This window comes from Triticum urartu, chromosome 7A (genome assembly GCF_056163025.1).
Source record: "Triticum urartu cultivar PI428250 chromosome 7A, HENAU_Tu73, whole genome shotgun sequence".
Lineage (NCBI taxonomy): Eukaryota > Viridiplantae > Streptophyta > Magnoliopsida > Poales > Poaceae > Triticum > Triticum urartu.
Window position 1 is genome coordinate 108,424,162 of NC_141879.1, and position 121,841 is coordinate 108,546,002.

At 46.2% G+C, this 121,841-nt stretch overlaps 5 protein-coding genes, 1 long non-coding RNA gene and 1 pseudogene across 22 annotated transcripts; 3 read left to right on the top strand and 4 right to left on the bottom strand.

The window, feature by feature from the left end:
• Positions 1-29,228: 29,228 nt before the first annotated feature.
• LOC125523484 (uncharacterized) lies at positions 29,229-30,141 on the bottom strand. The gene has a single exon (XM_048688518.2). It carries the CDS (start codon positions 30,113-30,115, stop codon positions 29,513-29,515), a length of 603 nt encoding a protein of 200 aa, XP_048544475.1. The 5' UTR covers positions 30,116-30,141; the 3' UTR covers positions 29,229-29,512.
• A 4,345-nt stretch (positions 30,142-34,486) lies between these two features.
• On the top strand, positions 34,487-35,405 carry LOC125524075 (uncharacterized). Its single transcript, XM_048689146.2, has one exon. It carries the CDS (start codon positions 34,510-34,512, stop codon positions 35,086-35,088), a length of 579 nt encoding a protein of 192 aa, XP_048545103.2. The 5' UTR covers positions 34,487-34,509; the 3' UTR covers positions 35,089-35,405.
• Positions 35,406-38,039: 2,634 nt separating this feature from the next.
• On the top strand, positions 38,040-45,865 carry LOC125518437 (uncharacterized). Its single transcript, XM_087533959.1, has 4 exons — positions 38,040-38,356; positions 39,586-39,877; positions 40,131-40,250; positions 40,324-45,865. Exons 1-4 carry the CDS (start codon positions 38,127-38,129, stop codon positions 45,193-45,195), a joined length of 5,514 nt encoding a protein of 1,837 aa, XP_087390085.1. The 5' UTR covers positions 38,040-38,126; the 3' UTR covers positions 45,196-45,865.
• A 217-nt stretch (positions 45,866-46,082) lies between these two features.
• Positions 46,083-49,541, bottom strand: LOC147958345 (uncharacterized). The gene is made up of 3 exons (XM_087532100.1): positions 49,110-49,541; positions 46,932-47,282; positions 46,083-46,833 (listed from the first exon to the last, which is right to left on the bottom strand). Exons 1-3 carry the CDS (start codon positions 49,539-49,541, stop codon positions 46,261-46,263), a joined length of 1,356 nt encoding a protein of 451 aa, XP_087388226.1. The 3' UTR covers positions 46,083-46,260.
• A 1,718-nt stretch (positions 49,542-51,259) lies between these two features.
• LOC147958346 (uncharacterized) lies at positions 51,260-58,093 on the top strand. 17 transcript variants are annotated; one of them, XR_015611238.1, is made up of 7 exons: positions 51,260-55,136; positions 55,299-55,742; positions 55,966-56,269; positions 56,385-56,784; positions 57,179-57,234; positions 57,309-57,420; positions 57,801-58,093. It is a non-coding gene; the product is annotated as an uncharacterized LOC147958346 (long non-coding RNA). The 17 variants fall into 17 exon arrangements; XR_015611230.1 differs by having other exon boundaries at positions 56,385-57,234; XR_015611231.1 differs by having other exon boundaries at positions 57,179-57,420.
• A 9,436-nt stretch (positions 58,094-67,529) lies between these two features.
• LOC147958347 (uncharacterized) lies at positions 67,530-68,718 on the bottom strand (annotated as a pseudogene).
• A 913-nt stretch (positions 68,719-69,631) lies between these two features.
• Positions 69,632-72,434, bottom strand: LOC125521024 (vesicle-associated membrane protein 711). The gene is made up of 4 exons (XM_048686076.2): positions 72,122-72,434; positions 71,059-71,249; positions 70,607-70,770; positions 69,632-69,923 (listed from the first exon to the last, which is right to left on the bottom strand). Exons 1-4 carry the CDS (start codon positions 72,339-72,341, stop codon positions 69,833-69,835), a joined length of 666 nt encoding a protein of 221 aa, XP_048542033.2. The 5' UTR covers positions 72,342-72,434; the 3' UTR covers positions 69,632-69,832.
• Positions 72,435-121,841: the final 49,407 nt, after the last annotated feature.

Genomic DNA, 121,841 nt, shown 5'->3' on the forward strand with positions numbered 1-121,841 from the left:
TGGCCTTCGCCCGCATCAAGATGTATTGGGCAAAGACGAAGGCCACCGATGTTGCAGTTAAAGGCCTGCCCGGCGGCAAGGACCATCGCACGCCGGAGCATTATTTGGACGATGTCCTAGAGGGCGCCCGCTTGATAGAGGGCCAGTGCTCGAAGGACATTATGTTCGAATAGATGCACTGTAATTGTGAGAACAATATTATGATATATTAAGGCTATGTTATATTCATACCTTCTTCTAAGAGTTTTTTCCTCCTGTGTGGCTGTTTTTTATAATCTGAAAGTTTTCCAGTCGTCGACTTCAGCCCCCTCACATATAATATGGGCGTGTTCGGTTTAGCACCTGATCACTCTTGACCCAACGCCTCGGTCCGTAACGGAGGTGTTAGTGCGGCGAACTAGGCAATCGGACTATAGGGCTTTAACACTTTCACTTAGCCGTAGGAGTTTTACGGTGGGTCTACGATGTAGCCCCTGGTATGTACGCGGTGATCCAGATACAGTTGCGTTACATAGGTGACTGGGAAACGGTCCTTTGTGTAATACGTAAAAATCGCTAACGATTGTAGTGAATCGCCGAGTGGCTGACCATCTCTCACCGCATCATGATAGTCAGTTTTCGGCTTTCTCTACTGAGGTGCTTAACCGGACGAACCAGAAACACAATTGCAGTAGTTCTCCCTTTACTACCCTAGCCGATCAGACGAAACGTAAGGTAGCAAGCAAAGGAGCCGGGCAACCCAACTATTGACCAAAGACATGATTCGGAGCCGATGCATATAATGCCGAACTCGGGACGCCGAATTGTGCTGAAAAGTTGTTCGGACTTTTGTTTGGCAACACATATGTTGCCTTATAGAGCCCCTGGCAGTTTTATTCCGAGGTGTGTATGTGGAACCACATAACAGACGGAATAAAAACGATACCGAATAAGAATTTTGGTTCACCGAACTCCGATTGATATGTCGAAACGTAATCTTACAGAAGGTACCATAATCACCAAGGCCAGTTTACATGTTGGGGGTCTAGGGCTAAGGGAAAAGCTCTATACAGGTCTTTAAGCGAAGTTGTAGTCTTCATGCCGCATGTCTATGCCGCTTTTTGCCCAAATAAGAAAAAATTCTGTAAAGGAATGGTCTTCGGCCATGTATATGGAAGCGGGCTCGGAAAGAGTCTTCGTGAGTCCGAAGAATGAGTAGGTGTTGATTCACCAGTCGTAAAAAGGAAGGATGATTAAAGAAAGGGCAAGGCCGTACAAGGTCTTTTGAGTGCATAATTGTGCACGTGCGGTACGAATTCCGCGGATATACGTGGTGGTCGGCGGAGGCTAGGCTGCTAATCCAGCCCTGAAGTTGCCGGACTACCGATATGTAGGACTGATCGGTCCTGCGTGGGGAAGTCCGATGGCCTGACAGCCGAGGGGTTGTGCGGCTTGATAGGGCCGCTTTGTACTTCGACCGCAGTGGCCGCTGTATGCTCCTTGGTGCGGAGGGAGTGCTCCCTGTTTCCATTGATTGTAATGACGCCACGTGGACCGGGCATCTTGAGCTTCAAATAGGCGTAATGCGGGACCGTGTTGAAGCGGGCAAAAGCAGTTCGTCCGAGCAGTGCGTGATAGCTGCTGCAGAAGGGGATGATGTTGAAGATCAAGTCCTCGCTTCGGAAGTTGTCCGGCGAGGCGAAGACTACTCCCAGCGTGATTGAGCCCATACAGCGGGCCTCTTTTCCAGGTATTACTACTTTGAAGGTAGTTCTAGTGGGTTTGATTCTTGACGGATCAATACCCATTTTGCCGACAGTGTCCTGATAAAGTAGATTGAGATTGTTGCCGCCATCCATGAGGACTCACATAAGATGGAATCTGTTGATGATTGGATCAAGGACCAAGGTTGCCGAACCTCCGTGACGGATGCTGGTTGGGTGTTCCTTTCGATCGAAGGTGATCGGACAAGCCGACCATGGGTTAAATTTGGGGGCGACCGGCTCCCTGGCATAGACATCCCGTAGTGCGCGTTTGTGCTTCCTCATGGGGATATGTGTGACATATATCATATTCACTGTTTTTACTTCGGGGGGAAATGGCTTCTGTCCCCCTGTGTTCAGCTGACGAGGCTCTTGGTCATCGTCATCGCTTCGTGACCCCTTTTCCCTTGTGTTCGGCGTTAAGCTTGCCGGCTTGTTTAAAGACTCAACAATTTCTATTGGTGTGGTTGGCGAGTTTATTAGGGGTGCCATGAATCTGGCAAAGCCGATCAAGTATTCTATCTAGACTGGATGGGCCATCTCTTTTTGCCTTGAATGGCTTTTTCCCTTGACCGGGTTTGGAGCCGCTGAATCCAGCGTTAACTGTCGTGTCTTGCGTTCCTTCATTGTTGTTTCGACGCTTGTGCTTGTCACATCGTGGCTTGCCATTGTCGTCCCTAGTTTCGGAGGTACCAGGGTCGCTGGTGCTATTGCTTCTGCGAGCAAGCCAGCTGTCTTCTCCCGCGCAGAAATGGGTCATAAGTGCGGTGAGGGCTGCCATGGACTTCGGCTTTTCTTGGCCGAGGTGTCGGGCAAGCCACTCGTCTCGAAAGCTATGTTTGAAGGCCACGAGGGTTTTTTGCATCCAGAAAATCCACAATCTGGTTCTTTTTTATTAGGAACCTTGTCCAAAGCTGTCGGGCCGATTCCCTGGGCTGCTGGATTATGTGGCTAAGTTCATCGGCGTCTCGGGGCCGAACATAGGTACCCTGGAAGTTGTCTCTGAATGCATCCTCTAGGTCCTCCCAATTAGCAATAGAATTTTCTGGTAGGCTATTCAGCCAGTGCCGTGCTGGTCCTTTGAGCTTTAACGAGAGGTATTTAATGGCATGAAGATCATCACCACGAGCCATATGTATATGGAGAATAAAGTCCTCAATCCATACTGCCGGATTTGTTGTTCCATCATATGATTTGATATTCACGGGTTTAAACCCTTCTGGGTATTTGTGCTCCATTACTTCATCAGTGAAGCAGACGGGGTGTGCGGCGCCTCTATATCGGGCCAACTCGTGACGCGGCTCGGATGTAGTCCGTCTACGGTTTTCAGCTCGGGGTGGTTATGCTTGTCGCGCCTGGCTAGATAGCCGTCCTCGCGCGTCGAGGCGCGCCCCCGCGATCCGTAGATTGATCTGGTCTGGCCTGCTCTATTTTCCAAGTCCTTCCGTAGATCATACGTATGTCCCCGAGCTGTTGTGTCTCTACTTTTTTTATGAGGTAGTGTGGGCTGGTGTTCGGCTTGAGTTGCCATTTTGTCATGGCCACGTGGCGGCCGGGCGTCTGCATTACATGCTGATGGTATGGGCTCCAGCGCCTCGTCGTCGAATTGGGGTAGCAGCTTGCGCTACGGATAACTTTTGGTTGGGCGCTCGAGGCCGTATTCCTCGGCTGCCAAGACGTTAGTCCACCTATCGTTGAGTAGATCTTGGTCAGCTTGGAGCTGCTGATGCTTCTTTTTCAGACTCCTTGCAGTGGCTATTAGCCGGCGCCTAAGGCGTTCCTGCTCGAGAGGCTCCTCAGGCACGATAAAGTCTTCGTCGCCGAGGCTCACCTCCTCCTCGGAGAGTGGAATATAATTACTAACCTCTGAGTCTTCATTTATAGCCTGGTCATCAGGGCTAATTTGTCCATCTTCCCGATCGTCCTGTTTGGAGGTTGGCCCGACGGGGTCTTCTTGGTCTTCGGTGTCGTCCGGAGTGATGTTCTCTCCGGTGCCGGTATTGCTGTCTTTTCCACGGCGTGATTTAGAGCGGCGTCGCTGACGTCGGTGCTTTGATTGAGTCTCAGGAGGTATATCCTTAGCTGGATTTTTCTCGTTATCGCCGTTACCCTCCTTGGGTGTATCCACCATGTACACGTCATACGAAGATGTGGCCGTCCAGCGTCCGGTAAACGGCGGGTTTTGGGCCTACTCTTCTCCGGTATCGTCGTCCATACCATCGATGTCTTCGGAGCCGTAATCGAGCATGTCGATTAAGTCCTCGATAGTGGCTATGAAGTGGGTGGTGGGTGGGATGTAAAATTCCCCGCTTTCAACCCCTGGTCCGGGCTGGGCGTAGTTCAGAAGTTGCTCCTCTGTAATGATGAGGGATCGCATTGAGTCCAGAGCCTCGCTTAAAGGTGAGGTTCGGTCAGGGAGAAGAGAGTTCGTGGAGTGCAGCGAGAAAAGAACCCTTTGGCCGAGCTCACACGATGATGACTCCGAGGGTTCGAGGCCAGAGTTCGGAGAGGAGTTCGGCTTCATGATGATTGCCGGTGATACTGCTCCCTCCGGTTCCTCCGTACTAGGCTTAATAGCCGCAGAGAGTCCGGCGGGCTCGGGAATCCCGTTTTCGGACCTAGAGACGCGCTCTGGATTTAAGGCCAGAGCGGAGGTTGGGGTCGTGAATCCTTGGAAGATCAACTCTCCTCGGATATCAGCGACATAATCCAGATTTCCAAAACTAATCTGGTGACCTGGGGCGTAGCTGTCGATTTGCTCTAGATGGCCAAGCGAGTTAGCCCGCAGTGCGAAGCCGCCGAACACAAAGATCTGGCTGGGGAGAAAGACCTCCCTTAGGGCAGCTTTGTTGTAGATGACTGATGGAGCCATCGAACCTTCTGGCGACGGCACAGCAGAACTCTCAATGAAAGCACCAATGTCGGTGTCAAAACCGGCAGATATCGGGTAGGGGGTCCTGAATTGTGCGTCTAAGAATTGATGGTAACAGGAGACAAGGGACACGATGTTTTATCCAGGTTCGGGCCCTCTTGATGGAGGTAATACCCTACGTCCTGCTTGATTGACTTTAATGAGTATAGGGGTTACAAGAGTTGATCTACCACGAGATCGTAATGGCTAAATCCTAATTGTCTAGCCTATATGATTATGATTGCCTCTACGGACTAAACCCTCCGGTTTATATAGACACCAGAGGGGGCTAGGGTTGTACTGAGTCGGTTTATAGAGAAAGGAATATTCATATCCGCATGCTAAGCTTGCCTTCCACGCCAAGGAGAGTCTCATTCGGACACGGGAGGAAGTCTTCTGTCGTGTATCTCCATGGCCCATTAGTCCGGCCCACGTCACATAGCCCGGACGCCCGAGGACCCCTTAATCCAGGACTCCCTCAGCAGTAGTGGTCGTTCGGTGGTCAGAATTTTGATGTAATTTTCATTATGTTTGAGATGCTTTATACTTCCACCGAAATTTTACAAAAGATCTGATCCTTTTCACACCAAAAAAATTGTTCTAAAAGATATAATTGAAAATAATAGTTTTATTTACTAAATTTATAAAAATGTTCAACATATATATTCATCATGTCTGCTAGTAAATCTTTGTACAAAAAGTTAGTTCTATATTCCAGAAATATTCATCGTTTGTTTACAAAATTTTTAACATGTATTTAAAAAAAGCATCATAGTCTACAAACAATTTGTGAAGAAATGTTCAATCTGTATTTAAAAATAATCATTGTGCATCCACACAATTTTCATACAATTAAAATAAGCATGTACTTTGGAAAAATATTCATGGATTTTTAAAAAGTTTTCATGTCTCCTTTTAATGTTTAAAATAGTCATGAATTAAAGAATATTCATGCAATTAGAATACTTCTAGCATCTTCAAAAAAATCCTCATTTAGTTTTAGAAAACTGTCATGTATTTTATAGAAAAAAGTTTGTGAAAATAAAAAATGAAATGCAGAAAATAAAGAGGAAAAAGTAGGGAAATGAATGGAAACAGTGGGAAAAAGTAGAAATGAATATATCATACAATGTTTTTAAAATAAATACTAAAAGGGACCACAAAATAGTATAAAATATAACACATAAAATAAAAACCGGAATTCACAAAATACCGAATAAAAACCATACCTAAAAATCTACCGGAAACCAATGCATTAAATTGTTCACGAAAAGAAAAATAACAAAAAAATCGACTGCCTTTTTCTTTTTGAGACAAGCGTCCATATCTAGCTTCGTGCGAGTCCGACTGCAGACCCTTTAGTGGGGTAGCCCAATGGCCTGTTACCTTCCTTTGTTTCCTTGTTTTGTAATTTCGTTTCTTTTTTCTTATTCAGATTTATTTTTACCATTGTTTATATTTCAAATATTATAAATAATCATATACATATATATATATATATCAAAATTATTTAATTTTAGAAACTTTTACCGTGTATTAACAAATGTTCATCAGATTGAGTAAATGTTTACACAATTTTTTTAAAAATCATAGAATCTAGAAATTGTTTATTACATTTAAAGATATTCACATGTTTCACCCGCAAAAAAAAGATATTCACATGTTTAAAAATTGGTTTAAGCAATTTTGACAAAAATATTTTTGAAAATATGAAAAATCACGTAATTTCTAGAAAAATTGTACCATTCAAAAAATGTCTATTACATTTTTTATTTGTTTAAAACATGTTTCATGACATTTTAGAAAAAATTTAGTGAAATGTAAAAGTTTGTTTAGGCAATTTTAGAAAAAAAATGTTCATAGCATATAAAATATCTTCCAGTTTTAATGGTCTAACATATAACAAAAGGATTGCATCTTTCTTAAAAACTGTTCATTATTTACAAATGTTCGCTGTGTATTAACAAAAAATCAATGTGCATCTAACAAATGTTTCACATGTATTAGCGTAAATATTCAACATGTATTTGGAAAATGTTCATCGTCTATCTAAAAAGAGTTCAAACTGCATACATAAAATGTTCAACGCATATTTTTGAAAATTGGACATGTATTTCGGAAAACAAACAACTAGAAATAATGCACTCAGTCGCTCCCTTCAACCTGCCATGCGTCACAACTGCCGACACCATTGTGGCGGGCTACCGCATGACCATGTCATCCTCAGTTTGATGGGCCTGGGCCGGAACCCCACCACTTGGGACGAACGTCTCCACTTCAAGCCAAAGCGCCATATAAGAGACAACATCAATGTGGTGTTTATCAAGAGCGAGTTGCGGTTCATCTCCTTCAGCACCGGACAACCGAGATGCATCGCAACATCTATAGAAACAACCATGAGTGTCCTGCTCTTTTGGCAAGCTCCTGCATGGCTTCACCTGGACCAAACCAGCTGGGGTGTCGGCCATCAATCTCAGCGAGTCCAAGCATGACCTCTTCATGGAGAAACCGCTATTGTTACATGTTGAGCCATGTCTTCCAGTGCACCTCTACCCTCTCATGCATCGTTGAGCAAATAGCGAGCAATGAAACACTGATATTGCGAGTATATATCAATAATTATTGTGTGCCTTACCTGTTCTTGATGATGCTGATGGACTAGATTCCTCATAGATTGGTAGAGGAAGTGCGTTCCTAGTTTTAACATCTGCAATAAGTTGAGCCGTTGCCCTATCTTGCTTGCCAAGTTCCTCACACATAGCATGTGTAACCTTAGTAAAGGGTGTATGCCTACATTTCCAATCTTAAGAAGATGTGCTCTTAATCTTGAATGGCTGACCGGATAATCATGCATAACGAAGTTGCAACGGAAACATCTGTTTCCTCCATGACCTGATGGATCTGCTTGTGTTGGCTGACTCAATAGTGCGAGGTTGCTTGCTCGGTCATCGTTCGATTGGTGGAAGATGAAGAGGTTGACCGATGGACGAGTTGGCTTGTCAACCATTGATAGTTGACTTTTTGAAAAATCCAAAAAACATGAAATTCAAAAGATTTTTCACGAATTTATAAAAGTTAATGAATATAATAAAGTTCATGAATTTGGAAAAACTTCATGAACTCAAGAAATGTTCATGAATTCAGAGAGAATTCATGATTTTAAAGAAAATATGTATTTGAAAAAAGCTTCTAAACTTGAGAAATGTTTAGGAATTCAAAAAAAATCATGAATTTGGAAAAGCTTCACCAATCCGAAAACTTTGTTAAATTTACAAAAAAAAGTTCAGGAATCTAAAAAAGTTCATGAATTTGCAAAAAAGTTCGTGCATTTTGATAAAAAGTTCACGAATTTGGAAAAGGTTCATCGATTTTGAGAAAAAGTTCAAGAATTTGAAAAATATCGTGGATTTTGAAAAAATAGTCATAAATTTGAATTTTGTTGTTGATTTTTATATTCATACATTTGAAAAACATTACGAATTTGAAAAAAATGTTGATTTGAATATATTCATGCAATTGAAAAAAGTTCGCTGTTTTGAAAAAGGTAAACAAATCTGAAAAAAAAGTTCACTGGTTTTCTAAAAAAGTTCGTGAACTTGAGAAAGTCTTCATGAGTTTGAAAAAGTGACAGATTTGAGAAAAGTTCACCAGTTTGAAAAAATATTTTGAACTTGAAGAAAAGTTCTCATACTTTAAATAAAGGCAAATGGAAAATAAATAAGATAAAAGGTTTAGAAAACCCAAACAAAAACTTGTCCAGAAAAACCGAAAACAAACAGCATAAAGCTTCCCAAAACCTGCCCAGGAAGCTTCTTGGAGCTTCCAAAAACCAGGAAAGGGAGCTTCCTCGCTCATGCTTTGAACAGGCTGGCCCACAAAAGCGAGGGTGGGTGTGTGCGCATTATGCCGATTACAATGTAACCGGCGCAGTGGGCATCAAACAGGATTTGGCAAGAGCAATTAATTGAGGAGTACTTCTTCAGGAGCCCCCCCCCCCCCCCCCCCCCTCCGCGGCAAGGGTCACTTCGGGTGGGCACACTCTTAGCCACCACGGGCATTCTCTTCAGGATTTTTTTCCAAAAACTTTCTATAAGCGTTTTTGGCTTTTAGATGTTTTTTGGCTTTTCTGCTTTCTCACGGTTTTTCTTAGGAATTGGACAAAAAAATTGCATAAAACAATACGTTTTCTTTTTGTTTTCTTTCATGAGAGGCACATATTTACTTCTCGAGGAGGCACGGATTTGCTTCCACGAGAGGCACGGGCGTTACTCTCGAAAAGGGGAAAACATGTTTTTACTTCTCGTGAAGGCACGAATTTGCTTCCACGAGAGGCACGGGCGCGCCTCTTGACAAAGGAAAAACGCGTTTTTTTTCGTTCCGCGAGAAGCACGGATTTACTTGTCGTGGAGGCACGAATTTGCTCTGTGCCTCTTGGAAAGGGGAAAATATATATTTTTTTGGTTCTATGAGAGGCACGGATTTACTACTCGTGGAGACATGAATTTACTTTCGCGCGAGGAACGGCCGTACCTCTCGAAAAGGGAAAAAATATGCTCCCGGTTCGGGTTTTTTCGTCCATTTTTTTCGTGAAAAAAAGTTCACTGAAACCTATCAACATGGGATCTAGTTTTAAAGATCTCGACGCGATGGACCCAACAATGAAAATGGTTCGAGATTTGGACGCACAATTTAAAAGGTACATTTTTTTAAATAAACAAAGATATGAAGAAAGGAAAACTTTCAGATCAGAACAAGTGACACGCACAATCTTTGAAAGAAGTACTACTTAATTAATGATTTCGGGATTTGGCGTGCAAAGCTGAGGTGTGTGCTCGGCCAACTACCACCAAACAAACAACTCGGGCCACTACTAGTTCTTTTCTTTTGCAAAATTACTAGTAGCTCCTTTTCTTGGAGAAAGCCCACTGCTATGGCCTCTTTGATTCACAGAATTGTTAAAATGAAAAAATAGAAAAAATGCAGGAATAAGGTGACATGTCCCATAGTATCCTACAGGATTTGAGAATGTTTGATAGCACGGAAAAAACAAAGGAATTCTACAAAGAGGTTTGAGTGGATAGAAATTTTCCTCCAAAATGGATCCTATGGAAAAATTTCTAAGGATGTCAATCCTACGAATCAAACGAGTATCACAGGAAAAATTTCTAAGGGTTTAAATCCTCCAAAAATCTTATGCAATTCCTTTGAATCAGAGGAGCCCTTAGTATGGACTACCTCCAGCATGGACTGCCCGTTGGAGAGGATCTACAGCGTGCCTACCATGCCCAGCTTCAGCACCAGCATCACCTCCAGAAACTCTCCGTGCATCACCGGGTTCACACACTTCGCTGCCGCGTCGTTGTCCCAGCCGCACCTGGTCGAGTAGTACAAGCACGTTGTCTTCGCCGAGTCGCCGTACTCCACCACTCGTCGCCCCGTGGATCACTGGCGACTGCCGACCAGAACGATTGGCGCAGGCACGTCAGCCAATAGTTGTGTGATTGTGTCAATCACCACCGTGAACCATTCCGCCCATGTTAGTGCCAGGAATACGGCGTCGCCACTGTGGTGGCACGCCGCACGCCCCGAGTACCTAGGATTTGCATAACAGGAGGTGCCAAATAATTTTATTTTTTTAAAAGCTTTTAATATATTTATCTTTAACCATGACAGTACAAAGAACAACAGAGGTAATAAAAAAATTATAATCATGTTCGTGAATCACCTAACGACGACTACAATCACTGGAGCGAGGCGAAGGCACACCGTCGTCATCGTCCCTCCATCACCGGAGCTGGGCAGACATTATTGTAGTAGACAGTTAGAAAGTCGTCGTGCTAAGGACCGATAGAACCAGCGCAACAGAGAAGCAACCATCACCGATGAAGAAAGTCGTAGATCAGAAGGGTCAAAACTGTAAACACCCAGACGAAGACGAACGAAGACCGGATCCAAGCAGATCCGCCGAAAAACCAGCACCAACCGAATCACGCGAGATCCGACGGAGATAAACCTCCACACGCCCTCCGATGATGCTAGACGCACCATCAGGACGGGATAGAACGTTGAAGACATTATTCCTGCTAAGGGACATTGCCGCCGCCACACAGCCCCAACCAAGACGCTAAATCTAACAAGAACGAGAACTGGGGCCCTCCCGCCGGCGGGGGCCGAGATCCTCCGCACCTCCATGGCCTAGAGGCCATCAGAGATGGGGCGGACCGGTGGCGCCGCCGACAGGAGGAGAAGAACTTTTTTTGTAGTGTCCCACCCTGCCCACCTGAGCAAGGGACAAGTACCCTGGTGGCGCAAAACCACCAAAAGATAGGAGGGGTTGAATCCGTGGGCCACCTTATGATGGATCCACATCCCTTGGTGGCAATTACCACCTGGGAGAAGTTCAGCCCTCCGGCCATGGCCTGATCAGACTCGACTAGGGTTTGGAGAGGCACCGACCTCAGACTGCCGTCATGGATGGAAGGCAAAGGAGAGCACCACGGTTCCGCCGAGGTGCCACCTCCGGCCGAACTGGACTATCAAGCTTGCCCATCGCCGGCTGACATCCACCAGCGTCATCTAGGGACCCAGCCGCCACAAGCCAGCATAGATCTAGCAACAGCGCCGTTCCTACCATCTACCTCCGACGCAGCCCCGGGAAGTCGGTACCCGTCGTTGCTCCCCGCTGTAGAATGCCGAGCTCAGCAGCTGGTCATCAGGATCTCGAGCCCCGGCGCTCGCCGATGCGCCACCGGAACCTGCTACCCTACAAGCGGAGGCGACCTCAAGAAGAGGCTCCGCCGCTACCGTCAGTCGCATTGGCTTCTCTAGGCATCGTCCTTGGGCGGCGGCGCGGTGAAAGGAGGGGGAGCGGAACGATGGTGGCAGGGGCGGCCCATAGGCCGGGCAAACGGGGCGCTTGCCCTGGGCCCCCGGGGCGCAGGGGCCCCGGCCCAGGTATTCCCTCTCTATAGTAAGTAGAATGGGGCAAGGAAAGTACAAGGGAAAAATAAAGGCCCAAGGAACCTTGCTATGGAAAACCCACCAGGCAAAAGGCACGTGTGTTCGCCGCACTGGACCATCATCGTTCTCGTCTCTTCATCTCCGCGACTCCTTCGCTTCCCCAAATCCCTACTCCCGAACAGCGCCGCCCCTCGCATGCCTGATGCCTCTCCGATTACAAGGACACGGCTATGATACCTAGGGCGCGAATTCACTCCCCAATGGTCCTCTCCTTCCTTTCTCAACGATCTGGTCACTTCCCATCAACTAGAGTTGGAGAGATCAAGATGGTATGTGTTCTTGCTTCCCGTAACCTCGTTCCTCAATTCAAAGATTCACTTGTAATTAGCCCTGCCCTCCGGCACTCACAATTCCACGTTGCACATTGTTCTGCCCTTCATTGGATCCAGATGTGAGAGAGCACGCAGGCAGGAGATTAGAGGAGAAAGGGTAAATTTTATTCACTTCATGGCGGCGGCGTCTTGTTCGTGCTAATTCTGGCTGCTGCGGCCTGTGGATCAAGCCACCTACATCCGCATCAATCCGTTTCCAGGTTCTTCTGTTCCTGTATTAACGATTTTTATGCAGCTTGTTTGGCGACATGTCTCCAAGAAAGTATTTGTCTTGGTAGTGATTAAAGGAAGGAAGAAAAATGAATAGATGAACTAGTAGAATCCCAGAAAGGATCAATCACTTCGTTTTCCTTTTTATTGGCGGGTAATGGCTAAGTTTTCCAAAAATAGTAATTCTTTGCACTTGACTGTAGTAAATGTCGAAGAGCAAAAACTGACAATATTTATGTTGCTGCTGATGATACCAACGAGGGTGATAATAGTTGTAGTAAACAAAAAACCTAGCTCACTCACCAGACTTAGAAATACCGTGTGTCGATAAACAACAATTATTCATTGTTTGTTTTGTTTTGTAGAAAAAAAGATATCTCCAATATAACAATTAGAAAATCGAGCTGTTCTGGAGCTATATTGTTCCATCAATCTACACTATGTACTGGATTGCTTCTAATTTTTAAAATAAATAAAATTTGAACTTTTTTGTGTCAAGAAGGGCCCCATGTTCTTGTCTTGCCCATGGGCCCCGTTTATCCATGGACCGGCCCTGGATGGTGGTGCAAGGGTTGTGAGCCATGCCCGAGTCACCCAGGGCTAGGCAACGCGAGGCGATTTTTCATGGACGCTTCTTGTTTGCTATGCGTGTACCATGTGGTGCTCTAACCGTCATACCACATCGCCGCCATGTTCTTACTCACCTCTTCCCACAACAGTCCCTAAAGTCTGGGCTCCTGGAACCGACTCTCTAGCCCTGACCGCACCGACATCAGCGCCTCCACCTCGTGCCAGGCCACTACAATGACAAGTGTGTCAACGGAAATGTTGTGTCACTGTAGTCAAAGGGACCGAGCTCTCTGCGGACGCCGGTGGCGTCCTGTCTCACCGCGTCGCCCGTTGACATGTGCAAGGATGTGTTGGCCAGCGGCAGGGTGATGGTCTTCCCTGAGAGCTTGGTAGGCGATGATGGCGGACCCCCGAGTGGCGGTATTTATTGGCACGGTCATGAGCGCGCACCAACAACCTCACGCGTGAACTTGTCAGCCTCCTACCGATACCATGCCTCATCACGCATCGAGCGCTCAACTTCCCATCAATCCATGGCATCGAGGAATTAGAGGTGGAGACCGTCATGGTACTACGTGAGTCACTGCACCAGCTGCTTGAAGAAGGACGTCGTTGCGCTCAAGTGTTACTGCTCATGCCACCATGCCTCTTATTCCTTTGATCTAGTTTGGATCGTGAAGTATCATCCTAATTCCAGACTTAGGTTTATAGGTGATGGCAAGGTGACGTCCAAACACCTAGTGCTTCAAAGGAGCATGTTCACCTTGCCATGGCCTTCGTTATTTCGCCATGTTTGAGGTATACCGCAATGGTTAGCAACACAAAACTTCAAAAACCAGGAAAGGTTGTACGCTAAACATTGGAATAGGCCAAGGAGAAGGTTCACCTACAACCTTGTGTAGTTGTGCGCATGGATCTCAAGATAAATATTAAGCAATTGTATGATAAAAAAAATAAAGTACTTTGCCATAGATAACTTGGCTAGCACGCTCCAAAGAAAACCTCGTCGTTGTACTGAAATTCATTGCCCAACCATGCCCCCTTCGATTTCCAGGGTTGCCACGATTACTAAGACCAAACTGAACCAATGGCCTAGAATTGATGTACTCCCCAAGGATTTGCAGCGGTCACCCCACCTCATCGGCGTGCTTTGAGGGTAATCTTCTGCGCCTCTTGCCAGCTGGAGCAGTGGCTCCGTCATTGTGATGTACTACCCGTCCTGATTTATTAGTTCCTTTTGTATTTTATATGTCAAATTTTAACTAACAAAATGTTAATGCATGTCATAAAAATAATATAATTGGAAACTGCGTTCAAATATGAATCCGATAATGACATGCATTAATATTTTGTTAAAATTTGACACAAAATATAAAGGGGACTTATAAACCAGGACAAAGGTACACTATTAGGGAAAATCTTATACACAGAATCTTAGCAGCAGCGCGGTCTAAAAACAGACACTACTGCTAATTAGCAGCAACGAGCTTTAGAAAAGAGCGCTGCTGATGATTCAGTAGCAGTAGCGCTCTAGGTGAAAAGAGCGCTACTACTATAATTGCCACGGTGTTGCCTCCATGAAAGATATAGTAGTAGCGCCCTTCCCGTGGACGCGCTACTGCTAAAGAACTTAGTAGCAGCGGTTTTGCTCAAAACTCACTGCTGCTAAGTATGACCGTAACTAATTAAGTTTAGTCCCATACTGCTAAGCGAACAAGGCGTTTACCACCTTAAATATGTTGCTTCTCAACCTATCTCGAGCACTTGGTCTTCATTGAACTATATGTGTATGATTTGTGGTTGCAATATGAATCCTCGCCTGTACCTATACAGATACAGTGAGGATTCATGTTGACTATTTAGATTATACACAAAAAGATCAATGATGACCAATGTATATTTTTGATGTTTTTACTAAACAAAAGAAATAACTGCTTCCATTAGCAGTAGTGGTTTTCCCCAAAACGCGTTGTAGATAAGTTAGCTATAGTGCGTCTTCTGTACGTGCGCTACTGCTAGTTCGAGTTAACCACCCCCCGCATCAAAATTTCGCTAAGTCCTCCTTCCGCCCCCCCACCGGCCTGTTCCCCTACTCCCTGTCGCCGCCGCCCGAGCCCGAGCGCGCCTGCGCCCTCACCACCGCCGCCGCCGCCCGCCCTCAACCTCACCGCCGCCGCTCTCGACCACACTGTCGCCGCCCTCGACCGAGCCCGCCGAGCCCGCCGCCCTCGACCGAGCCCGCCGAGCCCGCCGCCCTCGACCGAGCCCGCCGAGCCCGCCGCCCTCCCGATCCCGAGCCCGCCCTCACCGCCCCTCCGTCGCCGAGCACCTCCCCGCCACCGTCTCTCCCTCTGTAAGGCCCCCACCCCTCCCCAACCCCCTCTCTCTTTGCTTAGTTAGTAGATGATTTTAGTAGTAGTAGATGTTAATTTAGGGTTCATAGATAATGATTTTTAGAAGTGGTGGATATTAATTACTAGTAGTGATGGTAAACTAGTTGTATAATTAGCAGTAGTACATGTTAATTAGTAGTAGATGTAGTAGTTAGATGTTAATTAGTAGTAGTAGATGTGCTAGTTTCTTTCTATTTATAGTAAGTTTATATTTAGTAAGAACTGGTTGAATTAATAGAACTAGTTTAGTTTTAGTTGAACTAGTTAAGTTTTAGTTGAACTAGTATAGTAAGTAAATTAATAACTAGTTGAACTACTTCATTTTTAGAAAGAACTAGTTTTTTTCTTTTTGTACTAAGTTTATATTTAGTAAGAACTAGTTGAATTAATAGAACTAGTTGAACATGCCATATTTGGTGTTATTTTTTAGTTTAAGCAATTATTTCATGTTTTGGTTACACCTCCGAGTGGCCTATGTTTTGCCGGAGTGTTGATTCCGTTCTGGCAAATTTCAGGCGCTCAATATGTCCTTATTTAGCAAAGGTCATGCCGGATTTTTCCGTGAATTCTGGCATGACTTGTGCTAGAATATGTACAAGTTTAATCTTTGAATTATGAACGTAGGAAATGTCATACTCGGACGATGACAGTCTCCCGGGGGAGTGCAGTTGGTGCCACGATGATCGAGGTATGTGCGATAGGTTCGTTCAGCTGGATGAAGATCGGCGCTTCAGCATTAAGCTCGAGGAGACCTTCGATGTTGAAACGGTACGCAACAACGACAAGTGTTTTTTTCGTAATTAAGCATGACTTCAACTATTTCAACGTCTAATTTTCATCTTTTACAATTCGACTAGCTTATCCCATGCCATGCAAGACGCTATGTCTTGGAGAGGATGGGTTTTGAAGACCATGAAAATTTTCAAACAAAGAAAATACACCTAAGGACCCATCATGATATCGATTTTGAAGTAAATATGTACAATTCTCAGAGCGTAACCCATTTTGGTTGCCAAAATTGGGAAGCACTTTGCAAAATGTATGGTTTTTATGAGGGTATGATTGTCAGCATGGATCTTGGTGATCCTGACATCGAGCAAGACAATATGGACATTTGGGTCCTTATTGATACGCTTCTGATTCTACCGCAATGTGAGTTTCTCAAACATAGTTATTAACTAATTTATATTGTTTATTTCAAAATAGTTGACAGCTTATTTCCATTGACAGCTTATTTTGAATCTTCAAAGAATGTGCAGAAGATGGTAGACAAAACCCACTACACTGATGGCTCCGAATTAACTTATAAGGAGAAAAATCATCTGATTGCTTATTGTACTTTTTTTGAGAATTACAATACCTATTATCGAACTCCTCCAAATTATGGTGAATACGTGCCACTAGTGCACGTGTTGAACCACGATAACTTTTATGGAGATACCCTGGTAAGATATTTTACTATTACGACATCCATGCATCTTTTGCATACTTCTAAAACTAGTACATCATTGCTAACTACGAAGTTATTACTATGTTTTTCAACAGAAAATTCCGATGGATTGTGTGCCTCATCTGATGTATTACAATGGTCGCCTTGAAGTTCTGAACCTACAGCCAGGTCATCCTACGGATCTCACCTGTGCATATCAAATTTCTGAAACCGGTGAACACATGCTAATCAAAGAGTGGAAAAAATGTTTGGACATTCGTAAGGAGGTTCTTGGAAGCAACATTAAGCGAAAGGCAAGAATTGAAGACAGGATAATCTGCATTCTCCATAATGGAGAGCGAGGGGCTATCTTGTTTTTTGCTATTTTACCTTAGAGAATATAGTAGGTCCTAAGAGAATGTAGTAGATCCTATGAGGTACAATATGTTTATTATGTGATACAATGTGTTAGAGTTAAAGATGTGAGGAGTACTTGTGATTACGACTAGTGACCAATGATATGATGATGATGATGATAAGTTGTTAATGATATGATGATGATGATGATGATATTTATTATATCATTGGGTGAAAGAACCGCGGATTAGTTTCAAGTGGATGTCCGTCCACTTGAAACTAGTCCACACGGTTCTTTCACCCCGTGATGTAATAACTCATTATGATGTAAAAACAATTTGTAAATTCCTGTTGTATGAAAATTTGTGTAAAGGTGTAAGAATACAATATGAAACAAAAAAGAAATAAAATACGAAATAATAGTAGCAGCGCGGGCAGAGAGAAGCGCTACTACTAATTACCAGCAGCGCTCCTCCTAGAACTCGCTGCTACTAAGTCGATTTAGCGGTAGCGTGGGTGGAGGCACGCTATTGCTATTCGTTAGCTGTAGCGCCTTATCAATAGCGCACCACCCCGCGCTACTTATAGGTCTAAAACCCGCGCTGCTGCTAGTCTTTTTCCTAGTAGTGGTAGTAGGGTGTAGCTTGTGGCACCTTTGGTGGCACTATCGTGAGCGCAGTTGGTGCGCAGCCTCGAAGTTGGTGTGTGCTTGTGTTGCAATGTGTGGGTTTTTGATTGATTTTTACTATCAACTAGTCAAAGAAAAATTCTTAATGAAAAGGAAAAGCTTCCGCTGGTTGTTGGAAAATATTAGACATCACTCCACAGGTACACCGCGCTGTGCGGCATGCCGTGGCGCGCATTCACAACAAGTAACAACATCAGGCTAGCCACAATGGAGAGTAACATACACTAGTAACATACACATATCCCTAGACTATATTACTACCTTCATAGTGGGTAGTAACATAAGTGTAGTGTCATGCAAAGCTTCATTTATTAGGTTATAGACTCATATTGCATTGGAACATGTGATGTTACAGTAACTAGCTAAGTTACTGAAACTATCTCTCTCCTCATTAACTTATTGCCACATAAGCAAGTTTGTTGAGTTGGAGTCGATGTCATTGCTGAAGTTACTCCCACTGTGGCTAGTCTCAATGGAGGTAAACCACCATACTATTTGGGACGCGGATTTGTGACATATATGTGGGGTGCCACGCAAATTTTTGGCCATTCAATTGCTTCATGATTCAGAAACTTGTTTGATCTTTGCATGTGCTTTAACCTTTAATTACCTTAGATGGGCCCATGCGTGCATCTTTTCGCAGCTCCACCCACCCCGCATCACATGCTTTTTCGCTTTACTTTCAAATTTGAACCTATTACATCTTTTGAACCAAAAGTTTAATTTACATTTTGTTTTCATATTTGTGTTTCTTGTGATGAGTGCTTTGAAATAAGATCCATTTTAAATACGTTTTGATGAGTTTATGAAACTTTTTTAAGTTCCAACTCTTCAACCTTGGTATGAACGAATGACAAAATCGTAAGTTTCAGAGACTGAAACTTAAAACTTGGTTTGCCCACATGCGGTATCCAATGTCTTTGTGGACCGCGAGTCTATCAGGCGTCCAGACAAGTTTCAACTACTAAAACTTGATAGAAACGACGATAAATTCAGAATAAACCGTAAGTCCTAAGCCCTGAACCCTAGGTCCTAAGCTCTAACCCCAAAAACCCTAAAAGCAGACGAAACTTGGTACAACTTAACCTTACGACTATCAAATACAATATTTGGAACTTGGAAAACAAAACTAAGTTATCAAAATGTATTCAAGATTGGTCTTTTTCAAAAATTCTCGTTGCAGTGAACACAAATATGCAAACAAAACTTAATTTGGATTTTTGGTTCAAAAGATATAGTAGATTGAAATAAAGATGAAATGAAAAAGGCATTAGAGGTGGGATGGATGGCGATGCTGCTCTAGCAAAAGCTGCCAAAAACATGTATGGATAGAACCCAACCTACAGTAATCAAATGGCTTAAATCAAACATGTTCACAAATCTTGACTACATGTACCCTAAAGCAATTGAACAGTTGCATGCATGCGTGCTCCTGTCCCTGTCCCTGCATGCCTCCCGAGAATTCCATACTATTCTTTACTCTTTACCTAATATTATACTCCCTCTGTACCGAAATAGTTGTCGCTGGAGTAACTGAAGTTCAGCTACTCCAACAACTATTTCAATACAGAGGGAGTATAATATATAATATTCCCTCTGTAAACTAATATAAGAGCGTTTAGATTACTAAACTAGTGATCTAAACGCTCTTATATTAGTTTACGGAGGGAGTATAGTATATATATGTAATATGTATATGTAATATAATAATAATATTATTAAAGGGAGGAGGTTTTCATGATTCTGCATATGTCACCCTGTTATATCGGTTAATTTTATGTTAATCACAGAGATCGATGGATGAGATTTAAAAATAGATCTACCCTAGCGATCGATCTGATCTGGTCGGTCTAGCAATCGAATTGTTTTTTAGGAACACCCTGGCGATGGAACTTTCGATGGCCCACGCTAACTCGGTGCGGTGGACCGGCCCAAGCACAGGTAGCATCCTAAATGAAATAAAATAGATCAACCGACCCTCCCACTTTTTTTTTTTTTTTTTTTTTTGCGATGAACCGACCCTCCCACTTTGCGCTCGATGGATTCAAAAAAAAGACGTTGCACTCGATGGGATAACGGAACTGCTGTGCAGACGACGGACAAGTGCACGACCAGTGCACGATGCACTCTAAGGGTTTGCTGCCGGCTGTTGGCATGGAATGGATGGAGCAGATGCGTTCTCATGCACATGTCGTCTGCTCAGTATCGTGTGCATAGCAGTGCTCATGGGATAAAAAGACAGAAACTAAACGTTGCACATACGTGCAAATAAGCTGGGACGAAACCAACTCCGTCCCCCCCAAAAAACTCCATACAATTTCAAAAGTGCAAGCCCGACTCCTACAGGCTACAGACTCCAGATCCTATTTAGATAGATACAATTGCTGCTGCTATAAATATACATGTACAATCCCCTTAATCCAATATATATCAAATCTTCGGTTGATCCTTCTTAACAAGTCAGCTTTGCATGTCGCCGCGTCGGTATCACCGCTGACAGCAAAAACAACGAGCCAAGAATGTACAAATAAAATTTATAATCAGCAATGACCTCCTCGTGCTTCTAAGGGCAAAAATAGGCGTATATGGCCCTGTGCCCCCTGTCCTACTATTGTAATTTTATTAGAATAAAACAACTAATCCTACAGTCTTAAAGAGTGATCACATGCTGATCAGCAAAGGAATACAAGCGATATAACTCAAAACTACTGAGAGCATCTTCAGCCGTTCGGCCCCCCAAGGGCACGAAAAAGCGCCGCTTGGCGGCAAGCCGGCGTTTTTTTCCGGCATGGGGGCGAGCACGTTCCCAGCCGCCGCCCCCAGGTCGCCCCCAGACGCCTCCACAGTTCGTCTAAATTTTAACAAATACGGTCAAATTTGAACAAACACGGCCAAATTTCGGCGAAATTTAGCCGTTTTTTACACAAATAAAAGGGACGAAAAAAAAACCTAAACTACGGCCGATACTTCTCCTCCTTAACACGGCCGTGCTTGACCCCTCGCCCCGGCGCGCTGCTTCACTCGAGCGGCGGGTCGTTGCCGCCCTCGACGTGCGCGAGGACGCCGCTGAGTGTGCGGCCAGGGACGCCCCACCACAGGCGGCGGCCCTCGCTATTGTTGCGGCCGCGCGGCATCGGCGCGTTGTTTGTGGAGACGAGCCGCTCCTCCTGCCGGCATTCGAAATACGCCGCCCACGCCGCGTGGTTGTCAGCGGCGTACTCCGGGAGCGCCCGCTCTGCGGCCGTCAGGGACGCCCGCGCACGCTCGATCTCGGCGTGGAAATAGGGCGTCTCGGGGACGGGCAGAGGGGGGACAGGGACCGCGCCGGCCCTGAGCCTCCACCGCGATGGAAGGCTACGTCGGGCGGCGCGGGGTATTTGGACTCGTGGAGGAGGTTTGCCTCCCACTCATTCAGCGAGAGGCGGCCGAAACCCTTGGCCGCCGCCGCGTCGCCGGGGTACCTCGCACTCATGGTTGCCGGGGGGGAGGGGGGGAGAGGGACTCGAATGGCGGAGAGAGGGGAGGAACTGCGGCGGCGAGGAGGGGGAGGACTGCCGATGGATGGGTGCCTCACCAGCGCGGCCAGGGGCGCCTTATATAGCGGCTCGGGGGCGGTCGCGTGCGACACGCGTGGCGGAAGGCGGGGCGGCGTCGCCGCACTTCGCCGCCCGTGAATCAATGGCATGCTGGCATTGATTCCCCGCGGGAAAACCGAGACGATGAGGACGACCAGCCTTCGTCTCGCTGACGCGCCGGTCCCGCCACTCTTTCGCGCCAAAACGTTTGAGCCGGCGCCCCGGGCGCCCCCCAGCGCGCCGGGTTCGGGTTGGGTGCGCCGCGTCAATTTCGGCCCAATCCGGCGAAAAATAGGCTCGTGGGGGCGCGACTGGGCCGATTTTTCGACGCCGGCGCTAAAAAAGGGCCTTGGAGGGGCCTGTTGGGGGCGCGGCTGGAGATGCTCTGAGAACATACATTAGCAAAATAAGACAATTCAGGACATGGATTTTATATATTCCTAAAAATATCTACATCATCATATAGATACGAGAAACCAACAAAAAAAAGACAATTCTTGTAAATACATCGGTCAGGACATGGATTTTATATATTCCTAAAGATATCTACATCAGCATATAGATACAGGAAAGTGAAGAGCCGGTTTCATAGTATATAGGTGATTCACAAGTGCTGATAGGATTTAGCATTTAAAGGAGCTGCTATAGAGGACATCAAATAATTCTCAAATGTTCGCAGCATTATGTTGGAAACAACAAAATAATCGGGTCCAGATGATCATAAATCCCGATACCTACTTACCGGGTATTTATCAACTAAAAGTCTAAAACTGGGCTGACAGATCCCATGAAACAAATTTTATTATGGATGTCCCTAAAGCACACAAAAGATAATAAACTAATACAATTTTCCCCATCCGGTGTGAACATTGATGTGGTTCAGACAAGAAGAGGTGATAGTTTTACAGTTGAGACTACAGAGTATTGCATTAATTCACAAATGCAAGGTTGCCAAGAGTTCAAGAAAAAAAATCATTCATAGCATAAAGCATGAACAGATTCCCAATCCATCAAATGCATGAGGTCATGAGGGCATGAACTGGAAAGATTATCGAGCTTCAATCATGACAGAACAAGCGCGTGACAGGATATGTAATAGTAGCGTATGTTACATGGGGTGTCAGACAAAAGAAGTCCATAATATGAATGACTTTTGAGTCAAGACAATAAATTAGTAACAGAAGAGTGACTACATGCCCCACTCACTATTAGCTTACCAGAAGTATGACCAATGTGAGTTTCATATCTACGACAAGATCATGGTTGCATTTTAGATGAAGTAAAAATAGTCCATTTTTAATATTTGTAAGACATATATATCACCTTGATAAGTTCTTCCTGCATCTCAAGGAATTCCAGTTTTTCCCTCCTCTCAGAAATTGAATCTTCATATGGCAATACTGTACAAACTCTATCCACAACTTCATCTGGTAGAGAAGACAATATTGCTACAACAGCCTCCTCAGGTTTCATTCTCCCAGATACGATAAAATTCCTGACAACATTAGAAAGATGAGTAAGGGTGCAAGCCCAAACAGTACTTTTGTAGCCACTATGAAATATATCAAGAGAATTTACTTGAAAGTATGAGAATGAACGATGGAGTAGCATGATTGAGTGAGGCGTCCAACCAGTCTCGTAGCTGGACATAAAATGAAGTTGTAATGAATTACATTAACACAAGAAGTTATGGTTGTTAAAAGCAATATAATCCAACTTTAACTGTGTTTATGTCTAAGTGGAGACAGAATGATGGATGTAGCTCACAACAGCATCAGACCTCACATTACAGTTACTACAGCAGGAATATAGCTCTGGGAACAAGAATTATGAAACGAGATCATACAGAAGGGACAACTGATAAATAAACTACGATGGACTAGGATAAGTAACCATGGTGCCGAATATGACACAGAGGTACTTACAGATAGCACAAACAAAGAAACAAAAGTCATCTTTTGAAGACAAAAAAAAGGTCTGACGATGAAAAAAAGGTCAAAACAAGAATAGTATATAGTATTCACAAGTGCTGATATGATTTAGCATTTAAAGGAGTCGCTATAGAAGACATCAAATAATTCTCTTTTGAAGAAAACAGTGGAAATGATAAAAAGCTTAAATTTCCAAAGAATTCCCCAAAAAGATATCACCAATATAATTCTCGAATTGACAGATTGGGCCTTATAATTTCCACAGAGTTCACCAAAAAGATACCACCAATATATAGATGATTGGTTGGCACATAGACACTACATAGTTCTTCATCACCTTTGTCAGTCTGCGGCGCAATGATAGACGATCACTTGAGAATCCAAAAAAAAAAACAAAGTATATTAGCACACCATTAGCATGCTAACCATGTGGACTTAGACAAATAGATTCATGGTTCATCAATTCTGTCACTGTTCTTTACATAATTTTCAAGAGCTCAAGACCTGTACTGATGTTTGTATCGATTTTAATTAGTTTATACTTTTTTATTGAATAGTACACTAACCATTGTTGCTGATGCATTTATCTATCCTAATTAGTATCTCATTTTTATTAAATAACAGATTCTTATACATTCCAAAACTTTCGTGCAGGCAAGCTATTTATTTTTATTAAATAACATATTCTTACACATTCCAAAACTCTCATGCAGGCAAGCCATTTGAGTTGCACTCTCCGTTAATGGATGCCACGGAACGAAACAAACATCACCACCAACACCAATCACAGCTGGATCAACACCAACTGCAGCTGCTAGGGGTCATGGTGCACAGGTTGAACGCAGCGGCAAGGAGACCAGACGACGAAGGCATGTTATTTCTAGACTTGGCAACAAGTAACCAGAATAAAAGCTACATCTACGACTATGAAGAAACAGGAGACACCCAGCCGGGAACAAGTAACAAGGTTTGTCCTCTCTTATTTCAGATCATCTCTATATTCTGCATTTTATTCAGAAAAGCATACAAAGTAATGCAATCATTACATTTAGTTTTGTGCTGCTAGGGACAGGTGCTCAAGTGTAGTTTAATCATGCAATAATTAACTGTACTTCCCAAAAGTTACATAACTGAACCTTCTAACCAGTTCCTTGCCCTCTGCTCTGCAAATCTATGGTTCAGTTAGTCCTAAAATTTGCATCTAAAATGTTGATGGACGAGGGTCGAGGGCATTGTTATTGCCCAGATTAACTTCAATAATCTTTTGTGCAGATTAGTACTAAGTTCGCTGCTGTAGTACGGTACATGGAAAGAGAGGAGGAGAGGGCGAGAGTGGGGGGTGGACCTCAATGGTGTCAGCAGCAGTAGGTCGGAGGAGTTCGGAGGAGTGGAGCCGTCTCCTCGCAGGGCCTCCTCGTCGGCGAGCAGGACCACGCCGAGGTAGCAGCGGCCTCCCACACCTCCTCTAGCGGCCAGGAGAGCCGCTGCAGCCGCGCAAGGAGGCGCTATAGGCGTCGGAGAGGAGCCGCGCCGTCGACGGTGGCGCGGGTGGAGCTGATATAAGAGGGAGCAGCGCAAGGTCCTGTTGATACGGCGGCGTGGGTGGAGGGCGCGATGGTGCAGCCACCGGAAGCGATATTCTTCGTGCCCTCGTCCTCCGAGAACGACGAGAAGATGGGAAGCGGCGGGGGCGGCGTTGTCCACTAGGGAGAAGTGAGACAACTCTATCGCGTGACCCAAAATGAACGTCCGTTTTGTTCGGATTAGACAAAAAAAACAAAAATCACAATTAGAAAATACCCAACTTCCATAACTGCTCCCTTAAGTTGGGTTAGGGTCTCTCGATGCACTCGTTGTTGATCTGTGAAGGAGGCTCGATCTGGCATCCTCCTTTTTTCTTCAAGTAAGAAGTCGATGTTGCTTTTTCACACCTAGTCTCGTGTCTAGCCTCTAATCTAGCAACAAGTGCACTTGTCTCATTTACAGCCTCTATGCTAGCTAAAAGTGCACGAACATGTACTAAATTTCGCTCTATCAATATATCGATGTACTCTTTTTTCCAATACCAAAACTTGCATCATTCTCCACAACAAAATTTGAAGTTAGCACAACTAGTCAAATCTAGAGCACAAACCGAAGCTAAAAAAGCACATACCCCATCGTTTAAGCACTTGATGAACACATATCCGGGATGTTCCGGCGTTGTAGACACACGGCGCACGACCATCCTTGGGCAGTGGTCGCACTTAATGAGTGGCAACGGTGCGCCGGCGAGCTTTTGGGCAAGCACCGAGCCCGGCCGAATGCCATTCGTGTATCTGCCGGCGGACCACCGACGGTGCAGATCCGAGCGGCTAGAGGAGGAGCCACTGCCTGCATGTGGCCTTGCGGCCCTGCCAGGGCCTTCCGGCGAGGTGCCCGGCCAGTCCATGGCGCGGCCCGGCCTCCCACAGCCGGCTGAGCTCAAGACCGACCGGATCCGCCCCAAAACCGGCTGGCGGGTGCGCAAACCAGGTGGCCGTGATTGGGTAGCTCGGCGGCGCCGAGGGGAAGGGGCTGGGCGAGCTCGCGTCCGAATTGCACGGCTGCAATGACAGTGGCGGTGGCAGCAGCGAGGGAAAGAGTGGAGGGGGTACGGCCGGAGGGAGGAAGGGGGCGGATAGAAAAAGGCCCGCCCTGTGCCACCGACGGGCGGGCCAGGGGAGGACACGTGCAGACGATGCGCGCGTCCGCGTGGTGTCCGTTTCACCCCAAAAGCGGCGCAAACTTGGGTCACGGATGGATCAAAAGCGGACACAGAACAAACAAAAGTCTGTTTGCTTCCGCGCGTTGGGCCGCCTTGTTTGTCCCTTTTACCTCAAATGGACGGGACCAGATAGGATAGGGTCGCGCGGTGGAGTTGCCCTGACACAGAATGGGGAATAGGAAGGGAGATCCAGTTCGTGTGCCTTTTTTTAGTATCACGGAGAGTACTTTTTTTCTGAGAAAAAACAGAGAGAGAGTACGTGTTGTATGCTCTTTTTTGGAGATGAGAGTACGTGTTGTATGTGTGTGTGTCCGTCAAGTCCTTCTGCTTGGGCCAAGCTTAAAAATAATGCAAAAAACAAATACAAATGAAATATAATTTTCCAACAAAAACGTGTATAAGAATATGTTATTTAAAAATAAAAATTACAGATTACAAAAACGTGTTTTTAACAAGAAAAATATAATCGATTGAAAGACTATTCCATGCACAACTAATCTTTCATCAGATGAAAGTACAGAGCTGAATTAGGTCTTGACAAACGCCGTTTAGGTGGCTTCTTCACGTCCGAATTTTATGATCCAAAATGCTATGCTCATTATAACTTTATTTCGAACGTTAGCCAAAATTGGATATAAGAAGTATTGCATAACGCCACATAGAGCATGTTTAAATTTTTCGCCCGTTGCAACGCACGGGCATTTGAACTAGTTGAGTACAATAAACGCTGCCCTGCAGCGAGGCCCGAATATAAGTTACAATCTTCTCAAATAATCTCTTCATCCATCTCCAAAATTATTCCTTTAAAGAGCGCAGGAGCAAGAACACAAGAAGAACACCGCCAAAGAGGGGCTCCAACCACCGTCGACCCCAAACCGGCCGCACCACCACCACCATCAGCCACCCACCACCGCCAACCAACCACATAAGCCGTCGGTTACCACCCACAGTCAATGTCTCCAAGACGACGCCTCCAAGGAGGTAGCGACGTACACGACGCCGTCGTCGCCCGATCCAGCAAACCAGATCATGGACTTTCGTCCGGAGACCCCGGACTCGAGGGATTTGGGTGAATTGGACTCCTCAGGAACGCGCCTACAAGGAGGAGAACGACACCAAAAAGCATCGCGCGTCACCGGCATCGACCGAGGTCTCTGCAAGGTTTTCACCCGGAGCCAAACACGAACGCCTCGCCTCAAAATCCGAAGACCGGGTCACCTCTGGCCGCCGCAGCAGGCCCTGGGAGGGGAGAGGAGCACCCCCACTGCGCCACAAGAAGAGGGGCCGCAAGAGCCGCCGCCATGAAGCCTGGGACCCCCTCCACCTCCACCCTCACATGAGCTGGACCAGCCGGAGCCGACAGCACACACCACCGGCGCAGAAGCGCAGGATGGCGGGAGGGAGGCCGTAGGACGCGGTCGCTCGCCCAGATCTGGAGCCACGCAAACCCGCCAAATCTGGGCCAGATGTACGCGGAAGGGGCTGCCCGGAAGTACGCCGATGACACCTTGATCATCATGCGGGCGTGCGAGAAGGGGCTGCCCGCCTCCGTTGGATTCTTGACATATTTGCTGATGCGACTGGGCTGAAGATCAACTTTACCAAGAGCACCCTGGTCCCGATCCATGTCGATGCTGCAGAGCTAGAGATGGTGGTCCGTGCGCTCAGGTGCGCAGTTGGGTCCTTCCCCCAAACATACCTGGGTTTGCCTCTGTCATGGAAGAAACTGAGATTCGAAGATTTCCTCCCAATGATTGCGAAAGTGGACAAATACCTTGCGGGCTGGGCGGCGCGCCTCCTCTCTCCTGCTGCTCGCCTGGTGTTGATTAACGTTGTCCTCGATGCCCTGCCAACATATGCCATGGCCGCGCTGCTCCTCCCCCCGAAGCTGCTCCGTGCACTAGATGCCATGAGAAGAGATTTCCTATGGAATGTGGCCGAAAGGGCGTCGGGTGCACAATGTCTGGTGGCCTGGGATCGCGTGTGTCGCGCGAAATCTGAAGGTGGCCTCGGGGTCCGCAGCCTTGCCGTGCAAAATGACTGCCTCCTGCTGAAAATGATTCATAGACTGCATTGTTGGCCACGGTCGAGATGGGCTGCCTGGGTTTGGGATGAGGCTCACGGAAGTTCGCTCCTGGCACGTGGTGACCTCGCTCTGGGCGAACACCGAAGAGCCCTGACGAAGCTGATGCCTCTGTACCGTGATCTCTCCACGGTCACCGTGGGGGACGGGCGATCGGTCTCCTTCTGGTTCGACAACTGGCTGCCCTGCGGAACCCTTGTCGTGGCCTTCCCCGCCCTCTTCTCACATGCTGTCTCTCCTGAGATGACCGTATGGGAGGCTCGAGAAGAGGGACTGCCTAGACACCTCGTGCCGCGCCTCACGCGTGCGGGCGAAACCGAGCTCAGGGTGGTCCTGACGTTGATGGAGGCCCAGCCTGTGAGAGAAGAAGAGGGGGATGATCGGTCTCTCCTCCTCATCTTGACACCCCGCGGTGTCCTGTCAACGGCCATGGCATACCGACTTCTGAGGTTTGGTGGCCTGGTGGCCCCTTTTGCCGCCTCTGTGTGGGAGACGAGGGCGCCGTCGCGCGTCAAGTTCTTTTGCTGGCTGATGGTGCAGAAACGTATCCATACAAGGGATGTCTTGCTGAAAAAACACATTCTAGAGCCTGATGGAGCAGGATGTCCCGTGTGTGAGGATGGGCTGGAAAGTGCAGATCATATGATCTTCTCCTGTCCGTTTGCAAGATCCTTCTGGGGACGGATCGGCGTTAACGTCGAGGGGGTGAGCATGAGCTGCTTGGATCACCTGGCCTCGGCGGCGAGCTCGGTAGTCGATTCTGCTCCTGAATTCTCCATGCTATGCTGCTGGCACTTATGGAAGCACCGGAACGCGGTGGTGTTCCAGGGGCTGCGTCCCTCTCTCGCGCGGTTACTTGGGTCCTGTAAGGAGGACGCGCTGCTGTGGTGCGGGCGCCTGAAAAAATCCTGCCGCGCCCATGTTGAAACTTGGATGCAGGCTTTGGGGTAACTAAGGGTTGTCTGGTTCCCCCCTCCCCCCTCTGAAATTCTTCAGTTGGTGTCCTGACTCTTGCTTGTAATCATCGGGGCCCCCGGGCCTCCTCTGATTAATATATTCAGGTGGGGGAACCCCCCCCCCCCTCCCCCCCGGTGAAAATTCAAAAAAAAATTATTCCTTTAATACGAATCCAATGCATCCATGATGTATCCTATAAAATACTTCCTCCGTCCTAAAATGTAAGATTATTTTTGTCACTATGATAGTATAAAAATTGGTCTTATATTTTAAAACGGAGGGAGTACATATTAACAGGTCAAAACACATCTTATATTTTTGGGATGGAGTACAACACATAGTTCTATCTTCGCATAAGTTGCATGCGTAACTTCTAAATGTAACCACATTCAGCAAGGATGGAGCATTATTCCTTATTGCACAGTACACAAAGATAAATGATTCTGATTTGTGGAAAACGAGACGTACATTACGTCCCATACTAAGACAAATCACCAGACAACTAGAAAAGGACAAATCACCAGACTACTACGGGCTCCATGTTTAGTTGGCTGATCTATGAAGCAATTTAAGGGAATTCACCGTTGCCATAACCTGACCCATTCCCTCCACCATTACCGTATCCACCACCTTCGCCATGACCTCCACCATCACCATTGCCGCCACCGTTAGCATAGCCAGTTGCCCCATAATAGCCTTCACTGTCCACCTTGCTGGAGCCGCTTCCAAAGCCAGACCCGTCGCCATGGCCACTAGATCCTTGGTCACCGTCTCCTCTTCCGGCACCTCCACCACCGCCAGCACCTCCGGCGTCAGTGCGCCCACCGCCAATCCATGCTCTTCCGGCACCACGGCTAGTACTTGAGCTAGATCCTGACCCTGACCCAGAGCCATACCCACTGCCACCACTACCACCACCGCCGCCACCACTACCACCACCACCGGAACTAGCCCGGGCATGATCCGGCGACCCAGACGTACTAACACTACTGCCAGCCGACCCATCGCCACCCCCAGACCCTGCCCCAGCACCGGTTCCGGTTCCACCTCCCACTCCCCCTCCCTGACCTTGCCCCTCTGCACTAGACAATCTAGCTACCCGTGCAGCATTGGATAGTCCAACTACTAGCAGGGCAACAAAACCAAGTGCTACAAGTTTGATACCAGCCATTGTTGGTGTGTGTTGTAAACTTGTAAAGTGGATGCTGAGATGAATATGGGTACGTGGAAGTTTGCATGGGTACTTATAGTGCCGCGAGCCCAAGCAAGGGGCGCTCTAGTTTTAGTTTTAGCTGGTTACTGGCTCAGTAGTAGTTGGAGCTGTCTAGCTGATTGATCAAGTTGACTGCAACTTCCATAAGATTCCATGCGCCGAACGATGAACTAGCTTGGGTTGACAATGCAGCGACGACCTCGGAGCTTGCGGTCGAGCTGTACATGCGTACGTATGTGCCAAGATGTACATGGAAACCTGAAATCTACTGCGTGTTGTGCTCCGCACTCAACGGTTTGACAATCAAGTGGAGCTAGAAGCATTTCCATAGATCGTCATGGATATTAGTTACGATGAGTTTGAATCTTGGATCGTCCAACCTTAGTATATTTGCTTGGTTAGATGAAAATGGAGTTGAAGAACTATGTTTTATTTAGGCGTCCAGAGCTCAGATGCAGAGTCTCATTCCTTTCCTTGTACTCATTCCTTTCCTTGTACTCATGCACTCTTTCTTATCGCTCCTCTCTATCCTACTGTTAAAGCTGTCGCCATTCTTGTTTATTTTAAATGCAAAGTCGTCGGTTGTGGTCACCTTAATTTTGTGTTTTTTTTCCCACAAATAATGGATTTTTATTGACTTAAAATAAAGCATCAACAAACAAAATGCGCACATATCCGGCCTCTATATAATTAGGATGTAGACAGTCAACACCAATGCACACACACAAAAAAGCACGCTGGCAAAGAGCAAAGTCATACAAGACCAAATCCATGCCAAGACGGAGGAGCAAAAAAGAAACAAATTCAAAGCGATCAAAAGAGCGAGCAACAAACTATAGAACGAACATATCTGCACCAACTATCTTTTGACATCACAACAACAAAAAGTTCGTCAATAGCAACGCCTTCAGAGAAGGAATGATACTCAAGCACCGCCGGTCCTGGATCAAACCACAGAAGGCAAGATCCTATGTTTCACCCTGAAGATCAACTCAGAGCAATGTCGTCCACAAGGCAACGATGCAAAAACATCGCCATTGTTAGATATAACCAACTAGGTCAAATTTAGGGTTTTCACCCCGAAGCTCAAGATCGGGTACTCGAGAAGCACCACCAATCAAAGTCATCATGTGATGTCACAACACCACTTTCCGTGATCCCAGCAACTACATGTGTATCATGGTCTTGACATGAGATGCCATGCAAGTGAATACCATGCACGTACAAGCAGACAGTCAAGCCGCGACAATAGCCTTTCGCCACCAAAGCCTCGAAAAATGAAGTTGCGATGGAGGTTGACGAGGGAGGAAGGTCACTCACATGGCCAAAATCCCAATTCAGTATGTTTCGGCAATCCCGCAGGGTCCTCGTGATCCATCGTCCTCGCTTGTGGCCCAAGAACCGGTTGGCAAAACGTACTCCTCGTTGCTGCCGGATTCGAAGATCCAAGACCCTCTAGTCTAGCCACAATAATTACATTGCAGCGCGGGACCACGACGCAGTCGCGCGCCCAAGCAGAGAACCAGCATTTTGGGACCTAGCAGGCCGCCATGGCCACCCTCGTACATGCAGATAGGATCACAACCACCTATGTCTCGCCACTAGAGACCACAAGGTGGACAAGAAATGCCACTGTCGCCGCTACACAACCATATACCCTTTGCCTCAAGCTGCCCCTAGGAGTTCATACTAATGGTTAGATGATTGTTTGCTTGTGTGCTTATTTTCCTTCCCCACTCAAAAATAAGGTTACAGAATGTTCTTCAATTCAAATAGGTATGATTTCGTCCATCGTTCCAGAGCTAGGCACTTTCTATTGAGAATCTTCGACAGAGATCGTTCCTTCAGTTTAGCAATCAATTAGATCCATACTGACTTAGCTTCAAGCATGGCTTGCCGTTTCGAGGCTCGATGCTACTCTTGGGAACATCATTCGTTCATAGATAACATCTCACTGTTGAAGGCTATCGGAGCGGAGACCTCCCCGCCGCCACCTTCATAGACCGGCACCGGGGCTTAGCCCAGCCATTAGTCTCTAACACCGGTAAGGGGAAGAGAGGACGGAAAGGTAGGAGGTGGCGCCGGCTGGGAAGGGAGATGGGGGTGGAGCTGGCGGCGTGTTTCAGATCTCATCCCTGATGGTGCATCGGCTTTCTGTTCTTTTACCCTTCTTAACGAATAAAAACAACATTCCTATCTTTCACAAAGAAAAACTACCTCGCGTAGCCATCCCCCCCCCCCCCCCCCCCCCCGCGCGTCGTCCGCTCCAGGCGACTCGGGGGCGAAACCCTAGCCGCCCGCCGGTTTCCCCCCACCTCCCCTCCTCCTCCCCCGCCGCCGCCGGCAGCCGCACACACAGCGGTAGGCGGCGGGGGGGTTTCCCCGCGCACCCGCCTCGACGTTGGAGGCGCCCCCACCCCGCATCAGACGCCGCCGCCCGCCTCCCCAGCTCCTGGTGGCCGCCGACACAGGCCCTCTGTGGCGGCCGTCGGTCGTGGAGCTGTCGCTAGCCCTCCTCCCGATCCGGTGTGAGGGTCTCCTGGGAAGGTCCGACTGCCAGATCAGGCCGGCTCGACCCTGGATCGGGGTCGGCTCCTCTCTGGCGGCTGGTGGGCCGGGGATCGCCAGATCCGCCCGGATCTGGCCGGCGCGGCCCTGCCTTGTCGCCCGGCTTGGGTGCTCGCGGTGTGGTCCCCCTGGTGGCGGCGGTGTGGGTCGTTCTCCGTGTTTTGACGGGATGTGCGCGGTGGGTGGATGCCGGGGCGGCGGCCTCAGACGGTGTGAACGGCGTGGCCTCTCGACGGGCGACGGCCGTGGGAGCTGGTGGTCCGCGACTTCGGCTGTGCGCGTGGCGAGGTCTCGGTGGACGTCTACTACGGTGGGTCGGGGTGCCCCGTCACCCGGCGTGCCTGCTTCGATGAAGTCCAACGCCTTCTCCGGCTGCGTGCGCTCCCCTGGCCAGGTCTTTGGCCGGGTGGATGGGACGGGGGAGGGATCGGGGGAAACTCTTGGCCGTCGGTGGAGGCCACGACAATGGTGGCGCCTTGTGGGCGTCGGTTTCCTTTTTGGAGGCCTTGTCGAGGTCCTATCCCGTTTCTTATTGTGCTCTTCATTTGGGCGAAAGCTCTAGTTCCCCTTGCGGCGACGGCGTCGTACCTTCGTGGCGTTCCTTCTTGAAGGCGTCGCCTGGGGTTCCCGGAAGCACGGTGGGTGCTTTGTGGTGCGTGTGAGGTGTTTGGCGGCGGCAATGTGTGCGGCGTTTTATCTATTCTACCGCTGATCTTCATCTTGTGGTAGCGCTCCATTTGTTTGGCGATGTTCTAGCGTAGGTGGTGGTCGTCATTTGGCGTCATGGTGGCGTTGATGGCGGAGGAGCCTGCCAAGGTTGGCACCTCAATCTGCTTGGAGATGGACCAGTGGAAGATGGTGGAGACGACACATTTGAGTGCGTCAGACCGGTTTATGCCCCAGACCCGGTATGTGGCTAGGCTGGGGATTCCGGCTTTTGATGTTAGGATTAGGTGAGTGGTCTGGGTAGTGGTCCAGTTAGCACCCCTTCATCATATGGATAGGAGTAGCGACATATGTTGCCTAGATGGTGGATTCAGGCTTATTGTTATAACACTTTGTAAGGTTTTCGAGAATAATCAATAAAGTGACTGTATGCATCTCCCAGATGCAGAGACCGGGGGTCATCCTCCTTTTCTAAAAAAAAGTACGGGTTAAATCTAAGTTTATTTTATTTGTTACTCCCTCCGTAAAGAAATATAAGAGCATTCAGATCACTAAAGTAGTGATCTAAACACTCTTATATTTGTTTACAAAGGGAGTATATAAGAAGAAATCTAGCTATAACTTATGCTCGCAATTAAAAACTACTTTAAATACTGAAAATATGTGTGTTTGTTGTAAGACCTTTTCCTGACCGAGGAGCAGACTGCTAGAGGTCCTTACAGTACAAGAGGTTGGTAGGACCGTAGGAGCGCTAGCTCTACATTTCGTTTTGAGATCAATCTTTCTTTTGACGATCTCACTCACAGATCCATTCAATCGTATCAACTGTGTGTGGTACTGTGCTCTCGAGCTTCGTGACAGGCAAACTTGTGTACGAAGACTAATCAGATAAACAACATGTTTATCCACTAATGCACGCAAAGAGCTCCGATCCATCCACCAGTTGTGTATAAGCCTCCACTTGCATATTACTTGATCTCTTACGGGAGTTCTTGCCGCGTACCATGCAACGAAGCATTGACACAAAGAGCCAGTCATGGCTTCTGGTCCTATAAATACCCATGCTATTCTTTGAGTTTAGCAGACATCTCATCTTGCACTCTAGCAAAGCTCGTGATATGGCAGTCACTAAATGCTTAGCTCTTAGTTTGATTGTCCTGTTCGGCACTGGGTTAGCCAATGCTGCAAGGGTAGCTAGATACTCTAGTTCCGAAGGAACCGGAACGGGAGGAGGAGAGGGTGGTGGGTCCGTCAATGGTGCTGGATCAGGGTCTGGGGCTGCTGTTGGGTCTGCAGGAAATGATGAAAATGGGGGGTTCGTCCATGGAAGTGGTGGTGGAGGAGGAGGAGGCGGTGGTGGTGGAAAAAATGGTGGGTCTGGACGTGGATCTGGATCTGCCTTGGGCTCAGGCTCGACCCAGATTGGTCCAGACCCTTTCGGTGGATCTTCTAGTGCTAGTGGTCATGGTGGCGGTCGAGGCGGAGGACAAGGTAGAGGCTATGATGGATCTAGTGGTTATGGGAATGGTGGCGGCACTGGCTCTGGTGCTAGTGAGTCAAACAATGGGTACTGGTCCGGTGGTGCTTATGCCAATGCTAATGCTTCTGGCAACGGTGGAGGGAGAGGCAATGGTCAAAATGGTGGAAGTGGTGGTGGCGAAGGTGGAGGAGGCGGAAACAGTGATGGACACCCGTAAAATCTTCTTCATCGATCATTATATGGAAATGGACTTCAATTCGGTCTAGTGCCTACATGTCTTTCACCCCGATGTCACAAGTTGCAACTAAACTTTTATCTACTATTATCCATGATTTTGCTTCTTAAGCATATTCTATATTTCTATGCACGTATTTGAAAAAACTTAATAAAAGGTACATCGTCATAGTCAATGTTACTGTGGTGCAATTGTGTTTCTTAAATGGTGAGACATTACGTCGTTTTGTAATATCAATTGTAACATGGGTCATCCAATTGATTTGAACGCACTGTATTGTTGGAAATTTTGATGATGTTTTACAATAGTGAGGTGATTACATTAATATAGTCTGCGTAAATCATGATTAAAATACATAGTTTGGAGTTTAAAGTCGAATAGTGATAATTCAACTTGGTTGAAATCATTTTAAATTCCCCAGTCCATAATAAAACCTTTGCATATTTCATAGTGGCTACTTGCATCAACACGGATTTATGGAACATGGTTCCACGGGAACCCCTTATGAATAGTATTTTTTTTAAAAAAAATAGTAGGATGTTTTAAAAAAAAACTGATTTTTTCTGTAACATAAATGGTCGATCGGTATACTCACATATGAGGTTTAACGAATAAATGATATCCATTGTATTTTGGGAAAAAATGGTGAAATGAAAGCTATATTCAAAACCACTATTTGAATGAATAGTAAGGTAGGATTATATTTTCTTCACTATGAACTTTTCTACACTGAACTTTTCACATCAAGCTAAAAGATTTTACCATGCCACATTAATTCCATCAACCATAAACCGATGCCCGTTGAATCATTTTTTTTTCCTTCTCTGAAAGTAACTGACCCTCATCAATTCTTACCAATGTTGAATACCAATCAAATCCAAAGGCATCTACAACAAAAACAGTTATAATTTGGGTCGTACTAGAAACCAAAAAACGGACGCTACACATCGGCTGAGTGATGAATCGATTGGATCAGCTGCCTCAGCAGCCATTGGATGGTGCCCAAGACAGCCCTCTCCCATCGCGTTAGCCTCAACCTTTGCAACAAGGGCCATGTTGTGCTCCGAGACTTTGCAACACAAACCTTGTTGCGCTCGCAAGGTCACCAGGTAACGCATGGGCCTTTGTTCACTATTGCAATATTGATCATACTACGATCACCCATTGCAATATAGACCATGTCGCCATCACCTCTAGCTTGCATGACGTGGGTCTTGGGGTCATCCATTGCAACATGCATCATGTTACAGTCATCCATTGCAACATGGACCATGTTGCAGTCACCTCCAACTTGCATGGTGTGGGCCTTTGGTCACCCATTACAACATGGAAAATGTCGCTCCCACCCATTGGAACATGGATCATGTTGAGGTCACATATAGACATGGTCTTGCAGGCCAGAACTGCCACCCACGCTGATGACTACCTTGCACCACCACCACCTGGCCTAACGACATAGCCGACAACAACCTTGCTGCAGCGCCACCAGCCTCAGCAACGAAGCTCTTGGCTGGCATGGATTCGAGCTCATGCACCTGACTCCGAGGGTCTCCAACTAGAAATTCATCTCTAAGTTGGTCCGAACTCTATGTGGGCCGGAGGAGGAGGAGAGGCGCTTGGGATGAGGACACATCAAGGGATGAGGCATTGTGGGTCTCCACTTGAGCTCCACCTCCCGACCCCATCCATGGCACTAGTAGGAGAGTTGATGAAAAAGGGGGTGCAATGAGTGGGGACCCATGAGATACGCCTAAATGAGATGGTCGACGAGACGTGAGTAATCCTATTATAAGTGTTTGCCAACAAAAATGATACGCACATTATGAGGAGACTGCCCGGGCGCTCAATCACAGGTTCAAATGTATACACACCATGCTGATAAAAAGGCCAATATTTGATCCAATTTGAACGGGCTGTGGATTTTTCGGCATTGTGGGTAGTGCAGCGTAATGCATGCATGTTTGTGCAGATCATTTTAGGTGGATTGGGTTGTTCGAATCTACAAAAAAGGGTATTTTCAGACACAATCACATGCTTCTTCGTTAACAGAAACATAGTCGATTACGATTGCAGAATCAGTGTCGCTTGGCCATCTGATTCACAAAGGGTCGCTTTTATTTATTGAACAAAACAGGAGGACGTGGTACTTTTGAAATAGCGCTGAGCGCAGTAACCGAGTACGTTTGCAGACTAGTACAAAAATTATTGCACCATTCATCATCTGTCATGGTTGGCGAGATTTTTAAATTGATTCCTATAAACAGAAAGAAAGGGAGTAGCTAGTTAGCAGCACCGCTATTCAAACATTCAAAAGGTGAGAGTAAAACCTTGTTGGATTTCGAAGCATCTTAATTCGGCAGTTCTATATTTCTCCTCGACAAAGAAAAATAGATAAACTTTGACAACAACAAAAAAACAGTATCAGGAGCCAATTTTGTTTTCATATACGACCTCTTCAGATGTCCGAACAATCTGAAATTCTGCACGCGCCTTGCTTGCATGAGCATCTTATTAGCTGCCAAAGAAATTCAGAATATTTTTTTTGAATCTTCTGATGTACTTTTCTGAATTTACTGTTGAGGCTGGGCGCCGTTTTGAGTTATCACACATATAAAAGGGAGTACAAAGTCGCACATGAAATGGACGGTCCCAAGGGTCTCACTCAGTGCGTCCAACACGATGTCACGTGACCGGCCGCAGCAGCATCAACCAAATGAGACGATCCATCACATTCCCATTACCGATCCAGCAACAAGTTAGCCAGTTAGGGGAGCACGGCGGTATCGTGTACGTACGTGATTACCATTCGGGACGGCAGCACCACGGGCGAGCAAACAGGATCGCCGCGGCAGCTTCGCGGACGCTTCGTGCCGGTGGCGAGCCAAAACGAGCGCCGCGTCGCTGCACCAGAACGGGAGGGGCACACGATCAGACTTCAGACTGCAACGGAAAGAAACTAACAGAAAAGGAGAAAGGCAAAGCTCGCAATGAAGACGAGAGAGGGCTAGAGAGAGAAGGGGATGGGGGGGTTCTGCCACCCTCTGATCGCCTCACCAACCCGTCCAGCCTTCCCCTGCCAAGCGAGAAAGCCAAATGTAAAGGCGAGCGAGGGAGGGAGAGGAAAACCCCCACCGGGAAGCCAGGCATTCACCCCTCCTCCTCCTCCCCCAATCCCACCGACGAGCTCGCCGCCTGGCCCGAGCCCGATCCAGTCCGCCGCGCCGCCGCCCTCCTCCTGCATTGGCCTCCGGTACCTTGCTTCTTGCTCTGTTTCTTCCCCTGTTACTCCTTTTTTTTTTCACTTCTTGCTTTGCCCCGCAATCCATGCTTAGGCCGTCCCTGTTCTCGCCATGATTTTCCTGTTCCGGCCCCGTGATCTCGCCCTGTGTTCGTCGCGGCATGCCAGCATCGTCCTTGTAGGAGGGGGGGATCTCTCTAGAAATCGTTTCCTGGCAGGGTAGGAAAATTGGGGTTTCTGTTTGTTTTTTAGCGCTAAAACCCTCCCAAGAACCGAAGAGCAGGGGATCCGCCCGCCCGCCCGCCCGTCCGTCCAAGAACGCCGTGTCTTGGCACGGCATCTTGCCTGCGCGGCGTAGCAATCGGCGGCTTCTTGCTCTTGCGATGGTTTCACAACGGCGACCAGACCGACGGTTGTGGGGTGCCCCTTCTCTAGCGGGCGCCCATGGATGGTTCTGTTCGTCAGATGTGCGCATATATCGTAGCAAGATTTCCTGTGCACAAATCCTGCTAGTTGGAGCTGCTCTTGTTAGCATCACACTTGTTGGAGTAAGTTGTAGGGATGGGGATCTTGATGGTTTTCAGGCAGGCGTTATTGAATGTTAAATCTGCAAGTTTTTAACCCTTACTGGAACACTATGTCAGGGGAGAACCTCTGCATCTCTTGTTCCAGTTGCAAAGAATACATGTAAATGGTTCAGTCGAAAGCCATGCTTCATTGCAAAATCAGGCAGTGTAGACCCACAAGGTGGGGAATGGGAATGGATTGCACATGGGGCCCCATTTGCTGGTTAGTCAAACTGAAAAGTGTTACGCCATATTTGTGCTGCCATTAAGATGTCCGTGTTTGTGTTTCATGCCAATCCTCTTTTGGCAGTTGTTTGTTTGTCTTCAGTTCAGCGTGTTTGTTTGTAGGTAGGAACTCCGCTGCAGATTTCCTAAAGGAAAAAAAATGAGCTTCTGGTCATGATTGATGATTGGCTTCATACCATCGTATTGTTGCCTTATCTTACAGTTTTATACAATATACTCCCTCCGTTAGGAATTAGCTGACGCTCAAACGGATTTATCTATACGTATTTCAGTGCTAGATACATTCGTCTGAGTGTCAACTAATTCCGGACGGAGGAAGTATATAACTGCATGTTCTTAGAAAGCATGTTCTAGATTCTTCTCTTTGGATTTGAGTTAATTTTTAATATCCTGACCCTTTTTCGTTCTGATTGTTTCATGGTATCAAAGAAAACCAATGAATTTTTGGATGGGGAAGGTACAGAGTAAGAATGTTCCAGCCTATGATGGAGCAATTTTTCTGTGCAACCACCTGACCAGGAAGGAGTGCTTCCACAGAAAGCTTTTTGGCCTTTCGTCTAAATGTACTGAGTTTATACATAAAGTGAAATCTGGCGCGACACTATTCCTGTATGATGTTGAGCAACGTAAGCTTCATGGGGTGTTTGAAGCAACTTCAGATGGAGCCATGAATATCATTCCTGGTGCATATGCCTCATCAGGGTTTCAGTATCCTTGTCAGGTATGAATATGTTTTAGACATACCAAGCATAGTTATATATTCCAGGGTTTCTATGAAATTTCTCAGTGACATGTCTTTGATAACCCACCTGGAGCATCTATCCTCCACTTATTCCATATTTCACACTAATTTGCACCTTTCAGATGGTAAAGGGAAACTGTCAGCAATTTTCTGTGATGCTTTGGAATTTGCCCTTCCTGGCATATTATGGGAGACAGACTAATACTTTTCCTGCTGTGTTCACTAAATACAGATACGCTTTAAGAGGATTTGGTTTTGCAAGCCTTTGATGGAAAGTGAATTTGAAGATGCTGTACAGGATAATTATTACTTCGCAAGAAACAAGTTTAATTACGGTTTGACACATCAACAGGTCTGTTTCACAGTCTTCTGGTGTTATGTTAATTTACGTTAGCTACTGATCCCAGGGTGTTTCTTTGATACAGGTTGTAAAGCTTCTTCACTTGTTTTCTTCAAGGAACAGATTACAGCCTCGTCAAAATCCAAGGTTACAGTATGAACCTCCAAGGGAGTCTGATATTTCTTCTGTGGTTAACCAAACTGATAACCAGTCTGGTTCAAATAGCACTTCACACGGTTCATTGAAAAGCCCCTGTCAAACATGTACCTCCTCCAATGTTGGGGAACATGCAGCATCGCCGAGTCACAAGTTATCTGAGCCTATGTCATTAAAGCACAGAGAGTTACAACTAGACATCTCTGATGTGGCTAAGTCCAACAGCTCAAGATCTTCCTTGCACACTGCAGCAAATACAGACGTTGTCACTGAACCTGGCACCCAAGAAGCAGTGGATGACAAGTTTACTGATGATTATATACCACTACAGCTGGAGGATGATACTTCAGATGGTGTTGATACTCTATTTGATTTGCTTGGAGATGAGAGCCACTCTTCAGAATCTAAAGGCAGTAGTGACTCTGAAGAGAACACAGCTTTCCACCAACCATGTGTCAGGAAGAAAGATGATTGCCATCAGCCCCCGGCAGATTCAAAGCTTCGCGCTGACATTGAAGGGCGAAAAAGCGTGTTTGCTCGGTTAATGGGAAGACCTGAATCTTTTGTTCAAAGACAGAAGTTCAAGACCAAACCATTCCCATCAAAGAATGCTAAGTCTTTCAGTTCCCCTAATCAGAGGAGAAAACGGCGGAGGGCACAGCAGAGCAAGTCCTTTCCATGTGATAATCGTGCAACGTTGGGTATGCCTTCAGCTCATAAGATGATAAAAGGTCCAGCATTGGACTATTCATTTGTCTGGGACGATGACAGAAGATCCAACAAGTTCTCTGGTGGAAAACCAAGCAACATTCAGAGAGTCCTGTGGGATGTATCTACTAAAGAACCTGATCGATATGGTGCATGCAAAAGGCTGTTTGTTCCTGAAGGTAGTAAAAATTTGATCGGGTCCTCTAACAGAGTGTCAAATAAACCCCCAATGTTTGCTGAAGTACATGAGAGCCGCAAAGTCACTGTTGAAGAAAAAACCAGGACCCCTGTCTTGGATTTTAAGCGGCATGCTAAGGATCCAAATATTGAAGGAGGAGATCCAGATTATTTGGCCGATGTTGAGGAAGCAGCAACGAAGAAGACACGGTTAGCAAGTGCATCTTACCATGGAGAGGAGGATGAAAGTGAAACTGCATTGGTTTCAAAAGACACCAGACCTATGGACATGCTGACAGTATCAGATGAGAACTGCAAACTCAATAGCATCAGTTTGTTATCTAATGACACATGTACTCAGATGGCTGGAGCTTATCTCGAAACCGAAGTGCAACTGAAAGATGAACAGCAAAGGATCCAAGGCTGCCGTGAAGATGTTACAGGTGATACTGAGAACATGCCGATAGTATCAGATGAGAACTGTAAACTCAATAGCATCAGTTTGTCATCTAATGATACCTGTACTCAGATGGCTGGAGGTTATCGCGAAACCGAAATGCAACTGCAAGATGAACAGCAAAGGATCGAAGGCTGCTGTGAAGATGTCACAGGTGAAAAATCATTGCTCGGAGATTCTGGAAATGCACAGCTGTTTCGCAAGCTCAGTTTTGGTGACATGCAGACCATTGTTGAAACTGGCAGTGAGGTGGGTTTTGGCGATGTGGACACTGAAACATCTCTCCAAGAGAAACAAAAGCAAAGTGCTAGGAGCTGCTCTGGAGTGGTTGATACAGATACAAGGTTGATCATCGAAAATCCTGAAACCATGGAATCCTTGCCCAACCATGATCAGGATGGAACTTTTGAAATGGTGGCAACTGATCACCAGGACACCAGTACCCTCCCTCAGTGCAAAGATGGTGAAGCTACAAACCAACTGACAGGCTCTGAAGATGATAAAGATAGTACCAACAACTTGTCGCCGAACAGCCGTCGAAGCACTTCACCTCCTCGTGATCTTGAGTTGAGCAAAGAAGAGGAGATGCGACACCAAAGTTACCGAACAAAACATGGAGCAGCCCATGAAATCTCAGACTCCACGGACTCATTTGCGATCTGCGCCGAGGGTTACGGAAGCCAGATTGGGATGTCAACTGACAGCACCTCTGTTCATCTGATCATCAACGAACTTGGAACAAACTCAGAGTCCAGGACAAGTTTCTTCGACAGCTCCTGTGACAAAGAATCAAATAAACACCCGCTGTTTGCTGAAGTACATGAGATCTGCAAAGTCAGTGTTGAAGAAGAAACCAGGACCCCTTTCTTGGACTTTACACGGTGTGCCAAGGATCCAAATGTTGAAGGAGGAGATCCTACTGCCGATGTTCAGGAAGCAGCAACGAAGAAGATGCGGTTAGTAAGTGCATCTTACCATGGAGAGGAGTATGAAAGTGAAACTTCATTGGTTCCAAAAGACACCAAACCTATGGACATGCTGACAGTATCTGATGAGAACTGTAAACTCAAGAGCATCAGTCTGTCATCTAATGACACCAGTGCTCAGATGGCTGGAGCTTATCTTGAAACCGAAGTGCAACTGCACGATGAACAGAAAAGGATCCAAAGCTGCAGTGAAGATGTTACCGGTGATACAGAGAACATTCTGACAGTATCAGATGAGGACTGTAAACACAAGAGCATCAGTTTGTCATCTAATGACACATGTACTCAGATGGCCAGAGCTTATCTTGAAACCAAAGTGCAGCTGCAAGATGAACAGCAAATGATCCAAAGCTACCATGAAGATGTTCCTGGTGACACTGAGAACATGCTGACAGTATCAGATGAGAACTGTAAACTCAATAGCATCAGTTTGTCATCTCATGACACCTGTACTCAGATGGCTGGAGCTTATCTCGAAACCGAAGTGCAACTGCAAGATGAACAGCAAAGGATCCAAGGCAGCTGTGAAGATGTCACAGGTGATAAATCATCGGTTCTTGGAGATTCTGGAGATGCACACCTGTTTCGCAGGCTCAATTTCGGTGACATGGAGACCATTGTTGAAACTGGCAGTGAGGTGGGTTTTGGCCATGTGGACACTGAAACATCCCTCCGAGAGAAACAAAACCAAAGTTCTAGGAGCTGCTATGGAGTGGTTGATGCAGATACAACGTTGATCCTCGAAAATCCTGAAACCATGGAATCCTTGCCCAGCCATGATGAGGATGGAACTTTGGAAATGGTGGCTACTGATCATCAGGACACCGGCACCCTCCCTCAGGGCAAAGATGGTGAAGCTACGGACCCATTGACAGGCTCTGAAGATGATGAAAATACTACTTCCAACGCCCTGTCCCCGAACAGACGTCGAAGCAGTTCACCTCCTGGTGATGTTGAGTTGAGCAAAGCAGAGGAGATGCGATACCAAAGTTACCAAGCCAAACATATAGCAGCTGCCCATGAAATGTCAGACTCGACGGACTCATTTGTGGTCTGCGCCGAGGGTTACCGAAGCAAGATTGGTATGTCAACTAACAGCACCTCTGTTCATCTGGTCATCAACGAACTTGGAACAAACTCGGAGTCCAGGACAAGTTTCTTCGACATCTCTTGTGACAGAGAATCAAATAAACCCCTCTTTGCTGAAGTACATGAGAGCTGCAAAGTCACTGTTAAAGAACAAATCAGTACCCCTTGCTTGGACTTTAAGCGGCGTGCTAAGGATCCAAATGTTGAAGGAGGAGCGGATTATACTGCCGATGTTCAGGAAGCAGCAAGGAAGAAGACGCGGTTAGCAAGTGCATCTTACCATGGAGAGGAGTATGAAAGTGAAACTGCATTGGTTCCAAACGACACCAAACCTATGGACATGCTGACAGTATCAGATGAGAACTGTAAATTCAAGAGCGTCAGTTTGTCATCTAATGACAGATGTACTCAGCTGGCTGGAGCTTATCTTGAAACCAAAGTGCAGCTGCAAGATGAACAGCAAAGGATCCAAGGCTGCTGTGAAGATGTTGCTGGCAATACCGAGAACATGCTGAAAGTATCAGATGAGAACTGTAAACTCAATAGCATCTGTTTGATATCTAATGACACATGTACTGTGATGCCTGGAGCTTATCTCGAAACAGAAGTGCAACCGCAAGATGAGCAGCAAAGGATCCATGGCTGCTGCGAAGATGTCACAGGTGATAAATCATCGATTCTCGGGGATTCTGGAAATGCAAACCTGTTTCGCAGGCTCAGTTTCGGTGGCATGCAGACCATTGTTGAAACTGGCAGAGAGGTGGGTATCGGCCATGTGGACACTGAAACAACCGTCCAAGAAAAGCAAAACCAAAGTGCTAGGAGCTGCCCTGGAGGGGTCAATGCAGATAAAATGTTGATCGTCGAAAACCCTGATACCATGGAATCATCGCCCAACCATGATGAGGATGGAACTTTGGAAATGGTGGCCACTGATCATCAGGACACAAGTAGCCTCATGATCCTTGGAATCCGTCAGGGCAAAGATGGTGAAGCTGCAAACCCACTGACAGGCTCTGAAGATGATGATGAAGGTGCTACCAGCAACACCACTTCGCCAGACAGACGTCGAAGCTCTTCACCTGCTCATGATGTTGAGTTGAGCAAAGCAGAGGAGACGCGATGCCAAAGTCACCAAACCAAAAATGTGGCAGCTGCTCATGAAATGTCGGACTCCACGGACTCATTTGCGGTCCGCGCTGATGGCAGCGACGGAAGCAAGATTGCGGCATCAACTGACAGCACCTCTGTTCATGTGGTCGTCAACGACCTCCTTGGCACAAACTCGGAGTCCAGGACGGGCTTCTTCGACGGCTCCTCGAGCGAGCCTGCCGAGATGATCATACTCTCGCATGACCCCGGCGTGGACATGGAACCTCACTGACCGTGCTGCTGCTGCGGAGGCGCCACGGCAGAGCACCGGCAACGTCAACAACGAACAGCCTTCGTCTTCACTGATTCCTGCAAAGTAATAAGATTATCTGAACTTGTGTATGTAACACTTTGTGGATTTTCCAAGTACCTCTGCCTGAAACGAAACAATAGAATTACTGTAACAATAATTCTCCGTGGCTGCCTCCTTGTGTTTACTTGCGCTGGCTGGGGTTATATACGGGGATATGACCTGTGATCTGATGTGGTCGTCGGCCATTGTATTGCGTTGCGTTCCTGATGCAGCAGAAGCAGGGAGCAGTGACAGAGGCGGTGAACGGATTCGGATGGCCGTGCAGGGAGCAGTGACAGAACCCGAGAACAAATCGATGAACAAGATAGAATTACTGTACAAAACTTCAAAAGCGTGTTTGGGAGCTTGAGGGATTGGGAATGGGAGTTTAGGAGGGGGAGTTTATGAAGGGAATGGACTTGGGAAGTAGACTATTAGTCCCAATCCCATGCTTGGTGTGTGGTGGGAATTATTAGTGGGAAATCAACAGGGAGTTATTTTCCTTTGTTTGGTTCGTGGTTATAGGAATGGGAATTATTCTATGAGCTGGGCAAATGAGTGTTACCGTTAATCAGGTCTGCAATAAGAAAATACTCATATTTTGACTTTATTTGCTCCACGCCTAAGAAAGAGAGAAAATGTTGATAGCAACAATTTTGCATTTGATCAATAGACTTGCATACATACAACATATCAGATGATACCAGGTCAGGAAGGAGATACCAGATAATAGGTGTCATGCTTGCTGGATGTATTGAATAGTCCATCAAGCAAATCATCAACAGTCAATCCCAGCAAATGAGAGCAAAGACATGAAGCAAGTATTTTAACTAGCAGATGAACATATGAAAGTATCCTTTCCAAGAGTATAAGACGAGATTATATAAAAAAATAAATGGAGGCACTGAGTGTTGCAAGTGATGAGTTGAAAGAAAACAACTACAAGTCCTGAGCAGAAAAGAATATATGAGCTGCTAATCTGGAAGTTCAAATCTGGGTATTCGCTTATTTTTTGGCCGCCTCAAGCTCCTGGCGAACAAATAGTACTTTGAAATCATCACGCAACTTTATGAAAAGCTCGGTCTTTCCAGCGTCACCACTAATGACACGAACAGCCATAACAACTTCTTCTTTACTGAGATCTTTAAGATTCTGCAGAATATCAAGTAACTTGGTTCTGTTGGCTGATGCTTGCTCATGAACTTCAGCTTCATGCATAAACGCCCTCTGTAAACCGTTCATGGTTTTTGCATTGTCCTGTTCTGCTTCCAAGAACTTTGCAATTGTGTTGGACACACTTATAAGGCCTGATTCTAGTGCATCATCATCAGGGTATGTTCTCTTACGACCAGGCCTAGAACCACCAGATGGGTTGGTGTTCTCATGTGCTTGAGGAGAATTCTCCTTGGCCGGTTGGCTAGTAGGTTCTGCATCTGCTGTTTCTTCAACTTCTACAACTTCCTCTTCTCCGGGACCTTTAGCACTGCCTCCTTTAGCCAAATCGCTAGCATAAACCTCACATAGCTTGTCAAAATTAACCATAGGCTTCATGTACAGAGGACCTGCTCCTTCACGGGACTACAAAGAGAGCATGACTTTCCATTAGAAAACAAATTATAATGCACAAAAAATGAAACATAACAGATTACTTTGTCTATTTATTTGACATAGTGTACCTTTGCCCAACCCATATAGGTCTCTCTATCTCCGATTACCATCTTCTTCTCATCATCCCATCCAAATCCACTACCATTTTGCATAATTTCCAGAACATAGGAAAGTTGTTTCTTCAAAATCTTAACTTTTGACCTGATATGTGGATCAGCTTTGAGATCAGCATGTGGGAGTACTTCAGCCATTTTCTTCTCAATATATGTAAGATAGCCGGACTTGTGACCCGTGTCTACTTTCCAAGATGAATCATTCATGTCATATAGAATGTCAATAAGTAACTTTTCCTCCTCCGCTGTCCATGTCCTCTTGTCTCTCTTTTTGGATGTCAATTTGCTCTCCTTTGGCTTGGTATTCTTCTAGATTTTAATAGGACAATAAAAATGTATATACAAATGATAAAGAATATAGATGGTCATAAATGAAATATGATGTTCATACATTAATCAATATCTCCTATCACAGAAAAGTGAATAAAAAGAAACATAAGCAACTACGACATATGGGACGAAACAAATATTGATGAAGAATGTTTGGACACTCATAGGTTGCTGAATAAACAATTAAGATCCTCCACCTAACATCTAGTAGCGTGTATCAGCGATCACGTCTTTTCTCTGTCCAAGCTTTCCACATTTCATCAGCTAATTTATCTCTTTTCTCAGTCCATTCTGATGATGTTTCGGTGGACTGAATGACATCCTCATTTACTTGTTGTTGTTGAAGGCGTAGCATGTACTCATCTAGATACTGTTCCCAGGGATCAACACACATTTGTTGTCGTATCAGATTGTGAATATAGCAGCATGCTAAAATTATGTCAACTTGTGTATCAAAAGGATAATAAGAGGGATTCCTAATGATAGCCCATCGCATCTTGAATAATCCGAAAGTCCTCTCAATCACATTTCTTGCTGACGAATGCCGCATGTTAAACAATTCCTCTTTTTTGTTGGGGGATTTTTCCAATCATTGAGATGGTACCGCTGTCCTCTGTATGGAGCAAGAAATCCTTCACAGTTCTTGTATCCAGCATCGACTAGATAATAGCACCCTATGCAATAGGAACATGTGTATGGGTTTGTTAACTATGTATACAATATATACATTTAACTAGGATGGACCATTTTAATATTATCTCTTACCACGAGGAACCTTAAGGCCATTTGATCTTGACAAAGCATCTCGAAGCACCCTCCCATCAGCTGCTGATCCTTCCCAACCCGGTAACACATAAATGAATTGCATGTCCGGCGCACATACACCAAGAACATTTGTTGCAACTTCATTCTTTCGTGAACGGAATCTTGGTTTGTCAGTTTGGGGCACATGAACTTCTACATACGTCCATCTAAGGCGCCTAAACAATTCTATAGTAAGAACAAAATGTGTTAGACCGTGAACAAAACTGGACCTACAACTCTTTTCTATGTTGAAATATTATTTTGGTACCTTAAACCACTTCCACCTTCCATCCGTGCAGTTGGCCGGAATTGACCAAGGCTTCTTAAGTAACACTTTCCAGAGTTTTAAAACTGCGCCTAGAACTTGATGAAATTTCCGACTTACTGATTCAGGCGAACGCTGGAAATCATGATGGATTGCTCGATTTTTCTCATCATGTGCAAGTATGTGAAGGAACATGGCAACCGATTCCTCGACACTCATGTGCCTAGTATCTTTTAACCCGCCTATTTCTCTTACCAAAGAACATAATACTCTAAAACAACGCCTATCCATCCGAAGTTGGAAAATGCATTCTGTGTCGCTTACTCGTATCTTGTTGTTCAAGGTTTGTGCTCGAGTAATTGGGTCATACCAAGAAGGCTACCTAATTTGACGAATCCTACATCGACTCCTTCTAAGTAACATTATCAATATTTGCAACAACAGATATAAGATTATGAGTATTTTCACTCTTCGTCGCCTCATTGCGTGCCATAAGATTATGGTTTCCCGGTTTGTTGGTGGACGTGCCATGTCTGTGAACAAAATTAGATGATAATGTCGCACAATTAGAATATTTTCATGATTCAAGATGGTTATGTACAAGCATCAGCTATAAGAAATAAGATAGGATGCGATAAACACAACACAACCAAACAACAAGCAATCAGCAAGTCACACATGAGCACCCAAGAAAAATAATGCATGCAGAAAAATAACTTTTTTTGGTGAAGTACCTCCGCTGGAAGTTTCTTGTTACTGTCCGGACGAGGTATTGGATTTGGATTAGCAGAAGCACTTTCATGGCCTTTATGCTTAACATAGATTTCTGCAAAGTTGTGTTTCTTTGCGAAGTCCAACATCTTACGAACAGAATTATCATCGTGAACTAGATCAATTCCTTCATCAAGGCTACACCCAGGAACTGTATAATATAACTCATCGCCATCTTTGAAACCTACATCTTTAGCCATGCGAACTAGACGAAAATAGGATGTACGCTCACTGTCACAATCTCGAAAAACAATCTCGAAAAATAGATACTTCGCCTCCATCATAAGTAAGTGGACCTTCCATTGAAAAAGAACCCCCGTGATGCATTTTGATATGGATGAAATCCCTCTCCATTCTGTATATATAAGGCATTTAAAGACATATTTCAAATCCATGGTTATTACTTAAACTATTATTGTTATTTGAGTTCTGCTACAGTACCAAGGGATTTTTGTACACAAGTAAATTGAGAGATAAATTATGCACATGCGAGCTAGCAGCTTGTTTAACCTTTGTTACAAGATACTCAAAGGAGGTTCTGATGTGATGAAGTGACTTAGCCGAAGAAGCGACGCCCGATACCCAGGAATGGAATTTGACATGAATGTACTTCCTACTTTTATATTATATATATTCCCCCCAATATGAAACAATATTGTGAGTACATCATGGAAAATATGCAATGTCTGTATGACTGAAAGCTGGGACTTGGAAGTCATTGAAATCTGTAGCAGCTATCAAGACTTTTTTGTGTGTACATTTGGCACTTAATTTCATATGTAAAACTGAACTTAGAAAGTACAGGAAGCATGAAGCAGGCAGGTACACAAAGGCAAGTGCTATATGACATATACATATCGTTCCCTACATGCAGCCACAACGTCAAGTTAGCAGCTATTGTGTTTTGCCCTTTTTCATGTATATGTCAGGTGGCATCACGAACAATCTTGGTTCTCTACATGTACAAATAGCAGCCACAACAGCAAGCCAGTGATGACCAACAACTACAGCCGAAGACTAGCAAATACATTTATACAAGAACAAGAGATTGCATCCAGTAATTATTCACATCCATGTCCCATCTATACTTCTAAAAAGGATATCAAGAACTAATCAAGACAGAGACCTCTGTACAGTATTTCTATGAATCAAACAAGGGGGCAAATGAAATACTAAATCGATGCAGTAATCCACACCTCTGGCCTTTTGGTGACTCTTGCTCCTGAACTGCAAGGGGGGGGGGACCGAAGTGATGGAACAAATCTGTGACCTGTGAATCAGGGGGAAAAGTAGAAAGAAGAATAGATCTGCATCAGTATGTAATAGGAAAAGAAACGAATCCAACTTTGTTAGCCAAACCAGATGGGATACAGCTAGATTTGTAGGTATGGATTGGCAGGAAAATCTCCACGAATTCAAGATGGAAAGGGGGAAAACGGGTTACCTCAGCTCCTGTTCGTGCTTGCCGCCAGCTCTGGAGGAGATTGGGGAGAAGTTAGCGGCCGCCGATTCGTTTGGAGGACTAATGGTGGCGCTGCTAAATAGGGGTCATTAGCTAGAATTTTACCGCGCTTTTGGATTTTCGCGCCTTTTCCCCCTTCCGCCGCGGAACGTGACGAACAACTCAGGTTTTTTTTTGGCGTCAATTCCCACTCCCACGCTGAATTACTAGGGTCCCCCCGGAAGAGTTTTACGGGAGTTGGGCCTCCTAACTCCCCTTCCCCTTCCCCTCTTAACTCCCATGTCCCTGAGTCAATCGAAGGAAATTAAGTCCCATGGGCCATAAACTCCCACTCCCCACGCCCAACTCCCCCCAAACAAACACGCTGCAAGATCCGATGCAAAATTCACGGGGTTCGAACCTTTCGTTTAGAATCTCCCTCAGGGCAAATGACGGTGAACAGGGGGGCATCGGTCCATCCGGTGCGTTGATCTTCACCCATGGCGGCGCATCGTAGCCGTCCATCTCCCACTCGGCGTACATCTTCGCCTCGAAGCAATCTCCAGCGTCGATTTCTCCGGGCTTGGTCAGTTTCGTCAGGTGCGGAGAAGCAGGGACCTGACAACCGACCCCTCCCGAATAAGTAGTAGATCACAGCGATGGAGGCCATCTTGTGGTTCGGCCGGGCCAGCCAAACCCTAAGAATGGCGCCGAGCACGCAGGACGAGGTGTTGAGATCCAGGTCGAGGGCAGGGCAGGGCGGCGGCGGCGTTTGGCTGGCTGGCGGGCCGGCGCCGCGTGATCTCGACGCTGGGGCGGCGTGGTGTGCGGCGTCTGCCTAGGTCTTGGGCGGCGCTGCGCACGGAGCTGTGGCCGGTGATCGCGGCGGCGCTGCAGCGGGTGGCCGTGCATGGGCTGCTACGTGACGTGACGGCATTGCTGCTGTTCGAATTGAAGTTTGGTTGGGTGTGAGTGCACGGGAGGAGGTGAGCAACCCCAATTCTAGCGATTTCCGTTCCAAAATTCCAATTAGGTTCCACTTAGGTTTCCCTTTGTCATGCTCTTTCCAAATTGCTTTGCCATGCTCCTCCCAAGTAGCTAGTTTGATGTTCCTGTAAGAGCTGGTACCCAGAGAGCTATCACTTTTGCTAAGAGCCTTTTTTTCAAAAAAGGTTATCTGCATTTTACAGTAATATGCTTACTTGTGGTTCTATTCATGTACTTAACACTGTAACTTCATTTTCATAGTTATACTCCATTTTTCCCACAGTGGTGGGTGGTTGTGAATTCGCAGTAGGCCGACCAGTCGTGCAACAGCGCCGGTGATTCCCGGCGTCAGGTTTCTTTGACCGCTGGCTTGTTTGTTGATGTGGTTTGCATGTCCTACCATCAAAGACGGTTGGAAACCAGGTCTTCGCCGATGGAGCTCTCCAGTATCACCCCCTCTCCATAAATTTGCAGGAGTATGTGTGTCCGTTTATCCTCCCAATATGGTTAGATTTAGTAAAGAAGTTTAGTTATCTGGATTTTAATATATCATGTCCCAGCAGGCATAGGCTAGGCATTGCAGTTTCAATTTTGATCTCCTCCTTCAATTTATTTGTTTTGGTTATAGATGTCCTACAAGCTTAAAACTCGAGACTAATATCTTTTTTCCTAGTTGGTATGTGTTCGAGCAGGTGCCGTCCTTGTTTTTGCTCATAGACCGTGTTAGTATTAGTTTACTTTTACCCGTCATGTAGATGCCATGGTTGATGGAAGAGTGTCCAACAATGCCGCATACCATGCACATCTTGCCTAAAAAGTTTCTTTTCTTCAAAAACTGAAGCTCTTCAATTTTGAAACTGGGAAGACTTAGTTTTATGCCCATAAGTCTCAATCTTTATGGAATTTGTGGCTTCTTTGCTATGGTTAGTTTTTTTGTAGTACTAGCTTGTTCTAATGTAGACTATTGGCTTGCATCCCCTTCATTACTAATAAAAATCCCCGTCTACAAACTAGCTTGTATGATATTATTAATTGTGTTCCTTAATTAAAAAAACTGTACGAATTTTGTCATGGATGTAAATTATCATGTCAAGATTTGAAATTCAAAATCCTAGAGATTTATGTTTACTTCTTGTTTAGGAGGAGAAATCAGAAGTTTAAGGTTCCATTTGTTCTTGTATAATTTTCTAATTTTGAACATTTACATAATTCTAATAGTTTATGTTCTCTTTGGTTTACTAATTCATTCAGATTCAGAAATTACAGTGTGTAAAACCTTTATTTTTCTAGTCCTTTTTTAGTCTGATGTTGTAACATGTCATTTTTGTATTTATATATTTATCGAAGTAATGAATGTAGAATTGATAAGTATGTCTAAAGGGGGTGATTAGACTATATACTAAGCACAATGATGCACTCTTTTCCCAAGTTTTAATTTATTGTCAGAGTTTAGGCTTTTCTAGAAAGCTATAGAGCACCCTACACCTGCAAGTCTAGAGTATAGAGCGGAAAGTAAAAGACAAAGAGGTAGAGTTGAGAAAATCGCAAACACAATTGGCTTGGTGAAGATTTTTCCTGTAATTAAGATAGTTGGCGTTATCTTACGTCCACACTGATGGAGACTTCGATCCATGAAGGATGTAAGAGCACAAGGATCTTGGTTGCGAGATTTCACGGAGGAATGGTCCATTTAGGACACTCACCAACGACGTGTCCACAAAGGAGCAACCACACCTATTCCACCATGACTTACGCCCATGAAGGACTAGCCTCCACTATGGTAGATCTTCAGGAAATAGGTGATCTCCGGGCCCGTACAAACTTTTTGGCTTCTTCACAAAGTTGAAGACTTCCAAGTACACCTAGTCGATTTAGGAGGCGCACACCCTTCAAAAGTAACAAGATAATCTCCTCAACACTCGAACTCTCTCAAGATTTGGCTATGGATTTGAAGAGGTAGGAGTGGAAAGAAAGAGGGGACCAGATCTCAAAGGGTTTGATTGGATGGTTGGAGTAGATGTTCCTTTGAAATCAGCACAAAGAGGTGGAGTTCTCTCTCAAAACAAATGATTGGAGTGGAGCTTGCTTGAGTTGAACTGGTGGGATATGTGGGGGTATATGTAGGCTGGACCAGAAATCTGACAATTACACACATTTTTGCACATCTCGGAGGCTCCGACTGATTTGCTCGGTGGCTTCGTAATGAACAAAAGCGTCAACTTTTAGATGCATCAGTAGGTCCGAATGAAATAAAATGGTGGCTTTGAAGTGAGTACCTCAGTGGTGGCACACTCTGTTTACGCTTCAGAAGTTCCGACTGGAATGGGTCAGAATTTTCAATGTGTAAACAAAGTTTTCCAAGTTGCTTCAGTGGCTCTAAATGGAATGTTGAAAGCTCCGATTGAACTAGGGTTTGGAATCCATCTGTTTCGGTGGCTCCGAGTAGAAATGCTTTGGCAACACCGAGTTGCATGGAATTAGCTAGATATAGTTGAAAACTTTGAGTAGAATCCTTTAGCTTGTCCAATACTTGTCTTTAAGCATTTTTAGTGGTCACCTTCCATTCCAATGTTGTACCTAAAAGAACTTTTCCTGAAATCTCTACTATTAAAGGAGAATCGAACGTCGTGATGGTTCGACCTCCTCCTTCAGGTTATCGATACCTCCTCCCACGCAGGCACCCTTGTCCTGTTTTTTTTACACTCCCAAAACCAGCGGCGAGTAAATGAGGAACCGACCGGTTCACTTTGACCTCCTCTCGTAGATTCATACACGCACGCAACTCCTGAATTAGCTGGGGCAAAACCGCAGGTCACCCACGTCCTTCTCCGACCTGGAAGACTATCCCACGTCCCTCACACAGCCGCACCCCAAAATTTCCTCGTGATGGCCCCGACGGCCGCCGCGACCTCCTCCTGATACTGCTCCGCCTGAGGACGCCAGATCCTCCTCATCCTCCCCACGATCGCCCCCAATGCCGCCGGCAGGCCATGCCGACCGCCCCCAAATTCCTTGCCAAATCTTCTGCATGCGCCACGCCTCCCTGGCGAGGATTCCCCGTCACGACGACCGCGGCCTGGACGTCGAGCCGGGATCCCTCCTCCCCAAGATCCATTGATCCATGGTCAAATCTCAAAGAGGAGGCGCAGATGGCGGCTCCATGGCGACGACCAGTTCGACCGCGGAAGAGTGGTCGAAGATTCACCTCCAGGACTCGCCTCCCGCCGTGGCCATGGCCGCCGGCGAGCCCAAGCACGAAATTTTAGTCCGCGCATTGGTGTACCACCGCTGATCCAACTCCTCTCTTGATCCAATCCTTCCTCAATCTTTTGTGTCGCCGTACGCATCTGCGCTCCCACGGCTGGAGTCGCTCCACCGTCGCCCGTGCCCGCGCTCCCAGCGGCTGCGCTCGGCTCCACCGTCGCGGGCGTCCGCTCGTGCTCGTACAGTGCCACAAAACCAATGGCGACCGCACAACGTCGACCTCTTGAACGGGGTGAGGTCCTGGGAAGCGGGAAGAGGAGGTGCGCCTCGACTGCAGTGCTGGTTCGTGCACGTAATGGTAAATCTCATCACCCCCTCGGTTAATGGTGGCATGCCGGACTCTCTCGCGCCACTGTCCGTGAGGATTCAGTTCCCCCAACTTGATGGGCACTACGGCAATATTCAGGTACATATCCATGAATCATCAAACTGAAGTTGGCTTTTCATCTGTATTTCTCAGATGCGAGGACTGGATGTATTTCTAAGACCTACTGAGGCTTCAGTTCTCCCCAACTTGATGGCCACTCCGTGCTTTGATTCAATGATTACAAACAGGGATTTCTGCTTGCAGATCAATATTCAATCATGGCAAGTATGTATTGTGCTATTTCCTTTTGTCAATATTATGTTTTAACCAAGCAAGTCAAACAGTTTGTGTTAGTTCCAAGCAAGCAGGATGGTGATATGTAGTCATGTCTTAGTTCATGCGTTTCTACTTAAAAATGTTTTAAGAACTCAGTGGACCTACTTCCACTCCGAGGACCCATGCCATGAATGTTACTTGTGCAATTTCAGCTTCCAGATTATAATGAGGATCATGCAGCTGTAGGTGGAATGCAATGAACTGGAGTACGAGCTGAACCCCGGCGAACTCCAGTTCCGCGAAAGGGATTAAGTGCTCAAGGTATGATATAATTTATTTCCATTTTTGGTTCAAGAACTGAATAAAAAGTGAAATCGAATAAGAGGGGCTGATTGTGAACATTTTCGGTCAAAGAACATAACAAAAAAGGAAATTAAAATGGAGCAACTTGGTCTTCTCTGTTCTCTTGCTACATAAATACTTGCATATGAACCGCTAAGTTTTTCATGGTTGTGCCCTACTTTACTATTTGAATCTTGGTAAGGTGCCAGAAATATCTTTTTGGTAATAATGGAGGCCTAATGAAGGTTGGGTGATTCTGCCTGATGAGGTTATCCAAGATCGCTCCTGAGAAGGTGAAACTGGTGAACCACAAGGCCCTTGTCGACAGCTTCAGTAAGCCCACTTTCAGTAACATCAAAACAAGAAATATACAGATAGTAATCCTTGACGGACAATCTTAATTGTATTCTTTTGTATTTTTTTGGTTACTACACTGCACCTGAGCTGTATAGAAACAAAGTGTTCGACATGAGTACGCATACACATTCGGCTTCATCCTTTATAAGGTCAGTATAACTTTCTGTTCCACATGCAGTTATTGTGCAACATGCACAAATCAACAAAGGTAGATATTTCAGGTAAGATGTTTTTATTAATAACTAAGTATAATCAACGTTGCAGGCTGGCCTTGTGTTCAGATGGAAGTTTTGCACAAACAATCTTTTCATATCCCATTACGACCATGGAGTTCTGTTGCAAGAATACTTGACAATGTTTTTTCCTTTAACTACAGAGGTAGTATCCCACATTTATTTTTCTTTTGTCTGCATTATCAATAAGCTTCCATGGTTAACGATTTTTTTTCCTTCCACTAGAGAGGAATGGATCCGCAAGTTTTCTTTTTGTGGTGATTTTGTTTTGGTGCGTTATCAATCAGATTCCATAGTAATTAGTGGAGTTGAAGGGATCCCGACGTTTCCATTTTTGGTGCTAACCAATCAGATCTCCGGCTGGCATAGTAGCTTATGAGCACACGTACCCAGCAGCATCAAAGGAGTACTCGGTTTCAGAGTTAATTTCTGTAAGTCTGGCACACCTAAATACTCATTTGATTCACTGCTGGGTGTTGAATAAAAACTAGAAAAGGGAGGAGCGACTCAAGTGAATAGAAGGTAGAGGAATGAACAAGTAGGCAGGGATTGGAGGCCGATCCTCCAAGGCAACATCAAGGTAAAGTCATTAAACTGAATTTGTGGCACCAATGAATATATGAACTGGCTTGTTAAGACCAACTTATCTGAACTGATGTGTGAAAAGCGGGACAGTGACGAAATGCCAGGAACTCAAATGGAAAGACAATTGTAAAATACATTCCCAAACACTCACATTGATTTACACTTTTTAGAGCTAATTCAAAATTAATCCTTCTGAATGTGGCGAAAACACGCTTGACTTCACACTACATTTTACTGAAGAGGCTCATGATCAACATGTTGGGACCGTGAGTACACAGTGGAAAGGAAAGGCAAAGGTTGGTGATCGACATGCCAGAACAACAACAGATCTGGTTACTTTACAATCAAGGATGGTGTTCTTTGATATCAGGGTCGACATTGCAATCATGAAGCCGTTCTATTTGCTTATCAAATTCGGCGACAAGGAGATAAAGGATGTAATGAAAAAGAGAGATCTCCCTCACAAGGGAGGTTTCCCCAAGGTAACTGAGATAATTCTTAATTGTTGGGGTAGGATTGGACATTCATTGCTTAGCTTTTGCCCTTTGCCCTAAATATTATGACCCCAATATCTCTCGACGAATGCTCCTGGGGGCATTGCAAGAAAAACTCCAATTCATGACAGTGAGGTTATGCCTGTTGCTATATCCTTCATTGGAAACAAGGAGATTTTTTTGATCCTACGGTTCTCTGGTCTATATAATTTGTTACTGACTGAAAACAAACATGATGGTGTTTCCACTAACTGACAAATAATAAACTCTTGTTTGTCTGGTTTACATGTGTGTTTCTAGAATTGGTACTTCAACTACATGTTGTTTTCTTTGTAAAAATGGCCATGTGTTTGATAAATGCTAGATAGGTTATGCAGGTCATTCAAGGGAAGCAGTAAGCTGTAACAATACGGGCCAACTCGTGGAGACTATGAGCATCAACATGCTAAATGGAGGAACTGAAAAGGGAGAGGGAAGGGAGATTTATAGAAGAAGAGAGAGAATCAGTTTTATTACTGTATGGATGGAAACCTCACGCCATCTTGTCCAACACATTTCTGCATTGCAACAATTATTTGATTGCTAATGTTTTTTTATTCCTTGGCAACAACGGGAATTCACAATTCAAATTTATAGGTTGTTCATCGGCCTTTTTCAAATTATTTACATATTTTTCACTTACCAAGTTTGCTTATGATGCTGAGAAATTAAACATAAGGACAGAGAAATATACGTTGGATATGGAAGAAACTCAACATCCAAATAACAAATTAGTTGCTCTGTCCATCAGTAAGCAGGAAATGTAAGTATCCTTTTAAATAAGATATTAGCCATATTTAGGCTGGAAATGCAAGCTTCCTTCTAAATAAGATATTAGTTATCTTCAGGCTGGAATGCAAGCATCCAAAATGAACAACAATATTTCAAACAACAACAAAATCTTGCAATCTTGATATAACAATGAAACATAAACAACATCATAGATTTTTCTATTTCTTTTGGTGTTGAAATCGACAATAGTTATTTCTGTGAAAGAGAGGCGAAAGGATCGTATGATATATACCATTTTGTATATCATGTCAGCAAAAACATGTGGTGGTCACCCTTCGCTATGATGGTGTGTATTCCTTGGCACTGGGTATCAACCTTGGACGCCGTAGAGGGGAGAGGAGGGGGAAGGCGACACCATGGAGGGAACGGGAGACGACGCTGAGAGAAAGGTCCCGACTGAACACCGTGGCGGCGAGAGATGGCGTCGGTGTGGTGAAAACCAGGGCCCCACAGATCCTCCGAGCATGGTCCATGACAGTACAACAGCGACACCGGCAAGAACCGATCTTCCCGGCAAGCGCTACTTCCGCCAAGCGTTACATCGGCAAGCAAGACTAAGAACGCATTAGGAAGAAGTTTCTTCTCGGCAGCGCATCTTCCTGGCATTGGGAAGCACTACAACCGCATAAAGAGGTTATCTCTCCCTCAACGGTGTTCAAGACTCAGGATGTCGGCAAGCCAGCCTTTCCGGCAAGGCATCTCCACCTTGCCGGCAAGCTAAGGCCGGCAAGTTCTACACCGACAAGCATTAGCCTCTTCCATCGCTCTGCCGCACCTACCAGTCAGGATTCTGCTGAACATGTGGTGGGTGCGCAGGCGGTTAGGTGAGGCTTTTCGGGGCACGTGGCGATCCACCGCCTGGAGTTTACCTTTATCGACACCCGTCCAAATGCATGTCGAGCTAATAACCACTATTTACCCTATGTAATTACCATTCTTCCATTGTGATAGCCTCTTTGTCTATAAAAGGAGGACCATGACAACCTTTACAAAGTCGACACCCCACTCAATTACGCTACGTAGCTGCACTTCCAGTGCATCTTGCCGGCAAGCTGCGCTCTCTTGTAACTTGAGTTTCACGTATAATCCACAAAAGCACGAATAGGATTTTACACCTCACAATGGCCTGGACATGGGAAAACGTGTGTGTCTTCTGTTGGATCTGCTATTTGTGCATTACGATTCCCACAGCCGAACCAGCAAGGGGCCTTTATTGGTCCCAAAGATTGTCGTACCTTGACAAGTGACAACAATATCAACGAGGAGAGCAAGACATGAAAATAAGATTTGAGTCAAGTGTTGTGCCATGTGGTGAGAGAATAAGAGAGTGAATTGCATTTGTTAAATATAAGAAGAAAATGAGCGGTTGTTTACTTTTTTAAGGGAAAATTGGTTGTTTGTTGTGAGAGAAATGTCACATATTTTTATATAGTGAAAAATATCACATACCCTAAGAAGTCATTTCTGGTGAATAATTACCAACAAGTGATTTACATGTGAGCTTACAATTTATTAAAATTGAGATGCAACTCACTCTAATAGAAAGCGCAATGTCACTCACTCCGACTAAAAACGCTCTCCTGCTCGATGATGCTTGGAAAATGTTGATGACAAAGCTTTACCGTGGACTGGACTGAAAAAACATTGAGTTTTGCACAACTAGAAGAGATGCATACAAAATTTGTTCTTTATATATTTGTTGTGCACGATAATAGAAAACGTGTGTTTTTATGTTTATTTTTACAAAGTATGAGACAGATGGAGATGGATTATGTTGATGTTCAAAAAGAATTCATCAACAGAGATGTTGAAGCCATGTCATGGGAAAGAAACAAAAGTCTATCGAGTTTTATAACACAAAAGACCCGTAGCAACGCACGGGCGTTCTACTAGTATACTTTGAAGTGCCATTAGTTCTTTGAGCTTTGTTGACATGAATTACCAAAATTCACCTTGGAGATTTTGATCAAAGATTAAATTAAATTACTATAATTCATCATGATAAAAACAACGCTTTGAGAAGCATGTGGTATACAAGAGCTTCCCCTAAATTTGTGCATTATTTAAAATTTGCGCTTGAATGCAAATGCACAATTGGTTAGATATACGAGAAACTTTTCTATAGCACATGAAACTTGGTGGAGTGCGTCAACAAAATATAAATTATGTCAATGACCACAAAGGATGCAGCAAAAGAGTATGTCAATGACCACAAAATATGCATTAAAGAACAAACAACTAGCATATCCCAAACAAATTGTTTGGGAGTACACTTGTAACTAGGGCATATCCTTTCAGTTAGAATAAGCTATTCTTCACCCTGATCGATCGATCGAGCAACATCTTGCATCCAACCAAGCCACCATTATGCCGATCTAATCGTCCTCAAAGGATATGCCCCTAGTTGTAGGTGTGCTCTCAAACAAATTGTATTTGTCATCCAAACTTTGTATAAAGCCATGAAAGATAGTCTCAGAGAGTATGACCTTTGAATTTTTCTTGGATTTGAAACTGAAAATCATTGAGAACACAAAGTTATTGATGCTTCTATGGATAGCCTAGATCTATACTCCCTCCGTTCCAAAATAGACGACTCAACTTTGTACTAACTTTAGCACAAAGTTGGGTCATCTGTTTTGGAACGGAGGGAGTACCTTGCATTGCTAATGCTAAGCGCCTCAAAATTACTAGGCATGCTATCCAGTGTGTTGTTTGTTTCCCGAATAGGTGTAGAAACATTATTGTACCCGATAAACATATTTAGAAAGAGGCATTATACAAACAAAAGTGAAAGATTGGCATCGATCAAGGAGCATGGTGCACCTTTTAATTGAGTAGATTGCAGAAGATAAAAAGGTGTTGATTTCTCCGCCAAGTGCTTCATAATGATCCTCTTGAACAAACCACTTTTGCTAGGGCCTTCTGACTACATCACAGGAAAAGAGTTACACTAACGGAGGACATCACAACGTTGCGCCTGGTGAATTGGATTAAATTAGTTTTTGATTACATTGGCCATTCCACTCATTCGCGGCGCTCAAAGAAGACCGGTGCTACCAGCCCTCTATTCATGGTTGTGTTGTTTCTTGTTGTGACTATCATATCATTTTTTCTTCACAGTCAAGCATCAACCTGATTTTATCCATGCATATCCTCTTGATATGGAGTTGCGAGTGTCTTAATGTATGATCTTTTATAGGTTTACTTTATGGATAATTTGTTGCGAGAGCCTTCTACCACTCCCATCATTACAACACGCATAACTGATTTATGATGCAACAAATGTTGAATCTCATAGAGCAAGATAACAGAGTGGATGACAGAGTTGAGACATCCGAGGCTTTGTCGGTCAGTTGCTCAACTATCTGATAACATCTTCTAACATTTTTTTAAATTTCTTGTACTAATTGAGGTGCCAGCACAAGACTTGCTACATGAAGGTTGCATCCCCAACAGGTGTCCCTCCTCCACCGAGTTCACCTGATATTCCTTCTGGATCCTTTTATGCTTCTTCTGCAACTTTTGTTATCATGCATCATCATCTTATTGGTTGCTTCGATGATTTGTGGCAGCAACCAGTGAGATGATGATGCATGCTAACAAAAGATGTAGGAGGAGCAAAATGGGATCCAAAAGGTATATCTATTGAACTGGTTGGAGGAGGGACACTCGTTGAAGGGGATGCACCACCCTCGGTGTAGCAAGTGGTGTGTTGTCTCCTAAACTAGTAAAAGAAGAAATTAAAAGAATACCACATGTTAGAAGATGTTATCAAAGAAATGTGTTGGGGAATACAATAGTTGAGCAATTTACCCGCAAAGCCCTGAATATTTCAACCCCGTCATCCACTCTTATCTTGCTCTATGAGATTCAACATTTGCTCCCTCATAAAATTAGTTATGCATGGTGTAACGATGGGATTGGTTGAAGGCTCTCACAACAAAATATCCAAATATAACCTATAAAAGAAAACACATTAAGACACTTGTAACTCCAATACCAAGATGGTATGCATGGATAAATTCAGGTTGATGCTTGAGTCTGAAGGAAAAATTATATGATACTCACAACTAGAAACAACACACATCCAGGAATAGATGGGCTAGTGGCACCGGTCTTCTTTGAGCGCCATGAATGAGTGGAATAGGCAATGTCATCAAAATTAATTTAGCTCGATTTATCAACACAACGTTGATGTCCTTCGTTAGTGCAACCTCCTTTCCTGTGATGTAGTCACAAGGCTCAGGCAAAAGTAGCTTGTTAAAGAGGATCATTATGAAGTATCTGACTTAGAAACAACACCCTTTTTTATCTTCTGCAATTTGTTCAATTAAATAGTGCACCCTGACATACACACATTGATCGATGCCAATCTTCTCCTTTAATTTTATAATGTTTCTTTTTGGATGTGTTTACCGGTTACAACAATCTTTGTATCCTATTCAGCAGACCAAGAACACAATAGATAGTGTGCCTAGTAAATTTTCAGATGCTTAACATTAGCAATGTCCAAGGTAAGCGTACTCGGATGCGGTCTATCCATGTGAAACATCAATAACTTTTTGTTCTCAATGCTTCTAAGTTCCAAATCAAAGAAAATTCCAAGGTCATACTCTCTGAGCTTATCTTTCACAGCTTTAAACAAACTTTTGCCAGCTAATACAATTTGTTTGGGAGCACACTTATAATTAGGACATATCATTTTAGTATGATTAATCAAGCCATGATGACAGAAGACAATAACAGCAATAATAAGGTTAACAACAGGACATGGCAAAAATCGTTGAAAGTATAAATCTCTACTGCTTAAAAAATACGCAAGGTTCCTTTTCCTGCAGAGGACTGCATTCTACCTACCTTTCGTCCCACCTTGTTTCTATTTCTTTTCCTCCCTCGCTTGACTCCTCCATGAAAACACATCCGGATCCTTCCTCCATCCCAAGTTGTTTGTTCCTCTCTAGCTGACCTGACCACCTGAACCAGACCTCTAGGATTCCAGCGCCGCCAACCCTGCCCAGCTCCCATGACCCCTCCTTCCTCCCAGACCGAGCCCTAGCATCATCTCTGTGCGATCCTTGATCCGCTGCTTCGATCATCTGCTGGTATGGATGCACGGTCGCCAAGTGATGCTGTTTGATGTAGCCGCCGGGAATCAGACACTACGGGTTCACCATCGCCAGATCCCGGGGCCTTGGGGCTCGAACTGCTGGACGCCGTGATGTTGTTGTTAGGCAAAGAAGATAAGCGGACAATGCTATGCAGTGGGCGGAGGCGGAGGCCCAATCACCACCCTCTTCTCCCCGCTGACTTCAGGTCCAAGCTACCGACGTGGGATCCAGGCCACTGCGCTGCCGTCACCCTGAAAAATCGAGGTGGCTGGACGACGGCGACCAAAACGATTCCCAGAAGGTGAGTCCTGTTATGAAAAGCAGGTGGAAAAAAAATCTACCTAATTGTCTCTTATACCATGTTATGAAAAGCAGCTTAATATTACTGAGAGGCCAAAGCCGACATATATAACTCTAACAAGTGCAAGGCGGCTGGACGACAGCGACCATGATGAGGTGAGCCCGTGGCAGCTGCACGACGACGAGCACGGTGATCCGTCGTCCTCGACCGTGGCTGGTTCCCTCGGACAGCGGGTGGCGGCGGATCCAATCATGCTCCTCCTCGAGCTTTCCGTCGTCGTGCTACCAAGGGCATCTTCACCCACATCTCCTCACGCCGGTTAGCCTATCCTCCCCGATCTCATGCTCCTCTCCATCCCGATATCACACTGCATTGTTTGGACATGTGAATTCAAATGGCAGAGCCAGCCGTGGTGCAGTGGCAAGATAATTTAAGATTTCAGGCTTTCAGTTGCTGCTAGCTCTACTCTGCTTCATCCTTTCATAATGGCAACATAAAATATTCATTGCACGCACCATCCTGAACCAATTATGCGGACATGAAATTCTAACTGAATTCGATATTCAGCTGGCAAGTCCCTTTCTGCAAATAGGAAACAAAATTATTCAATTCTTCATTCCACATAGTCCTAATTGCTTCCAGTTTTATCTCTCTGTTTTAATCTATCTTGACTGAATTTCTAAACAACCAGGGTTGCTAGCATGTGGTGTGGTGGGTTTGGTTTTTAGAATTTGTTTCACAGCTATTTAACTGAAATGATGAGCTCCCAATCAAGCCAGGCTCCAGGAAAAGAGAACAAGTGGTGTGTCTCTACCCAGCTGAACATAATCTGAACGACTCCAACTGCTGCGTACAAATCCTGGTATGCAAGTGCAGGTACAAGGCTGGCCATGTGAGACAGTATGACTGCAAGTCTACAAGGATCTATAGTACTGACATGGCTCAGTCTACACAAGGTATAAATCTGTGAGCTGAGAGTGTACATCACCCCTTGATCATTTCTGAAATGAGATGAATTTCAGTGGATTGATCTGTGAGCTGAGAGTGTACCGATTCTCTTCTGCACTAATCTGAATTACATGTGTCTGATTGGTTAATTGTTGTCCATGTGGTTTCCATGATTTTTATATGGATATAAGCTTGAGATAGTTCTTATTTCCCAGACTAGATCTGACTGCGGGTATAAGACTTTCTTATTTACTCGGTTTGCTACTCATGCAGGGGGTGCCTCAGTTTGGTCTGCCATAGGCCTTCATCGCTATGTTGAATCACATGCTACTTTTAACCGGAGGTGAGGTGCTCAGATTTGGAAAATTGGTTACGCTTGTTTTGTTCACTTCCTAACTTGCAATGAACAGAGCAGTCTCTGCAATATGTTGTTTTGTTATTTTCATTTTATGAGCACAAATATGTCTATCATAAGATTATTAGAGTTGACAACCAGGAACTAGCTACTTAAGCATTAACATTGTATATGCATTGTATACATTAAAACAATCAGTGGCGGTGCTAATTTCAGCTTTTTTTTATTTCTGGACTCAAGAAATAAACTTTCTCTGAAATGTTTACATATTTATCTGAATTAGAAACAATCTTGCTGCACCATTGCAGTTATTTAATGAGGGATACTTCTTTTCTATTTTAGCGTATCAATGGCCCCAGGAACTCGAGTGAGGAACACGTCATGCCCCTTCAAAGTGACATATCAATATTATCATCATGTATCGAAGATACTAGGCACCATGACTTTCTGATATATATTCTTATGTCTTAGAAGTTTCTCACTTCAAAATTAAATTTAACTCACCATATAGAATGCACTCAATACAATCGAAAAGATTACAACTGAAGTAGCAATTTTCCAAAACAATTATGTTTACACTTGTTCTACTGTTTAGAGGTTCGTTTAGTTTTACCCTCTGAAGACAAAATCAAATATACTTCTCCAAAATTGGTCTGGCTTATCACATTGTGAAGATCCACGCTGTTGTAGTTCCCTTTGTAAACATGTACTTTCAGTTGTGGTGATATTTTTATCACATCATGCAATTTAAGATAAGGAATACAAAGAAGAAATAACTAGGTCATATCAGGGGTGGTTTCATTCTAAATATGACTAATAAAGAAAACAAATCTTTTAGAGCTTCGAATGTAGGAATTATATATGATCTATTAGATTTGGAACTTCCTAGACATTTAGAAGAAAACACCTAACTCGGCAAAGCAAATGATCATATATTGGTTTGTCTTTCAAAAAGCAATCGTAACAATAAAGTGGACGTGGTAGAAAAATAAGGCCTAAGAGGAAAAGAAAGGCGAGGAGGAAGAGATGCACAAGAGATTTGGTTGCACACATAAACACTCTCGGTATTTAGTGACTTGAATCTACGAGGTCTACTTGAATCTCTATTTGACATTTTCTTCCACAAATCAACGATAACTTATACTCCCTCTATCTGGAATTACCTGTCGCTCAAACAGATGTATCTAGCACTAAAATACTTTTAGATACATCCATTTGAACAACAAGTAATTCCGGACAGAGAAGTATATCTTAAAGAGCTAGTTTTAATGGCAACATTAGTAGGGGGAACTGTCGCCGCCTAGAGGGGCTTCGACATCTTGAGTTATGTAAAGCCTTGAGGCCGCAAACCACATTTTAAGATGATATCTGAACACATCCCGATGTTCTTGACCCGCAAACCACATTTTAAGATGATACCTGAACACATCCCGATGTTCTAGGCCATCTCTTGAGTCTCAACTTTTCGATGTATCCAAATGCCCCTTTGATACACCGAGAAGTGGAGAGACGAGGAAGAGAAAGCCGAAGTAGATCTAGATAGGTCGAGATGCTCCTCTCATTAGATTGTGACTCAAGACCTCAATATGCTACCTAAGTCAATATATGGTGAGCATAATTGCTGTGAATCAAGTAGAAACTAACATCCGTCCCAATATTCATCTGAGCATTCATCTCAACCCTAATCCATCAACTCATTTAAGCCCTAATCCATGTACAACCAATGCATTTATCCATTCATTTCTGCAACTTGCACTTTCTTGTATCTAATAAGCATCAATCCATCCATCCATTTATTTATCTACAAGACACCCAGCCATGCATTCTAGGGTTAGAGAACGGGGAAAACTCGAAAACTCACCATGGGGAGGAGGAAGAGGCAGCAACAGCAGTGATGTTGGCTTGGACGCACTCAACAAGGTCTTGGAAAAAGCCGCGACAGAGCCCACGCCATGATCGGGGATGAGCAGCCGGTGGAGCCCATACCACGTTCAGGGAAGAGGAGGTGGCGGTATTGATTTTGACCTCTAAAACTCTGTTTCATCATGCGGACGCTGCTTTTGGCATAAATCGTCGAAGGCCAGGTGTACATTTCTCTGCATCATCATAATTTGGATGTTTTTTTATGGTGCTTTTAGAAGGAGGGTGCAAGAGGGACGGCCGGGGGCCTCTTTGCCCACGGCCGGGCAAGAGGGAAGGGATTTCCTTTTTAATTCTTGCTTGATTAGATTGATACATCTCCTCCCCTTATATAGAGAGGGGTTTACTTGACTCTCCAGCAAGGCTTACTTGACCCCTAAGTAAGCGACCCTTATCTCTAATTAACCCTAAGACTAACGGACTATACCGCCAGTCCGGATCCATTAGGCCTATTACGTACTCTAACACTACACCCCACCTGGATATGCAGCTTGTCCTCGAGCTGCAACCTAACCAACTTATAACCATGACTCGACGCAACACAAACCTAATACCTAAAAACAAGCCTTTTACATCTCGGCTTGTTTTATTACTCTCAACCTGAAATGGACTGGGATGCTTTATTTTGGACCCCTTAACATAAAGTGGACACCATCCGCACGTCGGACGTGCACGTGTACAGCCACCTGGATCCCATGGGCACCATCTTGACAGAAGGAGTCCATGTGTATGGCCACTTGGAAGTGGTTGCAAGAGCGACCAGCAGAGGCGCCCTCGCGGCGGCCGACGGCGGAATGCAGTGGTGCTGCGCGGTGCGCTCCTGTCGGTGACACCATGCCTTCTCCCCGCTGGACGGCTGTTGGTCTGCACCGCACAGAGAAGAGTGGAGGGCTTTCGATGGAGAATTGCAAGCAGGGGTGCGCCCCCCAACCGCCGATGTCACAGACTTTGAGGTCGCTGTCCGTGGGGGAAAACAGCATGCCCGCCGCCCGTGGGGAAAACCGCATGCCCAAGATCCCCGACGCAGCGGACAAGATCGAGATCCTTTGCGCAGCGAAGCGCAACTGGGAGGAGCGGCAGCTGCAGACCATGCATCTCCCACATACGCCGACGCGCTAAGAGGCCGCACGCAGCAGCATGCAGCCTCACCGCCGCCGACATGTGGCGGATAGCGATCCAAGCCGGAAGCGGTGACGGCGACGGCGGAAACTTGATGTGCTGGATGGGGACGCCCTAGGACGGCGGTGGCGCTGATGGGAATGAGGCCGTCGCAGTCCCGTCGTAGGGCATCCCATACTAGTACGAGATGACCGGCGCCGTGGTTGCGTTCGAGGGCAGCAGCGGCGGGGGTAGCTGCTGTTGGTGTGGCGGAGGAGGTGGTTGCTGGGGATGCGGCTAGGGCGCATAGGGCCCGACGAGGAAGGCTCTGATGCCCGCCACGGCCTGCCGTAATTCCAGGATTGCGGCCGTCATCTGCTCCAGGGTGAGGACGAGGGAGGACAACGCCGTGGCTGAGGCGCCCTCGCGGGTAGAGGGTGCAATCGCCCCTGAGTACGCCAGCACGCCCAATGCCAGCGCGCCTGCTGTGTGGGGCAGCAACGCCACTGAAGACGCTGGTGGCGGCGGGTAGGTGTGCGGCGGCGGCGGGTGGGAAGAACTCAATGGAGGGCTGGACATGATCAAATCCGGAAAAACTGATACCAAATTATTATGGTGCTCCTAGAAGGAGGGTGCAAGAGGGCCGGCCGGAGGCCTCTTTGCCCACGGCCGGGCAAGAGGGAAGGGATTTCCTTTTTAATTCTTGCTTGATTAGATTAATACATCTCCTCCCCTTATATAGAGGTTTACTTGACTCCTCAGTAAGGCTTACTTGACCCCTAAGTAAGCGACCCTTATCTTTAATTAACACTAAGACTAACGGGCTATACCGCCAGCCCATGCCCATTAGGCCCATTACGTACTAGTTTTGCTCTGTCATTGTTGTTTGTTTCATGTCGACCCGATTGTGTTGTGCCTATATGTGTTCCTTATGCGGTTACCGTTATGGCAATGCGCCTAATTTGTGTGTATGGCATGCAAACTGATTGATGTGTTGTGAATGTGCCGGTGTCAGAAACTGAACTTGCTAGCTTGGTAAGAATTGTTTCATATTTCTGTAACTCTCTCATATTGCGGCACCATTTCAAGCCAAGTTTATTTGTATGATGCAATGAAAACCAAAATATAGATTGTTGCGTTCCCATAAGGAGGCGTCAGGGCGCAGCAAAGCCCTCAAAACGTTTCTAGTCTGTTTGCACGGGCGCTGGAAATAGCATGATACAGGATTGGCGTCGAGCAACTCCTATGATCCGAATATGGCAAAGCCCTCTTCGATCCACCCGGCGTCACGATCTGATGTTTACATTGATGCGAATGAAGCAGACGGCAAGCCGAGCGAAACAAAATACTCCCTCCATTTCTAAATATATAAGCCTTTTTAAAGATTCAACTACAGATTACATACGGAGCAAAATGAGTGAATTTAGACTCTAAAATACATCCATATACATCCGTGGTGAAATCTCAAAAAGGGCTTGTATTTAGAAACAAAGGGAGCATTTGCACCCGCAGAAAAAAAGGGAGTATTTGCGACCTGGATTGGACCCTTGCCAGCATACGAGTTGCTGAAACCACGTAAGCACACCCAACCACAGCAACGGTGGCTACACAACACAACACAACGGTCCCACTCCAACGTTGAATGAGCAAGGCACTCGATTACGTTCCAAACCACAATCCAAGGCGTCACAATTACAGAATAAATAGCAGGTCCGTCCTCCTTTCTCTTTCTACACACAAAAAATAATTTCGCAACGGTCGCTCTCCTGGGCAGGGAGACAGACATACAGTGGACACAAGCACACACCACCAGACGAATTTATATGCCCCTGGGCCCTCTCACCGGATGCAAGTCGGCAAGGTGAAGCCGTGGCAAACGAAGAAGAGGGCGATGTATACTATTACAAGGAGGAGGAGTATCAACGCGGCCCTGCAGGAAAGAAAAAGGAGGAAATATATGAGATGCTTAATTTTTGCCGACAAGAGGTTGAAAAGGCAGCCGATTAAAGAGAACATCAGTTGGTTTAGGTAGCCACCCTTGGTAGATAAATACAAGTCTCTGTTAGGTCATGTAAACTGCGCAAGCAAGCTGCTTGGCACAGAAAAAACAGAGCAGCTTCAGACTAAACCTACACTTCAAGTTCATATAGCACATGGCTTCCAAGTATATTGAGAGATGATTCATAACATACAGTGTATACAACATGTTCCATATCAGGGTAATCTACTTATTCACATACAGCAATTTCCAGTCTTTGTGCCCACCAGAAGATAACCTATGTCAGAATCTACGCTGCTCACTTTGTTATTGACAGAACTAACAAGTACTGATGTACATACAGGGGCCAGTCTATGTTGCACTCAAAATACTGCCACAAAGTTGCATTCACTAATCCTGAATAAAACCCTGTCAGAAAGTGCTTACTGCACAAATGTTACGAGTGCGACAAAACTGCAGCTTTCACTTCGCATAGATTGAAGTGAATATGAGGACAACTGGGGAAAAGTTTATGGTGGGTGTAAGAGATTGGCGCAGAGAAGTTCATTAACCAAGCACAGTAACTCATGGAATGAAAAATGAGTGTAAAAAATTAATAGGAGCGGACTACATACGTGAGTTTGACATTTCTCCACCAAGTTGTGCTTCTGTAGCGGCGAGCCTGTCTTTTGAATCGAACTGTATTCCCTTGCATAGTTGTAGTCTTGTCCACCAATAGGTCTAAACGGTCACCTCTTTCAAGGACTTTATCAATATTATCAATCATAACACTCCTAACCTGCAAGAGAATAATGGAGAGTAGGTATCATTCTGAACTGACAAATCTATCGGGTAACATGCATCTGACACGGAAGCAATGCAAGTCTGACAACTAGCAATTTAAACAAAATGCCAGTTCAAGTACACAACAGACCACTGCATGTTTACTAGATTTAAGAATGCCAGCATGAGCTCAATTAACTTCTAGAACATAAGCTTTTCAATATTATACTCCAGGAAACACCTGCATATTGGCCAAAATATATCTATGGTGTTCACAAAATAAAACTGAAAAAGAAGGCTATACCTGACTGATTTCGCCTCTCATACGGTTGATTTGATCTGCACTAGGGTCATTTGAATAGTAGTCCATTTGCTGACTGAGAACCCTTGAGAATTCGTCATTCATTGCATAAGCAAGAGCTGTCAGTGCAGCACGGCCATATGTCTTAACAAACTTTCCATGGATATCCTCGAGGAAAGCAAATGGGATACGCCCTACAACAAAAATTAGCTCATAAGGAGATTGCTACGTGATGCATATCACAAGAGGGACATAGTAAGCCGCAGAGATAAAATCTACAGGTGTGAACCTTTAGACATCAGTCAATGCTTAATGTGATAGATTTGGTTAGCACATAATAAACTCAATTTGGTACAGGGGATTTGACAGATTGCTGTTAGCAAATAGCTCGACAGTATACCATGCGGCCAAGCAGAGCCAACTTAGCTTAAATACCTCTGATTGAACATCAAACAATCATCACCATCCGCACCAAACTCCATATACTACAAGGAATAGACTACGAATTACAGCAGAGTATTGCCAAAATCGCACAATTTTCCAGACTAGATGCTTACTTTCTTAGGCTCGATAATAATGTGCAATTCGAGGTGGCAGATTTTAAAAAGATGAGACAGCTAGAGTTAGCTAAACGATAAACACTAGCAGCACTTTCACAGCATCTAATGCGTTTGACCTCAAGGTCAAAATCCAGGCGGGCAGCCTGGACTCCATGTATCCTCGAACGGACGGCAATTGGCGAGCCCTGAATCAATCCGAACAATTTGCCCCGTTTGACCCGATCTAGCAATCCCCCAAAACAGGCCTGCAGGCCCGCGAGTCGAGCAGCAGCAGCAAGCAGACAGAGACCGGAGACGCGCGTGCTGACAAACCCCAGCACAGCGCAGCACATTAATTCCCCCGGATCTCCGATATTCCCCCGCTGACGAAACCAAAACCCCAGAGAGATTCGAAATTCCCTCCACCCCGGCCGCTTCCTTCGACTAATAAAGAAAAAAAGCAGAGCCGCGGCGCTCCGGCGAGCAGATGGGGGAGAGATAGGAGGGAGGGGTGGGGCGGGGCTTACGTCCGGCGGCGTCGTCGGCCATGCAGAGGGCGGTGATGCCGTCGGTGCGCTTGGCGTGGAAGACGTAGCGGTCCTGGGTGTAGGAGACGTGGCTGTCGGCGCCGCCGCCGGGGAGGCGCTCGAGGACCTGGCGCGCGACGGCGCCCGCGTTGGTCGCCGCCGCGCTGTGCTCCGCCAGCACCGTCGCGCCCCGCGCCACCACCGCGTACAGGATCGGCATCCCGCCGCTCCTCCTCCCGCCTCTGCCGTGTGAACTCTGCTCTTCTTTCTTTCTTTCCTCGGGGGCAGGGGGAGGAGAAAGGGGAGGGAGGGAGGGGAGACGGGGTATGTAGGTAGGCAGGAGTAGGAGGAGTAGGATGATCTGGCAGGAGCGAGGGACAGCTCGGGTTGGGTGGAGCCGTTGTTTAATTGGCGGCGGGGCCCGGTGAGCCGACGTGAGCTGTTGCGGTTGGGCGCGGCCTCGGCTCGCTGGCCGCCCCGGGTTCGCTGGGCTGGGGCTTGGGGAACGTAGTCCGGCTCGGGCCCGTTCCTGTCCTTGGGATTTAGATTTTTTTTTTGAGAAATGACCTTGGGAATTCTCCAACGTGCTCTGCACTCTGGCACGCGTGAAAAAACGACAAAATTGGCCCTTAGGCCAAAGTTCAGCGCAAAATGACCTCGTTTTCAAAATATTTCACAAAATGGCCCTACCCGCATGACGCCCGTGCCCATAGCGCCATGCTAGATTACATAACGCCCCGGTCAAGGACTCCATACACGTCAGCGCTGACTACCACGTCGGCCTGGCCTTGGGTGCATGACGCCGTGGCCCAGGGTGCCATGCTCTGTAGCACGACGCCCCGCCCTTGGGTGCCATACCCCTTCACTTATCCCTGCCCGCATCCTCTCCTCTCTGCTTCGTTCTTCCCTCCTCTCTGTTTCTTTCCCCCACCATGGCGCCCCTCAATTCACGCCTCCCTCTCCCCACTCAAGTGCTGTGGATCTGAGCCAAAAAACGGTGGATCTGGTTGTCCTTCCAATCCCGAAGGTATTCTCCTCCCTTTCCCCTCTCTTCTATTGGTTTGATTTGGGTGAAACCCTGGTTCATCCTTTTCTTGAAATTATCATTGGATTTTGGTGTGATAATGTAGGCATTAGTGTGATTTAGGATATGTATGGCTTAGGATATGTATGATATAGAATAATGAAAGTGCTATGAATTTGGTTAGGATATGTACGCACATATATGGTGTATGGAAGAATTAGTGTAAAATTAGGAAGGCGGATGGATGGATATTTGCAATTATTGCAAATATATGGTGTATGATACTGTAGAAAATTATATGCACATATATTGTGTATGGAAGAAGAATTAGTGTAGAAATTTTGCACATGTATGTATGTTTTTGCACTAGTGCGAATATTTGCAAATGTCAACGGGGCTTAGCATATACATTTGTAATTTGCATGATGGCTTCTCTTATCCATCCATCGTACGATCAATTGCATTGTGGACGGTTCATGGCAGATGAAGGAAGGGTTTTTGATCGGCTTCACCTGAGGTCCGATTCGGTTCGGTTCATCATACGCTCGCCCCTGCCGTCTTTTGAGTTGCTATTATGTGTATGCATGATGATTAATAAGGCCCCACTATGATATCGAACTACGATATTATATAGATTGTGAATATATTATCATATACTAGTATCATATCGAACTACGATATTATAGATTGTGAATATAGTACTAGTACTTTATAAATGCGTGGTGTCATGGGAGCAAGTCTGACAGTAAGAATAGGGGGTATGTAGGAGGAGGCAAGGCCCTAGCTACGGCAAGGTTGTGCACGCAAGATTTACGAGTTCAGGCCCTTCTCGGAGGAAGTAATAGCCCTACGTCTCGGTGCCCGGAGGCTTTGTCGACTGGATTATGCGTGAGAGTTACAGGGGTGCGAACCCTTGTGCCAGAGGAGGGGGTGGCTTATATAGAGTGCGCCAGGGCCCTCCAGCCCTCAGTTACACAGGGTTCAATGTATGTTTAAGGCAGGGGTGTTACTGGTAGTGCTAGCAATAAATGACTATAATGATCTTTAAGACTACGGAGTGAACGCCTAACCATTGCCATCCTGGGGTGGCTTTAGATCTTCTGTTCTTCGAGTGATTCTTCGTATGGTCGAGTGGAATTGGGGTATCCAAGTGAGATAGCTGGTCGAGTGGATTGCACTCCTAGGTGATTTCAGTCGATATCTTCTATTGTACTTTGAATGTTCTTGACTCTAGGGTAGTGTCCTTGGGTAGGGCGTCTAGGTCAGGCTATGACCTTACCCTAGGTACATGTCATCGTCATTAGCCCCCGAATGGATTGAGGTCCGAGTGAAGAAGGGTTGAAGTTGGTTCCAACTCGATTCCATGCTTCAGAGGCATTTCACTGGAGTCTGGAAATCATGTTGAAGCTTCAACCTTGTTTCAGTCGCCTTGATCAATTCAGAGGTCCTCAAGTGAATTACAGTGATAATCTACGAGTGTTGTTATGGTGCGAAATCTTCGGCGTGATTGGTTGCTCTGCAGTTTCCGGATCTCATGGGATTCGAAATTTTGGAGAAGCGCGCGGGACGGAGCGTGGCGCAGTAAGCGGAATGGACAGACATAGGCTCCTCGATTTTCGTGCCGTCTTTTTCGCCATGTGTCGGGTGAGCGTCTGCTGCGGGATGCGATAAGATCGTCTGGATCCACCGGTCAGCCACTCGGAAGCAGCCTCATAAAGAGCGCTCGGGCCGATGTGATGCACAGTGTGCCTCATTCGGTCCTCTTCTCCTTTGCCTCTCCACCGCGCATCTCTCTGCTCTCGTTGCCTCCGTCCAGTCCGCGAGTACTCCGCCGACATGGGGAAGGACAAGACCGCGGCCCTGGAGCGCGCGAAGAAGGTGTCGGCAGCGGCGAAAGGCAAGAAGACGGCTCAGGGGTCATCGTCGCGGTCCGGTCTGCCTCCTGGTTGGGTCCAGGGGGACTGGATCCGCTCCACAATCGTGCAGGAAGACTTGGAGAGGCTCGCCGAGGACGATATGATTGCTGACAAATCTTGGAGGTTGCCGGAGGGGGAATCTGAGCCCCAGCTGCGCGAGGGTGAGCGCGTCCTCCTCACCACTCACGTTGATCGGGGGTTTTCTCTTCCTCCGCATCCGTTCTTTCGAGGTTTCTTGAACTTTTTGGTGCCCAGATTCACCATTCCCCCCAACACAATCATATATCTTGCCGCATACATCTCTTTGTGCGAAAACTTTCTGGGCTGCCAACCACACTGGGGTCTCTTCAAACACATCTTCACTTGTCGCTCCCAGACGGTGAAGAAAGCGAATCCGACTGACGAAAAGATGCGCATGATCCAGATGTGCGGGGGTTTAGGGGTTCAAACTAGGTGTAGAAGCACTTTTCCTTCCATGACCCTTCCCGAGTCAGTCCGCAGATGGCAGTCGACCTGGTTCTACTGCAAAGACGTCCCGACTCCTGGTCAGTCGACCGGTCTCCCCCCTTTCACTATGGAGCGACTCTGCCAACCTTCTTCACTGATTGTGACCCCAGAGGAGAAAGGCGAGGTGTCTCTTTTAGTCGACTAAGTCATTAACTTGGTTCAGGAGGGTGTCACTGGCTTGGATCTGCTGGAGGTGCTCCTCAGTCGGCGAATCCAGCCTCTCCAAGCCCGTGATCATCCGATGTGGATGTACTCAGGTCCTAGATACACCGCTTGGGTCCACCCAGAGGAGGTCACCGAGGAGACGGTGGCCCAGCGGCTGAGGAGCATTACTAGGAACAAAGATAACCCCAGGGGGTCCAGGAGGATTCGGCCATTCGACGCCGAACATGAGCCAGAAGAGGTCAGGCTAAAAAATCCCGAGTGTTTTCTCCTTCCGATATGCAATTGTTCTTGAATCCGAGTGATACTTGTAGTTTTGTCTTGCAGATTTATACCAAGATGTATTCGATGCCAAACGGGGAACAACTCGAGGAGGGAGAGGAGAGCACAGATGAAAGCGCCGACTGGCGATCTGGAGATGATAGTGAAGATGACAGTGACGACTTGAGCAACAGCGAGGAGGTTGACTCGCTGCCCCGCTCAGAGCGCCGCTCCAAACAATCCCAAGATCCTGCAGGTGTGCGGCAAGGCAGTTCCACCAAGCACGCAAGCACCAAAGCGCACTCGGACCTCAACTCTAGATCCGTCGGAGAAGGCCGCTAAGCAGCCCAAGGTTGTCCCACCAAAACCTCAGAAGGCCCTGCCAAAGATCAAGGTGGATGTTCTTGTTGCTTCTGCTAAGTCCTCGTTTCTTCTCTTTGTCTTCTATGTTATTGTTGACTCATTCGCTTGCATGACTGAGTGAATTTCGGAGCTTTCAATGCTGCTACCTCCGGGACTTCCATGGACATTGATAAGGAGTAGGATGACGTGGAAACTTCAGACGTGACCACCTCTCAGGTAGGTACATCTCCACAGTCATGCTCTTACTTCATCAACTGTTCTAATGGTCGACTGAATTCTTACGGTCGAATGGTTTGTAGTGCCACCAAATTTTATTCAACTTCTAGATGATGACGATGATGAAGAAGCGCCATCAAGGAACACATGGAGAAGGGACGGGACTCTGAGCAAGAAGGTGCCTGCCAGCCAAGTGTCCCACTCGACATCAACATCAGAGCCAGTCGTTCAACAACTTGGAGACTTAGTTCAGACTTATGTTTCTTTTGCTGATCCTTTGTCAACTAACCAGCCTTCGGCGTCGACTGCTCAAGCCCCTATTCCGACTATGCAACTTCAAGCTTCAGCTCCTTCAGCTACCTCATCTATTCCACTGACCCCTCTTTTCGTTACTCATCACGTCCCGGAGGACCAGGTAGGTGCTTCCAAGGAAGTCATGCTCCAAGCAGGCTTAATGATGGACCGAATGAAGGCGGTGTACAAAACCAGCAAGGCTGCCTATGACGCCAGCTCCGCCCTTCAAATCAATGTCCGAGTAAGTGGGATTGTAAGTTGATTTCCGATTGGTTTCCAGCTTAACCTTTGCTCTGCTAGGATATGCTATCTGAAAACTACTGCTTTATTATTCGTAAGATGTCCGTGGATGAGCGTTTTGGAACCTTACAGTACAAAAAAAGACACATTCGTGACATTTTGGGCCGAACAAATTTTTTTTCTGTCATACTTATGACACTTCTATGACGATAATTGTGACAAAACCCGGTATCGTCATAGATGTGGTGGGGTCCTACTTCTATGACAAAAAATCATGATAGAAAATGGGCTTTTCGTCATGGGCGGGTCGGAGATGCAGCTGCATGACATTCTTTGGGCCGTCTATGACGGAAAAAACCGTGGTAGAAGCGAGGGCGAGGAAAATATCGGGGTGTTCCCGGTTACGGTGGGTGGTCGGGGCCGAGCGATGCGCGTTTCTCTCGTACACGCACGCGCATGGGTGTGAGGCGTTGGGCTCTAACTGAACCCGAGCGAGGCGTTGGGCTCTAACTGAACCCGAGCGATTGCACTGCAGGCCATGCGTTACTGAACTCAAGCGATCGGTCGATGGGTGTTAACTGAACCCGATCGAGCGATTCCTTCGCTACTGCTGCTAACTGAAGCCGATCGATGTTGCCTCTGGATGAACAGTGAGCGTTGCTGGGGGTTTGGATGAACAGTTCCCGGTGGGGGTGGATGAACAGGCCCCGTGGTGTTGCCTCTGGATGAACAGTGAGCGTTGCTGGGGGGTTTGGATGAACAGTTCCCGGTGGGGGTGGATGAACAGGACCCCGTGGTGTTGCCTCTGGATGAACAGGACCCTGATCGATCGAGCCGGTTGGGGCTGGATGAACAGGACCCCATGAAGGGCTGGATGAACAGGACCACCCCGTGGAGGGTAGGATGGACAGTAGACGGTGGAGGGCTGGATGAACAGTAGCCCGTGGAGGGGTGGTTGAACAGGAGCCCGTGGAGAAGTCTGGTTGAACAGTAGCTGATGGAGTAGCGCGCGGTGGAGGCTGGATGAACAGGAGCTCGTGGATGAACAATCGCAGGTGGAGGCTGGAGGAGGTCGACGGTGGATGAACAGTAACCCGTGGAGGCTGGAGGGGGTCGACGGTGGAGATGAACAGTATCCCGTAGAGTCCCGTTTTGCGGTACGCCACACCCCTCCCGATGAACATGATCCCCGTTTCGACCGTAGCACTTCAGCACAAGTCCGTTTCCTCCGTTTTGCAATACGCCACACCCCTCCCGATCAACAGGACCCCCGTTTCGACCGTAGGAGGTCCGTTTCCTCCGTTTTGCATTACGCCAGACCCCTCCCGATGAACAGGATCCCGTTTTGACCGTGGCCAGTCGAACACAAGGCTGTTTCCTCCGTTCTGCAGTACGCCAGGCCTCGTTTCCATCGACTGTTCTGTCCAAGCCCTCTCGATGAACACGACAACGCATTCCGTTCCGACCCAGCCGGTTGGCTCCCCATGAACACGACGACGATACAGTTTCTCCGTTCCGACCCAGCCATGTACACGAGCCCTGGCCGTATGTATGCGTGAGTAGGTGTTCGAGACCCTGCCCGTATGTACGTACGTGGCCGTATTTTCTTTCTTGCACACTGGCCGCTGTACGTACGTGTACATGCTACGTGCGCGCCTCTACTGTGACACGTGCGCGCCTCTACATCGACCAGTATGTACGTACACATTCACGACTAGAATGACAACGCTACGTACGCTTCGACCAGGTGGGTCCCGACTGTCAGGCACTTCCTTGCGTGCGAAGATGTAGCTGGTGGGTCCCAGCAGTCAGGGGGCGAATCATTTTTTTTGCCCGGACGCACTTCCTTGTGTGCGAAGATGGAGCTGGTGGGTCCCAGCAGTCAGGGGGACGAATCATTTTTTTTTTGCCCGGACGCACTTCCTTGCGTGCGAAGATGGAGCTGGTGGGTCCCAGTAGTCAGGGGGACGAATCATTTTTTTTTGCCCGGACGCACTTCCTTGCGTGCGAAGATGTAGCTGGTGGGTCTCAGCAGTCAGGGGGAAACGTTTTTTTGCGAAATACGGTGGCCCGTCCGGTGGGTCCCCGCTGTCAGGTGGATGAATAATTATTTTGTGCGTAATAAGGAGGCAGTTCCTTGCTGCGGCCGTGGACCCAGCTGTCGGCCTCTCCACGTACAGTCCATGTCCGATGGAAGCCGTTCCATGGCCACGTTGACCACACAGCGCTGAGAGCACCAGAGCGGTGGACGACGGCGAGGCCTAGGAAGGGGACAACGCGGAGCCGGGGAAGACGCGATAGTGGAAACCCGCGCGGAGAGGAGTACGAGGGTTCACTGGTTCGGCTGCGGTGTGAGGCCGCCGTCGCCGTAGGGCCTGGCCAGCGGTGGGAATAGTAGGGGCGGTGAGGCCTCCGCGGCAGCACAGCCGGCCACGGGAGGCAGGAGCATGCGGCAAGACCGGCGCTGCTTTGGGCGGCTGGAGCAAGAAGACCAGAGATTGAAGAAGCACTACGGTCGTTGGATGAACATCGTACGGTCACTGGAGCTAGAATCGTTCATATTGACTAAGTTGACAAAGCACTCCATCCCCGTCAACTTAGTAGGCCCACAAGTCAGCCTCCCACCAAGGTGGGTCCCAACTAGCAGGGGGTATTCATTTTTTTATGCGTAATAAGGAGGCACTTCCTTGCTGAGAAGATATAGCTGGTGGGTCCGACCTGTCAATAGTGGGAATATTTTTTTCCGCAAAATACAGAGGCCCTTCCGGTGGGTCCCAGCTGTCAGGTGGAGGAATCATTATTTTGCGCGTAATAAGGAGGCATTTCCTTGCATGCGGCCGTGGATCCAGCTGTCAGCCTCTCCACACACAGTCTACTTCCGATGGTGTCGTTCGTTGACCACGTTGACCACTCCGCGCCGAGCGCATCCAAGGTGGTGAACGACGGCGAGGCCCCGGACAACAACGAGCCGGAGATGGGAAGACGCGGGAGTAGTGTCGCAGATGGAGAGATGTACGAGGGTTAACTGGTTTTGGTGCGGTGTGGTTCGGCAGTCGGTGAAGAAGAACAGGAGGTGTGAAGGGGTGGAGGGATGGCCTGGCCAACGGTGGAGTAGCGCTTCACAGCGAAGCATGCTAAGCAGAGTTTCTAGTAGCAGGAGGCGGGAGCAGGTGGTCCCAGCATCGCTGGAGGAAGAAGATGAGAGATTGAAGATGGCTGCCGGTCGTTGGATGTAAATCCAACGGCTAACGATGTCAGAATCATTTGTTAACTAACTTGACAACGACTTGCATTGGCTTTGGCCTATTGGCCCACATTTCAGCCTTAAAAAATGTGGCACGTATTCAACCCATTTTTCAGAATTTACAGTCTTTTTTTTGCGGGGTAGAATTTACTGTCCATTTGATCTTTTTTTTGAATTACAGTCCATTAGCTAGGCTGGGTGAACAAATAATGTAGCGTCCATGTGGTCCATTTATGTTTTTTCCTAAAAAATTACAGGTCATTTGCACTTTCTCGAAATACACGATTTTGCTGGGTTGATTCTAATTATAATGTTGGGGTGGGCGCAACAATGTTATCAAAAAATAAACAGGGGCTGAGCATTTTGTTATATATATATATATGTATATATATAATAAGTGATTTATTATTACATTGGTCATTAAATCTTACCAAGCTTTTGTACACAATTATCAGGATTTTGTTGCCAAAAAAATCCAGGATTTTATTGTTAAGAAATTATTTTTATAATTTAACAAGAAGTGGGATATTGTTTTTTTATATATGTAAGTATCTGTTAAATACATGATGACAATACAAATAATATATAATAACATGTAAAATAATTTAAATATATATAATATAGTTAGAAGAAAAACATAAGTTGGACCAGGCGTTCCTATTCTTATATAGAAAAATAGTACAGACCTCTGCATTTTCTTTTAAAAAAAATACATAAATTGGGTTGCCGATGTTTCAGGAAAAATACAACCTCGGATGGGAGGTCCATAGGCCGGTCGATACATGATGGCCCTCAAGAAAAATACAAATAGGCCTATGGACCTCTCATCCGAGGTCGTGGGCTGCGCATGTTAAAAAAAAGCCTAGACGGGGCAGCCCAAAACCCAGCTGATACTTACTGCCCCAGTGATAATAAATGATACCTGCCAGTTCCCCGACTTCGTTGTGAATTTATCTCCTATAGTAACTACGTTGAAGCACCTAAAAAATGTAACTATATTGAGAACTCTGTGGGCCCCAACGTCAGTATAGCATTAGGAGGAAGTATTTTTTTCGATGAGGCACTTGCTTGCGTACGGCCATAGACCTGGTGGGTCCCGACTGTCCGCCTCTCCACGTACAGTTGATACGTCTCCAACGTATCTATAATTTTTGATTGCTCCATGCTATATTATCTACTGTTTTGGGCATTACTGGGCTTTATTATCCACTTTTATATTATTTTTGGGACTAACCTATTAACCGGAGGCCCAGCCCAGATTTGCTGTTTTATGCCTATTTCAGTGTTTCGAAGAAAAGGAATATCAGACGGAGTCGAAATGGAACAAAATCAACTAGAGAAGTTATTTTTGGAAGAAACACACCTGATGGACTTGGACCCCACGTCAGGGAAGACACGAGGTGCTCACGAGGGTGGGGGCGCCCCCTATCTCGTGGGACCCCCGTGGCTCCTCCGACGTCCTCCCTGCACCCATATATACCCACGTGACCTAAAACTTCCAGAACGCAAGATAGATCGGGAGTTCCGCCGCCAGAAGCCTCCGTAGCCACCGAAAACCAATCGGGACCCTGTTCCGGCACCCTGCCGGAGGGGGGAACCCTCACCGGTGGCCATCTTCATCATCCCAGTGCTCTCCATGACGAGGAGGGAGTAGTTCTCCCTCGGGGCTGAGGGTATGTACCAGTAGCTATGTGTTTGATCTTTCTCTCTCTCTCTCGTGTTCTTGAGATGATACGATCTCGATGTATCGCGAGCTTTGCTATTATATTTAGATCCTATGATGTTTCTTCCCCCCTCTACTCTCTTGTAATGAATCGAGTTTCCCCTTTGAAGTAATCTTATCGGATTGAGTCTTTAAAGACTTGAGAACACTTGATGTATGTCTTGCCGTGGATATCTGTGGTGACAATGGGATACCGCGTGCCACTTGATGTATGTTAAGGTGACCAACTTGCGGGTTCATGAACCTATGCATAGGGGTTGGCACACGTTTTCGTCGTGATTCTCCGGTAGATCTTTAGGGCACTCTTTGAGGTGACATTGGAGTATCTAGGTGACATTAGGGTTTTGGTTGATTTGTATCTTAAGGTGTTATTCTAGTACGAACTCTAGGGATGTTTGTGACACTTATAGGAATAGCCCAACGGATTGATTGGAAAGAATAACTTTGAGGTGGTTTCGTACCCTACCATAATCTCTTCGTTTGTTCTCCGCTATTAGTGACTTTGGAGTGACTCCTTGTTGCATGTTGAGGGATAGTTATGTGATCCAATTATGTTATTATTGTTTAGAGAACTTGCACTAGTGAAAGTATGAACCCTAGGCCTTGTTTCAACGCATTGCAATACCGTTTACACTCACTTTTATCATTAGTTACCTTGCTGTTTTTATATTTTCAGATTACAAAAACTATTATCTACTATCCATATACCACTTGTTTCACCATCTCTTCGCCGAACTAGTGCACCTATACAATTTACCATTGTATTGGGTGTGTTGGGGACACAAGAGACTCTTTGTTATTTGGTTGCAGGGTTGCTTGAGAGAGACCATCTTCCTCCTATGCCTCCTATGGATTGATAAACCTTAGGTCATCCACTTGAGGAAAATTTGCTACTGTCCTACAAACCTCTGCACTTGGAGGCCCAACAACGTCTACAAGAAGAAGGTTGTGTAGTAGACATCAAGCTCTTTTCTGGCGCCGTTGCCGGGGAGGTTAGCGCTTGAAGGTATATATTTAGATCTTGCAATCGAGTCTTTTAGTTTCTTGTTTTATCACTAGTTTAGTTTATAAAAGAAAACTATAAAAAATGGAATTGAGTTTGTCTCATACGCTTCACCTTTTTAATATCTTTCGTAAGTATGATGGAAAGGAAAATTGTGCTCAAGTGCTAGAAGAAGAAATCTATAAAATGTTTGGCACTAAATATTTGAATGATGAGCATGACTGCAATGTTGTTAGTATGAATTCTTGAATATCCATGATGCTAATGATATGCAAAGCCACAAGCTTGGGGAAGCTATCTTTGATGAAGATGATATTTTTTGTCCCCCAAGTTTTGATGAGCAAATTTATTATGATGAAAGCATGCCTCCTATCTATGATGATTATTGTGATGACACGTATGCTTTAAAGAATAATGATAACCATGAAACTTGTCATCTTGATCTTAATTTTCAATCACATGATAGTTATTTTGTTGAGTTTGTTCCCACTATTATTCATGAGAAGAATTTTGCTTGTGTGGAGAGTAGTAAATTTTGCATGCTTGTAGATCATGAAAAGAATGCTTTAGGTGCTGGTTATATTGTTGAATTCATTCATGATGCTAATGAAAATTATTATGAGGGAGGAATATATGCATGTAGGAATTGCAATAATATCAAGTTTCCTCTCTATGTGCTTAAAATTTTGAAGTTATGCTTGTTTTACCTTCCTATGCAAGTTGATTCTTGTTCCCATAAGTTGTTTGCTCACAAAATCCCTATGCATAGGAAGCATGTTAGACTTAAATGTGCTATTCATATTCTTCATGATGCTCTCTTTATGTTTCAATTCTTATCTTTTATGTGAGCATCGTTGAAATCATCATGCCTAGCTAGGGGCATTAAACGATAGCGCTTGTTGGGAGACAACCCAATTTTATTTTAGTTCCTTGATTTTTGTTCCTATTTAGTAATAAGTAATTCATATAGCCTCTGTTTAGATGTGGTTTTGATGCTGTTAATTAGTGTTTGTGCCAAGTAGAACCTTTGGGAAGACTTGGGGAAAGTCTTGTTGATCATGCTGTCAAAAACAGAAACTTTAGCGCTCACGAGAATTGCTGCCATTTTTATTTGAAGAGTTCTATTTATTTAATTCTTTTTGCAGATGATTAATAGATAAATTCCTCACGTCCAGAAATTTATTTTAGAATTTTTGGGGTTCCAGATCTTGCGCTAGCTACAGATTACTACAGACTATTCTGTTTTTGACAGATTCTGTTTTTCCTGTGTTGTTTGCTTATTTTGATGAATCTATGGCTAGTAAAATAGTTTATAATCCATAGAGAAGTTGTAATACAGTATGTTTAACACCAATATAAATAAAGAATGAGTTAATTACATTACCTTGAAGTGGTGATTTATTTTCTTATACTAACGGAGCTTACGAGTTTTCTGTTAAGTTTTGTGTTGTGAAGTTTTCAAGTTTTGGGTAAAGATTCGATGGACTATGGAATAAGGAGTGGCAAGAGCCTAAGATTGGGGATGCCCAAGGCACCCCAAGGTAATATTCAAGGATAGCCAAGAGCCTAAGCTTGGGGATGCTCCGGAAGTCATCCCCTCTTTCGTCTACTTCCATCGATAACTTTACTTGGAGCTATATTTTTATTCACCACATGATATGTGTTTTGCTTGGAGCATCAAATTATTTTGTTAGGATTTGCTTGCTGTTATTTATAAAAAAAATTGCATCTTTTATTTCAATAAAAGTGGCATTGATAGCCTTTACTATGCCTATGTTACAAGTATACATGTTGCTGTTTGAAAACAGAAAGTTTACCGCTGTTGCAATAATTCCCTAGAAAAGTAAGAATGTGATAAAATGTTGAAATATTTTGCATATTAAGCTCTGATAAATTTACTACAGTGGGAATTTTCTTTCATATTTTTTTGAGCTAGGGAAGTATGGATGTTGCAACATTCTTTACAGACTATCCTGTTTAGGCAGATTGCTGTTATGTTTGCATTGTTTGCATATGTTTGCTTCTTTAATGATTCTATTTGAGGATATGACTATTAAATATGCAGAGGAATTTAGTATGAAATGTTGAATAATAATTTTAGTGATTTGCTACAGTAGAGTATGATAAGGTTTTTGCAATGGTTTATACTAACTTATCTCACGAGTCCTTGTTGAGTTTTGTGTGGATGAAGCTTTTGAGATTTAGGGAGACCGTGATATGAGAGGAATTAAGGAGACACAAAATCTCAAGCTTGGGGATGCCAAAGGCACCCCAAGACAATATTTCAAGAAGTCTCAAGCATCTAAGCTTGGGTATGCCCCGGTAGGCATCCCACCTTTCTTCTTCAACAACTATCGGTTAGTATCGGTTGATCCTAAGTTTTTGCTTCTTCACATGATGTTTGCTATTCTTAGAATGTCATTTTATTTTGCTTTGCTTGCTGTTTGAATAGAGTACCAAGATCTGAAATTATTAAATGTTAGAGAGTCTTCACATAGTTGCATAATTATTCAACTACCCATTGATCTTCACTTATATCTTTCGGAGTAGTTTGTCATTTGCTCTAGTGCTTCACTTATATATTTTAGAGTATGGTGGTAGCTTTATTTTGAAGAAATAGATGAACTCTCATGCTTCACTTAGATTATTTTGAGAGTCTTAAATAGCATGGTAATTTTCTTAAAATCCTAATATGCTAGGTATACAAGATTAATAATAAAATTCTCTTATGAGTGTGTTGAATACTATGAGAAGTCTGATACTTGATAATTGTTTTGAGATATGGAGATGGTGATATTAGAGTCATGCTAGCTGAGTAGTTGTGAATTTGAGAAATACTTGTGTTGAAGTTTGTCATTCCCGTAGCATGCACGTATGGTGAACCGTTATGTGATGAAGTCAGAGCATGATTTATTTATTGATTGTCCTCCTTATGAGTGGCGGTCGGGGACGAGCGATGGTCTTTTCCTACCAATCTATCCCCCTAGGAGCATGCGCGTAGTACTTTGTTTCGATAACTAATAGATTTTTGCAATAAGTATGTGAGTTCTTTATGACTAATGTTGAGTCCATGGATTATACGCACTCTCACCCTTCCACCATTGCTAGCCTCTCTAGTATCACGAAACTTTCGCCGGTACCATAAACCAACCATATACCTTCCTCAAAACAGCCACCATACCTACCTATTATGGAATTTCCATAGCCATTCCGAGATATATTGCCATGCAACTTTCCACCGTTTTGTTTATTATGACACGCTTCATCATTGTCATATTGCTTTGCATGATCATGTAGTTGACATCGTATTTGTGGCAAAGCCATTGTTCATAATTCTTTCATACATGTCACTCATGAGTTATTGCACATCCCGGTACACCGCCGGAGGCATTCATATAGAGTCATATCCTGTTCTAAGTATCGAGTTGTAATTCTTGAGTTGTAAGTAAATAAAAGTGTGATGATCATCATTATTAAAGCATTGTCCCAGTGAGGAAAGGATGATGGAGACTATGATTCCCCCACAAGTCGGGATGAGACTCCGGACGAAAATAAATAAATAAAAGAGGCCAAAGAAGCCCAAATAAAAAAAGAGAAAGAAAAGAGGCCATAAAAAGAGAAAAGGCCCAAATAAAAAATGAGAGAAAAGGAGAGAAGGGACAATGCTACTATCCTTTTACCACACTTGTGCTTCAAAGTAGCACCATGATCTTCATGATAAAGAGTCTCCTATGTTGTCACTTCCATATACTAGTGGGAATCTTTCATTATAGAACTTGGCTTGTATATTCCAATGATGGGCTTCCTCAAAACGCCCTAGGTCTTCATGAGCAAGCAAGTTGGATGCACACTGAGGGAGTCCTGGATTAGGGGGTGTCCGGGTGGCCAGACTATACCTTCGGCCGGACTCCTGGACTATGAAGATACAAGATTGAAGACTTCGTCCCGTGTCCGGAAGGGACTTTCCTTGGCGTGGAAGGCAAGCTTGGCGATACGGATATGTAGATCTCCTACCATTGTAACCGACTCTGTGTAACCCTAGCCCTCTCCGGTGTCTATATAAACCGGGGAGTTTTAGTCCGTAGGACGAACAACAATCATACCATAGGCTAGCTTCTAGGGTTTACCCTCTTTGATCTCGTGGTAGATCTACTCTTGTACTACCCATATCATCAATATTAATCAAGCAGGACATAGGGTTTTACCTCCATCAAGAGGGCCCGAAACTGGTGTCCCCTGCCTCCTGTTACCATCCGACCTAGACGCACAGTTCGGGACCCCCTACCTGAGATCCCCCGGTTTTGACACCGACATTGGTGCTTTCATTGAGAGTTCCTCTGTGTCGTCACTTTTAGGCCCGATGGCTTCTCCGATCATCACAGCGATGCGATCCAGGGTGAGACTTTTCTCCCTGGACAGATCTTCGTATTCGGCGGCTTTGCACTGTGGGCCAATTCGCTTGGTCATCTGGAGCAGATCGAAAGCTACGCCCCTGGCCATCAGGTCAGATTTGGAAGTTTGAACTACACGGCCGACATCCGCGGAGACTTGGTATTCGACGGATTCGAGCCACAGCCGAGCGCGCCGCACTGTCACGATGGGCATGATTTAGCTCTACCGCCGAACAGTGCCCTGGAGGCCGCGCCTGTGCCCGCTCTGACCCCTAGCTCGGAGCCGATCACACCAACCGAGGATGGGTGGTTAGACACCGCCTCGGGGGCTGCAATTTCTACGGCAATCGAGCCGAACACCAGCCCTGTTCTCTGCGAAGCCCGTGACTCCAAGGAGCCGGACTCCTCTCCAGACTCCGAGCCCTCCGCACCCCGATCGATCGAACCCGATTGGGCGCCGATCATGGAGTTCACCGCCGCGGACATCTTTCAGCACTCGCCCTTCGGCGATATTCTGAATTCACTAAAGTCTCTCTCTTTGTCAGGAGAGCCCTGGCCGGACTATGGTCGGCAAGGTTGGGATGCGGATGATGAAGAAATTCAAAGCCCACCCACCACCCACTTCGTAGCCACTGTCAATGATTTAACCGACATGCTCGACTTCGACTCCGAAGACATCGACGGTATGGATGCCGATGCAGGAGACGATCAAGAACCAACGCCTATAGGGCACTGGAAAGCCACCTCGTCGTATGATATATACATGGTGGACACCCCAAAAGAAGGCAATGGCGATGGAATAGCGGAGGATGACCCCTCCAAGAGGCAGCCTAAGCACCGGCGTCAGCGGCGCCGCTCTAAATCCCGCCAAAACAAAAACGGTGATTCCGGCACGGGGGATAATAACACCCCGGACAGTGCCGAAGACAACCACCTCCAGCAAGATTCAACACAGGAGGATAGAGAAGCTAGCCCTCATGAGAGAGCGGCAGACAGAGAGGTCGAGGACGATAATTATATGCCTCCCTCCGAAGACGAGGCAAGCCTCGACGACGACGAATTTGTCGTGCCGGAGGATCCCGTCGAACAAGAGCGTTTCAAACGCAGACTTATGTCCACGGTGAGCAGCCTCAAGAAAAAACAGCAACAGCTTAGAGCTGATCAAGATTTGCTAGTCGACAGATGGACTAAAGTCCTTGCGGCCGAAGAGTATGAACTCGAACGCCCCTCCAAGAGCTACCCAAAGCGCAGGTTGCTACCCCAATTAGAGGAGGAAGCACTTAAACCTACATCACCAGCGCATGATGCGGCCGACCGGCCACCCCGTCGCCGCAATAGAGAGGCCTCTTGGCCCTCCACTCAAGTCGCACCCCGGCGCCGCTCAAAAACTACCAAGGCATGGGAAAATGTGCCAGACCTGCGAGACACATTGGAGGACAAGTCAAGACAAACAAGATCAATCTACGGATCACGTGGGCGCCCCACGGCACGAGACGGTACTCGTCACGCCGGATATAGTAAATCCGGCCAGGCCGAACACAGTAGACAAAGCTCGTTTGAGCTGCGTCGTGATATAGCCCAGCATAGAGGCGCCGCACACCCACTATGCTTCACAGATGAAGTAATGGATCATAAAATCCCCGAGGGTTTCAAACCTATGAACATCGAATCATATGATGGCACAACAGATCCTGCGGTATGGATCGAGGACTATCTCCTTCATATCCACATGGCCCGCGGTGATGACTTACATGCCATCAAATACCTCCCGCTCAAGCTTAAAGGACCAGCTCGGCATTGGCTTAATAGCTTGCCAGCAGAATCAATTGGTTGTTGGGAGGACCTGGAAGCCGCATTCCTCGACAATTTCCAGGGCACTTATGTGCGACCACCAGACGCTGATGACCTAAGCCACATAATTCAGCAGCCAGAGGAATCGGCCAGACAATTCTGGACACGGTTCCTAACCAAGAAAAATCAAATCATCGACTGTCCGGACGCAGAGGCCCTAGCAGCCTTCAAGCATAACATCCGCGACGAGTGGCTTGCACGGCACCTAGGACAGGAAAAGCCGAAATCTATGGCAGCCCTCACGACACTTATGACCCGCTTTTGCGCGGGAGAAGACAGCTGGCTAGCTCGCAACAATAACATGATCAAGAGCCCTGGTAATTCGGATACCAAGGACAGCAGTGGCAGGTCGCGTCGCAACAAGCAAAAGCGCCGCATTAACGGCGACAATGCTGAGGATACGACAGTTAATGCCGGATTCAGAGGCTCTAAACCCGGTCAGCGGAAAAAGCCATTCAAAAGAAATACTCCGGGCCCGTCCAGTTTGGACCGAATACTCGACCGCTCATGCCAGATACATGGCACCCCCGAAAAACCAGCCAATCACACCAACAGGGATTGTTGGGTGTTCAAGCAGGCAGGCAAGTTAAATGCCGAAAGCAGAGACAAGGGGCTGCATAGCGATGACGAGGAGGAGCCCCAACCGCCGAACAACAGTGGACAGAAAGGTTTTCCCCCACAAGTGTGGACGGTGAACACGATATACGCAACCCACGTCCCCAAGAGGGAGCGGAAGCGTGTGCTAAGGGACGTATACGCGATGGAGCCAGTCGCCCCAAAGTTCAACCCATGGTCTTCCTGCCCGATCACTTTTGATCGAAGGGACCACCCCACTAGTATCCGTCATGGCGGATTCGCCGCATTGGTTCTAGACCCAATTATTGACGGATTTCACCTCGCTAGAGTCCTTATGGACGGCGGCAGTAGCCTGAACCTGCTTTATCAGGATACAGTGCGGAAAATGGGCATCGATCCCTCAAGGATTAAACCCACCAGAACGACCTTTAAAGGCATCATACCAGGTGTAGTAGCCAACTTTACAGGCTCAGTTACACTTGAAGTGGTCTTCGGATCTCCGGATAATTTCCGAAGTAAGGAGTTAATCTTCGACATAGTCCCGTTCCGCAGTGGCTATCACGCACTACTCAGGCGAACCGCATTTGCCAAGTTCAATGCGGTGCCGCACTACGCATACCTCAAGCTCAAGATGCCAGGCCCTTGAGGCGTCATCATGGTCAATGGAAACACCGTACGCTCTCTCCGAATGGAGGAGCATACGGCGGCTATCGCAGCGGAAGTACAAAGAAGCCTCTCAAGGCAACTCTCCAGTCCGGCCATTAAACGCCTGGACACCGTCAAGCGCGCCCGGAGTAACCTACAACAAGACCGCCTGGCATGTTCCGAGCAAGCGTAGCAATGCGGCCCCAACCCCAGCCCTCGCGAACTTGCGAAACCAGTGCCGCGCGTACATAACTACGCTCTGGAAATACCATGGGCACAGGGGGAGGGGCACCATCACGGCAAGCCCGAAACGTGGCTTAAACCGCACTAGGGGCTGCCGATTTCTTAAATTTTCTCTTATTTTCAGGACTCCATTCTTCGGAAGGCTTGTCCGGCAGTACAATTGCCGCACAAACGATACAACCAGGGAAGCAGAAAGCTACGTCGCACTACGAAACTCTAAGGTGGTCTCTATAACGAGCAGTATACCTGTTTCGCATAACATTCCGCAGCTCGCCCCTGGAAAGGACATATTTGATAGTCCCATCTTTTGCTTATCGCACTATTTGTATCGTTCTGCTTTGATCGCAACTTTTTTAAATAAACAATGCATAGCTTACTTCTATTACCACATTACCTCTTTTTTACAAATATATGTTCATTAATGACATGTTGCACCCGTACACTTTGGTACGGCCAATACGCCAGGGGCTTAAGTACCCCACAACATGGTGTGAGAAGTCCAAACACTTTCACAAGTGCGGCACCCCGAACTTATATCATTATATGCATCGGCTCCGAATCATGTCTTGGGTCAATAGTTGGGTTTGCCCGGCTCCTATGTTTTGGTACCTTACGTTCCATTATATCGGCTAAGGTAGCACTAGGAGAACTACTGCGATTGTGCCCCAGTTGAGCTGGGCTAAGCACCTCAGTAGAGAAAGCTAAAACTGACCGTCATGATGAGGCGAGAGCTGGTCGCTATTCGAGAGGTTTTCGAGTCCCTAAAGACTTATGCCGCTTAGAGCGAGGAGTCGGCTTTGTCCGGCCTAGGCGTGGATAGCGCCCCGAACTCGGTCTTCCGAACACTAGGGGCTTCGCTGAAATTTAAAATTATAGAATTCTATGGCTAAGTGAGAGTGTTCAAGCATTATAGTCGGATTGCCTTGTTCGTTGTGTTGAGCGCCTCCCTCGAAGGACCCAAGAATGGGAAAAAGAGCGCTCATGTTTATCCCGAACACCCCGACACTCGTGCCATGGGGGCAGAAGCCGACGACTCGCCATCTCTCAAATTTGATAAACGGCCGCACATAAGGTAATATTTTAAATTCAAAAAGCATTGCTTAGCGCACATGAACAAGTTTTCAGCGCACAGGACAAAACGAGCGAGTTCACTAAAAAATTACATTCATAGAACATTCATCCGCCACAAGGCGGGCACCCTTCAGAACGCCCTCGTAATACATCTCGGGCTTGTGATGCTCCTTGCCCGGCGGTGGCCCGTCCTTCACAAGCTTCTCAGCATCCAGCTTGCCCCAGTGCACCTTCGCACGGGCAAGCGCCCTATGGGCACCCTCGATGCATACTGAGCGCTTGATGACTTCGAGCCTTGGACAGGCCTCCACCAGCCGCCTCACCACCCCGAAGTAGCTCCCAGGCATGGCCTCTCCAGGCCACAGCCGGACTATGAGGCCCTTCATGGCCTGTTCGGCCACCTTATGGAGCTCGACCAGCTGTTTCAGTTGGTCGCTTAAGGGCACTGGGTGTTCGGCCTCAGCATACTAAGACCAGAACACCTTCTCCATCGAGCTTCCCTCCTCGGCTCGGTAGAAGGCGGAGGCATCCGACATGCTACGGGGCAAGTCTGCGAATGCTCATGGAGAGCTCCGGATTCGGGTAAGTGACAAGTAATTCACTTTTACGTGCTTGCTTTGCATAAAGAATGCCTTACCCGCCACTATCTTTTTTATTGCCTCAACCTCCTGGAGGGCCTTCTGGGCTTCGGCCTTGGCAGATTTGGCGTCTTCAATGGCCGCCGCAAGCTCAGACTCTCGCGTCTTCGAGTCAAGCTCCAAACTCTCATGTTTTTTCATGAGAGCCTAGAGCTCTTGCCGCACCTCGCCAACCTGCATCTCATGCTTCTCCCGCTCGGTGCGCTCCATGGCCGCCCTCTTTTCGGCCTCAGACAACGCTTGCTTAAGGGTCGCCACCTCAGTTGTGGCCCCTACAATGGCCGCGTTAATCCTGTCACTTTTTGCAATTGCACCTTTCACATATTTCAATAAGGTATTTCTTACCTTCCTTCTCCTCGAGCTGCTGCTTGGCTAGGCCGAGCTCTTGCTCGGACCGCTTGAGGTTCTGCTTCAGCGTATCCACCTCCGCGGTCAGTGCGGCGGAGGCCAGCAGTGAAGCCTGCATATGCATATTGACTTGATTATGTTAGACTCCTGCGATTATTAGATCCTCTATTCGGCTTTTCTTTCCGAACGCCGAACAGAGCATCAGGGGCTACTGTCTATGCGGTAATATTTTTACATATTCTTTACTTACCTCAAAGCCTGTTAGAAGGCTGGCACAGGCTTCAGTCAGTCCGCTCTTGGCGGACTGAACCTTCTGGATCACCGCACTCATAATAGTGCGGTGCTCCTCGTCGATGGAGGCGCCGTTAAGCGTCTCCAGCAAATTGTCCGGTGCCTCCGGTTGGATGGAGGTCACCGGCTCGGTAGGCTTGCTCCTCTTGGAAGGAGGCTGCCTACCGGAGTCTGGAACCGTTGAAGGTTCCGGCGCGGTGTCCAGCTCAAGGCCGGACTTGGAGCCCTTGGGGGTTCTATCCCCTTTACGCCTGGAGTTCGGGAGGTTGCCTCGCGGCGCCTCTAGGACCACCTCCTCCTGGCTTGGAACCTGTTGGGACGCCACCTCGGCGCCGTCCGTAGGGTGGGGGGAGGAAGCCGTCGGAAGCGAATTCACATTTGACGAGTCCAGGGAGCCGCTCGACGACTCGTCGAGCCCGGCCTTGGGCGGACTGCACAATCATGTTCAACGTAAGGAAAAGCTATGCAATGGGGGAATACTATGAATCACTCTGGTATCCGGATACTTACGATTTCGCCAGGGGCTTGGCCCTATGCGGCCACTCCTCTTCGCCGTCGTCGGCATTGGTGGAGTAGTCTGGAGGAGGGATCTTCCCCCTCTTGGACCCTTCGTCCTCCCCGGTTGGGGCGGCCTTCCTTTTCTTCCCTCCCCCCGCAGGGGGGAGAGGTTTCTACTTCCTCCTCCTCGTCTTCAGGGGAGGAGCGCGCCTTGGAGTCATCGGATGGTGAATCCGACACCTCCTGGAGCCGAGCACTCTTTCGAGTCCCCGTGGCCTTCTTCTTGGCCTTCTTCTCCGGCACCACGTAAGGTGCCGGAACCAGCAGCTTCGCCAAGCGAGCGTCCGCTGGGCCTTCAGGCAAAGGAGCCGGACAGTTGATCTGTCCAGACGTCTCCTGCCAATCCTGTCAAAGGTAAGGGAACTTAGATCCCGCATGGAGTCAAACTATGAAAAACTAATACCCTGTAAAAGGTGAAAACAGCTTACCGCACGAGCGTGACGCTGCGTGTTGAATCCGCGATCCTCGGTAGTGGATGCGGGGGCCTCGGCGCCCTTGAAAAGCACCTTCCAGGCATCTTCGTACGTCGTGTTGAAGAGCCTGCTCAGAGTTCGGTGCCGCGCCGGGTCGAACTCCCACAGGTTGAAAGCCCGTTGTTGACACGGGAGGATCCGACGGATGAGCATAACCTGGACTACGTTGACAAGTTTGAGATTCCTGTCCACCAGGGTTTGGACGCATGTTTGGAGTCCGGTCAGCTCTCCTTTTTTACCCCACGACAGGCCCGTCTCTTCCCAGGAGGCGAGCCGCGTAGGGGGTCCGGATCGGAACTCGGGGGCTGCGACCCATTCAGGGTCGTGCGGCTCGGTGATGTAAAACCACCCTGACTGCCACCCCTTTAGGGACTCCATGAAGGAGCCCTCGAACCATAGGACGTTGGGCATCTTGCCCACCATGGCGCCTCCACACTCCGCTTGGGTGCCGCGCACCACCTTCGGCTTGACATTGAAAGTCTTGAGCCATAGGCCGAAATGGGGGCGGATGCGGAAGAAAGCCTCGCACACGACGATAAGCGCCGAGCTGTTGAGGACAAAATTCGGGGCCAGATCATGGAAATCCAGGCCATAGTAGAACATGAGCCCCGGAAAAATGGGTGGAGAGGGAAGCCCAGTCCGCGGAGGAAATGGGGGAGGAACACCACCCTCTCATGGGGCCTAGGGGTGGGGATGAGCTGCCCCTCTTTGGGAAGCCGATGCGCAATGTCGTTAGACAAGTATCCGACCTTCCTCAGTCTTTTGATGTGTCCCTCCGTGACGGAGGAGACCATCCACTTGCCTCCCGCTCCGGACATGGCTGGAGAAGGTTGAGGTGGGGTGTGCGGACTTGGGCGCTGGAGCTCGAGTGCGCGGAAATGGATAGGCAAAGGAGGAAGAAGGCGTGGATGAAAAGGTGGATCCTTATCCCCTTATATGGGCAGACGCGACTATGCGCCCCCACCAGCCTGGTAAAACTCGCTTATCTCCCAAGCGCCACAGTCAATGGTGCGGTTGGGTTACCCACACCCGTATTGATGAGAATCCCGGAATAAGGGGACACGATCTCTGCTTTAACAAGACGTGCCAAGGAAACCGCCTCGCTAAATGCGCTGAGGTGGGACAGTAAAACGATTCGAATAAAGACTTGGCCGTGGTGTGATGTCATGCTACGAAATACGTCAGGAGATTAGATTTGTGTAAATGTTATACTCTCTATGGCAATATGTGGAAACTTATTTTGCAGAGCCAGACACTACCCTTGTGTTCATAATCTTCTATGAAGTACTTGGAGGAGGAACCCGCCTTGCAATGCCGAAGACAATCTACGCGCCGGACTCGTCGTCATTGAAGCCTGGTTCAGGGGCTACTGAGGGAGTCCTGGATTAGGGGGTGTTAGGGTGGCCGGACTATACCTTCGGCCGGACTCCTGGACTATGAAGATACAAGATTGAAGACTTCGTCCCGTGTCCGGAAGGGACTTTCCTTGGCGTGGAAGGCAAGCTTGGCGATACGGATATGTAGATCTCCTACCATTGTAACCGACTCTGTGTAACCCTAGCTGAAGGAAATATGCCCTAGAGGCAATAATAAAGTTATTATTTATTTCCTTATATCATGATAAATGTTTATTATTCATGCTAGAATTGTATTAACCGGAAACATAATACATGTGTGAATACATAGACAAACTTAGTGTCACTAGTATGCCTCTACTTGACTAGCTCGTTGATCAAAGATGGTTATGTTTCCTAACAATGAAAAAAGTGTTGTTATTTGATTAACGAGGTCACATCATTAGTTGAATGATCTGATTGACATGACCCATTCCATTAGCTTAGCACCCGATCATTTAGTATGTTGCTATTGCTTTCTTCATGACTTATACATGTTCCTATGACTATGAGATTATGCAACTCCCGTTTGCCAGAGGAACACTTTGTGTGCTACCAAACGTCACAACGTAACTGGGTGATTATAAAGGAGCTCTACAGGTGTCTCCAATGGTAGATGTTGGGTTGGCGTATTTCGAGAATAGGATTTGTCGCTCCGATTGTCGGAGAGGTATCTCTGGGCCCTCTCGGTAATGCACATCTCATAAGCCTTGCAAGCATTGCAACTAATGAGTTAGTTGCGGGATGATGTATTACGGAACAAGTAAAGAGACTTGCCGGTAACGAGATTGAACTAGGTATTGGATACCGACGATCGAATCTCGGGTAAGTAACATACCGATGACAAAGGGAACAACATATGTTGTTATGCGGTCTGACCGATAAAGATCTTCGTAGAATATATAGGAGCCAATATGGGCATCCAGGTCCCGCTATTGGTTATTGACCAGAGACGTGTCTCGGTCATGTCTACATTGTTCTTGAACCGTAGGGCCCGCACGCTTAACGTTACGATGACAGTTATTATGAGTTTATGCATTTTGATGTACCGAAGATTGTTCGGAGTCCCGGATGTGATCATGGACATGACGAGGAGTCTCGAAATGGTCGAGACATAAAGATTGATATATTGGAAGCCTATGTTTGGATATCGGAAGTGTTCCGGGTGAAATCGGGATTTTACCGGAGTACCGGGAGGTTACCGGAACCCCCCGGAGCTATATGGGCCTTAGTGGGCTTTAGTGGAAAGGAGAAAGGGGCAGCCCAAGGTGGGACATGCGCCTCCCCCCTACCCTAGTCCTATTAGGACAAGGAGAGGTGGCCGGCCCCCTCTCTCTCTTTCCCCCCTCGAGGAATCCTATTCCAACTAGGATTGGGGGGGGGGGGGATCCTACTCCCAGAGGGAGTAGGACTCCCTTGGCGCGCCCTCCTTGGCCGGCCGCCCCCTCCCCCTTGGCTCCTTTATATACGGAGGCAGGGGGCACCCTAGGACACACAAGTTGATCCTTGAGATCGTTCCTTAGCTGTGTGCGGTGCCCCCTGCCACCATATTCCACCTCGATCATATTGTAGCGGTGCTTAGGTGAAGCCCTGCGATGGTAGAACATCAAGATCGTCACCACGCCGTCGTGCTGACGGAACTCCTCCCCGACGCTTTGCTAGATCGGAGCCCGGGGATTGTCATTGAGCTGTACGTGTGCTAAGAACTCGGAGGTGCCGGAGTAACGGTGCTTGGATCGGTCAGATCGGGAAGACGTACGACTACTTCCTCTACGTTGCGTCAACGCTTTCGCAGTCGGTCTACGTGGGTACGTAGACAACACTCTCCCCTCTCGTTGCTATGCATCACCATGATCTTGCGTGTGCGTAGGAAATTTTTTGAAATTACTGCGTTCCCCAACACTAGCCCTCTCCGGTGTCTATATAAACCGGGGAGTTTTAGTCCGTAGGACGAACAACAATCATACCATAGGCTAGCTTCTAGGGTTTAGCCTCTCTGATCTCGTGGTAGATCTACTCTTGTACTACCCATATCATCAATATTAATCAAGCAGGATGTAGGGTTTTACCTCCATCAAGAGGGCCCGAACCTGGGTAAAACTTCGCATCCCCTGCCTCCTTGCGGGCGACTGTCTCTCCAACTTTAGTTGAACCAAGTATGGCTACGCCCGGTCCTTGCGAAGGTTAAAATGGAGTCAAATTGACAAACTATCGTTGTGGTTTTGATGCGTAGGTGAGATTGGTTCTTGCTTAAGCCCGTAGCAGCCACGTAAAACATGCAACAACAAAGTAGAGGACGTCTAACTTGTTTTTGCAGGGCATGTTGTGATGTGATATGGTCAAGGCATGATGATGAATTTTATTGTATGAGATGATCATGTTTTGTAACCGAGTTATCGGCAACTGGCAGGAGCCATATGGTTGTCGCTTTATTGTATGCAATGCAATCGCGATGTAATGCTTTACTTTATCACTAAGCGGTAGCGATAGTCGTGGAAGCATAAGATTGGCGAGATGACAACGGTGCTACAATGGAGATCAAGGTGTCGCGCTGGTGATGATGGTGATCATGACGATGCTTCAGAGATGGAGATCACAAGCACAAGATGATGATGGCCATATCATATCACTTATATTGATTGCATGTGATGTTTATCTTTTTATGCATCTTATCTTGCTTTGATTGACGGTAGCATTATAAGATGATCTCTCACTAAATTATCAAGAAGTGTTCTCCCTGAGTGTGCACCGTTGCCAAAGTTCGTTGTGCCCAGACACCACGTGATGATCGGGTGTGATAAGCTCTACGTCCATCTGCAACGGGTTCAAGCCAGTTTTTGCACACGCAGAATACTCAGGTTAAACTTGACGAGCCTAGCATATGCAGATATGGCCTCGGAACACGGAGACCGAAAGGTCGAGCGTGAATCATATAGTAGATATGATCAACATAACGATGTTCACCATTGAAAACTACTCCATCTCACGTGTGATCGGTTATGGTTTAGTTGATTTGGATCACGTGATCACTTAGAGGATTAGAGGGATGTCTATCTAAGTGGGAGTTCTTAAGTAATCTGATTAATTGAACTTAAACTTATCATGAACTTAGTACCTGATAGTATCTTGCTTGTTTATGTTGATTGTAGATAGATGGCTCGTGCTGTTGTTCCGTTGAATTTTAATGCGTTCCTTGAGAAAGAAAAGTTGAAAGATGATGGTAGCAATTACACGGACTGGGTCCGTAACTTGAGGATTATCCTCATTGCTGCTCAGAAGAATTACGTCCTGGAAGCACCGCTAGGTGCCAGGCCTGCTGCTGGAGCAACACCAGATGTTATGAACGTCTGGCAGAGCAAAGCTGATGACTACTCGATAGTTCAGTGTGCCATGCTTTACGGCTTAGAATCGGGACTTCAACGACGTTTTGAACGTCATGGAGCATATGAGATGTTCCAGGAGTTGAAGTTAATATTTCAAGCAAATGCCCGGATTGAGAGATATGAAGTCTCCAATAAGTTCTATAGTTGCAAGATGGAGGAGAACAGTTCTGTCAGTGAGCATATACTCAAAATGTCTGGGTATAATAATCACTTGATTCAGATGGGAGTTAATCTTCCAGATGATTGCGTCATTGACAGAATTCTCCAATCACTGCCACCGAGCTACAAGAGCTTCGTGATGAACTATAATATGCAAGGGATGAACAAGACTATTCCCGAGCTCTTCGCAATGCTGAAAGCTGCAGAGGTAGAAATCAAGAAGGAGCATGAAGTGTTGATGGTTAACAAGACCACTAGTTTCAAAAAGGGCAAAGGGAAGAAGAAGGGGAACTTCAAGAAGAATGGCAAGCAAGATGCTGCTCAGGAGAAGAAACCCAAGTTTGGACCTAAGCCTGAAACTGAGTGCTTCTACTGCAAGCAGACTGGTCACTGGAAGCGGAACTGCCCCAAGTATTTGGCAGATAAGAAGGATGGCAAGGTGAACAAAGGTATATGTGATATACATTTTATTGATGTGTACCTTACTAGAGCTCATAGTAGCACTTGGGTATTTGACACTAGTTCAGTTGCTAATATTTGCAACTCGAAACAGGGACTATGGATTAAGCGAACACTGGCAAAGGACGAGGTGACGATGCGCGTGGGAAACGGTTCCAAAGTCGATGTGATCGCGGTCGGCACGCTACCTCTACATCTACCTTCGGGATTAATATTAGACCTAAATAATTGTTATTTGGTGCCAGCGTTGAGCATGAACATTATATCTGGATCTTGTTTGATGCGAGACGGTTATTCATTTAAATCAGAGAATAATGGTTGTTCTATTTATATGAGTAATATCTTTTATGTCATGCACCTTTGAAGAGTGGTCTATTTTTGATGAATCTCGATAGTAGTAACACACATATTCATAATGTTGAAGCCAAAAGATGCAGAGTTGATAATGATAGTGCAACTTATTTGTGGCACTGCCGTTTAGGTCATATCGGTATAAAGCGCATGAAGAAACTCCATACTGATGGACTTTTGGAACCACTTGATTATGAATCACTTGGTACTTGCGAACCGTGCCTCATGGGCAAGATGACTAAAATGCCGTTCTCCGGTACTATGGAGAGAGCAACAGATTTATTGGAAATCATACATACCGATGTATGTGGAGGCTCGTGGCGGATATCGTTATTTTCTCACCTTCACAGATGACTTAAGCAGATATGGGTATATATACTTAATGAAACACAAGTCTGAAACATTTGAAAAGTTCAAAGAATTTCAGAGTGAAGTTGAAAATCATCGTAACAAGAAAATAAAGTTTCTACGATCTGATCGTGGAGGAGAATATTTGAGTTACGAGTTTGGTGTACATTTGAAACAATGCGGAATAGTTTCGCAACCCACGCCACCCGGAACACCACAGCGTAATGGTGTGTCCGAACGTCGTAATCGTACTTTACTAGATATGGTGCGATCTATGATGTCTCTTACTGATTTACCGCTATCGTTTTGGGGTTATGCTTTAGAGACGGCCGCATTCACGTTAAATAGGGCACCATCAAAATCCGTTGAGACGACGCCTTATGAACTATGGTTTGGCAAGAAACCAAAGTTGTCGTTTCTTAAAGTTTGGGGCTGCGATGCTTATGTGAAAAAGCTTCAACCTGATAAGCTCGAGCCCAAATCGGAGAAATGTGTCTTCATAGGATACCCAAAGGAGACTGTTGGGTACACCTTCTATCACAGATCCGAAGGCAAGACATTCGTTGCTAAGAATGGATCCTTTCTAGAGAAGGAGTTTCTCTCGAAAGAAGTGAGTGGGAGGAAAGTAGAACTTGACGAGGTAACTGTACCTGCTCCCTTATTGGAAAGTAGTACATCACAGAAAACGGTTTCTGTGACACCTATGCCAATTAGTGAGGAAGCTAATGATGATGATCATGAAACTTCAGGACAAGATACTACTGAACCTCGTAGATCAACCAGAGCGAGATCCGCACCAGAGTGGTACGGTAATCCTGTTCTGGAAATCATGCTGCTAGATCATGATGAACCTACGAACTATGAAGAAGCGATGGTGAGCCCAGATTCCGCAAAATGGCTTGAATCCATGAAATCTGAGATGGGATCCATGTATAAGAACAAAGTATGGACTTTGGTTGACTTGCCCGATGATCGGCAAGCAATTGAGAATAAATGGATCTTCAAGAAGAAGACTGACGCTGATGGTAATGTTACTGTCTACAAAGCTCGACTTGTCGCAAAAGGTTTTCGACAAGTTCAAGGGGTTGACTATGATGAGACTTTCTCACCCGTAGCGATGCTTAAGTCTGTCCGAATCATGTTAGCGATTGCCGCATTTTATGATTATGAAATTTGGCAGATGGATGTCAAAACTGCATTCCTGAATGGATTTCTGGAAGAAGAGTTGTATATGATGCAACCGGAAGGTTTTGTCGATCCAAAGGGAGCTAACAAAGTGTGCAAGCTCCAGCGATCCATTTATGGACTGGTGCAAGCCTCTCGGAGTTGGAATAAATGCTTTGATAGTGTGATCAAAGCATTTGGTTTTATACAGACTTTCGGAGAAGCCTGTATTTACAAGAAAGTGAGTGGGAGCTCTGTAGCATTTGGTTTTATACAGACTTTCGGAAGCAGCGAACGAAGGAGTCTGGATGAAGGAGTTCATATCCGATCTAGGTGTCATACCTAGTGCATCGGGTCCAATGAAAATCTTTTGTGACAATACTGGTGCAATTGCCTTGGCAAAGGAATCCAGATTTCACAAGAGGACCAAGCACATCAAGAGACGCTTCAATTCCATCCGGGATCTAGTCCAGGTGGGAGACATAGAAATTTGCAAGATACATACGGATCTGAATGTTGCAGACCCGTTGACTAAGCCTCTTCCACGAGCAAAACATGATCAGCACCAAGGCTCCATGGGTGTTAGAATCATTACTGTGTAATCTAGATTATTGACTCTAGTGCAAGTGGGAGACTGAAGGAAATATGCCCTAGAGGCAATAATAAAGTTATTATTTATTTCCTTATATCATGATAAATATTTATTATTCATGCTAGAATTGTATTAACCGGAAACATAATACATGTGTGAATACATAGACAAACTTAGTGTCACTAGTATGCCTCTACTTGACTAGCTCGTTGATCAAAGATGGTTATGTTTCCTAACCATGAACAAAGTGTTGTTATTTGATTAACGAGGTCACATCATTAGTTGAATGATCTGATTGACATGACCCATTCCATTATCTTAGCACCCGATCGTTTAGTATGTTGCTATTGCTTTCTTCATGACTTATACATGTTCCTATCAAGAGGGCCCGAACCTGGGTAAAACTTCGCATCCCCTGCCTCCTGTTACCATCCGACCTAGACGCACAGTTCGGGACCCCCTACCCGAGATCCGCCGGTTTTGACACCGACACACACCCACTTAGTTTCTTTTTGAGCTTTCATATACTTATAGCTCTAGTGCATCCGTTGCATGGCAATCACTACTCACTCACATTGATATCTATTGATGGGCATCTCCATAGCCCGTTGATACGCCTAGTTGATGTGAGACTATCTTTCCCCTTTTTTGTCTTCTCCACAACCACCACTCTATTCCACCTATAGTGCTATGTCCATGGCTCACGCTTATGTATTGCGTGAAGATTGAAAAAGTTTGAGAACATTAAAAGTATGAAACAATTGCTTGGCTTGTCATCGGGTTGTGCATGATTTAAATATTTTGTGTGGGGAAGATGGAGCATAGCCAGACTATATGATTTTGGAGGGATAACTTTCTTTGGCTATGTTATTTTGAGAAGACATGATTGCTTTGTTAGTATGCTTGAAGTATTATTATTTTCTATGTCAATATGAACTTTTGTCTTGAATCTTTCGGATCTGAATATTCATATCACATTTAAGAAGAATTACATTGAAATTATGCCAAGTAGCACTCCGCATCAAAAATTCTCTTTTTATCATTTACCTACTCGAGGACGAGCAGGAATTAAGCTTGGGGATGCTTGATACGTCTCCAACGTATCTATAATTTTTGATTGCTCCATGCTATATTATCTACTGTTTTGGGCATTATTGGGCTTTATTATCCACTTTTATATTATTTTTGGGACTAACCTATTAACCGGAGGCCCAGCCCAGATTTAATGTTTTATGCCTATTTTAGTGTTTCGAAGAAAAGGAATATCAGACAGAGTCGAAACGGAACGAAATCAACTAGAGAAGTTATTTTTGGAAGGAAACACACCTGATGGACTTGGACCCCATGCCAGGGGAGACACGAGGTGCTCACGAGGGTGGGCGGCGCGCCCCCCTGTCTCGTGGGACCCCCGTGGCTCCTCCGACGTCCTCCCTGCACCCATATATACCCACGTGACCTAAAACTTCAAGAACGCAAGATAGATCGGGAGTTCCGCCGCCAGAAGCCTCCGTAGCCACCGAAAACCAATCGGGACCCTGTTCCGGCACCCTGCCGGAGGGGGGAACCCTCACCGGTGGCCATCTTCATCATCCCGGTGCTCTCCATGACGATGTGGGAGTAGTTCTCCCTCGGGGCTGAGGGTATGTACCAGTAGCTATGTGTTTGATCTCTCTCTCTCTCTCTCTTGTTCTTGAGATGATATGATCTTGATGTATCGCGAGCTTTGCTATTATATTTAGATCCTATGATGTTTCTTCCCCCTCTACTCTCTTGTAACGAATCGAGTTTCCCCTTTGAAGTAATCTTATCAAATTGAGTCTTTAAAGACTTGAGAACACTTGATGTATGTCTTGTCGTGGATATCTGTGGTGACAATGGGATACCGCGTGCCACTTGATGTATGTTAAGGTGACCAACTTGCGGGTTCATGAACCTATGCATAGGTAGATCTTTGGGGCACTGTTTGAGGTCCTTTGTATTGGTTGAATAGATGAATCTGAGATTGTGTGATGCATATCGTATAATCATACCCACGGATACTTGAGGTGACATTGGAGTATCTAGGTGACATTAGGGTTTTGGTTGATTTGTATCTTAAGGTGTTATTCTAGTACGAATTCTAGGGCTGTTTGTGACACTTATAGGAATAGCCCAACGGATTGATTGGAAAGAATAACTTTGAGGTGGTTTCGTACCCTACCATAATCTTTTCGTTCATTCTCCGCTATTAGTGACTTTGGAGTGACTCTTTGTTGCATGTTAAGGGATAGTTTTATGATCCAATTATGTTAGTATTGTTGAGGGAACTTACACTAGCGAAACTATGAGCCCTAGGCCTTGTTTCAACGCATTGCAATACCGTTTACGCTCACTTTTATCGCTTGCTACCTTGCTGTTTTTATATTTTCAGATTACAAAAACTATTATCTACTATCCATATACCACTTGTTTCACCATCTCTTCGCCGAACTAGTGCACCTATACAATTTACCATTGTATTGGATGTGTTGGGGACACAAGAGACTCTTTGTTATTTGGTTGCAGGGTTGCTTGAGAGAGACCATCTTCATCCTACGCCTCCTACGGATTGATAAACCTTAGGTCATCCACTTGAGGGAAATTTGCTATTGTCCTACAAACCTCTGCATTTGGAGGCCCAACAACGTCTACAAGAAGAAGGTTGTGTAGTAGACATCAACAATCCTCTCCAGATTCCTCTCGTTTGTTCAGTATGTTCACAACGTCAGACAGCGGCATCGCGGTGAGCGCACAAAGGCACAGAAGGAGACCCGGCCACCTGAGGAAGTGCCTTATTAGCAACGAAACAACCGAACTAGCCCAGTGGCCGCGTGACACTACCCGACAGCTGTTCCGCCCGGGTTCGATTCCACCTGTACATAGAAAATATCTTCAAAATTTTTGCCTCTACCTTTATTGACATGTGGGTCCCAATTGTCATCTACGCACACCGCGTCCTACACTTGTCAAAACTTCGTCCCTCGTTTTCTCTGTTTTTCACACACTCGGTATTGTGTGGGCATTTTGAAAATAGCATATCTTTTTGACTGTGCATCATACGAAGATGTGCTATGCATGAATGTTGACCAGCATGATGTTAAATGGCTGGTAGTTCCAGTTTTGACCATGAATAAAACTTCCAGCATGATGTTAACACTGTTTGAAAAGGTCGTGTCAATAGAAATGCTCTGCCTCTGAAAGTTGCAGTTTCTTATCAGAAACTGAACTTGGGGTTTCTTATCTGAAACTGAAACTTGCAGTTTCTTCTCTGAGAATCACATTGTCTGCACTTTTATACTCCTATGAAACTACATTTTTAAGTGCTAAAAATAGAACTCTAGAATTCATAAAATACTTCATATGCTCAATACTGCAAATCTGAAATTCAAAATACATTCATATCTGAAAGTACTCTCAAAATACACAACACAAAACACAATTCACAACCTGCAAATACTAACAACCCTAAGCTCCTCCTGACAATTCACAACCTGCATCGTCGGGCCAATTGTTTTTCTCCTCTTGCAGTTGGGTTCGGTCGACGAAGACTCCACCGGCTCACTCTGGCATGACACCCTCACAAACGACACCCTATAGATGCTCGATCCTTCAATCTCTGGTGGATGCTCCAACTGGGATCGATACTCCCACCACCGCTCCCTCACGATCGGATTCGGTGAATCTGTTTGCTCCATGGCCTAGAGGAGCAGCTCTATGTACTCCCGCGCGACTCCCTCTGGGAGTATCGCCGCCTTTTCGCTCTGTTGCAGATATTTGGCCATGGATGTCGCCGTCACCGCTAGTTGGTCCTTGTTGTCAAACCAAGACTGTATCTCCAACATCCTAGCTAGCTTCACAGGGTCGCCGTCTGCGATCCTCACGTATCAGTTGTACTCCTCCATCGATCTACTTCTCCACAGCACCTTCACTCACCGACGGTGGTTTTTGAATGAAAGAGGAGAGGAGCAGCGCTGGTTTTGGTTTAGAACGGGAGAGGAGCGACGCTGGTTTTGGATTGAAACAGGAGAGGAGGGCGGTGGTTTTGAAATGAAAGAGGAGAGGAGCGGCGCTGGATTTAGATTGGAACAGGAGATGAGCGGCGGTGGTTTAAGAGGAGAAGAGCGGAAGAGCGGCGCTGGTCTTGGAAGTATTTTTTTGTTTTGCGTATTTTGGGTCAAAGTTTGACCACATACTGTATTTGACAAGCAAAATGTGAATGCATGTCACCAATATCGTTTGGTTTGTATCTGAATGTACTTTCAAATTATATTATTTTTGCAACGTATAACATATATTTTATTTGGGAAAATCATGGTCAATCATGGCCCAAAATAAAAGGAAGACTAGTTAATGTGGGGTCGCTTTCTTAATTGAAGGGTAAATTGATTTTGATTTTGATCCAGTCACAGCGCATCGGCCCTCTCGTCCAATCCTAAATCGCTGCCGCACGCTCCTATCCCTCTTCTCCATTGCAAAACCACCTCCTCTCCTCTCCATCATCTCCATTCCAAAACCACCGTCTCGCCTCTCCCTCTTCTCCATTGCAAAACCACCTCCTCTCTCCTCGGTTCGGAGATGGCGGTAGAGGTACTTGACACGCCACCATGTAGTCATACACTTATCGGAGAGGACATTGCCGGTGGGGTACTTGGCGAATCCCAAAAAGGTCGTCGATGGTGGAACTTGGCGCCGTTGTAGTCGATCTTGCCAGCCTTGACGATCCAACACAAAACAACACAAGGGGCCTCGGGATGCCAGCAGCAAGGAGGTGATGGTGGTGGTCAGCCGCAGGAGATGGTCGACAGCTTGAGCGGAGGCAGACTGACAAGGCGCTGGCTGGGCCTTACAGCAGAAGCAAACCACGCATGCGGCTGCGCGGGCGCTCGGTCAACGCTGGAGGCCAGCGGGGCAGAGGAGGTCGAATAGGCTGCCGGAGAGCAGTTGTAGGGAAGGCATGGCGGCGCATGGTGGTGGCTGCGAGCTCCTGCGCAGGGGAAAGGAGAGGGCATCCTGGTGGTGGTGCTGGTTGCCGACAGGGGCGACTCCAGTCGAGGCCAGGTGTTGGAGGAGCACGGCGCCAGCTTCGGGGAGCTCCTCTCCCGTTGGGCTCGTGCGCGGGGAAAGACGCAGAGGAGGCGGCGCTGGAGGGAGCAGCACGGAGAAGAAACCGAGGCCGCGGCTTCCATGGACGACCTCCGACGACGACCAAGGAACCGGCGGCGGAGGAGCTCGACCTGGCGGCGGACGAGGAGGCGCGCAGGGATTGGGCGAGGTGAGGTCGTGGCGAAGGGGAGGCGAGGGGATCAGCTCCTGGCGTTGGCTGCATGCGCGGAGGTAGGTGGGTGGCGCGAGGTGGAGGAGAGGAACGCGGGCGCTCCTCCTGGCGTGTGAGGAAGAGAGCGAGAGGAGGAAGAGATGCGCTCGAGCGATGCGGGTGTGGCGGCGGGCACAGGAACGAGAGGGAGAGGTCGGGGCCTAGGGTTGGGGGCGCGCGAGCTGGGCCTTAGAAGCCGGCCCAGTAGAGAAAAGGAGTGGCCAGAGGCCTAGCTAGAGGACCTAGGAGGCTGCGGGAGGCCTTAGAGGAGGCCGACCTGGGTTGGGTCAGAGAGGCCCAGTTGGGCTGGCTTTCTCTTCTTCCCTTCTCTTATTATTTTTTTAAGCAGAAAAGAATTCAAGAGAAGAAAAAGAAAGAGGAGGGTAGGGGAAGAAGTTGGACACACGGATAAATTCCCCGGACTCACAAAATGAGTCTGACCCGAGAAAAATAGAAATGGCATGATTGAAAGATATAAATTCAAACTCATTTGAATTTAATTCAAATGGGTTTGAACTGGGACTTGGTAAAAGGAAGGTTCATAAATGTTCGGATTTTTGGAGGAATCCCGGTAAAAGGGAAAAGAATTATTGGGCAAGGTTTTGACGTCCCACTAGAAGTAGAAAAGGCATGGGGAATATTGCAGGTGTGTTATGGTTAATTCCCAACTAATGGAATATTTAATATAGCTCCCTAATATCGGGAGGATATGTTATAAAGAGAATCACCATGTGAATTCCCTCGGTTTAAATGAACCGAAGATCCATACAATTTAATTGGTTGAGTTTTAGTTAGCTTTGAAAAAAATGAAGGCACGATGACATGATGCAATGCACATGATGCAATGATGAAAGCAACAGACAAATGAAACACATGACAACAATGAAAAACATGGAAGCCGTCTGGAGCGTCGGTCTCGGGGCATTACATCAGCCAAGTAGTCTTCGTGCATGTGCCCCCAATGACTAGCCCAACTCAGTTGTCGCTGTTTAACCCTCGCAATGATCCGAAGCACATGACACCTAATTTTACGAGATGACAAGAAACCTTTTTTTAGATTTCTCACCAGAACTACAGCCCTGTACAACACAGCCTACACGATATGTAGACGATACCCAATCCATGCGTGTCTGCTGGAGTCTGGTCACATGCATGGACGAACTAATCTTCCATGTCTTGCAGGGATCGTCCAGGTACCAACGTATGTACTTCTATCAACTCACCCGACTTGCGGGGCCGGGCAGTGTGCCTATGGTCGGTTCTCAATTGCGGTCCCACATGTGTTTGCAAACGCAATATGACGCGCGTTCCATTCGGAGAGCGGCGTGTCAGACCGACTGACCGTCTGGGGTGCGACGCGAACGCGACAGGCGTGCTGTATACTCCATACATGTGTGCCGCCGTTTTCTTGAGGCTTTGCTCCATGGCGCAATCCATGGATACAAAATTAGTATACTGTACTACTCCCTCCATTCCTAAATATTTGTCTTTCTAGATATTTTAACAAGTGACTACATACGGAGCAAAATGAGTGAATCTACACTCTAAAAGATGTCTACATACATCCGTGTGTGGTAGTCCATTTAAAATGTCTAGAAAGACAAATATTTAGGAACGAAGGGAGTATTTAAAAGTCGAGGGCGGGGCTTTTCCCACGCGGTAGGCGGGGCAGTTCCGCCTAGTCGGTTCGACAGAGACGCGAGAAGATGAGGGAGTAGGCTACTGCAAATGTAGGGCTGTGTGATTTGACAGTGAGTTACTGCTGGACAGGTGGGGTCCGGTGATTTAACTTGCCATTATCATTTTAACTGCGGCACTACGACCGGCTTGAGTCTCCCGATTCTTGACCACCTCCATACAGGTGCCTCTCCCGATGCTCTACCATGTAGAGGTCGGCTCTTGCTTGAGAGCCCACTCCTCCACTTTTTCCTTGTCTCTTTCCCCCACATATGCAAAAATGCCATGTAAAGAGGGCTTATAGTCCACTATTCTAGTTGATCCTATAGGTGCTAAGCCTACCACATAGGCATAAAGTCTGATGTGGCAAGTTAATTAAGAAGAGAGAGACTAGTTTGGTGACCCCGAGAAGAAACGGTGATAAGCGCGTGTACCTAGATGAAGCAAACTTAGCAACAAAAAACTAAGCACCTATGCATTGGGGACTTGAGTTGCTAAGCCATTTAATGCCCATAGCACCTCATCTAAGCACCATTTCATTGGAAGAGGTCACTCCTTGGCAAATGCAATAAATACTACGAAGAAATAGATAGAGAGAAGTAAACAAAAAATACTCCCATAGCCAACCTTATAGCTAACCTTGTTATATGAGTGACTAAGTGATGACTATGTATGACATGCCAACATCAGATAGCCTAACGCACCGTGTTAAATCTCCAAGGGCGCGACCGCGCGAGCGAGGCGACGGTCGTGGTAGGCGTGACCATTATACGGGTTGCTGGCAGCCCTTGGATCTGAGATCGAACGGTCGCATGCTAAGTTGCTGAAAATTTGCAGAATAACCCTCCAGGATAGGATATTCACCCATAGGTCTAGAATCACGCCATGCAACCGTTCGATCTCAGATCCAAGGGCTCTCGGAAGCCCGTATCATGGGAGAATGGAAAGCTTCGTATCACCTGTAATTTTCCCGACGCTTGACATGACATCGAAAGCCATTTAATTGGGTGTCGAGTAGACATGACATCTAATTGGGCACCCATAGTACTGTGCATGAATCCATTTATCCACCAGGCAAGCCACTACCCTGCCATTCGCACGCGCCCCCACTTGACATTTTTACAATCGATAAACCGCTCCTAGTCGTCCCGTCCTTTCACATTATGGTAGTTTCACTAATCCTAACCCTCTTCCCAAATCCATGGCGTCCCAAATCTCCATGATCGGCGGTGAGTACAAGGTTAGAACCATCACCGACGATGAGTTCGACGTCATCTACACCCGTTCTTCCGCAACGGTGAAAGAATGCCTTGCTCGCTTCAAACGCATGTTCAAAAACTCAAATGATGAGTAGGTCGCTGGGCTAGATGTTGAGTACACCGCGTTGGAAATATGCCCTAGAGGCAATAATAAAAGCTTTATTATTATATTTCCTTGTTCATGATAATTGTCTTTATTCATGCTATAATTGTGTTATCCGGAAATCGTAATACATGTGTGAATAACAGACACCAACATGTCCCTAGTAAGCCTCTAGTTGACTAGCTCGTTGATCAACAGATAGTCATGGTTTCCTGACTATGGACATTGGATGTCATTGATAACGAGATCACATCATTAGGAGAATGATGTGATGGACAAGACCCAATCCTAAACATAGCACAAGATCGTATAGTTCGTTTGCTAGAGTTTTCCAATGTCAAAGTATCTTTTCCTTAGACCATGAGATCGTGTAACTCCCGGATACCGTAGGAGTGCTTTGGGTATACCAAACGTCACAACGTAACTGGGTGACTATAAAGGTAGACTACGGGTATCTCCGAAAGTGTCTGTTGGGTTGACATGGATCAAGACTGGGATTTGTCACTCCGTATGACGGAGAGGTATCACTGGGCCCACTCGGTAATGCATCATCATAATGAGCTCAAAGTGACCAAGTGTCTGGTCACGGGATCATGCATTGCGGTATGAGTAAAGTGACTTGCCGGTAACGAGATTGAACGAGGTATTGGGATACCGACGATCGAATCTCGGGCAAGTAACATATCGATTGACAAAGGGAATTGCATACGGGGTTGATTGAATCCTCGACATCGTGGTTCATCCGATGAGATCATCGTGGAGCATGTGGGAGCCAACATGGGTATCCAGATCCCGCTGTTGGTTATTGACCGGAGAGTCGTCTCGGTCATGTCTGCTTGTCTCCCGAACCCGTAGGGTCTACACACTTAAGGTTCGGTGACGCTAGGGTTGTGAAGATATGTATATGCAGTAACCCGAATGTTGTTCGGAGTCCCGGATGAGATCCCGGACGTCACGAGGAGTTCCGGAATGGTCCGGAGGTAAAGAATTATATATAGGAAGTGCTGTTTCGGCCATCGGGACAAGTTTTGGGGTCACCGGTATTGTACCAGGACCACCGAAAGGGTCCGGGGGTCCACCGGGTGGGGCCACCTATCCCGGGGGGCCCCATGGGCTGAAGTGGGAGGGAACCCAGCCCATAGTGGGCTGGGGCGCCACCCCCCCAAGGGCCCATGCGGCTAGGGTTGGGGAAACCCTAAAGGGGGCGCCCCCTTGCTTGGGGGGCAAGCCCCCCACCCTAGGCCGGCGCCCCCCCCTAGTAGATCCATCTACTAGGGCCGGCGCCCCCCCCTTGGCACCCCTATATATAGTGGGGGAGAGGAGGGACTTCATACCCCAGCCCCTGGCGCCTCCCTCTCTCCCCGTTACGTCTCTCTCTCGTAGTATAGGCGAAGCCCTGCTACTGTGACGCCCTGCATCCACCACCACGCCGTCGTGCTGCTGGATCTTCATCAACCTCTCCTTCCCCCTTGTTGGATCAAGAAGGAGGAGACGTCTCCCGTCCCGTACGTGTGTTGAACGCGGAGGTGCCGTCCGTTCGGCGCTTGGTCATCGGTGATTTGGATCACGTCGTGTACGACTACATCATCACCGTTCTTTGAACGCTTCCGCACGCGATCTACAAAGGTATGTAGATGCATCCGATGGCTCATTGCTAGATGAATTCCTAGATGGATCTTGGTGAAACGAGTAGGAAAATTTTTGTTTTCTGCAACGTTCCCCAACAGTGGCATCATGAGCTAGGTCTATGCGTAGTTCTTCTTACGCGAGTAGAACACAATTTGTTGTGGGCGTAGATTTGTCAACTTTCTTGCCGTTACTAGTCTTTTCTTGCTTCAGCGGTATTGTGGGATGAAGCGGCCCGGACCAACCTTACACGTACGCTTACGTGAGACCGGTTCCACCGACTAACATGCACTAGTTGCATAAGGTGGCTGGCGGGTGTCTGTCTCTCCCACTTTAGTTGGAGCGGATTCGATGAACAGGGTCCTTATGAAGGGTAAATAGAAGTTGACAAATCACGTTGTGGCTTTAACGTAGGTAAGAAGACGTTCTTGCTAGAACCCTAATTCAGCCACGTAAAACTTGCAACAACAATTAGAGGACGTCTAACTTGTTTTTGCAGCAAGTGGTTTGTGATATGATATGGCCAAAGTTGTGATGAATGATGAATGATCTATATGTGATGTATGAGATGTTCATGTTATTGTAATAGGAATCACGACTTGCATGTCGATGAGTATGACAACCGGCAGGAGCCATAGGAGTTGTCTTTATTCTTTTATATGACCTGCGTGTCATTGAGAAACGCCATGTAAATTACTTTACTTTATTGCTAAACGCGTTAGCCATAGTAGTAGAAGTAATAGTTGGCGAGCAACTTCATGGAGACACGATGATGGAGATCATGATGATGGAGATCATGGTGTCAAGCCGGTGACAAGATGATCATGGAGCCCCAAGATGGAGATCAAAGGAGCTACGTGATATTGGCCATATCATGTCACGTCTATTATTTGATTGCATGTGATGTTTATCATGTTTTTTTGCATCTTGTTTACTTAGAACGACGGTAGTAAATAAGATGATCCCTCATAACAATTTCAAGAAGTGTTCTCCCCTAACTGTGCACCGTTGCTAAAGTTCGTCGTTTCTAAGCACGCCGTGATGATCGGGTGTGATGGATCCTTACGTTCACATACAACGGGTGTTGACGAGCCTAGCATGTACAGACATGGCCTCGGAACACATGCAAAACATAGGGTTAAATTGACGAGCCTAGCATGTACAGACATGGCCTCGGAACACAGAAGACCGAAAGGTCGAGCATGAGTCGTATAGAAGATACGATCAACATGAAGATGTTCACCGACGTTGACTAGTCCGTCTCACGTGATGATCGGACACGGTCTAGTTAACCCGGATCATGTAATACTTAGATGACTAGAGGGATGTCTAATCTAAGTGGGAGTTCATTAATAATTTGATTAGATGAACTTAATTATCATGAACTTAGTCTAAAATCTTTGCAATATGTCTTGTAGATCAAATGGCCAACGTAGTCCTCAACTTCAACGCGTTCCTAGAGAAAACCAAGCTGAAAGACGATGGCAGCAACTATACGGACTAGGTCCGGAACATGAGGATCATCCTCATAGCTGCCAAGAAAGATTATGTCCTACAAGCACCGCTAGGTGATCCACCCGTCCCACAGAACCAAGACGTTATGAACGCTTGGCAGACACGTGTTGACGACTACTCCCTCGTTCAGTGCGGCATGCTTTCCAGCTTAGAGCCGGGGCTCCAAAAGCGTTTTGAGAGACATGGAGCATATGAGATGTTCGAAGAGCTGAAAATGGTTTTTCAAGCTCATGCCCGGATCGAGAGATATGAAGTCTCCGATAAGTTCTTCAGTTGTAAGATGGAGGAAAATAGTTCTGTCAGTGAGCACATACTCACTATGTCTGGGTTACATAACCGCTTGTCTCAGCTGGGAGTTAATCTCCCGGATGATGCGGTCATTGACAGAATCCTCCAGTCGCTTCCACCAAGCTACAAGAGCTTTGTGATGAACTTCAACATGCAGGGGATGCAAAAGACCATTCTTGAGTTGTTCTCTATGCTGAAATCAGCGGAGGTAGAAGTCAAGAAGGAACATCAAGTGTTGATGGTCAATAAAACCACTAAGTTCAAGAAAGGCAAGGGTAAAAAGAACTTCAAGAAGGACGGCAAGGAGGTTGCCGCGCCCGGCAAGCAAGCTGCCGGGAAGAAGCCAAAGAATGGACCCAAGCCTGAGACAGAGTGCTTTTATTGCAAAGGGAAGGGTCACTGGAAACGGAACTGCCCCAAGTACTTAGCGGACAAGAAGGCCGGCAACACCAAAGGTATATTTGATATACATGTAATTGATGTGTACCTTACCAGTACTCGTAGTGACTCCTGGGTATTTGATACCGGTGCCATTGCTCATATTTGTAACTCACAGCAGGAGCTGCGGAATAAACGGAGACTGGCGAAGGACGAGGTGACGATGCGCGTCGGGAATGGTTCCAAGGTTGATGTGATCGCCGTCGGCACGCTGCCTCTACATTTACCTACGGGATTAGTTTTAAACCTCAATAACTATTATTTAGTGCCAGCTTTGAGCATGAACATTGTATCGGGATCTCGTTTAATTCGAGATGGCTACTCATTTAAATCTGAGAATAATGGTTGTTCCATTTATATGAGAGATATGTTTTATGGTCATGCTCCTATGGTGAATGGTTTATTCTTAATGAATCTCGAGCGTATTGCTACACATGTTCATAGTGTGAGTACCAAAAGATGTAAAGTTGATAATGATAGTACCACATACTTGTGGCACTGCCGCCTTGGTCACATAGGTGTCAAACGCATGAAGAAGCTCCATACAGATGGACTTTTGGAGTCTCTTGATTATGAATCATTTGACACGTGCGAACCATGCCTTATGGGTAAAATGACCAAGACTCCGTTCTCAGGAACAATGGAGCGAGCAACCAACTTATTGGAAATCATACATACTGATGTGTGCGGTCCAATGAGTGTTGAGGCTCGCGGTGGTTATCGTTATGTTCTCACCCTCACTGATGACTTGAGTAGATATGGGTATGTCTACTTAATGAAACACAAGTCTGAAACCTTTGAAAAGTTCAAGGAATTTCAGAGTGAGGTTGAGAATCAACGTGACAGGAAAATCAAGTTCCTACGATCAGATCGAGGAGGAGAATACTTGAGTCACGAGTTTGGCACACACTTAAGAAAATGTGGAATAGTTTCACAACTCACGCCGCCTGGAACACCTCAGCGTAACGGTGTGTCCGAACGTCGTAATCACACTCTATTAGATATGGTGCAATCTATGGTGTCTCTTACCGATTTACCGCTATCTTTTTGGGGCTATGCTTTAGAGACTGCCGCATTCACTTTAAATAGGGCTCCGTCGAAATCCGTTGAGACGACACCGTATGAATTATGGTTTGGGAAGAAACCTAAGCTGTCGTTTCTAAAAGTTTGGGGATGCGATGCTTATGTCAAGAAACTTCAACCTGAAAAGCTCGAACCCAAGTCGGAAAAATGCGTCTTCATAGGATACCCAAAAGAAACTATTGGGTACACCTTCTACCTCAGATCCGAAGGCAAGATCTTTGTTGCCAAGAATGGGTCCTTTCTAGAGAAAGAGTTTCTCTCGAAAGAAGTGAGTGGGAGGAAAGTAGAGCTTGATGAAGTATTACCTCTTGAACCGGAAAATGGCGCAACTCAAGAAAATGTTCCTGAGGTGCCAGCACCGACTAGAGAGGAGGTTAATGATGATGTTCAAGATACTTCTGATCAAGCTCCTACTGAAATTCGAAGGTCCACAAGGACATGTTCCGCACCAGAGTGGTACGGCAACCCTGTCCTGGAAATCATGTTGTTAGACAATGGTGAACCTTCAAACTATGAAGAAGCGATGGCGGGCCCGGATTCCGACAAATGGCTAGAAGCCATGAAATCCGAGATAGGATCCATGTATGAAAATGAAGTATGGACTTTGACTGACTTGCCTGTTGAACGGCGAGCCATAGAAAATAAATGGATCTTTAAGAGGAAGACTGACGCGGATGGTAATGTGACCATCTATAAAGCTAGGCTTGTCGCTAAGGGTTATCGACAAGTTCAAGGGGTTGACTACGATGAGACTTTCTCACCGGTAGCGAAGCTGAAGTCCGTCCGAATCATGTTAGCAATTGCCGGATTTTATGATTATGAAATTTGGCAAATGGACGTCAAAACGGCATTCCTTAATGGTTTCCTTAAGGAAGAATTGTATATGATGCAGCCGGAAGGTTTTGTCGATCCTAAGAATGCTGACAAGGTGTGCAAGCTCCAACGCTCGATTTATGGGCTGGTGCAAGCATCTTGGAGTTGGAACATTCGCTTTGATGAGATGATCAAAGCGTTTGGGTTTACGCAGACTTATGGAGAAGCCAGCGTTTACAAGAAAGTGAGTGGGAGCTCTGTAGCATTTCTCATATTATATGTAGATGACATACTATTGATGGGAAATGATATAGAACTCTTGGACAGCATCAAGGCCTACTTGAATAAGAGTTTTTCAATGAAGGACCTTGGAGAAGCTGCTTATATATTAGGCATCAAAATCTATAGAGATAGATCAAGACGCCTCATAGGTCTTTCACAAAGCACATACCTTGATAAGATATTGAAGAAGTTCAATATGGATCATTCTAAGAAGGGGTTCTTACCTGTGTTACAAGGTGTGAAATTGAGCTCAGCTCAATGTCCGACCTCGGCAGAAGAAATAGAAGAGATGAGTGTCATCCCCTATGCCTCAGCCATAGGTTCTATTATGTATGCCATGCTGTGTACCAGACCTGATGTAAACCTTGCCGTAAGTTTGGTAGGAAGGTACCAAAGTAATCCCGGCAAGGAACACTGGACAATGGTCAAGAATATCCTGAAGTACCTGAAAAGGACTAAGGAAATGTTTCTCGTTTATGGAGGTGACGAAGAGCTCGTCGTAAAGGGTTACGTCGACGCTAGCTTCGACACAGATCTGGATGACTCTAAGTCACAAACCGGATACGTGTATATATTGAATGGTGGGGCAGTAAGCTGGTGCAGTTGCAAGCAGAGCGTCATGGCGGGATCTACATGTGAAGCGGAGTACATGGCAGCCTCGGAGGCAGCACATGAAGCAATATGGGTGAAGGAGTTCATCACCGACCTAGGAGTCATACCCAATGCGTCGGGGCCAATCAAACTCTTTTGTGACAACACTGGAGCTATTGCACTTGCCAAGGAGCCCAGGTTCACAAGAAGACAAGGCACATCAAGCGTCGCTTCAACTCCATTCGTGAAAATGTTCAAGATGGAGACATAGAGATTTGTAAAGTACATACGGACCTGAATGTAGCAGATCCGTTGACTAAACCTCTCCCTAGGGCAAAACATGATCAACACCAGAATTCCATGGGTGTTCGATTCATCACAATGTAACTAGATTATTGACTCTAGTGCAAGTGGGAGACTGTTGGAAATATGCCCTAGAGGCAATAATAAAAGCTTTATTATTATATTCCTTGTTCATGATAATTGTCTTTAATCATGCTATAATTGTGTTATCCGGAAATCGTAATACATGTGTGAATAACAGACACCAACATGTCCCTAGTAAGCCTCTAGTTGACTAGCTCGTTGATCAACAGATAGTCATGGTTTCCTGACTATGGACATTGGATGTCATTGATAACGAGATCACATCATTAGGAGAATGATGTGATGGACAAGACCCAATCCTAAACATAGCACAAGATCGTATAGTTCGTTTGCTAGAGTTTTCCAATGTCAAAGTATCTTTTCCTTAGACCATGAGATCGTGTAACTCCCGAATACCGTAGGAGTGCTTTGGGTTTACCAAACGTCACAACGTAACTGGGTGACTATAAAGGTAGACTACGGGTATCTCCGAAAGTGTCTGTTGGGTTGACATGGGTCAAGACTGGGATTTGTCACTCCGTATGACGGAGAGGTATCACTGGGCCCACTCGGTAATGCATCATCATAATGAGCTCAAAGTGACCAAGTGTCTGGTCACGGGATCATGCATTGCGGTACGAGTAAAGTGACTTGCCGGTAACGAGATTGAACGAGGTATTGGGATACCGACGATCGAATCTCGGGCAAGTAACATATCGATTGACAAAGGGAATTGCATACGGGGTTGATTGAATCCTCGACATCGTGGTTCATCCGATGAGATCATCGTGGAGCATGTGGGAGCCAACATGGGTATCCAGATCCCGCTGTTGGTTATTGACCGGAGAGTCGTCTCGGTCATGTCTGCTTGTCTCCCGAACCCGTAGGGTCTACACACTTAAGGTTCGGTGACGCTAGGGTTGTGAAGATATGTATATGCAGTAACCCGAATGTTGTTCGGAGTCCCGGATGAGATCCCGGACGTCACGAGGAGTTCCAGAATGGTCCGGAGGTAAAGAATTATATATAGGAAGTGCTGTTTCGGCCATCGGGACAAGTTTCGGGGTCACCGGTATTGTATCAGGACCACCGGAAGGGTCCGGGGGTCCACCGGGTGGGGCCACCTATCCCGGGGGGCCCCATGGGCTGAAGTGGGAGGGAACCCAGCCCATAGTGGGCTGGGGCGCCACCCCCCCAAGGGCCCATGCGGCTAGGGTTGGGGAAACCCTAAAGGGGGCGCCCCCTTGCTTGGGGGACAAGCCCCCCACCCTAGGCCGCCGCCCCCCTAGTAGATCCATCTACTAGAGCCGGCGCCCCCCCTTGGCACCCCTATATATAGTGGGGGAGAGGAGGGACTTCATACCCCAGCCCCTGGTGCCTCCCTCTCTCCCCGTTACGTCTCTCTCTCGTAGTATAGGCGAAGCCCTGCTACTGTGACGCCCTGCATCCACCACCACGCCGTCGTGCTGCTGGATCTTCATCAACCTCTCCTTCCCCCTTGCTGGATCAAGAAGGAGGAGACGTCTCCCGTCCCGTACGTGTGTTGAACGCGGAGGTGCCGTCCGTTCGGCGCTTGGTCATCGGTGATTTGGATCACGTCGTGTACGACTACATCATCACCGTTCTTTGAACGCTTCCGCACGCGATCTACAAAGGTATGTAGATGGATCCGATGGCTCGTTGCTAGATGAATTCCTAGATGGATCTTGGTGAAACGAGTAGGAAATTTTTTGTTTTCTGCAACGTTCCCCAACACACCGCAGTCTTGGGAAGCGAGGAGAAACTAAAGGAGGCAGAGAAGAAGAAGCCCGTCGTGATCCAGGTTTGCGTGCATGACTTATGCTTGGTCTACCACATATGCCATGCCGACGTTGAGTGCGAGGAATTTAAAGACTTCCTCAAGGGCGACCGAGTCAAATTCGTTACTGTAGACTTTAGGAACGACAACGAAATCCTGGGCCGGATAGGCGTCATTGTAGGCGACCCCTTCGACCTCCAGAAGGAAGGGCTGGTGCCCTCCCTTGATCAGTCTTCAATGCTGACCCTGGCAGGAGCCATGGTTCATCCTATGTACGGTGAACTGAAGAAAGCTCCGCACACATTTCATCGTGCATGGCACTGGACTGTACTAGATATAGACCACATCCACTACGTTGCAATGGATGGCTACCTTTGTTTCAATATCTACAAGGGTTGGATGAAGAGCAAGAGCCAAGTGTGCGGTTCAAGCAAAGAAGTATCGCCCAAGAGGAAGAGGGACAAGGACGAAGTCGAGGACGTGGACGAGGACTCCGAGAATAATCACCCAGTTACGTTGTGACGTTTTATAGCACACAAGGTGTTCCTCCGGTATTCGGGAGTTGCATAATCTCATAGACAAAGGAACATGTATAAGTCATGAAGAAAGGAATAGCAATAAAACTAAACGATCATTATGCTAAGCTAACGGATGGGTCTTGTCCATCACATCATTCTCTAATGATGTGATCCCGTTCATCAAATGAAAACACATGTCTATGGTTAGGAAACTTAACCATCTTTGATTAACGAGCTAGTCAAGTAGAGGCATACTAGGGACACTCTGTTTGTCTATGTATTCACACATGTACTAAGTTTCCAGATAATACAATTTTATCATGAATAATAAAAATTTATCATGATATAAGGAAATTTAAATAACAACTTTATTATTGCCTCTAGGGCATATTTCCTTCAGTCTCCCACTTGCACTAGAGTCAATAATCTAGATTACATAGTAATGATTCTAACACCCATGGAGTCTTGGTGCTGATCGTGTTTTGCTCGTCAGAGAGGCTTAGTCAACGGGTCTGCAACATTCAGATCCGTATGTATTTTGCCAATCTCTATGTCTCCCTCCTTGACTTGATCGCGGATGGAATTGAAGCGTCTCTTGATGTGTTTGGTTCTCTTGTGAATTCTCGATTCCTTCGCCAAGGCAATTGGTCAAGTATTGTCACAAAAGATTTTCATTGGACCCGATGCACTAGGTATTACACGTAGATAAGAACTCCTTCAACCGGACTCCTTCATTTGCTGCTTCTGAAGCAGCTATGTACTCCGCTTCACACGTAGATCCTGCCACGGCGCTCTGCTTGGAACTGCACCAACTGACAGCTCCACCATTCAATATATATATGTATCCGGTTTGTGACTTAGAGTCATCCGGATCAGTGTCAAAGCTTGCATTGACGTAACCATTTACGATGAGCTCTTTGTCACCTCCATAAACGAGAAACATATCCTTAGTCCTTTTCAGGTATTTCAAGATGTTCTTGACCGTTGTCCAGTGGTCCACTCCTGGATTACTTTGGTACCTCTCTGCTAAACTAATAGCAAGGCACACATCAGGTCTGGTACACATGATTGCATACATGATAGAACCTATGGCTGAGGCATAGGGAATGACTTTCATTTTCTCTCTATCTTCTGCAGTGGTCGGGCATTGAGTCCGACTCAATTTCACACCTTGTAACACATGCAAGAACCCTTTCTTTGACTGATCCATTTTGAACTCCTTCAAAACTTTATCAAGGTATGTGCTTTGTGAAAGTCCAATTAAGCATCTTGATTCATCTCTATAGATCTTGATGCCCAATATATAAGCAGCTTCACCGAGGTCTTTCATTGAAAAATTCTTATTCAAGTATCCTTTTATGCTATCCAGAAATTCCGTATTATTTCCAATCAACAATAATGTTATCCACATATAATATTAGAAATGCTACAGAGCTCCCACTCACTTTCTTGTAAATACAGGCTTCTCCAAAAGCCTGTATAAAACCATATGCTTTGATCACACTATCAAAGCGTATATTCCAACTCCGAGAGGCTTGCACCAGTCCATAAATGGATCGTTGGAGCTTGCACACTTTGTTAGCACCTTTAGGATTGACAAAACCTTATGGTTGCATCATATACAACTCTTATTTAAGATATCCATTAAGAAATGCAATTTTGACATCCATTTGCCAAATTACATAATCATAAAATGCGGCAATTTCTAACATGATTTGGACAGACTTAAGCATCGCTACGGGTGAGAAGGTCTCATCGTTGTCAACTCCTTGAATTTGTCGAAAACCTTTCGCAACAAGTTGAGCTTTGTAGACAGTAACATTACCGTCAGCGTCAGTCTTCTTCTTGAAGATCCACACTTTGTTCTCATACATGGATCCCATCTCAGATTTCATGGCCTCAAGCCATTTCACGGAATCTGGGCTCATCATCGCTTCCTCATAGTTCATAGGTTCGTCATGGTCCAGTAACATGACATCCAGAACATGATTACCATACCACTCTGGTGCAATTCGTACTCTGGTGGACCTACGAGGTTCAGTAGTAACTTGATCTGAAGTTTCATGATCATTATCATTAGCTTCCTCACTACTTGGTGTAGGAATCACTGGAACTAATTTCTGTGATGAACTACTTTCCAATT

What these genes read in the sequence shown, in the direction of transcription:
- LOC125521024 (XM_048686076.2), bottom strand. Translation starts at nt 72,341, where the DNA reads ATGCCGATCCTGTACGCGGTGGTGGCGCGGGGCGCGACGGTGCTGGCG. An exon ending in TGAGAGGCGAAATCAGTCAG is followed by an intron (nt 70,771 to 71,058) that starts GTATAGCCTTCT and finishes ATTCTCTTGCAG; the next exon opens with GTTAGGAGTGTTATGATTGA. An exon ending in TGGAGAAATGTCAAACTCAC is followed by an intron (nt 69,924 to 70,606) that starts GTATGTAGTCCG and finishes TCTTTCCTGCAG; the next exon opens with GGCCGCGTTGATACTCCTCC.
- LOC147958345 (XM_087532100.1), bottom strand. Translation starts at nt 49,541, where the DNA reads ATGGATTTGAAATATGTCTTTAAATGCCTTATATATACAGAATGGAGA. An exon ending in ACAAGAAACTTCCAGCGGAG is followed by an intron (nt 47,283 to 49,109) that starts GTACTTCACCAA and finishes AAAATCTAGAAG; the next exon opens with AATACCAAGCCAAAGGAGAG. An exon ending in CCTATATGGGTTGGGCAAAG is followed by an intron (nt 46,834 to 46,931) that starts GTACACTATGTC and finishes CTCTCTTTGTAG; the next exon opens with TCCCGTGAAGGAGCAGGTCC.
- LOC125524075 (XM_048689146.2), top strand. Translation starts at nt 34,510, where the DNA reads ATGGCAGTCACTAAATGCTTAGCTCTTAGTTTGATTGTCCTGTTCGGC.
- LOC125518437 (XM_087533959.1), top strand. Translation starts at nt 38,127, where the DNA reads ATGGGGGGGTTCTGCCACCCTCTGATCGCCTCACCAACCCGTCCAGCC. An exon ending in GGTTTCAGTATCCTTGTCAG is followed by an intron (nt 39,878 to 40,130) that starts GTATGAATATGT and finishes CACTAAATACAG; the next exon opens with ATACGCTTTAAGAGGATTTG. An exon ending in ACGGTTTGACACATCAACAG is followed by an intron (nt 40,251 to 40,323) that starts GTCTGTTTCACA and finishes TCTTTGATACAG; the next exon opens with GTTGTAAAGCTTCTTCACTT.
- LOC125523484 (XM_048688518.2), bottom strand. Translation starts at nt 30,115, where the DNA reads ATGGCTGGTATCAAACTTGTAGCACTTGGTTTTGTTGCCCTGCTAGTA.